Below are 113094 nucleotides of genomic sequence, written 5' to 3' on the forward strand. Positions count from 1 at the left end.
CCAGACTGCCCGGAACTGCCAGAGTGGCCAGACTGCCCGGAACTGCCAGAGTGGCCAGACTGCCCGGAACTGCCAGAGTGGCCAGACTGCCCGGAACTGCCAGAGTGGCCCGACTGCCCCGAGCTGCCAGAGTGGCCCGACTGCCCCGAGCTGCCAGAGTGGCCCGACTGCCCCGAGCTGCCAGATTGGCCCGACTGCCCCGAGCTGCCAGAGTGGCCCGACTGCCCCGAGCTGCCAGAGTGGCCCGACTGTCCTCCGGGTCTGCCAGAGTGGCCCGACTGTCCTCCGGGTCTGCCAGAGTGGCCCGACTGTCCTCCGGGTCTGCCAGAGTGGCCCGACTGTCCTCCGGGGCTGCCAGAGTGGCCCGACTGTCCCGAGCTGCCAGAGTGGCCCGACTGTCCTCCAGGTCTGTCAGAGTGGCCCGACTGTCCTCCGGGTCTGCCAGAGTGGCCTGACTGTCCTCCGGGTCTGCCAGAGTGGCCCGACTGTCCTCCGGGTCTGCCAGAGTGGCCCGACTGCCTGGAACGGCCAGAACCGGAGCCACCTCCAGATATAGGTGGGTGAGGGAGGGGGGGTGTAGCACAGTGCCGTCGTTGACGGCAGCCACCCTCCCTTCCCTCCCTTTAGTAGGGGGATTTTTTGTTGTTGTTGTTGTTTGGGGTTGTTGTTTTTCTTAAGGTGCTTCCGGGGTAAGCACCTTTAAGGGGGGGGGGGGGTACTGTCACGTCCTGGCCAGTATAAGGGTTAATTGGTATTGTAGTTTGGTCAGGACGTGGCAGAGGGTATTTGTTTTATGTGGTTAGGGGTGGTATGTTTGTTGTAGGGTATTTGATTTAAGTATTCCGGGGTTTTTGGGCACTGTTCCTTGTTTACGTATTTCTATGTTGATCTAGTTAGTTGTATGTCTATGTTTGGTTAATTGGGGTGAACTTCCAATTGAAGGCAGCTGTGTGATGTTGCCTTTGATTGGAAGTCCTATATTAGTTGGGTGTGTTTGTCTGTGTAATTGTGGGAGATTGTTTCGTGTTTAGCATGTGTGAGCCTAACAGGACTGTCAGTATATCGTGAGTTCGTTTTGTTATTTTTGTATGTTCATCTTTGAGTTTATTAAACGTTCAAAATGAACTATCTCAACTCTGCTGCATATTGGTCCTCAATTTCCGACGATGATTTCGCCATATCGTCTGACGACGAAGAAATCCCTGACAGATCCATACCACATTGGGTGAGGCGGGTTGCAGGAAAGTATGTTAAGTTCGTAGATGGAAAGGGAGATTAAAATATATATGAAAAAACAAAAAACAGACTATTTACAAACTAATTAACACGGGACAAGACAAACATATGTCCGACTGCTACGCCACCTTGGATTAATCTTTGCTTTCACTGCCAGTCTTTTTTCGATTGCGAGTTTTGGCATTATTTTTCCTTGAAGGGCGGGGTATAGAACGAGGCATAGAGTCTCCATTGGTCCACTAGTTTTGGAGTGACGTTTCGGCTTAACCCAATCAATGATTTGATGTGACACTGGCTCTGACCCTTCTAGCTACCTAGGTAAACATGTGAATTACCTGTTGCACAATATTCAACGCAGGTGTTGGTAACTGGTTCGCCATGTTCAGAACATGCGGGCACAGGGGGGAAGATTTGGCGTGTAGTGGTGACCTCAGACCGTCTACTTAAATAGGCAATAGAAAAAAGCCTGTCTATCATGGTAATTGATTGGGTTAAGACAAACAGTCACTCCAAAACTAGCGGACCAATGGAGACTCATTGTCTACGCCTCCCTCTAAACCCCGCCCTTCACTGAAAAATTGTGGCAAAACTCGCAATCGAAAAGCCTGTCAGTGAAAACAAAGAAACAGACATCGGAAGCAAAGATACGAGTAGTGTTTTCCATTTTTTTTATCATTTGTCATAGAGTTTTGCTCTCCCTTTAAAATTAATTTGTAACATGTTTTGGGGTTTTGCTTTTGATGTCTTATTTTTGTTTACAATTCTATACATTTTGCTTTCAACTGTTTGGTTTTTGATTTCAACATCCGTTATTTCACCTGTCCTCGAAAATATGTTTACATTCTCAACTTTATTTTTCACGTTCACAATTTATTTTATTTTGAATTCAACATATATGGCGTAACATTGACCCCATAGCTGACACCCTACAGTCAAATTTTGGCACCAGTAGAGTGAGTAGCTGTCTAGCTATATAAACCACGTCCCTCTGCAAACACGCCTTCTCCGATGTTGGTTACAAGGTGGTACTTATTTAAATTAGGTAAGAAATATAATGTTACCATTGGTATATTAAAATAAGAGTTAAGGTGATGTCACACTATTAATCCCTCTTCCTGAATGTAAGTGTTTGACATGGGAGAGAGGAACAGTAACTTTACAATACAACTTTATCAATGTAGAAGCAACAGTCGTTTTTCATACTTTAGTCATCATTCTTTGATTTGGTTTCCTTCAAATATCATCCAATTTCATGAAAAAATTGATTTTTGAAAGTTCATGACCTTTAACAGTGATAAACCCTCTGTAAATTTAGCAATATAATATGGCTATTAAACCTGAATTTTAAAAAAGAGGCGTAACCATGGCAAACCCTTTTTTGGTGCTATATAGAACCTTTTGAATGGTTATTTATAGAACCTTAGGAAAAGGCTCTTTATAACACCATACAAGTTACATTTAGAGATTTATGAGCATGTTTCTTTATAGAACCATATAGCACCAAAAAGGGGTCTGCTATGGTTACAAGCCATGGTTACAATAACCCTTATTTGGCACAATATAGAACCATGGGCATGTCTAGAGACACAGTAGACAGTGTAACCTCACCCTGCAGACCTCAGTTACATAGACAGTGTATAACCAAGGTGGTTCGGTGGGCTATATGGTAGCCTGATGTCTGAGACCTGGGAGCATATCCATAAAAGCATCTCAGAGTAGAAAATTGGTGGTAAGTGCTGAGAATAGAGACATGTTACTCTTATGGGTCAAATAAAAGCTATGCATGAAGCCTCTTTAGTCATAAGAGTCACAGCTAGTCAACTGTACAGATATTTAGGAGAACTCATTAGCTGACCTAACCCTTTAAAGAGTTACCAGCAGGTATTTTAGTAATAGAACATTACAGTGAGTCAATGGTTCCTGCAACACATGCAGATGCTTTGAAGTTGTTGAAAGAATGCTTTGATATTTCTATATGATCCACCTATACATAATCTAGACCTACATGTAACAGTATCTATACATAATCTAGACCTACATGTAAAAGTATCTATACATAATCTAGACCTACATGCAACAGTATCTATACAATCTAGACCTACATGCAACAGTATCTATACATAATGTAGACCTACATGCAACAGTATCTATACATAATCTATACCTACATGCAACAGTATCTAAACATAATCTAGACCTACATGCAACAGTATCTATACATAATCTAGACCTACAAGCAACAGTATCTATACATAATCTAGACCTACATGTAACAGTATCTATACATAATCTATACCTACATGCAACAGTATCTATACATAATCTATACCTACATGTAACAGTATCTATACATAATCTAGACCTACATGTAACAGTATCTATACATAATCTATACCTACATGCAACAGTATCTATACATAATCTAGACCTACATGTAACAGTATCTCTTGTGTTATTGAGAATACTTAGAACCACTAGTCTATTAAATAATCACATATATTTATTTTGATAGTTTAATTACCCTACATTATGTTATTTCAAGTTATTCCTTTGTTAAGGGAGCACAATATCACATAGTATAAAACAAATATGGCAAAATTGGGTGTGGTTTTAAGAATTGGGTAATTGAAGGCATCTGGCCTCTATGTTAACTTTGATTGTGTTCGATGAAAATGATACACCTTTCAAATGTTATCGGCAAGTGATTTGATGCCTACTTTGCCAAAGCGATTTAGAGTTGTTTAACAGAAGTGATGAGAGTGTTGATTTAACGGTAATATTATCAATATGCCTGTCATATTATTCGAAGTATCAGAATTTTTGAAAAACAAGGTTATGCATGCCAACATATTAGGCAAGAATTAAGAGTAGGTTTAGACGAAGTGATCGTTTCAGGCAAAAATGATATTATGCCTGGGCTTTAGCTCAGCGACCTTTCAAAGTGTTGTGGTGCGCTCAAACCCTGTTGGTCACAACAGCCTAGAACAATCAGTAAAAACACAGACTGTGGGAGAAAAGACAGCACATTTGTAATCTCTGCCAAGCACTCAACTGAAAGCCATCTGGTAAGAACAATAATCTCATCATAAAAATATCCCATTTAAAAACCAATTACGTTAGAGTACTATTTTAACTGATGTCCATTCACACACACTTATGCTCATTCACACACAAACACACTTATGCTCATTATTTGTCACACACACACACGCACGCACGTACGCACGCACACACACACACACACACACATTCATGCAAGTTTACAGAACACACACAAACACACGGACACACACACATACACACAGATTGATAGTGGACATCTGTAGAGCTGTGTTAAAATAAGATTTCCATCGTCATGGAGATTCTGTCCAGATGGCAGAAGGCTCCGTAATGAGGGATAAAGACTCACTCTCACTGGGACCTCAGGTACACGCACGCACACACACACGCACACACACACACACACACACTACTTGGGTCACACACACCTCACAGCACCACTGCCACGCTGCAGCACAGCTCAATGGTCCATCTCAACAGTTATTCATATCTCCTGACCATGTCACCATTATCATACAGTGATGCCCCAGTTCAACGGCCGTATTGTTTACTAGCAGGGAGACTGACGGACAGACCCTCCAGGAAGCACAGGAATAAACTATAGCCAATGAGGTGAGCAGCAGTAACAACTATTTCTATTCCTTCCACTTCATATGCCAAAGATATCTATTCAGGTTTCACACGTCAGAATGCTATAGGATATATTATTCCAACCAGCGCTCACAGTCTCACGTCACAATTACATGTTCATCTGTTTCTCAAACGTCACATTTCAAAGTTGTTCCGAATGTCAAATTTCAAAGTGTTTAAAGTTAAGGTTAGGGTTCATGTTTGGGAAAGGCTTAAAACAAAAATAAAATAAAAAAACACTTTATATCGCAGGATTGAAAATGCAACCTTTGGCACCAGAGGCAGGTGCTTGCCACCATCCCCATCCACCATCCCCTTCCACCATCCCTTTCCACCCTACTTGAAAGTAACAGGTTATGATGTACATCAGTATGGAACCACTCAAAGCTCTGCTAGTTGTTTCCCTGTTAAACTCTCATCACTACCTACATATACCGCCCAATCTGCTACAACACCTGCTAGGTACACACACACACACACACACACACACACACACACACACACACACACACACACACACACACACACACACACTTCAGAGCACACACACACACACACAGACAGACACACTGCAGAGTACACACACACACACACACACACTTCAGAGCACACACACACACACACAGACAGACACACTGCAGAGTACACACACACACATTTCAGAGAACACACACACTTCAGAGCACACACAGACAGACAGACACACTGCAGAGTACACACACACACACACACTTCAGAGCACACACACACACAGAGATACACACGGACAGACACACTGCAGATAGGATGTAATTGTGACTGTAATAAACAGTTAAACAGCCTGACACGTATTTTAGCAACCCAGTCTCAGAATACAACGGCACCCCGTGGCGTAACTGCAGAAACAGAACCACGCCATGGCTTGCCGTTTTAATTAGGGCATGTGGTGCCGTATCTTAGCTGTCAGTCAAACTCCGCAAAAGTGAAACTAAGGTTTAGACATTCATTCCCGAAAGGTGAAGATTAGAATTAAGTTTAGGGATAGTCTTAAACTTAGGTTTAGGCATCAATTCCAAGTGGTTAAGTTAACGGTTAAGGTTTAAAAAGAAGAATAATACAAACAAGTGCCTAGCACTGATTGAACACGCGACCCTCAGAGACCATCCACCATCCCCATCCATAAAGCTGCCAGCCTACTACATGGTAACAGGCGCTCACATTGCCCCTAATGGACAATATAGCTTCCTCATTTCGCCAGTTCCAAACGCAATCTGGTACTGGCAGAATCGGCACCTCCTGCCGTATTCCATAAGAGAATGGGTTGTATATTAGAATTGTCATGGCCATTCATCACCTTGTAAACGTGGGATACGCTACCATCGCTAATAGAGATGCATTAGACCTGCCCTGCGCAATCATAACCACACACACACACACACACAACCATTAGACCTTCTGTACACAGCTGTAATGGGACAGTGACTGGCAGGAATAAAACTGCAGAAACACACACACAGACACAGAGAGAGAGAGAGAGAGAGAGAGAGAGAGAGAGAGAGAGAGAGAGAGAGAGAGAGAAACCCAGACACCCAACATTTTAAGCTCCACCAACACCTCTTCAAAAATACCAAAATCATATTAAGGTATAATTTATACAACAACATTTGACTGTAAGCTGTCTTGCACTGTCAGCAACAGGGAATCTCTTTCTCCTCTCTCTCTCTCTCTCTCTCTCTCTCTCTCTCTCTCTCCCTCCTTTCTCTCTCTCTCTCTATCCCCCTCTTTCTCTCTCATAGGGACCCGCTTTTTTGACAGAAACACTAATTCATTGACCCAGATCTTTCACACACACTTAGATTGTGTATTACCTGTGCCAAATGTCTTCATTCAACCTCAGCTTCCGCTGTTTCATCTTTCTCTGTCTCCCTCTTTCTTCTTTTCCTGTTTCGTTCTCTCTCTCTCTCTCTCTCTCTCTCTCTCTCTCTCTCTCTGTCTCGCTTGCTGTCTCTCTCTCTTATGCTCTCGCTCTCTCTCTCTCTCTCTCTCTCTGTCTCGCTTGCTGTCTCTCTCTCTCTTATGCTCTCGCTCTCTCTCTCTCTCACTCTCTCTTTCTCTCCTTTCGCCTGTCTCTCACTTCCCTCTATCCTCTCTCAGCACCTGTAGGGATGTGTGTTCAAACTGTATGAAAGTTTGTGTGAGGTAGTGGAATGCTCTCTTGAAGGAAAGCACGTCTCAATGGGAGAGTGGCAGCATATGGACAGTGTGAGTGTGTAATGTGTGTAGCAGAACTATAGCAGGTGTTAATGAGTGGGACTGAGGTGGGGACAGTGAAAATGAGAGGGGAGGGGGGATGACAGAGAGAGGAGCAAAGCTGTTCACACACTCCTCCTTCTGACAGGAGTGACTCGCTGGGGAGAGGTGTGAGACAGAGGCAGCCAGCTCTCTCTCTCTGTGCGTGTGTGTGTGTGTGTGTGTGTGTGTGCGTGCGTGCGTGCGTGTGTGTGTGTGTGCGTGTGTGTATGAACCTGCTGTTTAGCTCTCTGTCAGTCTGCCTGTCTCCCTCGCTCCCTGCTTGTCTGTAGAGGAGAGAACAGAGTGATGATGAGAAGTGCACCCAGCGGAGGAGAGAAAACAGGGTGACAAGGTTTTTATAGAGTAAGAACATAGTGCAGAAACCCCACCATGGTCACAACCTCTCTATTTCTCTCTGTCGTTTTCTACCTCTTCCTCTGTCTCTTTCTCTCTAGGAATGATATACAGGTCCTCTCCATGGGAATCAATTGTTATTCAGTTAATCAGATAAAAAAAGACAAGTTTCTGTCCTTTTTCCACCTGACGTTTTCCTCCACTCCGAGTTTGTTCTCCCAGTGTTGTATTCTCCAGTCCCTGGGGAGTGTTGTCAATATTCCGGTGTGTTCTCCTTGTCCTCCCTCTGTAAAGTGCAGACAGTATTCCCATGTGTTTGTATCTCCGGAGTGTGTGGAGTATGTTCTTGTGTTAGTGTGTCTCCCTGTGCTGAATATTCCTTGTGTTCTCTTTGCGGAGCGCGGTGAGTATTTCCCGGTCTGTGTCCCTCAGGTCCGATGAGTCCAGAGGAGTTCCCATATGGAAGAGCTGCAGATGTCTATGGGACCAAAAGACGGACAGATGGACAGACGGTGGTCTGGCTTGTAGGAGCTGTACATAGCGGCAGGTCCTCTCCTGTTGCTCTGACTCACACAGTCACAGATTTTTCCTGGAGTTTTCCGGCTGGCTCCGCTCATCTGCCGAGCAGTCTCTCTCTCTCTCTCTCTCTCTCTCTCTCTCTCTCTCTCTCCCTCCCTCTCCTCTTTCTCTCTTTCTCCCCATCACAGGTGGGGCTGTGAGTCCTCATCATAGTGGTGTAAGGATTTATCCTCTCTCTCTCCCTCTCTCTCCTTTTAACATCTAAAAATCTCTCTCTCCCCACTCCCCCTTTCTCTGTATCTTTCTCTCTGCACACAAATCAAATGATGGTTGTAAATAGCACCAGATAGGAGTTATTTGGCTTGTAACATAGTGGAAACATTTTTCATGCTTTATAGAACCTGTATGTCCTGTATGGAGAATGGTCACATGACTAACTTTTCTCAATCTAAAAGGTTATTTGTAGAACCATACCGGTGTTTTATTCTGGTCAGCCATATTATATTGTTAAAATTCCATAGGTGTTATTATTGTATTAATTGACAAGTTGAATCTAGTGAACTACCTCTGGAACAGCTGGGGTCCCTGAGGAGAGAATTGAGAACCACTGACTGATTTAGTCCACTACGCTCCGAAATATTCTAATGGGGTACCTCCGCTACAATTGAATTATCACTAAAAGAGCGAAAATGCATTTTGTGAACTGTAAAGAACCATTGAAGAGCTCAAAGGGTTATTTGAGTCATTATGGTTCCATATAGAACCATCACCCTCCCAAAGAACCCTTGAGGATTTTTTGTGTGTTTCTCATTCTCTCACTTGCTCCCGTTGCTCTCCTTCTCTCACCCTCCTCTCTCCCTGTCGCTCCCTCCCTCACACCCCTGTCGCTCTCTCTCTCTCTCTCTTTCTCTCCCTGTCGCTCCCTGTCGCTCCCTCCCTCTCACACCCCATCTCTCTCTCTTTCTCACCCTCCCTCCCTCTCACACCCCATGTCTCTCTCTCGCTCTCTCTATCTCTCCCTCCCTCTCACACCCTCATCTCTCTCTCTCACCCTGCCTCTCTGCTTCTCTCCATTAAACAGTGAAGACGTAGAGATCAGAGAGTCAGATGGGAGGCTGAGACATCGTGACTCAAGCAGACAAAGCATCCACCTAACTAACAGATATATTTGACAGTGATTACCAGTGCTGCCATCCTAAAACACATAGACTCACTTATCCCTCTTTATGAGGCTTTGGAGTAACTGATGTGTATTTTTAAACAAGCGAGTTGACACGTCTCAATGTTTGTGTGTGTGAGCGTGCGTGCATGCAACATCCTCAGAACGCCTCTCATCTCTCCTCTCGCACTTCTACTACCAATGTCTATGTCATCTCACTAAAGCACCCTCCCCCTCTCCCTTCCTCCTCTCTCTCCCCTCTGCCCCTCTCTCTCCTTGCATCTTTCACTCATTTTAGCAGGCAGGCGTTTTCACACGTTTAAGCTCTCCTGTCTTCCCAGGTTACGGTCTGATGTCTGTTTCCCTTCTCAGTCTTTTTGTCATTGTAACCCTCCGCTAAAAATACAACAACGCTACTCTAAAATAGATCAGTGTGTGTGATCAGTGTGACATCGGGAGATGCCTTCAAAACCAGCCGCTAGGGGCAACGGAGAGCACTATAACATCAAGCAGTCTTTCGGCTTGCTAGGGCTTTGCGGACAGGGATGGCATATGGGCGTAAGCAGCAAGACCCCTCCCCCCCTTAGAACAAACGTTGAATACCGAAGTCAGATCTTGTTGAATATAGTTGAAGAGTACAGTAGGTAGGGGATCCATTAACTGCCAACCCACAGTAAGAGACAGTGTTAGCCAGATGAGTTGAAGGGATCCCTTGTCCCCAGGCCAGGAGGCCAATCCCCCCTCCACCCCTCTGACTGAGGCAGAAAGAGCCTTAGCAAAACTGTTCATCCAGCTGTTTGCGGAGCCTGCGTGCGCCCGTGCGTGCATGTGTTTGTGCGGTGGCTATTGGTTTGTGTACACAGGTGTCAGATGGCTGCTGTTTGGTGAATAAACAGTTGTCGAGTGTATGATAGTGGGGATGAATACTGAGAGAGAGAGAGAGAGAGAGAGAGAGAGAGAGAGAGAGAGAGAGGGAGAGGGAGAGGGAGAGAAAGAGACAGAGAGAGAGACAGAGACAGAGAGAGAGATAGAGTGACAGAGAGAGAGTGACAGAGAGAGAGACAGAGAGAGAGAAAAACGAGAGACAGAGAGAGAGAGAGAGAGAGAGAGAGAGAGAGAGACAGAGAGAGAGAGAGAGAGAGAGAGACAGACAGACAGACAGACAGACAGACAGACAGACAGACAGACAGACAGACAGACAGACAGACAGACAGACAGACAGACAGACAGACAGACAGACAGACAGACAGACAGAGAAACAGAGACAGAGAGACATATAGATTGTTGACAACCCTGTACTGAACAGGTCTCAGTACAAAGGGAGAGCCATGGGGCAGGGACATAGAGGCAGAATTATCCCACTGAACTAAGGCCTGAATAAATGATAGCTGTAGGGGACTGTAATGAATATTCTCGTTGTTAAAGGTCCCAAACAATCATTTTGATTCCCATGTAAAATAGGTTTTTGAGTGACTAAAACATCACGCAACATGTTGGCTGTAAAATGTAGTTAGCTAGCCCAATTATTAAGCTAGTTCATCTTGGACTATTTCAGTTGAAACTTGAGATCTGGGTACTTCTCATTAAATATATTCATTAACTACCAGACAATGTTCATATATCATAACTTAGAGGCGAAAGAAATGCACACCTATTTAGGCGAGGTGCTGGTTAACGGAGTGGAACACTTAAAAAATAAAGGAGAGCCGCACACTCTAGGAGCTCAGATGCAGAAATATTTATGTCCAACATTTCGACAGACAAGCTGTCTTCATCAGGGTATAATGACAAACACTGCGGGATGACTCATTTATATAGTGTCAAAAGACACACAGGTGTCTGTAACCATGGCCGTGTGCGGCCTGAAATCATTGGTTAATTCTCAGATATTAAAATAGCATACAAAAAACATACGGATAGCGTACGATCATAGATACAATTTGGCTACATAAGCCTACAAACATTTACAATAGCAAAATCACAATAATCACAAGAATGGCTTCAGATCAAAGTCTACGTTGAGACTGAAGGGAGCAAGGGTCTTTAATTTAAAGATCCAGGCAGCCTCTCGTTTTAACAATAAATTGTGGAGGTCACCCCCTCTCCTAGGGAGGGTGACATGTTCGATGCCAATATAACGCAGAGACGAAATTGAGTGGTTTTCTTCCGACTGTTCGGGACCTTTAAGACGGTCCAATGTCAGCTTTTTTACCATAATGTAACATACCAGCAGGAATAACGTAACCCGGACCGCTCTGCTCACTACGCAAACCGCAAATACCTGCGTGTCTGTGTGACTGTCCGCCTGTCTGTCTATCTGTCCATCCATCCATCCATCCATCCATCCATCCATCCATCCATCCATCCATGCTTGACTGTCCGTCTGTCTGTCTTTCTCTTCCTTTGACTGACTTTGAGGGTAAAAATAGCTTGAGAGCAGAAAGAGAAAGTCAAAGATAAAAACAGGTCCATAAATAACCAGGTTTGTGCTTCAGCAAAGGAGAGGCTGACATCTCAGAGCCCACTGGGTATAAATATAACTATTCTCTAGAGACCGTGTGTTTGTGTTTGTATGTGTGTGTGTGTGTGTGTGTGTTTGTGTGTGTGTGAGTGCGCATGCCCTGTGGCTTAGTTCAGCTGACAGAGTTCTTTTAATTCTTTCGTCATGACCGACGCACCGGGCTCGGCTCCTAGGCAGCTCTCTCTTTTTCTTTGTCCTGCGTTATCTGAAGTGGGAAGAGGGGAGAAGAAAAAGGAGAAGAGCGAGGAGAGTAGGATTATGACATTTTATCCAGAGGAAAACAGAATTACATCAACTTTTCAAAGCGCTGGTAGTGCGTTCAGATTTGTATCACCTGAAGCACACATCCATACGGCGGGGGGGGGGGGGGGGGGGGGGGGGGGCGATTCTGAGGGACTGTGACAGACAGGGCCATAAAACAAATATTTGCAAATTAGGTACATTTTTTTCAATATTAATTTATTAACCTATCATCATTAATATAATATTTTATTTACAATGTACTATTAAAACTAACGGCTTCTTTTTCTATTCTTGTTCTTGGCAAAAAGTAAACATCCAGAGAGCCTCTGTAATTGTAGAATCATTTTCTGCTGTTCTGAAAGTTGGGCAGATTAGTGGGGATAAAGTCCCTTCTGTGTGCCAACCACTGATCATGAACTATTCCAGAGATCTTACACCTGAGTTTCAAAATGAAGTAAGACACCTGAACACTGTACAGTATATGCTGACACTTTACCCCCTAACTTGTCCCCTCTTTGTTTCCTGAACGCAATTTGTAAGATGCAGCTGCAAATGCTTTACGTATATTTTGCACACTGCCTGTGACTGTTGCCGGTGGCGAACGAGCTATCAGTAAGCTAAAACTGATTTAAAAAACTATTTCAAGTCCACTATGTCCCAGGACAGGCTTTGCAGTCTTGCCATGCTGTCCATTGAAAGTCAGTTAGCTAGAAAGCTGGACTTCAAAGACTTGATCAGTGACTTTGCTAGCAAGAAGGCTCGGCGCTGGGCTCTTGGTGAGTAAGGCTGAGTAAAGGCCAGTGATAACTGTTAAATTGCATGGCTATGGATATTGGATCACTACACACATGATGCCCACAGGCTGAGAACAAGACTGAGAACAGACTGAGAACAAGATACATCTCAAAGTAATGGCTGGATTTCCATAACATTTGTTGTGCACAATCAAGACCCCAAGTGGAAGAAACCTATTGATTTGGTGACCACTTGACCTTTCCTCTAGCGCCACCATCAGGCCTTTTCATTTCCATGTTGTTTTCCATTTCTACTTTTCCAGCTGCTTATTTTCTAGTTGGTATGTATACTTAGTTCAACAATCTGCTGCTGATTTTATTCTTTTGTTTGTTATATCGTTCTATAGATGATAATGGTAATTTATTTTAATTGATGAGGTTAATGTATATTTAAGTTATATTTAGTTAAAGTTATTCATTAATGTTAAGAGAATTTTTCATTCAAGAATTTTACCATTAAAATTACATTAAGACTGTAAAATATGGCCTTTAGCACATTTCTGTATGCAGAATGCTGCATGCATGTCTGCACAGTGTTATATTTTCACAGCTCACTGTCAGTAAATATCGGACAGTAAATATTGGACGACAAGAGAGTTGCAAGCCGGCAAAGGTAGAGTTATTTAAAGCTTTGAATGGGTCGATTGGGTTCTGGAGGTGTGTGGTTACAGCTATTGCGCAGGATTGGTGTGGCCTGTGGTGGTGGGGCCCAATGTGATATCTTTTCACGGGGCCCAAAATCCCTGTCGGCTAGCAAGCGTCTCAGTATGCCTACGTCTCAGTTTGCCTGCGTCTCAGTATACCTGCGTCTCAGTATGCCTGCGTCTCAGTATGCTGCCTGCGTCTCAGTATGCTACCTGCGTCTCAGTATTCTACCTGCGTCTCAGTATGCTGCCTGCGTCTCAGTATGCCTGCGTCTCAGTTTGCCTGCGTCTCAGTATACCTGCGTCTCAGTATACCTGCGTCTCAGTATGCTGCCTGCGTCTCAGTATGCTGCCTGCGTCTCAGTATGCCTGCGTCTCAGTATGCCTGCGTCTCAGTTTGCCTGCGTCTCAGGATGCCTGCGTCTCAGTATGCCTGCGTCTCAGTACGCCTGCGCCTCAGTACGCCTGCGCCTCAGTACGCCTGCGTCTCAGTACGCCTGCGTCTCAGTATGCATGTGTCTCCTACATGTATTTTTATCTTGTGCTCAGCGCTTCAGGTGACGTAAATCTGAACGCACTACCAGCGCTTTGAAAAGTTGATGTAATTCTACTTTCCTCTGGATATAAAGTCTCACATTCCTATCTCCAAAAGGACCAACCACACATACAACCAGTAAAGTAGGTTAAAATATGATTTTATTCAATATTCTGGCTTGCAGTGGTTATGAGAGGAAACTTTCCTGATTTAAACGCTAATTTCTTCCCGACGTAGAATTCAATGCAATTCAAGTCAGGTTTCCAGGCAAGGATGGAAGCAAATGTAAGTAATTACAACTTCCTAACAAATCATGAAAAAAAATTACAGTTAAGAAGAATATGTTAGTTAATGTAGAGAAACGATTCTACATATTTTTGGGTCATATGAAAATTGCTATTTAACAGGCTAGCTGACTAGCTAACATTAGCAAGCTATTTATCTTGCCATATGGGCATTTTACATTTTTATGAATTGTAATTTGTGTTGTTTAATGTTTTAGGGACTCTTGAGCAAACCAGCAAATCATGATGTCATCGTGTGAAACTTAGTGGGTGTAAATAATCTAGCTAGCTAGTTTAGCTAAAGCATTTACTTCAATTTGAATGTACACTCTTATAAGCTTGCCTTGCAGTTCAGTGAAACATATAGTATTTCTAAGTGAAATCATATTTATTCATTCTGGAATTTTGAACAATATGAACATTCCACCCATGAGGCCAGTAGGTAATTTGACTTCAGGAAAGTGTTTAATATTGAGCCCCCCCCCCCCCTTACCCTCAGAACCACCTAAATTTGTCAGGGCATGGAATCTACAAGGTGCCGAAAGCATTCCACAGGGATACTGGTCCATGTTGACTCCAATGCTTCCCAAAGTTGTGTCAAGTTGGCTAGATGTCCTTGGGTGGTGGACCATTCTTGTTACACACAGGAAACGGTTGAGCATGAAAAACCCAGCAGCGTTGCAGTTCCTGACAGACTCAAACTGTTGTGCCTGGCACCTACTACTATACCTTTTCAAAGGCACTTAACTCTTTTGTCTTGCCCTTTCACCCTTTGAATGGCACACACACAGTCCATGTCTCAATTGTCTCAAGGCTTAAAAATCCTTCTTTAACCTGTCTCCTCCCCTTCATCTACACTGATTGAAGTTGATTTAACAGGTGACATCAATAAGGGACCATAGCTTTCACCTGGATTCACCTGGTCAGTTAATGTCATGGAAAGAGCAGTCCAGGTCATGCAATGTTTTGTGCGCTCAGTAATATATGCATCTTCTGACAAGATACAAACATCTCATCTAGCTTGAACAAGTCCTCTTGACTGAATGAATGATTGTATGATTGGTGGCTGTAACTCTCTTTGTGGAGTAAGGTTTGTTGCAGAGGAAGGTGTGAGACTGGATCCTCTCAAGGAATCCTTCTCCCTGTTGAGTTTTTTCACGATGCTTCTGCTTCTGATCCTGGCTTCTGGAGATTCTGATCAACACTGTCCATGGTGCTGAATATGTGTTACTAGTGCTATTTGGTTGGTTGTTCACCTTTACCATTCTTCACATGATAGTCTCCACATGGGCTGCCAAATGTGTCAAATATACTGAACAAAAATATAAGCACAACATGCAACAATTTCAAAGATTTTACTGAGTTACAGTTCAGTTAAGAATCAGAAAACCAGTCAGTATCTGGTGTGACCACTATTTGTCTCATGCAGCACGACACATCTCCTTCACATAGAGTTGATCAGGCTGTTGATTGTGGCCTGTGGAATGTTGTCTCACTCCTCTTCAATGGCTGTGCGATGTTGCTGGATATTGCCGGAAACTGGAACACGCTGTCGTACACGTCAATCCAGAGCATCCCCAACGTGCTCAATGGATGACATGTCTGGTGAGTATGCAGGCCATGGAAGAACTGGGACATTATCTGCTTCCAGGAATTGTGTACAGATCCTTGTGACATGGGGCAGTGTATTATCATGCTGAAACATGAGGTGATGGCGGCGGATGAATGGTACGACAATGGGCCTCAGGATCTCATCACGATATCTCTGTGTATTCAAATTGACATCGACAAAATGTAATTGTGTTTGTTGTCTGTAGCTTATGTCTTCTCGTATCATAACCACACCGCCACCATGGGGAGCTCTGTACACAAGGTTGACATCAACAAATCGCTCGCCCACACTACGCCATACACGTGGTCTGCAGTTGTGAGGCCAGTTGGACGCACTGCCAAATTATCTAAAATGAGGCAGCTTATGGAAGAGAAATGAACATTCAATTCTCTGGCAACAGCTCTGGTGGACATTCCTCCAGTCAGCATGCAAATTGCACAATCTCTCAGAACTTGAGGCATCTCTGGCATTGTGTTGTGTGACAAAACTGCACATTTTAGAGTGGTCTTTTATTGTAATGATCATGCTGTTTAATCAGCTTCTTGATATGCCACACCTGTCAGGTGGATGGATTATCTTGGCAAAGCATGTAAACAAATTTGTGCACAACGTTTGAGAGAAATAAGCTTTTTGTGCATATGGAACATTTCTGGGATCTTTTATTTCAGCTCATGAAACATGAGACCAAAACTTCACATGTTGCGTTTATATTTTTGTTAAGTATTATTAGCTGAAATATATTTACGGGAAAACCATAGCCTTTATAGCTGTAGTACATTAGCTTGTCTTCAATCATGAAACATGCAGAGAACTCCACCTAGAGGAGGTTGTGCATCCTCACCACTAACCAGAAGACATACAGTATATAATGCCATACATTGTCAGTCAGTCTAGTTACACACAGGGGCGCAACTCTAGTTTTAGAAGTGGGGGAGACACAATTATTATTATTAAAAAAATGTATACAGGCGGATAAACACTCCAAACAGTCTACCCGACCGCTCGGAGGCGTCTGTATGGTCCTAAATCCTGGGGGGGGGGGGGGCAGAAATGCTATTTCAGAATGTGGACATGTCCCCTCCCCCGTCCCCAGTGAAAGTTGTGACCCTGGTTACACACATAGATTCATTTACTCCTCACCCTGTTACAGTCATGTTTAGTCATTTATTGAGGCACTTACACAAGAAATCATACAATACTGTTCACGTGTCACATTCTGGTCTCTGTAAACACATTAAAGGTAGAGGGTAAAATACATTCTGTTAGTTAACTCACTGCACTGTCCATTAGGAAAGACACTATGGAAAAACATCACTTAACCCCTAAAGATAAAGACAAAGGCTATCCAACAGGGGTCTGTATGAAACAGTGATTTAGGCAAGTCAGTAAACCTTGAGTCCAAGTCACTTGATAGTGTTAAAAGTTGCTGTCCAAACATTTTAAAGTTTAATTTCATTACAGTGTGGCACATTTGTAAGGCTATTAAATAGACAATACAGTTATCTAAGATGTATGTTGAATTATGCAAAAGAGAGAGATTGTCTGACATCAAAGTTACAACTTGTCAAGTCCAAGTCTGAGTCAACACTGGTAGAGTCCAACTCAGAGTCAACACTGGTCGAGTCCGAGTCAACACTGGTCGAGTCCAAGTCTGAGTCAACACTGGTCGAGTCCAAGTCTAAGTCACCACTGGTCGAGTCCAAGTCTGAGTCAACACTGGTCGAGTCCGAGTCTGAGTCAACACTGGTCGAGTCCAAGTCTGAGTCAACACTGGTCGAGTCCGAGTCGAGTCACGAGCTATGTAAATCGTGACCTGTGTCCGAGTCAAGTCCGAGTCACCACTGGTCGAGTCAAGTCCGAGTCCAAGTCCAAGTCACCACTGGTCGAGTCAAGTCTGAGTCCTGGACTAGAGTACTACAACACTACATAAAACAGCAGAGAAGCCACACGCAAAACTGTACAGAGCAGCAGCATGGTGGAGACACACTGTAGACCAAACGTCAGAAAAGTAAACAGAGTTTAACTCACTAGAATATTTAGAAATATGTACTGTACATTTTTGAGAGGTGTTGTGTAAACTCCCAGTAAACTCATAGAATCAAGAGCTGTGTTGATATCAGTGGGCAATGTTCAGCTAGCTTTGACTAGCTTCTGCTACTTCTGAATGTCCAGAGCATTGATGTATGAATTGAATGACCATCATCTGATAGGTGCGAGAGAGCGATCAGTTTGGTTAAATTAAGGATTACGGTAAGGATTCAGCTGTGTCCGTGTGTGTCCATCTCTGTGTGTGTTGTGCATTCGTGCGTGAATGTGTGTGTGTGTTTGTTACCCGGCCCCCTCATGAGGTGTCACACTCTCCCAGGGACAGATGATCTCCTTCACCTGCCCTCCTCCTCCTCCTCCCCTTCTCGACGCCCCCCCACTCTCCTCCTCATCCTCGGAGTCGATGGGGTAGATGCGACACTCTGGAGGGATGTCCACCTTGATCTGGAAAAAACTGAAGGAACGAGGAAAGAGGAATGAGGAGGGAATGAAGGGATGAGGATGCATAAAGGTGTATGAGCTTACTCTCTGTGACTCACTTGGCAATGCGTCTGGGCGGGGCTTGGCTGGGCTGCTCCGTGCTGATAGGCTGAACGCGGCTGCTGGTCCCGGCGGGGGCAGGACATTTAGGTGACAGGCTGGCGAATACCGTGGAGGAAGTACAGCCCCGCCTCAACAGACGGCCCAATGAGAGAGCCATACGGGAACGAGAAGTGACAGCTGTCCCCCAGCCCTCAGGGCCTGCCTCTCCCCCCTCCAGCCCACCTCCTCTTCCTTCCTCCCACCTGCGTTCTGAGGCGGGGGTGCTGTCTATGGTTACGCTGATGGGTGAAGGGCAGGCGGGGGTGTGGGGGAGACGGAAGGGGAAAGGGGGTGAGGCGGGGGAGGAGGAGGGGGGGCCGGAGTAGACCGCGAGGTGGGGGACGGGTGCTGTAAAGCGACACAGCTGTAGGGGTTAAAGGTCAGAGGTCAGATATAGGGTCAGGGGTGGGAAAGATCACTGAGAGTTCATACTAATACATCGCACACAGGGATGGAGTGGTAAAAATGATGAGTAAACGCTGAACACTGGTAAACTGTAGATGATGGGTAGCATGGATTGGTCAGGCCCTGTGACAGGAATGACTGAGTTATCTGTGAGTTCTGCTATGGCATTATGGTCCAATGGACAGTGACGGGCACAGTGACTGGATGACACAGTGAAGATGAGATGACAGACAGATATGAATGGTAATTGATGCTTTATTGGATAGATGGTGCAGACATGTAGGTTACAGTAATGACATACAACATATGTGCCATTCCACAAATAGACTGCCTTTAGGGGACTAGCTTTTTTTCTTCATTTTATTCCACCAAATTTGAACATTCTATCATTAATAGCACACGTTCCAACTTCTCAATAAACATGTTACATCTAAAGAGGTCAAATTAAGAAAACATGACTACAAAAGTGACTATTGACAGGGTTGACTGTAACAGGGTTGACAATTTCATCTTAAATCAGCCATAACTCCCATTGTTACAGTCTGAATGGACGCTTGCTGTGTGCAACCGGGAGGAACAATCACAAAAAAATTGAATATTTTTTAAACATTTCTAGCCTATCTACAATATATATACAAAAGTATGTGGACACCCCTTCAAATTAGTGGATTTGGCTAATTCAGCCACACCCGTTGCTGACAGGTGTATAAAATCGAGCATGCCATAAAATCTCCATAGACAAAGATTGGCAGTAGAATGGCCTTACTGAAGTGACTTTTAACGTGGCACCGTCATAGGATACCACCTTTCCAATAAGTCAGTTCGCCAAATTTCTGCCCTGCTAGAGCTGCCCCGGTCAACTGTAAGTGCTGTTATTGTGAACTGGAAATGTCTAGGAGCAACAACGGCTCAGCCGCGAAGTGGTAGGCCACACAAGCTCACAGAATGGGACCGCCGAGTGCTGAAGCGCGTAAAAATCGTCTGTCCTCGGTTGCAACACTCACTACTGAGTTCTAAACTGCCGCTGGAAGCAACGTCAGCACAAGAACTGTTCTTCAGGAGCTTCATGAAATGGGTTTCCATGGTCGAACAGCCGCAAACAAGCCTAAGATTACCATGCACAATGCCAAGCGTCAGCTGGAGTGGTGTAAAGCTCGCCGCCATTGGACTCTGGAGCAGTGAAAACACATTCTCCGGAGTGATGAATCACGCTTCACCATCTGGCAGTCCGATGGACTAATCTGGGTTTGGCAGATGCCAGGAGAACGCTGCCTGCCCGAATGCATAGTGCCAACTGTAAAGTTTGGTGGATGAGGAATAATGGTTAAGGCCCCTTAGTTCCAGTGAAGGGAAATCTTAACACTTACTTAATGACTTTATTGTCCCCACAGGGAAATTGTGTTGCAGTGTCATGTACACGTTTAAAGTGGCGTTTAAATACAAAACAAAATTGACAATATAACTTTCAGAACAGTTACATACCAATTAAACTTTTTTTTTAAAGACTAGCCTGCTGGCCTTACTGAGTCGATAGGAACATTAGGCCGAGCTATTTAGGAGGGATATCACACCTGGCACAAATGATTGTCTAGTTCTGTTTTTCCTGCTGAGGGGTGCCCTATACCTGCGCCCAGAGGAGAGTAGTTCAAAGTCCGGGTACAGGGGGTGGCTTGGGTCTAATTAAAAACATAAAAGAACGCCACCACACCAAACGTCACACACACTGCAGGATGCAACAGAGCCGCGCCCCCTGTCATCATAACACTACAGCATACAATGACATTCTAGACAATTCTGTGGTTCCAACTTTGTGGCAACAGTTTGGGGCCCTTTCCTGTTTCAGCATGACAATGCCCCCGTGCACAAAGCCGAGGTCTATACAGAAATGGTTTGTCGAGATCGGTGTGGAAGAACTTGACTGGCCTGCACAGAGCCCTGACTTCAACCCGATTGAACACCTTTGGGATCAATTGGAACACCAACTGCAAGCCAGGCCTGATCACCCAACATCTGTGCAAGTCCCGACAGCAATGTTCCAACATCTAGTGGAAAGCCTTCCCAGAAGAGTGGAGGCTGTTATAGCAGCAACGGGGGAGTCAACTCCATATTAATGCCCATGACTTTGGAATGAGATGTTCAACAAGGTGTCCACATACACTACATGACAAAGAGTATCTATGGGTAACAGGGTTGACGTGTTATGCTCGATGTTCTCAGTTTTCCACCACAAAACACCAGAAAATGGCCAGAAAAAGTAAAGCCATCTCAACTGCTATTAAATGTTCAATGTTTCTTAAAAAAAGGAATAGTGTTAACATATTAACACAAGAGTTGAGTTCACGTTACAGGGTTAACCCTGAGGGACAAATTAAGAGTTTATTTCCAAAATGCTATATATATCCATAACAGAAATGTCGGTAAATTAGCTTTGACTGTTTGAAGAACTTATGAAAGAGATGAGAGGAAAAACACACCATCTAATCATGGCATGGGGTTGTTCAATGACTGACATGTATTTGTTTATAATCTGTCACATGATGGTTTCATTTCAGAGACAAATAATCATGTTTTTTGCTAAACGCTATATATCCGCCTCACTCTCAGAGAAATAAGTAGTACTGCTAGGTTTTACATAAAAAAATGATTCAATGCAGTAATATGAGATCTGTATGTAAAACATTTGACATTTTAGTTATTTAGCAGATGCTCTTATTCAGAGCGATTGACAGTTAGTCAATTTATCTTAAGATATCTAGGTGAGACAACCACCTATCACAGTCAAATACAGAATACGAACATTTCATTCTAGCTAAATAATGGATTTATAGTGAATGGCAAAACTTTGTTTTTAATCTATTAATTAAACAACTTAGAACAGTAATATTGTACACACAGGAAGGCTCCCATAAGCAACCATTTCTGATGAAACAAAAACACAAAATTTGAAAAATTGGTGGATATAGCATTTTGGAAATAAACCCTTCAAATGTAAATTAAATGAATCACATTAAATAAGATCGTTCCCTAAGCAACAAAAGAACTAGGACTGATGGTAAAAACTTTGGGAAGATCTTGGGGTTAAGTGGGTTAAAATCTTCCTAGAAGTTGGACAAACATGACTTGCGACATGCCAAAATGGGAATTTTCAGTTAAAAAAACAATTTATTTGAATGAGAAAACACTGCTATTGGCATTGTTTGCCGTGGTTTATGTACACACAATGTCTGAGGGACATAAAAGGCACTCTATTGGTGGAACAACCCAGATATGTCCCTATTGGTGGAACAACCCAGATATGTCCCTATTGGTGGAACAACCCAGATATGTCCCTATAGGTGGAACATGAAGCTGATGACATTGAAAGAGAGGTGAGAGACGCAGAAACCGGTGAGACGCAGGTGAACATACCATCAAGACTAAAACACTATCAACTGTGACATTTACTAAGATTTTCTAGAATAATGTGAACAGAAAACACTTAATACCTTTACATGTAACGGTCTGTGGTTGTACTGCATTAGACTGAGTCAGACATTACTGTTCTAGTATACAGTTCATAGAAATTCAAAATTGCACATTTCATTTCAAATCTTCACAAATTGTCAGCACTGCTGTCCTCCAAACTATTTTTAAAGATAGCAACATCGTTGCTTCGTTTTCATTGGGTGTGTAGCCTATGTGTGTGTGTGTGTAGTTGTGCTTCTAGAAGTGTGTGTATTTATGTCAATGCATGTGAGTAAGTCTGTGGTCTATTTTTTGGGTGGGGGCACCTCCTTGCCCTTGTTGCTGAGTTTACTCATGACCTGTGTGATGTCTACAGGTCCACTGGTGGCCATCCTGGCTCTCTCCTCCTTCTCCTGCTGGCGGACGATGATGGGACTGATGCTGGGACGACGCTTCCTCGCATTGGCCTCCAACTGGGACACACTGGAGAAGGGAGGTGGCGGAGAAAGAGTTATTAACGTCCTTACAGCTACAAAGTCTTTCTATCTCTGCATTGACGGAGATAGACATGACAGTCCAGACAATATGTCAACTGTACTGACACACAGCACTGACCTGAACCTGTGTTGATCAGGACCGATGGCCCTCTTCTGAGTGTCCTTAAACACTGGAGACTTCAGGTACCGCCCATAAGAGTCCTATAACAACACACTTAGATACCTCCTGTACGTGTACTGAAAGTTTTACTCCAAAATAAGTTAGTCAGGAATGTTACATCATGGCAGCCATTTTGTGTTTGATTTCTCCAGTTACAGCAGGCAGAGGGCCAGTAGTATTAATGCGGTGAAACTGACCTTCTTCATCAGCATGAAGATGTGTGTCTGAGCTGCGTCCAGTACGTATCTGTGAGGGTGTTTCAGCCCTTTAACCGTCACTTCCATGGTCTTCCCGTCAATGTTGATCCACCGGGGGGCGCCACGCGCCAAGAAAGTCCTGACCAGAGACATGAGTGAGTGTGAGTTTGTGTGTGTGTGTGTGTGTGTGTGTGTGTGTGTGTGTGTGTGTGTGTGTGTGTGTGTCTTACTTGTAGACCTGCTGGGCCTTCTCGTTCATGGTAGCAGCCGTTCCCCACTTCAGATCCTCACACGCCTCCCAGAATGCCAGGTTCTCACCTGTCAATCAATCAGTCAACCAATCAAACTTGACTTTTATAATATCAACCCCTAATAGAACAAGTAGATGCACCTTCAGAAGAGCCAGATGGTTGGGTGTCAAAGGGACTGGTACGTTACTGCCTAGAATTCTCTATTAGGTGTTTATATAATATGTATTTAATCAGGTTAGTCTCGCTGAGATGAAAATCTATTTTTCAAGAGAGACCTGGACCAACATATAATACCATTGTTGTAATGTTTTCCCAATGTTGTCATAACGTTGTATCAACATACCGCTGAACTCCTTCTTGAGGAAGAGTCTGAAGTCATCTCTGCCTCGAGGGTCAGAGAGCAGCTCCCCGAAACTGAACGTCCACCTCTCCACACGCATCTTAGTAGGAATATCCACACTGACAGACATACACACACACAGACACACACACACATGAATGTCCATGTATTGATACTGTATAAGTTAAAATGATACATTCTATAACAACAGGTAGGACAGAAAGAGTAAGTTGAACAGTTGGGGATCAGACTCACTTGGCCATGTTGAGCAACCAGTAGGTGACATCATCGGTGACCCAGGGGTTGCTAGGGAGACAGGGGGCTAGGAAAGGGTCGTGCTTATTACAGGTGACGGAGTATTTCACCAGACTGGAGAAGAGAGAGAACACGCACACACAAACAACTACTACTATGTTGGAGAGAACGGAGAATGATGCTTTTCAGCACCTAGTCATACAAATGTTTTCACCATTTATTACGACACAGTGCCTAGTATGTGAGTTCAGTTTTTAACCCTGGGTGTGTCAAACGTGACGAAATGTAAACTAGACGTACGCTCCGATAGAGACAGATGACTTGACCCTCGGCCTCATGATGGACTGCTGGGTAAAAATCATCTACAGGAAACAGGAAAAAGGAAGTGGTCATCAACACAGACAAAAGGAAGGAGGAACTGGTCATATGTAAATGGACTAATTATGTTAGGATATAAAATGTTGTTACTAACAATTCTTCTGAAGAAGTCTGAAGTTTCTTTCTGGAAAATAAAACAATGATTTGGTTATCTCAAAGCAGAATGGCCAGCTACAGTCAACTTTGTTCCATTAGACATAAAGTAATAATGTGGTATTTATCACTACACTTAATGGTTTGTGTGTGTGTGTGTGTGTGTGTGTGTGTGTGTGTGTGTGTGTGTGTGTGTGTGTGTGTGTGTGTGTGAGTGTGTGTGTGTGTGTGTGTGTGTGTGTGTGTGTGTGTGTGTGTGTGTGTGTGTGTGTGTGTGTGTGTGTGTGTGTGTGTGTGAGTGAGTGTGTGTGTGCAGACGGAAGTACTCTTAAAAGTTGAAACAGTAAAAGAGAAGAGAACCTGCAGAGAGAAAAGAGAAGAGAAGGGGGATATCCTGTCAATTCAATCAAATAGAAATCAAATGAAGGGAGCAATCTGCAATATCTTCAGTTGAAGTCTGAGATTGGATTTGGCTAACAGAGTAGACAGGTGTGGTGTGATTGGTTGACAGTGTCCAGATGTAATGTGGGGGCAAGTAAAAGGGTGTGTACCTGTATCTAATGTCAGATTACCACAGTTGAAATCCTCTTATCAAATATAAGCAGCTTGAATAGAGCCGTGCTAGGTCACAATGACGAACCTGTAGTTACAATACACCCTCAGCATAAGCAGGCTAATCTACACACACACACACACACACACACACACACACACACACACACACACACACACACACACACACACACACACACACTGACCTGTTACCTCCTCTGCGTTGGGGTCTACCATGCGTTCTAGTCCGTAGTCCATTGCACTGACGGTCCCTGGCTAGACAGACAGACAGACAGACAGACAGGGTAATGTGCATGGTATGATAATATAATTTGAGAGCATGGTGTGTTGTTCTGTTGATTGGTATAAGACTGAGAAATTAGCTAGGCCCCCTACCCCTCCGCCCCTAATGAGAATATCCAGCATGCATCATTCTCTACCCATGATTCCTCATTAGCAGCCTGTCTGTCTAGACAGAGGTAAAGGCCAAAACTCCTACCTGCAGAGACACACATCATCTCACCCAAAGATATATTCACCTGTCAGCAGAATAATGTATGATAATCGATCTGATCATATTTACTGTCTGATAAATTCAGTTTGAAGACAGGATTAACCATTTACTGCAGTGGGCTAAATCAGGGTCACACAGGGTGATTATTGGTGGTCTTAAACAAATCTACTCTGATACAAAAGTCTACACCTCACACACACATGGTTATGGACTTAAAGAAAGAAGACACCTGTACCATGTCAGATATAGAGTTTAAATGTATTACATTTGGAGTTGCATCCCAATATTACACTTTAAATACATCACTGAAGACTGAAATATAACAAAACCGTTAGAAACATAGAAACACTGGATTTTTTATTTTTAAATAATGTTAATTAATTATGAAATTATGAAAACTATTAATAACATTCCACCCATGAAGACACTAGGTAATTTGACTGCAGGAAAAGGCTACCATACAACAGTTTACTGGGTCTCTCATTGGCACCAGTGTATGATAAAGGTACAGTGACACAGTTTTTTTAACATGACTTAAAAAACGTAAGCCTATGCAACATTAACCAATTAAAAACAGTTCTGTAGCGATGAGGTTTGTACAGTAAGCTATAGGCCCAATACATTATCACTGCATATTGGCTACGCTTGAATTGCCCTGCCATTGTTCTTCTCAGACCATTTTGAAATTTATTTCAAACTTTTAGGTATATGAAAGGAGAAAGGGGATACCTAGTAATTTGCACAACTGAATGCATTCAACCAAAAGATCATTTGTTGTATTACTTGTGAGGCACAACTTAGTGAGCATAATAATTTGCTTTTTTTTTTTTACTGGACTGATGGCCTGCGTTTGATGGTCAGTCTGAGGGGAGGGACCAGCGGTGAGGCTGCCTCTCACCTGACTCACCGTCCCTCCTCTCTCCCTCCCTCTGCTGAGAAAGGGGGACACAGTCTTCCAGCTGATAGTGAAACTTAAGTCGCACTGCATTATGTCTGCACCAATTCATGTTGTTACTCCTATGACCAGAGAAAGGTAAATATTCCTCGATAGAAAAGAAAAGACACAAGCCGTTAATAATGACAACGCAAGCTTATCGGAAAACTTTGCTATACGCATTCATCACAGTGCTGGTTGTAGCGTGAGTGGAAGTAGGGAGAACGCGCATTTTATGGCTTACAAGTGTTTAACAAAGTGTTGACAGTGCTTAATAGGAACTTAATGTGAGATATCAAAACTTTTAAAAGCATGATTAGAGAGAGACTGAATGAATATGGCAAAAAGCTGCTGTTTTTATGAGTAAGTTCATGTTTAAGTTCGTATTCATTCAGTCTCTCTCTAATCACGGTTTTAAAAGTTTTGAAATCTCACATGATCAACTTTGCTGTGCATTCAAAGTTTATTTTTACAGTCTATGGAGCGAGGAAACTGTGCAGACACGGTGATCTGAGCTATCTGATTGGTCAGCGATAGGCCTATAAGTGCACTTGATTTGTTCTCGGGGCCTGCCAGGTAGGGAGAGTTCTACCTTCAGACACATGCGCTAGGGCTGCTGAATCAAGTGCACCTATCGCCAACAGTACTAGCGCTGCTGAATCAAGTGGGCTTCTGAATCAAGTGGGCTGCTGAATCAAGTGGGCTGCTGAATCAAGTGGGCTGCTGAATCAAGTACACCTTTTGCCAATAAAAATAAATGCAAGGCTTTATCGTTGGGTTTTTTACAGAAATGTTTGGTGATCGACTAGGAATGCTTTGGAGATCGTCCAGTCGATTGCAATTGACCGGTTGGAGACCACATACAGTTTGATGTAGTGTGTGTGTGTGTGTGTGTGTGTGTGTGTGTGTGTGTGTGTGTGTGTGTGTGTCTCACCGGAGGTCTGTGTACAACCCAGTAGGCTCTCTCCTGGCAGTCAAATACCGCTCGATCAGGCTTCTTCCTCTCCTTCCCCGCCCTGCACACACACACACACACACACACACACACACAATACAGCTGTTAGTTAACTCACACAGCTGTGAGTTAGAGGCCTGATAAACAATCTATGTTCCCACGTAAACAGTCTGTGGATGAATGGATGTTAGTGTAGTCTGTTTCTGCCAGACTAACCTGTACTGTTCTTTAGCCTGCATCACAATGAAGTCCCACTTATGGTTCATCCACTTGTGAAGGCTGCTATACTGCTCCTGAAGAGAAAACACAGATGTGTGTTACCACTTAGACAGATGTGGGCCTGCGTGTGTGTGTGTGTGTGTGTGTGAGAGAGAGAGAATGTCTCTCACCTGTTCATGCATCTCTAGTACTCCTTTCTTGCGGATGTTTCTCTTGGCCAGGTAGATTGCTGAAAAATAAACATGATTTTATTAGTTGTTTTTTTTACTTATTCATGTGTGGCACATTGCGCCACAATATTGTTTTGAACGTTCGTTTTAGGACTGAGCATTCTACTCGATGCATCTTCATTGAGCGCTGATAAAGATTTATTCCAAAGTGCAGTACTGTGGCTTGAAAACACGATGACATTTCTAAAGAAGGCGAATAATTCGTAGGAAAACCTTTTGTCATCATTTCGATGTCGCCAGATTGACTTTAGTTGCAGTATAACGTTAGCTAGCTAGCTAAGATTGAGGGGAGACTTCCAGATTTTAGCTAGCTAATGTTAGCACTGCTAGCAATTTTTTATTAACTTTGCTAGCTAATGACAATATTTCCATCTGTCTAAAGTAAATTCGACAACATGATGATTGTTTCCTACTAAATATGTGCCTACTTTAGCAACGTCATCGTATTCCCAAGCCCCTATAGTGTAATTTGGACAAAACAGTCATTAGCCCTGGTTTAGAGTCCTTAGCTCCCGTTCTACTTTTGAGCATCAATATGGCTGCTCCATCTGTAGAACATTGATTCAAAATGGCAACGACGCGACCGAGTGATGGAGGTGCAATACACGAATATGTCCACAATGTAGGTGACCTAACAATAAAGAAAGCTTTAAAGCTGCAACATGTAACTTTTTGGGCGACCCGACCAAATTCACATAGAAATGTTAGTTATAGATCTGTAATTCTCATTGAAAGAAAGTCTAAGAAGCGGTAGACCTGTTCTATGTGTGCTACTTCTATGCTTCAAATTTAGTTTTTTGCATATTTTATTTTCAGTTTTGTACACCAGCTTCATTAGCTGAAAATACAATATCTTTTGTTATGAAAAATTATATTTCACCGTGGTTTAGATGGTAGAATGATTCTCTACACTATACTTAGTTGTTTTGTCACATAAACTGAAATTAGGCAAACTATTAGAATTTTATCAACCAGGAAAGTGCACCTTTAACTATGTTTGTCTCGTTGTGTGTATCTCACCATAGTCTGTGTCCTCTACAGGCCACTGCTGGGCCGGCCAAAAGTATGGTGTCTGAGAGAAGACAAAAAGCACAGAGGTTTGGCATAGAGTTAGGCGTATGGGGTTGGTTAAGGTTTATAAGGTGTTGTCGTGGTTACCTGAAAGCGGTAGAGGGCTGTGTCTGGTTTGATGACTAGTCGTTTATGATCCTGGAGGGGATAGATGTACCCAAACGCCACCAACATGGTGCCCAGAGCCCACGCTTCTACACAGACAGAGAGAGAGAGGGGAAGAGGGAGAGAAGGAGCGAGAGACAGAGAGAGAGGGGTGGAGAGGGAGAATATGAGAGTGAAAGAGAACCGTAATTCAAGAATGTTCTGTGTATGTCTGAGAAGAAAGCTCTCTTACCTTCTGCCTCTATAGTGTAACGGTTGGCTAGCCATGTCACGACATCCTCACCTGGAGAAGGTTGCAAAAAACATCACAACTATTATGGAGATATGACATCACATGTATGACATCAGGTGGACACTTTCATTGATGTTACTCTGTAATATAAAGAGGGTGTGGAAAGTAGATGAGAGAGAGAGAGAAAGGAAGAGGAGGAGGATATTAGAGCGACCGAGAGAGAGATAGAGACACAGAAAGAGAGAGAGGGAGAGAGAAAAAGGGAGAGTAGAAAGAGAGACTGCCCACAGAACATTACATGTGGAGTCTGTAAATGCCAGAGGCCTCCCTCTGAGAGAAACTACTGCTGAGACAGTCAATATACTGAGAGGGGATGATGAGAGGGGAGGGGAGCTTCTATTTTGCAAACCAAATTTCCATAAGGGATTCTGGGAGATCTATTCTATTCCAGTCTGTTCTGTTCTATTATTTACCAATGATAGAATACCAGAAATGGACCAGGCTGTAGTGGCGTCATTAAAACTCAAGAGTATAGGTTCTTTATCAATCTCTCTTCTATCTTTCTCTCTCTCTATCATTCACTCTCTCATTGTCTCTCCCTCCATCATCTCTCTCTCTCATCCTTCTCTCTCTCTCCATCCTCTCTCTCCATCCTTCTCTCTCTAGCCTTCATTCTCTCTCCCTCCATAATCTCTCTCATCCTCTCTTTATCCTTCCTTCTCTCCCTCTCCTCTCTTTTGCCTTCCTTCTCACCCTCCTACACTCTCTCCCTCCCTCTGTTTCCACTCTCTCCCTCTCAGTAAGAGGTTGTCATGGAGATAGAATATTGAGCTCAAGACATGGGAAAAAATAGGAGTTACCTAACCTATGGCAACCACTATCAATCCACTGAGTGTGTTTTTCTGTGTGCTTCTTTGTGTGTGGTGTGTGGTGTGTGTGTGTGGTGTGTGGTGTGGTGTGTGTGTGTGTGTGTGTTTACCTGTGATAGCGTGTGGTATAGTAGTGATAACCAGTTTCTGGGGTTGTGACTTGACTCCAGTCTTTGGATCCTGCATCTCCAGCATCACAGCCTCCACCTGGAAGACAACAGGAACACAGGTTGTAAAGACAACACATCACTAACGGCGTACACCACTACAGAGGCTGGTCACCAAGACAACGGGTTGTCAAAATAATAGGTTACCATGACAGTAGGACAGACAGTCAACAGGTTACTATGACGAGACAGGTCAGAGCCATATATGCATATAATTACATAATTCTATTACTTTTAAGTAGTACTATTACTATTAAATAATAGGATGTCTGTGCTTTGTAGTTCTGAGACAGGTTATTGGGAGGACTGTGAGGAAGGAGACAGGGAACACAAACAAGCATATACACGCTCTGTGGAGGAAGGACATTGTTCCTCTTAATGTTTGGAGAACCAGTGTGTTTCAGCAAGTAGGGTTCTGTCTGTCTGCCTGCCTGTTTTGAACCCGGCTACCAGTGTGTCTCAGTCAGTCTTGCCGTGTATTAAACCATCCTGCTCTTCTGGCCTGTCTCTGACTGATATGAAGGGGCTTTCTGCCAGAGGCTTTGATGTCATGTGACAGTAACACCATCCAGCTAGGTTCAGCCAACCACAGCAGACTCTCAGCACCCTCTGGGCACTAACTGTCACTGGGCCAAACGAAGCTTGTAAATAGGCTAAACATCATAGTCTTGAGTTACACAGAGAACCCAGTTTTAGTACCCTGTTGGTAACAGAAGCAGGTACAACAAGCATAGTCCCAGCTGGAAAAGCACTAGGATCTGTCCTCTCCATACTGCTACTGTCTGGATTAACGCGCTAATGGTGGTGCGGTTAATACTAATCAGACTAATGCTGATCATGCTCACTGACCGCATCAATGAGTAGCAATACAATGCTAAAGAGAACACCGTGTCAATCAAAGTCAAAATAAAGATACCAGTAAGTGAAAGGCTGTTCACCAATGTAATTTACTTTAACACATTGAGAATAGGTGGTCTCGCTCTCATTTTACTGCGTAGCTTTCAAGATCTTGCAGATCTTCACCTGTGAAACAACTAAACATGAACGGTTATAATTCCCAGGCTTTCCTGTGAATTATGTTTTCTGATAACTGAGTTTTCAAATTGGCCATTGTAAGAGAAAATGGCATGTTAGGAAAATATATGTGTATGTATTATTATCATATAGGTGCGTTGGGTTGACAGACATTGATCGAATAATAGCAGAAAAACAGAACTGCCCACCAACGTCTATTTTTTATTTTTTTGTACATTTAGTGAAATTGTCGACGAACGTAAATTGAACGTGAAATCAACAAAAAACGTCCTCATGCCATTGGATTTAGGTTAAAAGTTGGATGAAAATAATGCGCAATTCCACTACGTTTAAGACTTTTTTGCGAATCCAATTAGTTTTCAACGTTGATTAACGTTATGACATTTGGGGTTTGAAATTAAGTGTAAACAACGTTGATTCAACCAGTCTTTGCCCAGTGTATGAAGTACAAACAGACGATTTTATTTTAAGAACTAAATATAGCAAGACAGCCTAGATGTCTGCGTCTGCGGTGTGTATCATAACCGTATCATGTCTGATAAAGCTAACCGACCTTTTTGAGACATGCCATCCTCGGTCGGAACCTCTGTCCATGATCCCGTACATTTCTGATGGTCATGTTGTTTCCTTTCCTCCCCTCTTATTCGCTATGATAACGCCAATACTGAATTAATTTAGTCTAATATTTCTCCAGCCAAAGCGAAGATGCTGGATGCGAGTGAATAAGCAAGCAGTTTATCAATACAATGACCAGCAGCAAGCATCCATAGAGATGGAGAGGGATTGCGTATCAGCCAATCAGGGCACTGTTCTATATTACCGCCAGTGATTTTACCTGCCTGTCACTGCCTGGGTTTCCGCTAGCTTCTATAGCTGCAAAGTCACATTCCACAGCCACCTGCCTGTCACTGCCTGGGTTTCCACTAGCTTCTATAGCTGCAAAGTCACATTCCACAGCCACAAAGTCACATTCCACAGCCACAAAGTCAAAATTGGCCACAATGGCGGAATTTGTTGTCTTAATTTAAGGTTAGGGTTAGGCATAAAGTTAACAGTGTGGTCAAGGTTATGTTTAAAATGCGATTTTAAGAAGATAAATTGTAGAAATGGGCGAGGTTTATGACTTTGTGGCTATAAAAGCTAGTGATGACCCACAGACTGTGTTATAACAGTTACCGGTCACGCTCTGCGTTTACGCAACTGTGACCACTAGGTGATGACGTTGGGTTATAAATCTCAGTTTACATATTTCATGATTCAATTATGATTGTAATTTGGCAGTGTTGAATTGTTCTGTTAAATGTTAAATGATGCATTTAATGTGATGTGAATAATAAGGTGTTTCAATGCTATAATTTTAGGCACTACTATTTTCTTTCATTTGGTCAACTTGGTAAAATATTTGGTTTAATTGAGGATTTAAAAACGTTTTATCAGGGCAAAACTACATGTTTTATTGAAAATACAAAATCACATGGTTGAGTGATGAGATAAGGTATTCATTTAGCATAGCAAGAAAGGCATTATATACAAGATTTGTTTACTGTATACTACAGTGGAGGGGAGGACGGCTGATAATAATGGCTGGAACGGAGCAAATGGAATGGTATCAAACTATGTGTTTGATGTATTTGATACTATTCTACTAATTCCGCTCCAGCCATTACCACGAGCCCGTCCTCCCAATTAAGGTGCCACCAACCTCCTGTGGCATACTTAAGCAATAAGGCACCTCGGGGGTTTGTGGTATATGGCTAATATACCACAGCTAAGGGCTGTATCCACGCACGACGCAACGCGGACTGCCTGGATACAGCCCTTAGCCGTGGTATATTGGCCATATACCCCCGAGGTGCCTTATTGTGAATATAAACTGGTTACCAACGTAATTAGAGCAGTAAAAATACATGTTGTCATACCCGTGGTATATACATTTACATTTTACATTTTAGTCATTTAGCAGACGCTCTTATCCAGAGCGACTTACAGTAGTGAATACATACATTTCATACATTTTTATTTCCTGAACTGGCCCCCCGTGGGAATCGAACCCACAACCCTGGCGTTGCAAACACCATGCTCTACCAACTGAGCTACAGGGAAGGCCCCCATATGGTCTGATATACCACACCTGTCAACCAATCAGCATTCAGGGCTCGAACCACCCAGTTTATAATATATTGTCAAAGCACACTTCCTGGTTGTAGAAGAGAGATGGGCTTGGCCCTCTGTGTGTGTTTATTTGTATCTCCATTTGCTTTTTCAGAAGCAGCAGCTACTCTTCCTGGGGTCCACAAAAAAACATGACAAGATAAAAACACTCATACACTGATAGTCACACAAATAATGTACGTTTGTGTGTGAACGAGCTGCCTAGCGAAAGCGGTGTGTGTCACATGTAGTGGAATTGGAATAATTATATTTCTATATTGTAGTCGCGTTTCCGCGCGCCTCACATGAACGAGCAAACACTCTCCCGTGTATCGATGAAGCTGCTTGAAACATGGCGGACTTCCTGCCGACCCGATCCGTGCTAAACCAGTGCTTCCCAGTTTGCCTGCTTACCAGCACCGAGGTTGAACAGCTGAGGAAATCTAAGGAGATTGACAAAAGTCTTTCCCGAGACAAAACCTACGCGGAACGACTAGTAAAGATACTTTTACTGGGCGCGGGCGAAAGCGGCAAGTCCACTTTCCTCAAACAGATGAGGATCATCCACGGGCAGGACTTCGACCAGCAAGATCGTGAAGAGTTCCGGGCAACAATTTACAGCAATGTTATCAAAGGTAACTAGGGAGAACGACTACGGGACTAAAAAACTACGAGTTAACATTCTGGAAGCTTCTTTCGAGCCCTAGTGAAAGTTGAGTGGTAAAAAAAACTGTTGGGCGAAGTTTACATTCTGTGTATGCGTGGAGCTGCTCGCTGAAGTTAGCAGCTAAATTAGTTAGCTATGGGTTTAACGTTAGCTTCAGAACTACAATTAAACAGTCACAGTTTAGTGGATGAACGCCAGTGTTGTTTATGACTAACGTTGTCGGCTAGTATGAGAGTGTCTCAGCTTTTAATGTAAAAGGGCCATTTTATGTTATAACTAGTTCAATCCGATGCAAAAAGGGTCATTAGGACGCATCCTTTAGAAAGTGTTAACCTACTTCCTGCTGTCAACTCTTCAATGGCGAAGCTGCATAAAGATGTCGGCATTCAGATGACATAATTGTTTTACCATATGTCGGTCTTCAGATGACATCATTGTTTTACCTTATGTCGGTATTCAGATGACATCATTGTTTTACCTTATGTCGTATTCAGATGACATCATTGTTTTACCTTATGTCGGTATTCAGATGACATCATTGTTTTACCTTATGTCGTATTCAGATGACATCATTGTTTTACCTTATGTCGGTATTCATGTCATAAGAAATTCCCCTCGACCACGCCCACAAATTGGGGAAAACAAACCCACATTGACCACCCATTGTAAAACATAAATAAAATAAAAAGCCTACTTAGTCATCCATATTTAATTCTACAGAAATTTCAGCCTGCGAGAAGAGCCCTGTGGCTTTCAGCTTAAATCATGGTCAACAGATGCTGACCTAGACACAATATTTTGCAGACCCTCCAGGATTTCGCGATTAAAAAAAAAAAAATGTATTTATGCGGCCAAAAATGCTTGATTTTTGCAGCAGCATTTCTGAAATTCTACGATACATTTTGCGATGTTTTTTTTTCTCTCGTTCATTTCATATAAAGCAATAAAGTCATATGTGCTCAGTTTTAGGACGATTTTAAGCACAATACATAATACAAAAACAATTAGAAACATTTGAAGTGCTCAATTTTGTTTATTTTCCTGAACAGCAATTTCTCTGAACAAAAAAGGTGTGGAAGCTAGCTCAGATTTCCAACATATAAAAAAAAACGCATGGCCCCTTAATCTGTAGATAGTATAAAAGATTAAACTAGAACAAAAGAAACACCTGGGGTCCAATCTGCAATTAAGACATATTATATCTCAAGTTCATCTTCCATGAAAACAATTAGACAAATTTATATTTTCGTCTGTATCGCAATGCCTATATCGCAATGTAATCCTCCATTTCATCCTCTCTATCCTCCTCCATATCAGTTGCTCCACTGCGGACTCGTTGGTTGTGGTACAGTACGTTTTACAGAGATTGTAAAACGGAAAAGCTGTCAAATTTCTCTGTGCTTTGAGCAGCGCTCTCCATAGACAGACTGGGGAAAGCAGAGTGCCGACCACCCTACTAAAGCCAAGGTTAGCGGAGTAAAAGTTTGAGTAATACGCCGCTCACCTTGATTCTTTCAGCGCTTGTCACAGTCTTCCCTGCTACCACTTCCGTCATGGTGATCTGTCGCTGCTGTGCGAACTGTTCTGACATTCTCATATGCTTTGCTGATTCCAAGTGACTGTTGATTGTCGACTTTCTCTTGTGTTCCAGCACAATGTTGCACGGAGTGCAAAACAATTTCCCCCCACTTTCATGTAAAACGTTTTGATTTTTTTTTTGCAAGGTCTTTAGCTGTTATTTTTGTTGGCAAATGAGAGATTTCTGTTCGTTGTACTGCCTGTCAGCCATCTTTCTACGTGAATACGTTGACAGGCCAGGGGGAAAAACTTTGTTGATGTGTTTGGATTGGGCCATTTTCCACGGTAAGAATGCAGTAATTGGTCAAATTTACTAACCCGCTTTTGATTAATGCGCTAAAAGGACAAGCATTTGTCAAAATTGCGAGCTCTCACATAATATGCACTGATTTGTTGATTTTTGCATTGAATTATGCGATCGCGGGATCCTGGAGATACTGATTTTGGCTTCCCATTGTGACCTAGCTAAGCGGTTCTGATACCACCATCTGTGGGGGACGCACAGCCCGAAAGTGCACCTCCCCACAATTCCCAAACAGCACGTCCTCTATTCATTTAAATGTGTTGACAGTTGGAGAAATTGCTTGAGCTGCGCTCAGAATTAAAGTATGTCCAACATAGGTCCAATATTCTAGAACACTGCTGTGCATATGTGTACTTGTTTGATACTCTGATAGACCCTTAAGGCTATTCTGAGTGGGAAATTGTGGGGACCCTGGTGTCCAAGTACAAGTGGCTGTGTGTGTGAAACATTTCTTCACAGGTAAGACATTTAACCCGTTTAGTATTATCAGTTTGTACAGTGCATTCAGAAAGTTTTCAGACCCCTTCACTTTTTCCACATTTTGTTACATTACAGCCTTATTCTAAACTGGATTTCTTTTTTTTATCCCCCCAGTTCAAACTACTCACAATACCCCATAATCACAAAGCAAAAACAGGTTTTTAGGAGAGAGAGAACTAATTTATAATACTTTTTTTTTTAAATCGGAAATATCACATTTACATAAGTATTCAGACCCTTTCCTCAGAACTTTGTTGAAACACCTTTGACACCGATTACAGCCTAGAGTTTTACTGGGTATGATGCTACAACCTTGGCACACCTGTATTTGGGGAGTATTCTTCTCTGCAGTTCGATAGGGTTCAAGTCCGGGCCACTTAAGAACATTCAGAGACTTGTCCCAAAGCCACTCCTTCGTTGTCTTGGTTGTGTGCTTAGGGTCGTTGTCCTGTTGGAAGGTGAACCTTTGCCACAGTCTGAGGTTCTGGGTGCTCTGGAGAAGGTTTTCATCAAGGATCTCTCTGTACTTTGCTCCGTTCATCTTTCCCTCGATCCTGAGTAGTCTCCCAGTCCCTGCCGCTGAAAAACATCCCCACAGCATGACGCTGCCTCCACCATTCTTCACCGTAGGGACGGTATTGGCAGTGGTGGAAAAAGTACTAAATTCTCATACTTGAATAAAAGTAAAGATACCTTTTAATAGAAAATAACTCAAGTAAAAGTGAGTCACCCAGTACAATACTACTTGAGTAAAAGTATTTAGTTTTAAATATACTTAAGTATCAAAAGTACAAATAATAAAAAAAATCCTTATATTAAGTAAACCAGACAGCACAATTTTCTTGTTTTTCTTATTTACGGATAGCCAGGGTCACACTCCAACACTCGGACATCATTTAAAAGCAAAGCGTTTGTGTTAAGGGAGTCTGTCAGATCAGACTCAGTAGGGATGACCAGGGACGTTCTCTTGATACGTGTGCGAATTGGACCATTTTCTTGTCCTGCTAACCATTCAAAATGTAACAAGTACTTTTGAATGTCAGGAAAATGTATGAAGTAAAAAGTATATCATTTGTTTTAGGAATGTAGTAAATTGAAAGTTGTCAAACATATAAATAGTAAAGTACAGAGAGACCCCAAAAACGACTTAAGTAGTACTTTAAAGTATTATGTGTTATGAACGGTGCCTGGTTTCTTCTAGATGTGATGCTTGGTATTCAGGCAAGAGAGTTCCATCTTGGTTTCATCAGACCAGAGAATATTGTTTCTCATGGTCAGAGTCTGTTAGGTGCCTTTTGGCGAACTCCGAGCAGGCAGCCATGTTCCTTTTACTGAGGAGTGGCTTTCATCTGGCCACTACCATAAAGGCCTGATTGGTGGAGTGCTGCTGAGATGTTGTCCTTCTGAAAGGCTCTCCCATCTCCACAGAGAAGCTCTAGAGCTCTTTCACAGTGACCATCGGGTTCTTGTTCACGTCCCTGACCAAGGCCCTTCTCCCCCGATTGCTCAGTTTGGCCAGACAGGCAGCTCTAGGAAGTGTCTTGGTGGTTATGAACTTCTTCCATTTAAGTATGATGCAGGCCACTGTGTTCTTGGGGACCTTCAATGTTACATAAATGTTTTGGTACCCTTCCCCAGATTTGTGCCTCGACACAATCCTGTCTCGGAGCTCTACGGACAATTCCTTCAACCTCATGGCTTAGTTTTTGCTCTGACATACACTGTCAACTGTGGGACCTTATATAGACAGGTGTGTGCCTTTCCAAATCATGTCCAATCAATTGAATTTACCACAGGTGGACTCCAATCAAGTTGTAGAAACATCTCAAGGATGATCAAAGGATACAGGATGCACCTGAGCTCAATTTCGAGTCTCGTAGCAAAGGATCTGAATACTTATGTAAAAAAATACGATTTTCACTTTGTTGTTATGGGGTATTGTGTGTAGATTGATGAGGAGAAACATTCATTTAATCCATTTTAGAATAAGGCTGTAACATAACAAAATGTGGAAAAAGTGAAGCGGTCTGAATACTTTCCGAATGCACTGTAACTCCACTCCTTGTATCTGTGTAGTCTGTTTGTTTGTGTGGTCTTGGCTAGCCTAATGTCCGGTCAGTGCCTAGATAGTCACGTCAGTGATTGCTAACGTTAGCACTGTCATGATAAGGGGCATGAGGGAAGCCCTACAATACTACGTTTTTCCATGTAGTGGGAATGTTTGATAGAAGGCAATGTTGAAAAGTAATCTTTAGACATGTTTTCCTTATGTAGTTTTGAAATTAATGTAAACAAATTTGGGCACAAAATCTAAGAACTTGGAACTTTTTATTTCAGCTCATGAAAAATGGGACCAACAATTTACATGTTTTATTTTTGTTCAGTGTATTTAATACCAACTGGTTTTTAAGCTACGGCATGCAACATGGTTCAATACCGACTGGCACTATCCGCTGAGTTTTTAAACTACGGCTCGCGACATGGTTCAACGAGCCAATGTATCAGCACGAGAGGTAAGTTGAGCCACCCCTTGTTTCTAGGAAACCGCAGTAAGGCACTCAAGGCAGTGCTGTATCATGAATACAGTCACAGGTAAATGGCATTGTCAACCCGTTTACCTGCGACAGTATTCGTGATGCAGCACTGCCTCGCGTGCCTTACGCCTCGATCACACCTACAGCATCATACCGTTCTGGTACACCATAAGTACGTAGCTACATTTGCCTTGCAGCATTGCGTTGCAGAGGCAGTTTCAGTGTGTTCAGTGTGGTGCATACTTTGGATTTATCGAACGTATGCATCAAACTGTATGTGTAGACGGCTTGACAGAAATGGTAGCAGAGAGTAAATGTAGGCAGACAGCAAGGCGTATATTAACCGCCGCTGTACCAAACCAAATGCTAGGCTGGAAAAGAGGTGAAATAATGTTCGAGTTAAGATCAATACAAGAGATGATTGGGTCAGCAACATGAACATGATATTCTGATGGAACTTTTAGCAGGCATAAGTGTGTTTCTGACGGCCAATACAGAACGGCTTGGAATGCTGCTTGTCCAATGAGGATCCAAGCAACCAGTTTTTTGAACAAAATTAATCATGTGACCAAATATTTAGGAATAGGTCATCATTTCAAGGAGTCTGTAAAGGAAGAAACCACATGGAAAAGTTGGTACGCAAGTTAGCTCCAAATAACTATTTTTCACAAAGTCAGATTAATTTATTGTGTTTATAGAAATCATTATGCTTTTATCTAAATCAAAGTAGATCGTTTTTTAAAGATTTGTTTTATACATCAGTTGGGGTCTCTATAAGCTACAATGATGTCCCAAACCTAGCATGAAAGTCCATCTTTGTAGCTGTGTGGGTTAATATAGTCACAATGTTTGCCTTGGGGTAAGTTGTGCCAATGGCATTTCAACAGGTGTAGAAACAGTGAAATGCTTACTTACAGGTCCCTTTACAACAATGTAGAGATATAAAATAGAAATAGTGACACAAGGAATAAATAGAGTGAATAACAATAACTAATACAAATAACGTCTATATACAGGGATTAACAGTACCAAGTCGATGGGCAGTGTTACGAGGTAATTGAGGAAGCTATGTACATATAGGTAATGTTAACGTGACTAGGCAACAGGATTGATAATAGACAGTAGCAGAAGCGTATGTTGTGAGTGTGTGTGCCGTCAGTATGCATGTGTGTTGGTGTAAGTGTGTGCGAGTCCAGTGTGTGTGTGCATAGTCAATGTAGGAGAGTTGGTGCAAAAAAGTGTGTGTGTGTGTTGTGGTGGCAAGGTGTGTACTATGTGTGTTGTGATGGCAAGGTGTGTGTTGTGATGGCAAGGTGTGTGTTGTGATGGCAAGGTGTGTGTTGTGGTGGCAAGGTGTGTGTTGTGGTGGCAAGGTGTGTGTTGTGGTGGCAAGGTGTGTGTTGTGGTGGCAAGGTGTGTGTTGTGGTGGCAAGGTGTGTAGTGTGTGTGTTGTGGTGGCAAGGTGTGTGTTGTGGTGGCAAGGTGTGTGTTGTGGTGGCAAGGTGTGTACTGTGTGTGTTGTGGTGGAAAGGTGTGTGTTGTGGTGGAAAGGTGTGTAGTGTGGTGGAAAGGTGTGTAGTGTGGTGGAAAGGTGTGTAGTGTGGTGGCAAGGTGTGTACTGTGTGTGTTGTGGTGACAAGGTGTGTGTATACATAGTATTTTTGAACTTTAATGTTTATGTGAATTTTTGTTACAGAGCAGACACCATTATGCCCTGTCTATACAAACGTAAAACAAGCAGGGGTCTAGCCCCCCTTGAGGTTCTTGAGAGAGCTGCCAAGGAAGTGAGAGAAGGGAAGAAGACAATTGGAGCAGCAGCAAGGGATGAACATATAGACTGAATGACACTGAAGAGGTACAGAAAACAAACATGTACCTGTTTGAAAGAGGCGATGACAGAGTAGCAGAGGAACACCAGGTCTTATCTGATGACATGGAGTCTGAACTTGATAAAGAGAGGTGATGACAGAGTAGCAGAGGAACACCAGGTCTTATCTGATGACATGGAGTCTGAACTTGATAAAGAGAGGTGATGACAGAGTAGCAGAGGAACACCAGGTCTTATCTGATGACATGGAGTCTGAACTTGATAAAGAGAGGTGATGACAGAGTAGCAGAGGAACACCAGGTCTTATCTGATGACATGGAGTCTGAACTTGATAAAGAGAGGTGATGACAGAGTAGCAGAGGAACACCAGGTCTTATCTGATGACATGGAGTCTGAACTTGATAAAGAGAGGTGATGACAGAGTAGCAGAGGAACACCAGGTCTTATCTGATGACATGGAGTCTGAACTTGATAAAGAGAGGTGATGACAGAGTAGCAGAGGAACACCAGGTCTTATCTGATGACATGGAGTCTGAACTTGATAAAGAGAGGTGATGACAGAGTAGCAGAGGAACACCAGGTCTTATCTGATGACATGGAGTCTGAACTTGATAAAGAGAGGTGATGACAGAGTAGCAGAGGAACACCAGGTCTTATCTGATGACATGGAGTCTGAACTTGATAAAGAGAGGTGATGACAGAGTAGCAGAGGAACACCAGGTCTTATCTGATGACATGGAGTCTGAACTTGATAAAGAGAGGTGATGACAGAGTAGCAGAGGAACACCAGGTCTTATCTGATGACATGGAGTCTGAACTTGATAAAGAGAGGTGATGACAGAGTAGCAGAGGAACACCAGGTCTTATCTGATGACATGGAGTCTGAACTTGATAAAGAGAGGCTATGACAGAGTAGCAAATTTTATTTGTCACATGCGCCGAAAACAACAGGTGTAGACCTTACAGTGAAATGCTTACTTACAAGCCCTTAACCAACAATGCTTTAAGTTTAAGATTCTTTTTTTTAATAAGTGTTAAGTAAAAAAATGTAAAATAAAAGTAACAAATAATTACAGCAGTAGTGAAATAAGCGAGGCTATATACAGGGGTACTGGTACAATCTGTGGGGGCACCTGTTAGTTGAGGTAATATGTACATGTAGGTAGAGTCAGTGACTATGCATACAGTCATGGCCAAAAGTTTTGAGAAGGACACAAGTATTCATTTTCACAAAGTATGATGCCTCAGTTTGTATGATGACGATTTGCATATACTCCAGAATGTTATGATGAGTGATAAGATGAATTGCAATTAATTCCAAAGTCGCTCTTTGCCATGCAATGAACTGAATCCCCCAAAAACATTTCCACTGCATTTCAGCCCTGCCACAAAAGGACCAGCTGACATCATGTCAGTGATTCTCTCGTTAACACAGGTGAGTGTTGACGAGGACAAGGCTGGGAATCACTCTGTCATGCTGATTGAGTTTGAATAACAGACTGGAAGCTTCAAAAGGAGGGTGGTGCTTGGAATCATTGTTCTTCCTCTGTCAAACATGGTTACCTGCAAGGAAACACGCGCCGTCATCATTGCTTTGCACAAAAAGGGCTTCACAGGCAAGGATATTGGTGCCAGTAAGATTGCACCTAAATCAACCATTTATCGGATCATCAAGAACTTCAAGGAGAGCGGTTCAATTGTTGTGAAGAAGGATTCAGGGCGCCCAAGAAATTCCAGCAAGAGCCAGGACCGTCTCCAAAAGTTGATTCAGCTGCGGGATCGGGGCACCACCAGTACAGAGCTTGCTCAGGAATGGCAGCAGGCAGGTGTGAGTGCATCTGCACGCACAGTGAGGCGAAGACTTTTGGAGGATGGCCTGGTGTCAAAAAGGGCAGCAAAGAAGCCACTTCTCTCCAGGAAAAACATCAGGGACAGACTGATATTCTGCAAAAGGTACAGGGATTGGACTGCTGAGGACTGGGGTGAAGTCATTTTCTCTGAATCCCCTTTCCGATTGTTTGGGGCACCCAGAAAAAAGCTTGTTCGGAGAAGACAAGGTGAGCACTACCATCAGTCCTGTGTCATGCCAACAGTAAAGCATCCTGAGACCATTCACGTGTGGGGTTGCTTCTCAGCCAAGGGAGTGGGCTCACTCACAATTGTTCCAAAGAACACAGCCATGAATGAAGAATGGTACCAACACATCCTCTGAGAGCAATTTCTCCCAACCATCCAGGAACAGTTTGATGACGAACAATGCCTTTTCCAGCATGATGGAGCACCTTGCCATAAGGCAAAAGTGATAACTAAGTTGCTCGGGGAACAAAACATCAATATTTTGGGTCCATGGCCAGGAAACTTCGCAGACCTTAATCCCATTGAGAACTTGTGGTCAATCCTCAAGAGGCGGGTGGACAAACACAAACCCACAAATTGTGACAAACTCCAAGCATTGATAATACAAGAATGGGCTGCCATCACTCAGGATGTGGCCCAGAAGTTAATTGACAGCATGCCAGGGTGGATTGCAGAGGTCTTGAAAAAGAAGGGTCAACACTGCAAATATTGACTCTTTGCGTGAACTTCATGTAATTGTCAATAAAAGCCTTTGACACTTATGAAATGCTTGTAATTATTCTTCAGTATTCCATAGTAACATCTGACAAAAATATCTAAAGACATTGAGGCAGAAACATTAATTTCCACAAAGTTGTCATTCTCCAAACTTTTGGCCACGACTGTAGATTATAAACAGAGAGAGGCAGCAGTGTAAAATAGGGGTCTGGGTAGCCCTTTGATTAGCTGTTCAGGGGTCTTATGGCTTGGAGGTAGAAGCTGTTAAGCCTTTTAGACCTAGACTTGGCGCTCCGGTACCGCTTGCCGTGCGGTAGCAGAGAGAACAGTCTATGACTAGGTTGACTGGAGTCTTTGACAATTTGTAGGGCCTTTCTCCGACACTGCCTGGTGTAGAGGTCCTGGATGGCAGGAAGCTTGGCCCTAGTGAAGTACTGGGCCATACGCACTACCCTCTTTAATGCCTTGCAGTTGGAGGCCGAGCAGTTGCCATACCAGGCAGTGAAGCGACCAGTCAGGATGCTCTTGATGGTGCGGCTGTAGAACCTTTTGAGGATCTGAGGACCCATACCAAATCTTTTCAGTTTCCTGAGGGGGAATAGGCTTTGTCGTGTCCTTTTCACGACTGTCTTAGTGTTTTTGGACCGTGATAGTTTGTTGGTGACGTGGACACCAAGGAACTTGAAGCTTTCAACTTGTTCCACTACAGCCCTGTCGATGAGAATGGGGGTGTGCTTGGTCTACCTTCTCCTGTAGTCCACAATCATCTCCTTTGTCTTGATCACGTTGAGGGAGAGGTTGTTGTCCTGGCACCACACGGCCAGGTCTCTGACCTCCCTATAGGCTGTCTCATCGTTGTTGGTAATCAGGCCTACCACTGTTGTCATCAGCAATCTTGATGATGGTGTTGGAGTCGTGCCTGGCCATGCAGTCATGCGTGAACAGGGAGTAAACGAGGGGACTGAGCACACACCCCTGAGGGGCCCTGTGTTGAAGATTAGCATGGCGGCTGTGTTGTTCCCTACTGTCACCACCTGGGGGCGGCCCGCCAGGAAATCCAGGATCCAGTTGCAGAGGGAGGTGTTTAGTCCCAGGGTCCTTAGCTTAGTGATGAGCTTTCAGGGCACTATAGTGTTGATTGCTGAGCTGTAGTCAATGAATAGCATTCTCACATAGGTGTTCCTTTTGTCCAGGTGGGAAAGAGCAGTGTGGAGTGCAATAGAGTGCATCATCTGTGGATCTGTTGGGGTGGTATAAAAATTGGAGTGGGTCTAGGGTTTCTGGGATAATGGTGTTGATGTGAGCCATGACCAGCCTTTCAAAGCACTTCATGGCTACAGATGTGAGTCCTACGGGTCGGTAGTCATTTAGGCAGGTTACCTTAGTGTTCTTGGGCACAGGGACTATGGTGGTCTGCTTGAAACATTGGTATTACAGACTCAGACAGGGAGAGGTTGAAAATGAACATGATCACACAGTTGTCTGGAACAGCTGGTGCTCTCATGCATGTTTCAGTGTTACTTGCCTCAAAGCGAGCATAGAAGTAATTTAGCTCATCTGGTAAGTTTGTGTCACTGGGCAGCTCGCGGCTGTGCTTCCCTTTGTAGTCTGTAATAGTTTGCAAGCCCTGCCACATCCGACGAGCTTCAGAGCCGGTGTAGTACTGTCCTGTATTGATGCTTTGCCTGTTTGATGGTTCGTCGGAGGGTATAGCGGGATTTCTTATAAGCTTCCAGGTTAGAGTCCCGCTCCTTGAAAGCAGCAGCTCTACCCTTTAGCTCATTGCGGATGTTGCCTGTAATCCATGGCTTCTGGTTGGGGTATGTACTTACAGTCGCTGTGGGGACAACGTCATCGATGCACTTATTGATGAAGCCATTGACTGATGTGGTGTACTCCTCAATGCCATCAGAAGAATCCCGGAACTTATTCCAGTCTGTGCTAGCAAAACAGTCCTGTAACTTATCTGATGACATGTAGTCTGAACTTGATAAACATATCAAGAATTTTTCAGACCACTTTAGTAGCCTCGAATGCAGAGAACTTGCCTATGAATTGGCACATAGAAACAACATCCCTGTCCCAGACAGCTGTTCAGGACTTATTCCACATTTTGTTGAGTTACAGCCTGAATTTTCTCACTGATCTACACACAATACCCCATAATGACTAAGTGAAAACATGTTTTTTGGAAATGTTTGCAAAATTATTGAAATTCAAATACAGAAATATCGAATTTACATAAGTATTTACACCCCTGAGTCAATACTTTGTAAATGCACCTTTTGGCAGTGATTATAGCTGTGAGTCTTTCTGGGTAAGTCTCTAAGAGCTTTCGACACTTGGATTGTGCAACATTTGCCCATTTTATTATTTAAAAAAATCTTCAAGCAAAAACCTAGCCATGAAGTCCGAGAACTCATAGATAAAATTGTGTCGAGGCACAGGTCTGGGGAACACAGTGGCCTCCATCATTTGTAAATGGAATAAGTTTGGAACCACCAAGACTCTTCCTAGAGCAGGCTGCCTGGCCAAACTGAGCAATCGGGGGAGAAGGGCCTTGTTAAGGGAGGTAACCAAGAACCCAATGGTCTGGAAGAAACCTGGAACCATCCCTACGTTGAAGCGTGGTGGCAGCATCATGCTGTGGGGATGTTTTTCAGTGGCAGGGACTGGGAGACAACTCAGGATCAAGGGGAAAGATGAACAGAGCGAAGTTCAGAGAGATCCTTGATAAATTTGCAAACATTTCTAAAAACCTGTTTTTGCTTTTGTTATTGTGTGTAGATTGAGGGGGGGGGGAATATTTTTTTATCCATTTTAGAAAAGGCTGTAAAGTAACAAAATATCATCGACCCCCATCAGAGAGTTTCTGTGTATGGTCGTTGTTGTTGTTAACTATCAACTCTCTGTCCTCTTCAGGTGTGCGTGTGTTGGTGGATGCACGGGAGAAGCTTCACATCCCCTGGGGTTCCCCTGACAACCAGGTGCACGGAGACAATGTGATGTCATTCGACACACGGTCTGCGATGATGGCGAACGGCCAGGTGGAGATGAGCGTGTTTCTCAAGTACCTGCCCTCCATCCAGGTCCTTTGGGCCGACAGCGGAATACAACAGGCCTACGACAGACGCAGAGAGTTCCAACTGGTTAGTACACACACCCCGGGGTTTCCGTTATCCGTCAATTGCCGGCTTATTCATTGCTGGAAATACCAGTCAATGGAAATATATTTGACTGTCATGCTTTTCGGGCTACAGGTTAATTTGCATTATTTAGTGGAATTAAATTGGCCTGTGTGTTTTTGTTAGTCATCATGTATCTTATTTATCCAACACAACTATCACACGCGCACAGCATACAGAGCCTATTTTGAGCAAGATTTTTCCAGCAGCTCCTCAGCTGATTGCCTTTGGTTTCGCAATGAATGTGTTTTACTCCATTCTAAATGCAATTGCGTATTAAATAGTTTTGGTGCATGATGAAAAAAAGAGTTACTATTTTATTTTTCAACTGGTAATTGAAGCACGCCTCCCATTCACCATTCAAGTGCGGGCAACAGGCTATCAGCGCGTCACCACCACTTTACAAATGGAAGCTGGAGGCGTGTCTTACCTTGCTTCAAAGTAGGCTATAGGCAAAATTAGATCATGGAAATGTGGAGCCACTTCTTTTTTAAAGACTTCATAGGCCGCTCAGCATTAAAGAGCGAGATTAGGGGGTAAGGCCCTGAGATAGACTAGCGTCCTGTCCAGGGGGTGTGCTTGTACATCAAGCTGCCTCGCTACAGAAACAGGAGATAGGCTCCTGCTCCTATGAGCTGTTCCAGCTCGCACAAACCAAGGTTCATGCAAGGCTACTTATCCAGCAACTGGGATCAGCGACTCTGCAAACGGCACCGACTCAGACGAGGCAGAAAAGCTAACAAAAGTTTTGGAAAACACCTATTACATCTTCGCCCGTTGTAGGAAAGACATATTGTTAAAACATTTAACAACTGCTTGAAGTTCTGAGGGTAATCGACTTGTACCAACAGCTTTATGCTATGGAGGAACAACATACTCCATTGTAGAAAGATCCGGCTACCTCACAAAAGAACTCTAACCTAACGATTTACTTATCATTGAAGTAGAGGCTAGTGCTCTTGCTGGAATCCATGCAACACTTAAAGTTTTGTGAGGAGGTAGCAGGCTTGAGGGGGAGCTTGGAGTTTAGTCAGAGTGAAATTCTCACGTTCCAAGGAGAGAAAAAGGCACTCACAGCCAAGGTAAAAACCCTCAATTCCAACCTGTATTGTCTACTCAGGGAAAACAAGAGTGATGAGGGAGTTACTACTAGACATACAAACCCGAAGCATGCAGGAAAATCTAATATTGTGTGGGATTCCTGAGGACGGATCCAATAATCCAGAGGGGGCGATCAGAGAGTTCATGCAATCCGCCTTGAAACTTGCTCTAGAGACTGTAAACGAGGTGGCTTTCCACCGAGTGCAGAGACTTGGAGCTCGGAGCGACAAGACCAAAATTTGAACGCTACCAACAAAAGGAGCTGATCAAAAGCAGGGGACTAGAGCTTAAAGGGACCAGATTCTGTCTCAATTACCAATTTCCCAGAGAGATAAACGAACGTCGCAAGAGGCTGTATCCTGTACAGAGGCATCAGAGGGAGAGGGGTAAGCATGCCTTTCTCATTGTGGACAAACTCTTTTTATAGATGGACAGCTCTTCCAAGACAACTCCATAACACCATGGCGGTACTAAATTCTACAGGGACAGAAAATGGGGACAAAAAATATCTGAACACTATGAAGTTGATACGCGCACACACTCAATTACACACTTGCGCACACTCAATTTCACACTCGCTTACACATACGGAGACACAGTCTCTCGCTCTCTCACTCAAAATGTTCTATCACTTATGTTTTTTGTTTGATGTCTTTGTTTACATGTTTATTTGTTTACAACAAGCAATGGGAAGATATCAGAACAGGGACGTTGAGGAATAATAACATTGTACGGATACATTTGTAATGTAGTGAAGCCATCTCTACAGTAATGCAAGGTCTCTTAATCATGTGAAATTGCTATGGAAATGCTGGGATGTGTTTTTCCATGAACATGTTTAATTTAATTATTATGCAACTATGATGGTGATAAGATATGGATTTACAATTATCATCCAGAATATTAAGTCTATACTCCATGTTACACACAGTGCTGAACTTTCTCCATTTATAGACTATTTGTCTTACCGTGTACTGATGAACGTCAAGGCTTTTAGACGTATTTTTGTAACCCTTTCCAGCTTTATGCAAGTCAACAATTCTTAATCCTAGGTCTTCTGAGATCTCTTTTTGTTCGAGGCATGGTTCACATCAGGCAATGCTTCTTGTGAATAGCAAACTCAAATTCTGTGAGTTTTTTTTTTTATAGGGCATGGCAGCTCTAACCAACATATCCAATCGTGTCTCATTGATTGGACTCCAGGTTAGCTGACTCCTGACTCCAAATAGCTTTTGGAGAAGTCATTAGTCTAGGGGTTCACATACTTTTCCCAACCTACACTGTGAATGTTTAAATGATGTATTCAATATAGACAAATACAATCATTTGTGTGTCACTAGTTTAAGCATACTATGTTTGTCTATTGTTGTGACTTAGATGAAGATCACATCAAATTTGATGACAAATTTATTTAAATCCAGGGTTCGCATACTTTTTCTTGCCACTCACTAAATCACATCCAATATCACACACATCAACCTACTCAAATCTACTACACACACACACACACACACACATCTTGACTCAATTGTCTAACGTCTGTTGCATTGGCAAACAGGCAAGGGAATAAAATAAAAATTGCTAAAACCTGTTTCTTGAATTCTAAACATCAGACATTCTGTAGCGGTCTTTATATTTACCACAGAAGAACCAAGAAATTAAGAGCGTCACAACGGCTGTCTTTTTGGCTTTAATGTCGAACTGCAATAGTATTATGAAAAGACAGGACAGGAACACATCAGTCTCCAATGCACCATCTGACAAGTTGTTCTATACAGGAGCATGAAGAAAGATAAAACACACATCCTGTCTCACATCCCCAATACATTGCTAGGTGCTTTCAGTGTTGATAGTATTAAAATACAACAACTCATGTACAAAAACACTAATACAAACAAGCTACAATGTGAAATTGCCTTTATCCCATTCAGACCTTAGAGGGCTAAAACTACATCTCCCATAATTCGCCGCTAGCATCTGTCGGCAGCTCAGCTAACCGTTTGCATCAAAGGCATGCTAGCTAGCAACAGCAGTACTTTTTAGCGCTCTATAAACTATATCAACAACAATAAAACTCAGAAAATTACGTTTCAATAGTCTCTCACTCCCTTATAACAATATCTACAGCATCAACCTTGGGATGTTTTATTTATTTTACATTATGGACTTCTACAAAGGAGTAATCTGCAGCACATACCTTTTTCTCTGTCTTTTCTCGGACTGAGCAGAACGGGAGCTACGGGTAGTACCAGGGTGTTAGTAGGTGACGTAAGCACCCAGATGAAATAAAATGCATTTAATGAAATAAAACCCGAAGATGTTAATATCATTCAGCTACTGTAGCTGCCTACTTCAACAGGCAGCACTAGTAGCGCAACAATTAAAAATAGACGCCAAAAGTAAAGTTCCTGGCGATCATAGCGATCTGACTCTCTCTCTTCCCCCCCCCCCCCCCCCCCCCCTTCTGTCTGAATTTGGAGTATTCCTGTTTGCGGGCTTGGGCCACTGACCTTTAACCTGGTTGTTCTGTTCTGCATTGTGTACTATTCTAATCATTTGAAGTTTGATGGAATAACCATTTTAACTCTCCTGCAATTTGAAATCTCTATTTCTGACTGTCATAGTACCTCTTTACAAGCACTAATTATGGTAAATTTAGACTGAGAATAGTATCTAGTTATGGTAAGGGGTGAAATAAGGATAGCCAGTTATAATTGTAACGGCTTAGCAGATTATAAGAAAAGATCAGTCTTACGAGGCTAAAAGGAATATAACATATACTGTTTACAGGAAACTCACTCTACATCCTTAGATGAAGTTGCGTAGGAAAAGGAATGGCATGGTGAAATAATTTTCTGTCATGGACAAAGGAACCCGAAAGGTGTGATATTAACAAAAATGTTGATCCGAATGTGCAAATAGTCAGGAATGATTCAGTAGGAAAGTCCTTCCTTTTGAATATGAAAGTGGATTTTTTTTTTTACTGATTTGGCTCATTAATCTATAATATGGTCCAAATCAGGATGATCCATACTACTTCAAAAATATTTATACTAATGTATTGAACTTACAGGCAACAAATGATCAAATCATCATGGTGGGAGACTATAACACAGTGTTAAGTACCTCAATGGACCGTAAAGGTAATCACTCTACATACTATCATCACCGTGCTCTTAAGGAAATCACAAATATTATGGACACATTAAAACATTATGGATATTTGGAGACTAAAAAACCCTGACCTAGTGAGATATACATGGAGACTTAATCAAGCTAGTTGTCTTGACTACTTTCTTGTCTCTTTCTCTCTTGCATCAAAGGTTAAAGTATTGATAGGAGATGGAATGTGATCGGATCATCTAATTGGCCTTCACATAACTCTTACAGAATTTCCACGTAGACAGGGATATTGGAAATTTAATCAGTCTACTTCAGGACAATCTATTCTTAACTAAGACATAATTTGTAACTGAATTTTACCAGTACAATATAGGTTCAGCAAATCCCCTTATTGTTTGGGATATATTTTAATGTACCTTCAGAGGTCGTTCAATATTCATCAATAAAAAAAAATGCGGTTTCTGCCTGAAGAGACAAGGCTAACAAGGGAAATACATTAACTAATAGTACAGGTAGATAGCAATAAAAACAGTACTACAGAGAGACTAAGTTAGAGGAAAAAGAACTGGAGGAACTTATTCAAGAACGATCGAATGTAATCTATTACAAAAATAAAGCAAACTGGATGGAATATGGAGAAAAATGCACCAAATTCTTCCTGAATCTCCAACACAGGAATGCTACCAAAAATAATTTGCAGAAACTCTGCAGGAGAGTCATCTTTGATTCTCCGAATGTGACTCAACACCTGGATTCAGTCTTATGTAGCACAATTTGAAATAGTTTTTTTTACATAATATAATAAGTAGATGCTTAGAGCTACACAATGGTATGTCATACACTGCATTTAAGGAACAATGGGAAAGTAATTCTGCTTTGAAAGTTGATCGACTTGTAAACTCACTTTTGAGAAAATTGCCTTTGAATGTTTTGCTATCTAGTGAAGAGCTCTTCTTTGTCTATACCCATTCAGCATCGTTCACACCCTCACCCGAAGCTTTAGCCCCACCCATCTCGTTTCGCTCTCGAAACGCACACTTGACGCTCTGGCCGATGATTTGTTTACCTCTGGATAACATGAAAACAGCCTAACCAGCTCTGCTGTCAACAATTTCATTACGCTTTTTTACAGACGTTTACTGACACCGGCCATATTCAACGGGTGTTGTACACATGTCATGTAACTTTAGCTAACGAGCCAGCCAGCCAACATTAGCTAGCTAAACAATGAACAGTGCCAACAATGCCACAGTGCTGGGAGCTAACCACCCATGTTCAATGTTAGCTAGCTAACATTAGGCTTTAACTATAATAGCAAACGGCTCTGGGAAATGAATAATACGTCAGCTAGGGAGCCAGCCAGCTAACGTTAATTAGCTGGCTAACCGTACACTTTAGCTTAAGAAATATAGCTTGCTAGCTAGGTAAGGCTATTAAATACTTTGTCTGGAAAAAAACCCAAGGCTTAATGGCATACCGGAAGAGGTATATAACGACCTTTTGTTTATACACTCAAAGCTCCATTTATTAACTTGTTTTAACTACTCCTATTCAAATGGTTGTCTGTCAGGTACTCAGCAGGAAGGTCTGATTTCACTATTATTAAAATAAGAGTCCTTTTACACTTCAATGTTGTGTAGAAAAAATACTAGCGAAATCATAACACTCAGAATTAAAAAGGTTTTAACAGGTTATTGTTCATCCTGATCAGACAGGTTTTTTTACGTGGATAATACATTAGAGATAATATATGATAACTAATAGAACATGAAACATTTAAGAAGTTAGGCCTGGTAGTTAGGCCTGGTATTTAGGGGACTATGATAAAGTAAGACTGGATTTTATTTATAAATGCCTTGATCTTTTTTTTAATTTCTGTGAGTCTCTTGTAAAAGTAATGTATAGCAACCCCAGGTGTAAAATAGTAAATAGCAGCTTCTTCTCAGAGTTTTGAGATAAAGAAGGGTGTCCACCATATCTATTCGTAATGGGAATCTAAATGCAAGCTATTAAAATCAGATCAAATAACAAAATTAAAGGCTTAAAAACAAAGGTGTCCATGTATGCCGATGACTCAAGTTCTTTATTAAGTCCGCAAGCTAGATCCCTGCAATGTCTCTTTGAAGAACTTTTCTGGACTCTCTGGACTAAAACCTAATTATGGTAAGTGTACAATATTACGTATTGGATCTTTAAAAAATACAACTTTCATTACCCTGTAGTGTACCTAGAAAATGGTCTGATGGTGAAGTAGACATACTTGGTATTCACATTACAAAATGTATAAATGAGCTCTCCACAATGAATTTCAATAGAAAACTAGTAAAAATAGACAAGATCCTGCAACCATGGAGAGGTAAATACCTGTTTATTTATGGTAAATTTGCACTGATTAACTGCTTAGTCATATCTCAGTTTAGTCACTTATGGCGCTGCCTACTCCTGATTCATTTTTCAAATCCGATGAGCTAAACCCGACATGCTAAAGCGTGCCTATCTACATAATGAATATGAACTGGGTGTGTTGAAATTATTAAATATAAAAGCACTAAACCTTAAAGCTTCACTTATACAAGTTTTACTTGAACCCTAAATGGTTCTCAAGTAGATTACTAAGAAAAGTTCATCCATTGTTTACAAATTGCCTTTGTGCAGATTGCCATATCTCATTTTCAATTAATCAAATCTCATTTTCAAACAAGCATTGCAGAGCTAGTTACAATTTCAATTTCATCCCTCTGAAAAGAGAGAACGAATATTATGGTTGAACTCAAATGTGCTGGTTGAAAAAATACCTGTTTCTGGAAAATGTTTGAAAAGGGTATTTTGTTTTTTAAATGATTTTGTAAATTGGAATGGAAGTTATCAAAATTGTTTAGGAAGGTCTGCTCAATCCAAGATTACAACCAATTGATTACAGCATTACCCCAAAAATGGAGAAGACAGGTGGTAGTGGGAGGAGCTAGGGACCTGGTCTGTCTGCCCAATATAAAGGATCAAAGCTGGTGTAGGGGAAAAAATTGCATAAATGGAAAAGTATACCAGTTTTATTTGAGGACCAGAATGTTGACAGCTGTGCCATACAGATTGCAAAATAGTTGGGAAGAGATTTTTGATGTACCTATTCCATGGTACAGGGTGTATGAGTTGATTATATATAAAATGATGCAAGATTCAAGACTTTGTGCTTTTCAGATAAAATTATTGTACAGAATTCTTGCCACCAACAAAATTGTGAATATTTGGGGCATACAATCATTGCAGAATCAATAGACCATTTGTTTTGGTATTGCCCTCAGGTAGCCTGTTTCTGGTCTCAGGTTCAGGAATGGCTGAAAAAGCATACAATAAATCTAAAATTGACCCTAGAAATAGCAGTGTTGGGTGATCTGGAGAGACCTGGTCAGTCAATAGGTGGGATGGGCTGAGGTAAGCTGAGGGTTGGGATGTGGAATAGGAGACAAGTTGGAGTGGAGTTGAATGGTCCCGTGTGGCTCAGTTGGTAGAGCATGGGTTGTGGGTTCGATTCCCACGGGGGACCAGTATGGGGGGGGGGGGGGGGGGGGGGGGGGAAATGTATGCATTCACTACTGTAAGTCGCTCTGGATAAGAGCGTCTGCTAAAATGACTAAAATGTAAATGACGGTCAATGAAGATAAAAGTTAAAAATACAGTTTAAAAAAAGTATGTTTGAATGACACTGAGGGGCAACGTTGTTACATCTAATGCCTGTTTGCCTGAGGCTGACGGCGCGTAGGTGTTTGTACACATGCATATACACACTCGCATTCAATCGCACACACGGACACATACACACATGTAAATAGTGCCACTCAAATGTATTCCGATGGCCTTGCTGTTATGTTTGTTGTCCTTGATGTCTTTTGTTTTTGCCTTGTTTTCCTGTTTTTCTCTTTTGTTAATTTTATTGGGCATTGGGGTCGGTGTTTTGGGCGTGGGGCATGGAATTATTTTATTTTAAACTGTGGGGGTGGGGGGGGTCTTGGAGTTCTGGCGGTTGGGAGCTTGGGCCGGTGGCTGATAGGTCGCTGGTTCGGATCCCCGTTTTTTGACCTTGTGGGAGATCTGTCGACGTCAAAGTTAATTCAACTAATGCAAGAGCACCAGCCTCTGCCATATGAACACATTGATACACTGTGATCCAGCCTCTGCCACATGGACACATTGATACACTGTGATCCAGCCTCTGCCATATGGACACATTGATACACTGTGATCCAGCCTCTGCCATATGGACACATTGATACACCGTGATCCAGCCTCTGCCATATGGACCTATTGATACACCGTGATCACCAGCCTCTGCCATATGGACACATTGATACACCGTCATCCAGCCTCTGCCATATGGACACATTGATACACCGTCATCCAGCCTCTGCCATATGGACACATTGATACACCGTCATCTATTGACGGCTAAAGAAATAAGTGCATGGTCCTCATAGCCTATAGGCCAATGCAGCCGTAAGACTAACTTCCATTGCTCTTTCACAGCGAGGATTGGTGATTATCGAGGGGGAGATTGTTAGAAGGATTTTTCAAATCGCTTACTTTGAGGAACTGTCGTCTTAATATATTATCATTTGCAATTTGTGTAGAAAAAGCAACACTTTCCTACATTTCCGCACATCAGGCCAGGTACTTCTATGCGTGCTCAGGCGCTCTCTCTCTCTCTCAACATTATCAGGACAGAGAAACCAGACACATGCTCATTGCTCACATGAAGCACTCCAAACAAAAGATAATGAAAAAATGTACAGATCTCGTAAATGATGGTTATGAAATAAACCAAAACTTGTTTCACACAAGTGTAGCAGGTTGTGAACTCTGCAAACAACGTATTACATTAATTTACCGTTAAGAGAAATGAATGTAGCTAAAGGACTGGGATTAGCGGTACATTTACTACTGGTGACCTATATGCAGGGTTCGCACAAGGTGCTTTGGGTGTTTAAAGTAATAGAATTTTGCGCTCTGAAATTCAAGTACTGGAATGCCTTAAATCAGACATTTTCTCAAGTTGGTAACTTAAAAGTACTTGAATTGAAATGAGGAGAACAGAAAATGATCTTTTATGAAAAAGGTATCCTTGCAAATTCATTTCCAGGCAGACTACAGAGTTTTATTTCCTCATGTGTTTTGCGCTCTGGTTGCCAGGTGAGCTCGCTCATTCCCCCCACACTTCCACTCAGCCAGGCAGGTACAGAACTGACTGATTAGGCACCTCCAAACATCACATTGATAGCTAAAATGCCAGGCAAATGTAGACTCAATCCTGGCTGGCAGGATATTGATGTTTATAAATGGGTTTTGCCAGACCCAACCAGGAATGGTAGTGTCATTCTGAGCACCGTGGCCCTAATGGGTTATGCACCCAATGGCTGGTAAATTAAAATCTTCAGATCAAGTTGTCCAGATCAACATTTTCCTAACAGAAACCCGAACGAACGCACGCGCACACAGATTCAGACTCCGCAGACTGGCAGATCTGAAGTAAAAGTGAAACTGAGTCAAGACCAGACTTCCTACTGCTTCCTCCCTTGTCTCTCAATCTCTCTCTTTGCGTGTGTGTCTGTCGCATGCTAAAGAACGTGCATCAGTCCATTTCCTGTACAGACCCCAGCTCTCTTGTCTTGACGTCTGGGCTTTCCATATACACTAGGGCTGGGAATTGCCAGGGACCTCAATACAATATTATCACAATACTTGGGTGCTGATTGAAATTATTTTGTGCCCAATAGAAATTAATAGTAAGTAATGTATTGTCATTTTGGAATCACTTTTATTCTAAATATCAATAGAATATGTTTCTGAACACTTCTACATGGTAGCATCAACAATCATTGTGCATAATCCTGAATGAATCGTGAGTAATGAGTGATATTGTACCCCCAAGACATGCTAACTTTTCACCATAACAATAACAAGGGAAGTTAGAATTTTTTGGGAGGTATGATATTTATGTCTTAACTTTCTCACTCATCATTATTCACAATTATTTCAGCATTAGGCTATCTATAATCATGGTAGCATCCACGTTAATGTAGAAGTATTTAGAAACATTCTATTGTTAGTTACAATAAAAGTGACAATACATTATTTACCATTTCTATTGGGCACAACATAATCAGAAACACAACAAATGCGTCCAACAAGTTTGTTGTAATCATTGCATGCTATGAACTTGAGACCAAACTTAACCTTTGACCACTTTAATACACATTGAATTTGTCCCAATACTTTTGGTCCTCTAAAATGTACAAAAAGTGCTGTAATTTCTAAACACTTCACTGATTTTATGGATGAAACATACCCTCAAATGAAAGCTGCACTTTAACCTCCATAGTCATTGTATCAATTCAAATCTAAAGTGCTGGAGTACAGAGCCAAAACGATAACACATTTCTTCCTGTCACAATACTTTTGGAGCTCACAGTATTTTCCTGATTCTTGACCACTTTTTTTCTCTTGCCTCCATTGATTTAGTCACCCTAATCTTGGTCATCCTACAAGGGTAAAAACTCCAATAAGTTTCTAAAGGATTATGATATAAACATGAGGTTTAGACCATTTGGTGATGTTAGAGGAGTATCTGCACAATTAACACAATTTTTTGATTGGACACCCTAATAATAGTTCTAATTAATATCACAATGCTCAGTCTACTGTATCGCTTTTTACCCTCATCACTAACTGTTTGTTGGTGAGATTGAGTGTGATCTGGGCTGGAATGTTGATCTGCTTACAGACAGAACACACACTCAGTCCACCCAGCATCTGCTGCCCCGCCTGCATTCAACACTAAATACTGGCACAGAAGTTTGGAAGATGGCGCCGGAGGGTAGGGCTGCCATCTTATCGGCTCTTAACCAACCATGCAATATATTTTTTATATATATATATATATATATATATATATATATATAAACTTGCTTTGTACGTAATGTTGCTGCTACCATCTCTTATGACCAAAAAGAGCTTCTGGACATCAGAACTGGGATTACTCACTTCAAATTGGATGAGGAGTTCTTCTTCAATAAGTCGGAAGCAAGGGATTTACTGAGGACACCCAGGCTCAGATCCCTGCGATTCGCTGGAAAAGGAAACGTATGTTTCGCGGAAAGTTATCAGGATGCCTTGTGAGGATCAAAACGTGAAAGCATGTATATCCTACGAACAGGACATTTAAAAACTGTAATATCTTATGTTTCACCGAGTCGTGGCTGAACGACAACATTAAGAGCATACAGCTGGCGGGTTATACGCTCTATCGGCAGGACAGAACAGCAGCCTCTGGTAAGAAATGGGGTGGGGGTCTATGCATATTTGTAAACAATAGCTGGTGCATGATATCTAAGGAAGTCTCAGGGTTTTGCTGCCTGAGGTAGAGTATCTCAAGATAAGCTGTAGACCACACTATCTAACGAGAGAGTTTATCTGTATTTTTTGTAGCTGTATACATACACCACAGACCGAGGCTGGCACTAAACCTCACTCAATGAGCTGTATTCTGCCATAAACAAACAGGAAAACGTTCATCGAGAGGTGGCGCACCTAGTGGCCGGGGACTTTAATTTTAGGGAAACTTAAATCAGGTGTACCTAATTTCTATAAGCATGTTAAATGTGCAACCAGAGGGAGAAAAAAATGATACACCACCTTTACTACACACAGAGAGAGACATGTACAAAGCTCTCCCTTGCCCTCCATTTGGCAAATCCGACCACAACTCTATCCTCCTGATTCCTGCTTACAAGCAAAAATTAAAGCAGGAAACAACAGGGAATCAGTCTATAAAAAAGTAGTCAGATGAAGCAGGTGCTAAACTACAGGACTGTTTGCTAGGATTGTTCCGGGATTCTTCCGATGGCATTGAGGAGTACACCACATCAGTCACTGTCTTTATCAATAAGTGCATCGAGGACGTCGTCCCCACAGTGACTGTACGTACATACCCCAACCAGAAGCCATGGATTACAGGCAACTTCGCACTGAGCTAAAGGGTAGAGCTGCTGCTTTCAAGGAGCGGGACACTAACCGGGAAGCTTATAAGAAATCCCGCTATGCCCTCCGACGAACCATCAAACAGGCAAAGCGTCAATACAGGACTAAGATTGAATCGTACTACACCGGCTCTGAAGCTCGTCAGATGTGGCAGGGCTTGCAAACTATTACAGACTACAAAGGGAAGCACAGCCGAGAGCTGCCCAGTGACACAAGCCTACCAGACAAGCTAAATAACTTATATGCTCGCTTCGAGGCAAGTAACACTGAAACATGCATGAGAGCATCATCTGTACCGGACCACTGTGATCACGCTCTCAGTAGCCGATGTGAGGAAGACCTTTAAACAGGTCAACATTCACAAGGCCGCTGGGCCAGACGGATTACCAGGATGTGTACTCCGAGCATGCGCTGACCAACTGGCAAGTGTCTTCACTGACATTTTCAACCTCTCCCTGTCTGAGTATGTAATACCAGCATGTTTCAAACAGACCACTGTAGTCCCTGTGCCCAAGAACACTAAGGTAACCTTCCTAAATGACTACCGACTCGTAGCACTCACATCTGTAGCCATGAAATGCTTTGAAATGCTGGTCATGGTTCACATCAACACCATTATCCCAGGAACCCTAGACCCACTCCAATTTGCATACCGCACCAACAGATCCACAGATGATGCAACCTCTATTGCACTCCATACTGCCCTTTCACACCTGGACAAAAAGGAACACCTACAGTTGGAAGTTTACATACACCTTAGCCAAATACATTTAAACTCAGTTTTTTCAATTCCTGACATTTAATCCTAGTAAAAATTATCTGTCTTAGGTCAGTTAGGATCACCACTTTATTTTAAGAATGTGAAATTTCAGAATAATAGTAGCGAGAATGATTTATTTCAACTTTCATCACATTCCCAGTTGGTCAGAAGTTTACATACACTCAATTAGTATTTGGTAGCATTGCCTTTAAATTGTTTAACTTGGGTCAAACGTTTCAGGTAGCCTTCTACAAGCTTCCCACAATAAGTTGGATGAATTTTGGCCCATTCCTCCTGACAGAGCTGGTGTAACTGAGTCAGGTTTGTAGGCCTCCTTGCTCGCACACGCTTTTTCAGTTCTGCCCATACATTTTCTATAGGATTGAGGTCAGGGCTTTGTGATGGCCACTCCAAAACCTTGACTTTGCTGTCCTTAAGCCATTTTGCCACAACTTTGAAAGTATGATTGGGGTCATTGTCCATTTGGAAGACCCATTTGCGACCAAGCTTTAACTTCCTGACTGATGTCTTGATGTTGTTTCAATATATCCACATAATTTTCCCTCATCATGATGCCATCTATTTTGTGAAGTGCAACCTCCTGCAGCAAAGCACCCCCAGAACATGATGCTGCCACCCCCATGCTTCACGGTTGGGATGGTGTTCTTCGGCTTGCAAGTCTTCCCCTTGTTCCTCCAAACATAACAATGGTCATTATGGGCAAACGGTTCTATTTTTGTTTCATCAGACCAGAGGACATTTCTCCAAAATGTACGGTCTTTGTCCCCATGTGCAGTTGCAAACCGTAGTCTGGCTTTTTTCATGGTGGTTTTGGAGCAGTGGCTTCTTCCTTGCTGAGCGGCCTTTCGGGTTATGTTGATATAGGACTCGTTTTACTGTGGATATAGATACTTTCCTCCAGCATCTTCACAAGGTCCTTTGCTGTTGTTCTGGGATTGATTTGCACTTTTCACACCAATGTACATTCATCTCTAGGAGACAGAACGCATCTCCTTCCTGAGCAGTATGACGGCTGCGTGGTCCCATGGTGTTTATACTTGCGTACTATTATTTGTACAGATGAACGTGGTACCTTCAGGTGTTTGGTTCATCCTTGGGAGCAATTTCCAGACTTGTGGAGGTCTACATTTTTTTCTGAGGTCTTGGCTGATTTCTTTTGATTTTCCCATGATGTCAAGTAAAGATGCACTGAGTTTGAAGGTAGGCCTTGAAATACATCCACAGGTACACCTCCAATTGACTCAAATTATGTCAATTAGCCTATCAGAAGCTTCTAAAGCCATGACATCATTTTCTGGAATTTTCCAAGCTGTTTAAAGGTTGTCAACTTAGGTTATGTAAACTTCTGACCCACTGGAATTGTGATACAGTGAAATAATCTGTCTGTAAACTCTTGTTGGAAAAATGACTTGTGTCATGCACAAAGTAGATGTCCTAACCGACTTGCCAAAACTATTATTTGTTAACAAGACATTTGTGAAGTGGTTGAAAAACGAGTTTTAATGACTCCAACCTAAGTGTATGTAAACTTCCGACTTCAATTGTATATACAGTGGGAAGGAAAAGTATGTGAACCCTTTAGAATTACCTGGATTTGTGCATAAATTGGTCATACAATTTGTTCTGATCTTCATCTAAGTCACAACAATAGACAGTCTGCTTAAACTAATAACACACAAACAATTTATAATGTTTCATGTCTCCATTGAACACACTGTGTAAACATTCACAGTGCAGGTTGGAAAAAGTATGTGAACCCTTGTATTTAATAACAGGTTGACCCTCCTTTTGGCAACAATAACCTCAATGTTTTCTGTAGATGTGGATCAGACCTGCACAATGGTCAGGAGGAATTTTGGACCTTTCCCTCTTTACAAAACTGTTTCAGTTCCACAATATTCTTGGGATGTCTTGTGTGAACCGCTCTCTTGAGGTCATGCCACAGCATCTGAATTGGGTTGAGTTCAGGACTGACTGGGCCACACCAGAAGGCGTATTTTCTTCTGTTCAAGCCATTCTGTTGTTGATTTACTTCTGTGTTTTGGGTCGTTGTCCTGTTTCATCACCTAACCTCTGTTGAGCTTCAGTTGGCGGACAGATAGCCTTACATTCTCCTGCAAAATGTCTTGATAAACTTGGGATTTCATTTTTCCCTCAATGATAGCAAGCTGTTTAGGCCCTGAGGCAGCAAAGCAGCCCCAAACCATGATGCTCCTGCCACCATAGTTTACAGTTGGGATGAGGTTTTGATGTTGGTGTGCTGTGGCTTTTTTCTCCACACATAGTGTTGTGTGTTCCTTCCAAACAACTCAACTGTAGTTTCATCTGTCCACAGAATGTTTTGCCAGTAGCGCTGTGGAACATCCAGCTGCGCTTTTCTTTTTTCTTTTTTTGCATTAGACGTGCAGCAATGTTTTTTTGGGGGGGGACAGCTGTGGTTTCTTCCCATGAACACCATTCTTGTTTAGTGTTTTACGTATTGTAGACTCGTCAACAGAGATGTTAGCATCTTCCAGAGAATTCTGTAAGTCTTTAGCTGACACGCTAGGATTTTCTTAACCTCATTGAGCATTCTGCACTGTGCTCTTGCAGTCATCTTTGCAGGACGGCCATTCCTAGGGAGAGTAGCAACAGTGCTGAATTTTCTCCATTTATAGACTTTGTCTTACCGTGGACTGAGGAACATCAAGGCTTTTAGAGATACTTTTGAAACCCTTTCCAGCTTTATGCTAGTCAACAATTCTTGATCTTCTGAGATCTCTTTTTGTTCGAGGCATGGTTCACATCAGGTAATGCTTCTTGTGAATAGCAAACTCAAATTTTGTTGGTTAGAGCTGCCTTGCCCCACATCTATCATGGCTCATTGATTGGACTCCAGGTTAGCTGACTCCAATTAGCTTTTGGAGAAGTCGTTAGCCAAGGAGTTCACATATTTTTTCCAACCTAAATTATGTATTCAATATAGACAAGAAAAATACAATTTGTGTGTTATTAGTTTAAGCACACTGTGTTTGTCTATTGTTGTGACTTAGATTAAGATCAGATCAAATTTGATGGCCAATTTATGCAGAAATCCAGGTAATTCTAAAGGGTTCACATACTTTTTCTTGCCACTGTGTATGCACGCACGCGAGCACACACAAATACAGGCACACATGCTCACTTCACACACTCACAGGAAGATCCATAAATGCTCTACCCACACACACTCACTCACTCACTCACGTGCAGCAGTTTTAGGCTGATAGATTTGTATGATTATCCATGAACCTAAAACAAATTTATCTTCTCTGTCTCTTAGGGCGAGTCTGTGAAGTATTTCTTGGACAATGTGGAGATGCTGGGGGAGCAGGTGGGTTTCCTCTTTATCCCTCAATCACTCTACCTCTTTCGCTCTACATCCCTCTCTCCTGTCCTCCACTTATCCTTCTTTCTCTCTCCTCCAGAGCTACATCCCTTCCCAGCAGGACATCCTGCTAGCCCGCAAGCCCACTAAGGGCATCCATGAGTACGACTTTGAGATCAAGAGCGTTCCCTTCAAGATGGTGGACGTGGGAGGACAGCGCTCAGAGAGACGACGGTGGTTTGAGTGTTTTGACTCTGTCACCTCCATACTGTTCCTAGTGTCTTCTTCAGAGTATGACCAGGTACACACACAGTGGACACACACTCAACACTAGGGCTGGGCGATAAATCAATATCGGTAATTACGTCCCTTAATAACGATATAAAAACGTTTAGGTTCATTTTTGATAATGTCGATATAGAATAATTAGGTACAGCCGTCCATTCCACCTCTGTGACGCAGCAGGAACGTGCGGAGAAGTGACAATATGCACGTGGAGAGGTGCTAAAAACCACTTAGCACCTCGAGTGATGGAGTAGCCACTATTAACCACGAAAAATTAGTGATGTAGGGGCAAACAGTGGCAGTGATAGCCATGGAGAAGGAGCAGCTTCCAACAAAGAAATTATTGTAAAAAGGGTTAATCTGTTTCAGTAATTTGGAAGTGGTTTGGCTTTTTGAAGTCCGACAAGAGCAGAGCAATGTTCGGTGCAAATTCTGCCGTAGACAGGTGGCTACGAAGTCTGGTAATACGACAAACCTTTTTCAACATCTGAAGCAAAATCACTCTGGAACATGCAGGAAGTTTGGGTTTGCGCCACGGTATTGATAATCGCCCCTCAAGAACCAGCCAATCTAGGGATGTTTGCCCAACGCAGTCAACACTGACGGCGTTTATGCCCTACAAGCAAACATTGAAAAGACAAAGACATCACAAATGCTATTATGCATTTCATTGCTAAGGACATTAGCACAGTCGAAAAGGAAGGTTTCAAGAGGCTTATCAATTTAATTGACCCCAGGTACGTGCTCCCTGGCCGCAAACATGGAACAGTTTTCCTTCAAGTCTAATTTTATGTGTAGCTCGCATAATAAAAAAAAAACGTACCTTTATTTAACTAGGCAAGTCAGTTAAGAACAAATTCTTATTTACAATGACGGGCTATCGAGGAACAGTGGGTTAACTGCCTTGTTCAGGGGTAGAACGACAGATTTTTACCTTGTCAGCTCGGGGATTCGATGTAGCAACCTTTCGGTTACTGGCCCAACACTCTAACCACGATTTCTTAAGGCATTCTTGAGTTTGAAGCAGATATGCACCTTTTAAACATTTGATTAATATCATGATAATTATCGTTATCGAATGAAAAAATATATAGATCTCGTGATAATCTATTTGCCATATCGCCCAGCCCTACTCACCACACACTCCCTTTGTTTCTCTCACCCACACACACTTCCTAATGTATTTATTTTTTCAAGGTCTTGATGGAGGACCGACAGACCAACCGTCTGAGAGAGTCATTGAACATCTTTGAGACGATAGTCAACAACCGAGTCTTCCTCGCCGTCTCCATCATCCTCTTCCTCAACAAGACTGACCTCCTGGAGGAGAAGGTCAGTAACATCACAATCACACCAAACATTCTAGGAAGCAGGGTTCACACTCAAGAAAGTAGGCTCTATTCGCTTTTCAGAGATAAATGTATTGTAATTGAGGCCACACCAACCTTCAGATTCTACTAGGGCTGAACCCAATTAGTCAACTGGTCAATTGTTTGGTCGATAGGCTAAGATTTTCACTTATTCACTCTTGGCATTCTCTCAACCAGCTTCATGATGTAGTCACCTGGAATGCATTTCAATTAACAGGTGTGCCTTGTTAATTTCTGGAATTTCTTTCCTCGATGCGTTTGAGCCAATCAGTTGATATTTATTAAAGTGTACGTACAAATGGCTTATAGAACAGGTTGTTCGCAAATTATATTATACAAATGTTATATTTTGCTTTTCAATAAAACCTGACATGTTGGTATAAGAACATCGTTCTACTTTTTTTTTTTTTACTTTACCGGCTAATTTCTATTCTGTTAAAATGAATTACAATCTAAATGTGATTTTGAGCACCATGGGTGGACGCCGATCTGGATGCAGATCAATGTCCGGTCAATTTCTCAAATGTCCAGTAAATGTAAATCTTGCCGGTGATGTTGTCCTGTGCCACATTTACCTAACGGAAACCACCTTACACATTGAATAAGGGACTGGCACTGACCTGTATATACTTGCATTCTCATGTTTCTTCAACTTATATCGTACTTTTTGCATGTTTTTATTCTATTATCTATTTACATGATTATCAACCCTGCATTGTGGGAAAGAGCTTTCAGTAAAGAATTTCACTGTAATGTTCTACACCTGATGTATCCTGTGCACGTGGCAAATAAACTTTGTGTTGATCTGTTCCCGGCAGGTCACGAACATTTCGCTGAAGAAATACTTTCCAGAGTACACGGGGCCGGACCACAGCCTGCCGGACGTCCAGAAGTTCCTAGTGGACTGTTTCCGGGGGAAGAGAAGAGATGCAACACAGAAGCCCCTGTACCACCACTTCACCACGGCCATCAACACGGAGAACATCCGCCTGGTGTTCCGAGATGTCAAGGATACCATCCTCCACGAAAACCTCAAACAGCTTATGCTCCAGTGACCTATGACCTCTAGAGAGGACCTGAGAGGAACCAGCCTCAGAGAGAACCTCAGAGAGGACCTCTTCTCCCGCCTAAAAGAAGACCTGATTGAGGACTGCTCTCACCTTCAAAAGAGGACCGGATTGAGGACACCAGTGCCTTGGGGAGGACCTTGATGTTCCACTTTTGTTGTTTCAATGGTTTTATTTGGTTTTTACTGCACTGTGTTGAGTGGATGGTCTATAGACTGCTCTGAGGTCAGTTTGACCTTCTAGGAGCCAGGGACATGATTGAACGCTGGATAATAAGCACTGTCCTTGGATCAGTTTTGAAGCCTGCCATGCTGTCATAGCCCCGCTCCTGTCCACTGATCTGAGACCTGTGTGACTGACAGAAACCACAACGCGTTCATACAACGTCTTAATAACCCTTAATCACTGTGTGTGTGTGTGTGTGTGTGTGTGTGTGTGTGTGTGTGTGTGTGTGTGTGTGTGTGTGTCCTGCGCTATCTGTGTATACCGGTCTTGGCATTAGCTATCATGTCCTTTTATAGTCAATACATTTTAATGTGTGTTTACAAATTTCTACCTTTCTATTCCCAGGTAGTTCTCATGTAATTCTGCTGTAAGGACACAACACACACACTTGGCCGGTTATCTAGTATTGTTATCTCAGGGTTGGATGGAGGTACCTCTACAAAGGATGTCATTATTGTGTTATAATTGTAATAAACAGTCTGTCCATAGGGCTGTAGTCTGTCTATACCCTCAAATTCAAATCTGGACCTCCACTGCTTTTAGATTTGTATTTTTCCCCCTTTATTCAGGGATTGATTTTAGACCTACGACACCACGTGGGTGCAATTAATTATCAGGTAGAACAGAAAACCAGCAGCACTCCGTACCTCGTAGGGTCAGAGTTGAAAACTCCCGGTCTATAGTGTATATCCCAGGTTGAAGCTTTAGATTTTTTTGTTAAATGTCTTCCTGTGAGAACCTGTTTTGGGACGTATTCATTAAGCATGAAGCGGAAGAAAATGGGCTGAAACAGGGATGTACTATCTGAACTTGTCCAATAAGAAACGCTTGTTTTCTTTTTCCATTGCACAATGTTTTGAAAAAATTTTCTACAGTGTGCCCTAACGGGCCAGAAAAGCAGAGGGGGCATGTCTCAGACCCTGGGCTACAGTACTTTAATTTGGGGCGCAACGTTACAGAACTTTCAGGCAGATTCGTATGCGTGTTAATTTCTGTCTGAACTTTCTATAATGTTTTGCCCCCACGGAACGTGGCCCAGGTTACCACGACAAGTTAAAGGTACCGCCTCCTCCTTCCCTTCCCATTGGTGGCCTTGTAAAGGGACTTGCGTTGTGTTGGTCTGTCTAATGGATGTGATCATGTTTATAGTTGTACAGACTGACTCAAATGTATCTTTTAGTTTAAAATCATGACAGATTAGTTTGTTTCCGGTCCATACTGTAACCTGTTGTTGATGACCATAGTGTGTGTATAGGTATGCCAACACTGTAAGATACGCCACCTCATAGTGCTGAAAGACAGCTAGAGACTGACTCCAGATTAGCGTTTGAACGTTTCTCTCCTGCCAAGTCACACTGTGCCTTTTCTATGACTGTATAAAGATCGACTGTCCTAGTTTCTCTAGCTACGGAGATTACGTGTCCGTCTTTCCACTGTGCCTCACTCTGGCCTTGTACAGACTTATACCTGGGCCCAGATTTTCAAAACCTTTTAAGACATTTCTTAAGTGCCATTTTTTTCCCTTAACTTTATACGTATTAAAATGTGCTATTTCTCAATAAGGTTATTGCAAATGTTCTTAAGTTTCTTCCTAAGAAAATAGTTACAAATAAATTAGATTCTTGAAAATAAAGTTATTGGATTTCTTCTTGTAATTCCAAGATGGCTATAGTAAACCCTTGTCTTAAACTCATGGAAGTGAGAAAATAAGCTAATGAAAGCAATTGAACATGTTTATTGACTCTACTGAAACTTTCAGTTGGAGTTATTGTTTTATATCCAATAAAACATTTTAGACCAGTAATCTCGGTAAGAAAAATGCTAACATGATTGCCCTTGCTAGCTAGCTAGCTAGCTAGCTCGGTTGCCTAGCGACAATCATCTTAGGAAGATAGTTAAGAAGTCCGTAAGAAAATCGTGAATTATGAAACCTTTGAGGAATTGCTTTTGAGTTCTTATGAACTTACTTATTTTTAAGAAGCTTAAGTTTTTGCATAACTTTTGTAAAACTGTTCCCTGATGCCTTAGTTGTAATATAAAACTGTTTACTTCCATGTGTAAATGGTTCAACAACAACAAAAAAATCACTGTTTCACGGTTGGCCTTGTCAATGAACATATGTTTCTTTTTCTAACAATCTGCATTCTTTTTTTTTATGCCACTAATTTTTACAATAAACACTTCTAATAAAGTGGGAATTGTCATTCATTCAGCCCATAAAGCAGCAGTTTGAGTCTGGACCAGAGGCCACCCCAGTGTGCACATTCTTTTTCTACCGCTCAACACTAGCACACATGATTCAACTACCCAAGGGCCTGACAATTACAGGTAGTTGACAATAATGTGAGAAACCCTGGTATAAAATGTTACATCAGAGAGTAAGAGGCAAAGCGACCGGAGTAAGTGTTTGGACCATAGCCTAAGGCTGGATTCAAAACACTTAAGACACACACTATCCCCCTCAACCCTCAAATTAAGTGGACACTTCTGATGACGTCTGACGAGTATACACTTGCAGGGCGAGGGAGGAAGGAATGATTTTTAAATGGAACACCCTAGGCCGGAAATTCGTCACTCATTCATCCCGCGATGATTGTGTTTTCAGCCACCGGTAGCTTGTGTGTGCTTTATATGCGCTACAGTCAATTATGATTGCATATCTACTTATTAACTATTAATATACGCATACTGTATGATAGCTAGAAAATTAATTAGCTAACTAACGTTAGCCTGCCTAGCTACTTCTAAAGAAGGAAAATGTTTTATTTCTACAATTTCCAAAAGCTAGCCAAACAAAAACATTACTTTTATGAGATGTTTGTGCATTAGTAGCACAATTACTAACTTATTTACACTAGTTTTTACTTACACTTGTATGTTGACTCCATATTGACATTGAGGTTTTAAGTTTTGGCTGACTTTTTTAAATGTATTTATTTATTTTAATCTTTACCTAGGCAAGTCAGTTAAGAACAAATACGTATTTACAATGACTGCCTACCAAAAAGCAAAAGGCCTCCTGCTGGGATGGGGGCTGGGTTTAAAAATATTTAAAAAATACATTAATATAGGATAAAACACACATCACGACAAGAGAGACAACACAATGTTACGTAAAGAGAGACATAAGACAACATAGCAAGGCAGCAACACAACATGGTAGCAGCACAAAACATGGTACAAACATTATTGGGCACAAACAAAAGCACAAAAGGCAAGAAGGTAGAGACAATACATCACGCAAAGCAGCCACCACTGTCAGTAAGAGTGTCCATGATTGAGTCTTTGAGATAAAACTGTCCAGTCTTAGCGGATGTACAATCATCGCAAATTGAATTATGAGGCGTTTCAGGCCCGAAGTGAACACAATTGTATTTATTTTTATTTCACCTTTATTTAACCAGGGAGGCTAGTTGAGAACAAGTTTTCATTTACAACTGCGGCGTGGCCAAGAAAAAGCAAAGCAGTTCGACACATACAACAACACAGAGTTACACATGGAATAAACAAACATACAGTCAATAATACAGTAGAAAAAGTCTATATACAGTGTGTGCAAATGAGGTAGGATAAGGGAGGTAAGGCAATAAATAGGCCATGGTGGCGACGTAATTACAATATAGCAATTAAACACTGGAATGGTAGATGTGCAGAAGATGAATGTGCAAGTAGAGATACTGGGGTGCAAAGGAGCAAAATAAATACAGTATGGGGATGAGGTAGTTGGATGGGCTATTTACAGATGGGCTATGTACAGGTGCAGTGATCTGTGAGCTGCTCTGACAGCTGGTGCTTAAAGCTAGTGGGGGAGATATGAGTCTCCAGCTTCAGTGATTTTTGCAGTTCGTTCTAGTCATTGGCAGCAGAGAACTGGAAGGAAAGGCGGCCAAAGGAAGAATTGGCTGTGGGGGTGACCAGTGAAATATACCTGCTGGAGCGTGTGCTACGGGTGGGTGCTGCTATGGTGACCAGTGAGCTGAGGTAAGGCGGGGCTTTACCTAGCAAAGACTTATAGATGACCTGGAGCCAGTGGGTTTGGCGGCGAGTATGAAGCGAGGGCTAGCTAACGAGAGCATACAGGTCGCAGTGGTGGGAAGTATATGGAGCATTGGTGACAAAACGGATGGCCTGTGATAGACTGCATCCAATTTGTTGAGTAGAGTGTTGGAGGCTATTTTGTAAATGACATCGCCAAAATCGAGAATCGGTAGGATGGTCAGTTTTACGAGGGTATGTTTGGCAGCATGAGTGAAGGATGCTTTGTTGCGAAATAGAAGCCGATTCTAGATTTAATTTTGGATTGGAGATGCTTAATGTGAGTCTGGAAGGAGAGTTTACAGTCTAACCAGACACCTAGGTATTTGTAGTTGTCCACATATTCTAAGTCAGAACCGTCCAGAGTAGTGATGCTGGACGGGCGGGCAGGTGCAGGCAGCGATCAGTTGAAGAGCATGCATTTAGTTTTACTTGCATTTAAGAGCAGTTGGAGGCCACGGAAGGAGAGTTGTATGGCATTGAAGCTCGTCTGGAGGTTAGTTAACACAGTGTCCAAAGAAGGGCCAGATGTATACAGAATGGTGTTGTCTGTGTAGAGGTGGATCAGAGAATCACCAGCAGCAAGAGCGACATCATTGATGTATACAGGGAAGAGAGTCGGCCTGAGAATTGAACTCTGTGGCACCCCCATAGAGACTGCCAGAGGTCTGGACAACAGGCCCTCCGATTTCACACACTGAACTCTATCAGAGAAGTAGTTGGTGAACCAGGCGAGGCAATCATTTGAGAAACCAAGGCTGTTGAGTCTGCCGATAAGAATGTGGTGATTGACAGAGTCGAAAGCCTTGGCCAGGTCGATGAATACGGCTGCACAGTAATGTCTCTTATCGGTGGCGGTTATGATATCGTTTAGGACCTTGAGCGTGGCTGAGGTGCACCCATGACCAGCTCTGAAACCAGATTGCATAGTGGAGAAGGTACAGTGGGAATCGAAATGGTCAGTAATCTGTTTGTTAACTTGGCTTTCGAAGACCTTTGAAAGGCAGGGTAGGATGGATATAGGTCTATAGCAGTTTGGGTCTAGAGTGTCTCCCCCTTTGAAGAGGGGGATGACCGCGGCAGCTTTCCAATCGTTGGGAATCTCAGACGAATCGAAAGAGAGGTTGAACAGGCTAGTAATAGGGGTTGCAACAATTTCGGCAGATAATTTTAGAAAGAGAGGGTCCAGATTGTCTAGCCCGGCTGATTTTTAGGGGTCCAGATTTTGCAGCTCTTTCAGAACATCAGCTTTCTGGATTTTGGTGAAGGAGAAATGGGGAGGCTTGGGCGAATTGCTGTGGGGGGTGCAAAGCTGTTGATCGGGGTAGGGGTAGCCAGGTGGAAAGCATGGCCAGCCATAGAAAAATGCTTATTGAAATTCTCAATTATAGTGGATTTATCGGTGGTGACAGTGTTTCCTATCCTCAGTGCAGTGGGCAGCTGGGAGGAGGTGCTCTTATTCTCCATGGACTTTACAGTGTCCTAAATCTTTTTTGAGTTTGTGCTACAGGATGAAGATTTTTGCTTGAAAAAGCTAGCCTTAGCTTTCCTAACTGCCTGTGTATATTGGTTCCTAACTTCCCTGAAAAATTGTACTCGCAAACTCCATTAAAAACTGAGGGCTGAGGGGCTTATGTTGCCAACTTCCCTTGCTTGGCTAATCATTTGGACCGACTACAAATATGTCTGCGGGGATTCCCCCAAGGGCTGAGGGTTTAGGGCCGAGGGCTGTCTACTTTGAGTTTAAAACGCAACCTTATTTTCAGTAGCTAGGTTTCCATCCAGTAGATCCCCACAGTGGAGGTGTCATAATACCCATAAAACATGGCGGTCAAACAGGGAAATGGTTCCAATCGTTTTTCTACCAATTTTTCCCATAGGGAATTTTAGAAACACTTAAAATAAGGGCTGTGTTTCATCTAGGCTTACCCTGGCGTGACGTTTTGATAACCATGTAAATCTATCTTGGACAAGGTGACTTATCAATATATTCTGCTCTATTTACTCTCAGATTTCAAAAATGCTAATTAGCATCAAAGTAGAATAAATGCAAAACTTCAAATCCCTCCACGTCATCTCTAGCTGACGCCTTTGCTAACAGGTATTGTGTCAATTTAAAACGTTCACAAGACAGTTCACAAAATTGTCCATTTAAATAATGTTACCAATTTATTAATTATTACATTTAGCAAATATATTAAGTAACCTTGTCTTAGACATATTTACAGTTATCAAAACGTCACGCTAGGGTAAGTTTACACGAAACACAGCCCTTATTTGATGAATTCCTACAATTCTAAAATCCCTTATGGGGGGGAAATGAATAGTGGAAAAAACGATTGGAGCCTTTTCCCTGTTTGATCACTATGTTTTATTAGTATTATGACTCATACCGTGGTACTCTATAGGCAGATTTTCATGCAAATATTAAAATCCACATAAAAACAATATGCGCATTTTCCCACCAGAGATGTGTTTCCATCACATTGACTGATAAAAAAAACTGTGCGTGATGACGTTGTGCATTTTGCGGTTAAATTCCCATGTAGCGAATAAAAAATACAAATTGAATGGGTTTCCATCGCATTTTCAACTGGGGTTTTCTCACAAAAGAATGTGCGTTATATACGAACACTGGTATTGACACGTGCAGGCTAGCAAACAGTTTGCAGTTACAGGTATAATGACAATATTATAATAGCCAGAAGAGCCAGATCATTTGTATTTGGCAAACGGCAGCCAAGCATCGATTATCATGTCACCAGAATAAGAAGATCCTCCGTATTTATTGGAAAGCAGTTTCAAACTCATCACCTTGCACTTTCACCGCCCTGTGAAGTTCATCATCATTTATTTAATCTGTAGCCGAATAAACTGTATGCTTTCACGACAAGTTGCTGTGGGAGAACCATACAATGTTATCACGTGACTCCAAATTTACTTCAATATGATAGTTATTATATTAATATTTGCGCATAAAAGCGTTCACACCGACATTTCTACATTTCTCGCATAATTAATTTTACCGACACAAAAATATCCCACCTTGTCTAGCGTATTTTCTTTAGTCGATATATTGAAAGTTTAGCGACAAATCTTCTGTTTCCATCAGGCCTGTCATGTTTTAGCCTACGTACTTTACTCGCATTAAACAGATAATCTATGGTTCAAATCTCTCTGTTCAGGCTGGAGCTGTAGCAAAGAGGTTTATAAGTAACCCAAGATAGACCACAGCCTCTCGTTTTCAATGGGAACAATGAGTCATAGTTGGCAGAACAAGCAAGGACGTGGGCAGAGCCAAGCACGAGCTAGCGAGATTCTATTGGCGCGTTCTAGCGTTATTTGCATATTTCCGTTAGGGAACGCCTACTCAGTATTGCGCGTGTGCAATATATATATATTTTTTAACCTTTATTTAACTAAGCAGGTCAGTTAAGAACAAATTATTATTTACAATGACGGCCTACCCTAAACCGGACAACGCTGGGCCAATTGTTCGCCGCCCTATGAGACTCCCAATCACGGCTGGTTGTGATACATCCTGGAATCGAACCAGGGTCTGTAGTGATGCCTCTAGCACTGAGATGCAGTGCCTTATACGGCTGCCCACTCGGGAGCCCCTAACTCAATTGTCCCTTGCACTCATTCTAAACAACGCCATTTTTGGAAACTTTGGCAAAGTGTACAAAAAGTCTACAAAAATGTGATTCTAGTGTTGGGAACAGAAAACTGTATTGAGATAAAATGTTTCATAGATGAGAACATTTGCAGAATGTCCCCCAAAATCGATATCGTTCCTTCTTCTACAGGCCAAATAAAACGAAACGCGAACGAGCATTGCTTCGCATACACGCGAGAAAAGTAGACTTGCTTTTCTGATTTTAAGCGCCTGTTTTCTGTCATTCACGACCGGGCATTCTAATTCCAGCGAGTACACGCTCGTTCGCGTTTCATTTGATTTGGCCTTCCCACTGCCCGCCACTGGGCTTCCGCTTTCCCATATTTGGTAGGGAGTGTAAACGCCCAGCGGATGTTTCACATTTATACATCCGGTGAAATGTCTGTCTCATTGTTCTATCTGTGGGTGTAGCTTCCACTAGGGGTCAGCAAAGATCTATCTATTTTTCAACTTCCACGCTCACTTTCTCTAGACTACGAGATACATTGTTTCGTTTTTACCGGTACAATTCTAACCAGTTGCTGTATCGGTAACGAGTGCAATAACAGTTCGTTTGGAGAAAGTAATATCAGACATTTCTAAAGCTTTATTTGTGCAGAAAATATTTTTGATGTGGAATTATCTAGATAATTTTCTCAGGCGTTTACTTGTGCTACCCAAGGGGTCTTTTCCAAAAGTATTTAGCAGACAAAAATGTTATGGTTGAAACAACTTCTGCACACAATGTTCCACGCGTACAGTAAAATGGCACAAGTTTACATTTCGTCAAGAAGAAGATAAGCATTAGAAGCTGTTGAAGTGGCGCTGGTTTCGTTCTAGCAACCAACAAACGGCAAGTCAAATTGATTCTACCACTCAAGACTCATGTCATGTGGGTTATGTAAGCCAATATGGCATTTCCCATTGTCAGGAGCACGACTAGAAAAGCCTAATAATGGTCATCAAACTCATTAACCCATTTGGTTGAGAGAAAAGTAATGCATGTATTACATATCCATTTATAGATTATGTATAGTTTTTCTCTAAGATATTAAAGCTAGAAAGGTATTGGTTGTAAGAGACAACATTCTGAAAATAATTTCATCCTTTGTGTCAAACTCTGTCAGACCATAATAACAACATAATATTTACATCATCTATAATCCTCTCTCTTTTCCAGCAGTGATGTCGTCCTCCAGTGAAACATGCCCGTTCTGTGGGAAAAACTTCAAGAGACTGAACAGCCACCTTCCCAGATGCAAGATGGCTCCGGTCGCCACAACCACACAAAGCTTGCAGACCCTCCCTGGCCCAGCTGACCTCATCACAGACAAGAACAGCAAGAAGACGTCTTTATCATTGTCTTCTTCATCACCATCAACAACTTCTACTAAGAGTAAGAAGGCATCATCTTCATCACCAGCGTTATCACCATTGGCAAGTACAACCAAGAGTAAGAAAACATCATCATCATTGACAACTTCTAAAAGCAATAAGAAGACACCATCACCTTCCTCATTGTCATCAACAACAACTTCAAAGAAACGGCAGAAGCTCCTTGATGAGACTTTCATTCTCTCCAAGGACAGTCTGGCAAAAGATCCAGCCAATATCCACACAAAACCCAAAGCGATAGCCAAACTCAAAGCAGTCCCTGCCACAGCCCCAGTCCCTGCCCCAGTCCCTGCAACAGCCCCAGTCCCTGCCACAGCCCCAGTCCCTGCCACAGCCCCAGTCCCAGTCCCTGCCACAGCCCCAGTCCCTGCCACAGCCCCAGTCCCTGCCACAGCCCCAGTCCCTGCTACAGCCCCAGTGAGCACTAAAGCCAAAGCTGCCTCTAAGAAGGTTTCACTGAGGGAGCAGATTCAACTATCTGCTCAGACAGCCAGAGCTGCTGCCACACTATCCCAGGAACCTTTACCAGGGGCACAGAGTGACGCAAGACCCTTCTGGAAGGAGGTGGAGGTGGGGAGCAGTAGGGAGAAGGTGGGGAGCAGTAGGGAGGAGGTGGGAGGAGAAGAGAAGCTGCAGAAGTCAGGCACTGGTCAGCCCAGACCCAGCATCCAGGACCACACCACCAACAAACCTGACCGGCTGTACAGCAAGACAATCACACTGGACCATAACCCAACCATAACCTCCGACCTCAATAAAGACGGTCTACGCAGCAAGACAAGCAACAGGGGACGACTCACGGTCAACCACGTTTCAACAGTACTGGACCGTGTTCAGACCACAACCGCTGATCGTAACAAAGACTATCTGTATAACAAGACCAGAAGACTGCTCACGGTTGAACTCGGTCAAACCTCCATGAGGACAGAGTCAGCAACAGCCAATGAGAGCGTGACAAGGGAGAAAGCGCCATTCGACACCAGGAAGTATGGTACTGAGCAGAGGATCATGGGTCTGTAGTGTTTATCTGGTCCTACTGTATTATGGCTAACTAATCCGTTAACCATTGACCTCTCTACTCCCTGTAGATAAGACCAGCACTAACTAACTGGTTAACCATTGACATCCCTACTCCCTGAAGATGATGAGACCAGTACTGATTGACTGGCATGTTGTGTTGTAGGTAAACTGTCTCTAGGGGAGGTGAGGCTGAAGGAACTGCCTTGCTGGATCGCTACCAGAGCTCCCCGCAACCCCAGAAATGGAGTAGAGGCCCTGAACAGCGGTAGAAGACACCCTACACCACGGATCATCAACTAGATTCAGCTATAGGACGATTGTTTTTCATTGAGCGGATGGTCAGGGGGCCGGAACATAGTTACAAATAATTTGTAGACTGCAAATTGACCGCAATAAGCCCAAACAGATATATTTGACAAAAACATAATTATTTTAAACCTTGCTTACATTTGTATACGATCACATACACTGAGTATACAAAACATTAAGAAGTTACCAGCTACTAAGTTGCTTTGAAAATAGTGGAAACAACTTTTAATGTACACTGAGTGTACAAAGCATTAGGAACACCTGCTCTTTCCATGACATAGACTGACCAGATGAATCCAGGTGATATTGATGTCACTTATTAAATCCACTTCAATCAGTGTAGATGAAGGGGAGGAGACGGGTTAAAGATGGATGTTTAAGACTTGAGACAGTTGAGACATGGATTGTGTGTGTGTGTGTGCCATTGGGCGTGAATGGGCAAGACAAGATTTAAGCGCCTTTGAACGGCATATGGTAGTTTTTTTTCGTAGTTTTAAATGTTTTTTTTATCAGAAAACTTGGGGGTGCCAAATAAAACGCCAGTAGGGGAACCCTGTGCCATATATACACACACACACACACACACACAGTGAATCTATTCGGTTATCCCATGATATCTCTTTTAGGTCCATCTACCATCTCTTTCTCTAGGATGGCAGTGGTACTACAGGAGGTATATAGATGTGAGGAAAGGTGGAGTGGGAGGAGTGGCCATGCTGCTAGCAGGATACTGCATCCTGGGCTACACTTGGCACTACCCACACATCAGTAAGTGTGTATGTGTGACTTCAATCTTTCTTCAGAAAATGTACTGACTTTCTTTATTTTTCTATGTTTACTGACTTGTGTGTTTTCCCTCAATAGAGCATGACCGCTGGAGGAGGTACCACTGAGCCCTGCTGAGCTCCAGCGGTAGGGGTCAAACTAAGGGGAAACCTCTCACTCTGGGAGTGCGCCCCTAGTGGTGTGGTGGAGAAACATTTTTCAACAGGAGACATATTTGATGAGCTGCAGCTATGGCGAAAAATGCTTTGCCTTTATACATATATTCTTCTGTGTGAAAGGAGATTAAATGTATACAGAAGCAACACTGAGGTGCCGAGGAAAATGGTCTCATTTCAGTTTGAAGTTTAATTTCTTGTAAACCTTGTGTACAACTCTAAGTATTTGTCGCATTTGCTATTGTTTTGTTAACTGTTTATGAAAGGGAAGGATATCTCAATGTTACAGCACTTCTGCTTCTATGACAAGTTAAAATGAATTGTGTTCTCTCTAAACTAGTGAGAACAGCATCAAAGCTAATTCAGCACTCCTAAAAGACTCCCAGCCAGTCCAGCAAGTGTCACTGTTGGACTGTTTTTGTTTAAACTGACAATGTACTAATGTGTGTAGCATACCCACCCAATCAATGCCTCAAATGATTGAATGTAAAGTCATGACCAGCCATGAGACAAACTTGCCCAAGTATAGTAATACTATATTTACAAGTATTACAGTGTGTGTGCTTGCAGTATTTAACTGACTGTGAAGGTTTTACCAATACTACATGTTTGAGAAAGGTTAAGTTTCAAATGAATCAGGCTATGCCCATTTATGATTGTATTCCAAATGAATTTATTGTTGACTTTTCTCTTTCTGTTGTAGTGAACACAAACTAAAAATGAACAACTGACAGTATTTGTAATGATTTCTCTTGGAACACTTCATAGCCAACAGAATACAAAAAAAAACTTTTACATTCTTTTTCTTTACAAAAAAGTATAAATATTGTTTCATTTTTATGTATATATAGATATATATATAAAAACTATACAAATCATGTACAGAGTGTGACAAACAAAAGTAAACAGTGAAAATGGGGATAATGAAGTAAAAATGTGTCACTCCTTGGCAGAAAGAGCCTAGTATATCAACCTTAGGCACTCCTGTGTGAAACGACTGTTCCCCATCAAGTGCACTACTTTTGCTCCACGCCACATAAGCTCGTCAAAAGTAGTGCACTATCACAGGCATAGGGTGTAATTTGAGACATGGGGGTGGTCAGGACCAGGGCTGAAATACAGAGGGTTGACAACCTCTCTCCTGTTGATTGGGGTATAATTGTTGGGAGGACAGGAGGATTGAGTGAAGTGATGGATAGAATGGAGGAGAGGAAAGTTAAGTGGGCGAAGTAATGAGTAACATTCGTCCAGTGTACGTACGCAGACATACACATACAACGCATGACCTTCCAGGGTCATTAAATGTCACGACGGTTACAGTGGTTGCGTGTTGACTTCGCTGGGACACACATCCCAAACAAAACAAATAAGTGATTTATAAAAATAAAAAAAATTGAAACAAAAAAAAGATAAAACACGTCGAAACATTTCTCCCTCAATCTGAGGAGTTAGCTCCCCCCAACACTAATACACTCTGACGAAAGTGAATGTGTGTGAGTGCAGAGGGGCGTCACATACCTTTAAGGTACAAAAGAAAAATGCCAAATAAGATGACAAAACTGACAGAAAACCAAAAGCTGCTTGTTTAGTCATTATATAGACACAGAGTGCGAGTGAGTCTCTGGCTTGACTTTACCGTGAAGACTGAAGTAGAAAACACAAAAATAGCTATATTTGTTGTAGTTTTCCAATCCATCAATTACTACTGTATTTTATGTGAAGGTGTGTAATGTCAGGTGCAAAAAGGACATTTCTTACAAGGCTTCTTCATGTAAACATTTCAAGGACAACGTAGAATTTCTCAGGCACAAAATCATCATCTTGCTCCTTCCTGAACTTCAGCATTGTGGGACGTAGCCTAACATTGGGGTTCAGGATTTTTTGTATAGAGGTCAATGAGAGAGGGTGTCGAATTTGGTCAACAAAAAATGTAATTGCTAATTTGCTACATGAGGCTTATTTGATCAAATAGAAGTTTTGCAATGGTTAGGTTGTTACAAATGCACTGATATAAGTGGATACACGTGGCATTAATATCTGAGTTGTACCTGTCATAGAGATACTGTATATAGAGGACTCATCGTGGATATAACTCGTTTTAAAGTGGCCATTGGGGCTTCCACCACTTTAAAGTAGCCAACTCGGTGGGGATTCCTATGAGTTGGAAGCAATCGGCCAATGAAGAAGAAAATGTACTACTTTAAAATGGAAATAGCCTCAATGGCGCTGCCCATGTGTCACAGACGCTATGATGGCACAGATACAGAGAAGAGTCGTCCATCTATCTCTATAGCTTGTTATTTATACACGTATCTGCCCTCTCATTGGCTAAAATAGTCCTACCTGATCTCGCCACCTCCCACCTGCCTTCCATCTTAGAGGACATGTATTTCCATTGTTAGAGCAGTCAATCGACTATTTTGTCAATATAACAGATAATTTTTGCATCCTCTCCCCACTCACACCCAACAGGATATGATGTCACAAAGATCATGACCCCTGGTTGTGCTACAGTAAACATAGTATTTCTATGGTTACAGTATTATCTAGATTATATTTCTATGGCTGTAACTAACTCAGAGCTGGTTGAACTGGACTGACAATGAGAGAGAGAAGGAGAAAATAAACAACAAACATGTAATCCCTGGGGGGAAAGGATGGGAGGATGCGAGAGATGGAGAAATGGAACGATAAGAGTGATGGGCACGTCTGCCTGTCAGTCTGTCTAACATTCTAGAATGCTGTTGACGGCTGCCTCTAGAACCGAGTCTGTGTCGGGCGGGGTGGGAGGCAGGGGTAGGGGGACCTGGGGGTGAGAGGACAGGTGAGACAGGTGCTGAGTCTGTTCCGTCCCTGTCGACACTGCCGCTGTGGCCGTAGCAGCCACGTTTCCTCGGTGATAGTTTCTGTTGTTGTTGTTGCTGCTACAAGCAGCTTTGTTTCCATAGTTGCTATGTTGAGTCCTCTTCAGGTCAATGATACTCTTATAAGAGTCTATTCCTCCTCCCCCACTACCTCCCCCCGGGTCTCCATAGCCTGACTGGGGATCTGTCCTGTAAGGGGGGTCTGTGGTCACCCCCCTCACTGACTGTCTATGGCCATGGCTGGACGAGGGGGAGGAGAGAGGGTCCAAGGGGAGGCAGGGGGGAGAGAGGGGAGACGTCTTCACCGCACAACAGAAATCTTCCAAGAAGCCATCTATGGAGGGAGAGAGAGAAAGAGACATGATGAAAAATAATGGTCCACACCTTTTGAATGATCCACATTCCTGCCATGTCCCTCCTCCTCACCTGGGTCAACCAGTATCATACGTTTGTCCTGTGTCAGGTTCTGGCGTTCCTCTTGGTTAAAGGTCCTGTCAATCATCACCATCTCTGAGGAGGGACTGGAGCGCTGCAGGAAAAGAGGGACTTAGCAACATCCTTACAATTTTGAAGATAAACAAGTATTTGTGTGTATGTGCATATGTCTGTGTGTGTGTGTGTGTGTTCTCACCTCAGCCTCCACCATCAGCAGTCGTCTGTATTTGTTGATCATAACCTGGGTTCTCTTCAACACCTGAGTCGCTATCGTCTCAAACTCATCATCCACTGGTACAGACAGAACACAGCGTCACACACACACACACACACACACACACACACACACACATACACACATACACACACACACGGTGTAGGGGAGGTTTCTGACCTTGAGAAAACTCTTCTTTGTTGGGCGGAGCACCGTGGAACATGTGGTAGGGGAGGAGTCTGTGCAGTGCGTCATCCAATGAGGTGAAGCGGGTGATGTCAGGTGACAGAACCCCTGAACGATCCATCGTCAACTGATGTAGCATCCTGTAGACATACACATTGTACACTTGTCACATACAATCAGTATATATGCATATGTGGATATACACACACATCTATACCACTGGAGGCTGCTGAGGGGAGGATGGCTCATAGTAATGGCTGGAATGGAGTGAATGGAACGGTATCAAACGTATGGTTTTCATGTGTTTGATATTATTCCATTCCAGCTATTACTACGAACTGTCCTCCCCTCAGCAGCCTCCACTGATTTATACGCACCAACATACACTACTTACATTGCTCCTCTGGTGAGCTGCTGAGGGGCCGGCCTCTTCTGAGTGCTGACCTACAAGAGACACGTCATTTTCATCATCACGCACACAAACTAACACACAAACACACACGTGTGCAACATGTAGACTACCTGTGTGTTTAGCAGGGAGTCTTGGCTCATGGAGGTCATTGTTTTCACAGCTAGGAGACAAAAAAGGAAACAGGAGTCAGGAGAGGGGTTTCTATATGTCTGTAACTACACACAGACACACAAACTCATATACAAACACAAACCTTTGTTTCCAAGGAGGTTGACAAGCTGTGTCTGAGCCTGTGACAGGAAGTGGAAAAGAAAACAACAAAATATATTATGGAAACGAATACAAAGAGGGTAATATTTGAGAGAAAAAGAGAGAGAGAGCGAGCGAGGGGTAGAGAGTTGTAGTTAGTACCTGTGAGTATTCCTCGTCCTGTGTGGCAGTACCAGTGCCAGAGAGAGACATGGGGGAGAGGGAGCTGCTGTTCTGAGTCACTACGAGGCGCTGCACTGGGCTGCACGACACCTGACCCCGAACCCCTGCGGTCGCTGTGCCAACCAGTGTCAGACACCCCTGATTTGATGCCGACTGGATGGGGGCAGGGCTAGTACCAGGAAAAGTCTGCCATTTTTGGGTCATGGCTCCTCCTACCTGACTGCCTCCCACCTGGATCAGCTGACCACCCGCCGTCGCCGTGAAGTTCTGCCCGGTGACAAGCTGCACTGTGTTCTGATTGGCTACCATGGTTGATTGGGATGGATCTGAGGAGCCATTGTGGTGGACCAGGTACTGCCCTGGGGCCAGGTTGGCCTGGACTTGTTGTCCCTGGTTCTGCTGCCCCAGTGGAGAGTGGACCAGGATGGAGCCATTAGCTGTGTAGTGTCCCTGGGCTGCAGTGTTAACCATGGTGGTGGTTGTGGTCTGGAGTCCCAGGCTGTAGACTGTCTGAGCCCCAGCTTGAAGGGGTTTGGGCTGGATAGGTCTGACCAGGGCCTGGGTGCCCCCTGGTCCTCTCTGGATGATGATGTTCTGCAGGGGGATGTTTTTAAAGGGCAAGCCCACCTGGTTCACCTGGCCCGCTTGGGAGGCGGCGGCGAACACCTGCCCCCCTGCTGCTACTCCCCCCATCACCCCCCCAATCTCCCCACCCTGCCGGAGGAGGATCTGTTGGACCCCTCCACCTCCAAAGGACCCCAACACCTGGATGTGACCCCCTGCCTGGCCGTTGGGCAGCTGGGACACCTGGGATACGCCCTGGAGGAACTGACCACTGGGAAACGCTGCTGTCGCCGTGGTGACCCCGCCGCTGTACCCCCCCGAGACCAGCTGGGTGGGGAATGGGGAGGGGGCCGGAGGGGGAGGTGGTTGGGAGTCTAGCATGGCCTCCTGTTCCAGAGTCTGTTCGGTGATGTCTGCCTCCATGAGAGACTTCTGCAGGATGTCAAAGTGCTGGTCCTCTCCTCCTCCAAGATCCATTCCTCCTGGAGAGGCTCCTCCCCCCAGCTCATCCTCGATGAACGATAGGCTGCTGGAAAGCTGGAGGCCAGCCCCCGCTGAATCCTCAAACTCGCCATCTTTGAGGCCGGAGTTAGAGTCAGCCTGAGAGAGAGAAAAAATGAAAACACTTTATAACTATAATTGATACTCAAGGTACTCAAAGTGCTTTACATATTAGTGGGAAGTTCACCTTATCCACCATCAGTGTCTAGCACCCACCTGGGTGATGCACGCCGACCATTTTTGTGCCAGAACACTCAGCACACATCAGCTGTCAGGTGGCGAGGTGAGGAGTGATATATGCAAATTAGGAGGATGATTAGGTGGCCACGATGGAATGGGGCCAGGTTGGGAATTTATCCATTACACCAGGGTTAACACCCCTACTCTTATGATAAGTGCCATGGGATTTTTATGACCACAGAAAGTCAGGACACCCGTTTAATGTCCCATTGGAAAGACTGCACAATAGGCAGGGCAAAGTTCCCAACACTGCCCTGGGAACTCCCTAGACCAGAGGGAACAGTACCCCGTATTGGCCCTCCAACACCACTCCAGCAGCATCTGGTCTCCCATCCAGGGACCGACCAGGACTGACGCTGCTTAGCTTTAGAGGCAATCCAGCAGCGGGATGCAAGGTGGTATGCTGCTGGCAACTATGCAGGCTCCGTCAGTATATAAACCCACTGGCAGCAGGCAAGTAAAGGTTTACTACGACTCACAGTGTTACTAGTGAAGAAGGTTCCAGCAGAGCCGTACGCTGCGTTCGTCACATCATCCTCCTCAATCTGAAGGAGAAAACACACTGTCACTTCACCTGTATCACAAAACAGTCTGCTAACTTTATTAAATATTATGTTAGTTGAAATGGGCATGGATGAACTAGTAGACCAGAGGGGGGAAACACTCACAGACTTGTTGGTGGAGCCGTGGAGGTAGTCATTCAATGCCTGCACATCTCTGAAGGAGAGAGGGAGGGAGCTGGAGTCAGAGACAATATGAATTATTTTTTTTAATGCAATTTAGTTAACATTTGAAGCCCCTGGGCAACATACTTCTCTGTTCCACCTGCCATTATGAATGTCTTAGTGTTATATATGTGTTATAGACTATGTTTGTGATTTAATTGTCAGATAGATTTACCCTATAATATCCAGAAGACGGCGATCGTCCTCATCATCCATGACACCTGGGAGCGGAGAGGTGAAAGCAAAGAGGGACGAGGTGAGAGGAGGGGTGGATGAGAGCAGAGAGAAGGATGATGTGAGAAAAATTATGTGTAATTGAAGGAAGGATAAGTGGAAAATATTCTATTAGGCTTTTAACTGTATACATTCTGTAACTATGCTAAAAAGCTCAAATGCAATATAAGAGTTTTTATTCAAACCCGTTACTACTCTAGATTGCGGCAACAATTCTTATGAATGCTTATGAGCACTAAAGAGCAATGCAGAAACATTGACAGTGGGCCAATACAGAGGAAGTGGTGTGTGGTGACAGTTGGTGATGAGTTGGTGATGACGCAATAAAACACTCACAGCTTTCTGACAGCCAGCATGGAATCATTAATTAACCACCCTTTATTTTCTGTGCTGGAGTGGAAGGGAGCAGGGTGAGAGAGACAGATGGGAGAGATACAGGAAAGAGAGAGCTAGGTTAAGAGAACAGTGTGTACAGTATTGCCCCTATCCCTCCACCTAGTATCCAGATTCCCTGAGAGTAATAATATGACATTTTAGCAAACGCTCTTATCCAAAGCGATTTACAGTTGTGTGCATACAACCCACTATTCTGGCGTTGCAAGCACCATGCTCTACAGCATACTGCGAGTGACGATCCCGAACCCTACCCTTCTCCTGCACATTGGTCGTCTCTCCTGTCACCTCCCATAGAATGAAGATGGCCATCGGTGTAAATTACTACACACTGTTCAATTTCAAGGTTGTCTGGGAGTTGAACGTTTAGAAAGCATTTAAATGTGTTTTATAGCCAACATTCCACAGAACTAACTCCTATGATGTTGACCTTGTATCATGGCGGAAGGGGGCCATAGAACAGTGAATAGCAATAGTATCATACTATTCTCAAGGGCGAACCTGTTATTTGGTTAATTCAGAGCTGCAATGCCAAGGTTAAACAAGGTGGGGCTTTGAAAAATGGATTGCCAGTGTAGGGGGCCTAATATACTGTGATGTGTCCCAATTATATACTTTTTTTTTTAAAACGTATTTGTATCATTCATTCGACGTCATGTCAAATTACAAATCTGATACATTGTGTCAAGTCAGTGATGTAGCCTCTTACTCCCGTATCAGTCTGTGGAAAAATGTAGCAAGTTTGAAACAAAATGGCGACTCCACCACCATCTTTATTTGAGAAACAAAAGCCTGATGAGACTCAAAGCAATGCGACAAAGTCTCAGCTACAATTGAGTAGTTCAATGTAGGGAATTACACGACTATGGTCAATCAGAAAATGTAACTGGCCGTTTGGAAATTGTGAAACTAGTTGTATTTTTCAATAGTTGGGCTGCTAGCTTGTTTTTTTGTCCTTAACAAGACATATGGCATACGCAGATAAGCGTGGCACTTTATATGCAGCTTTCCACCCCCCAAAAAGGAAACAAAACAATACATTTTACTTCACAAATTAAACCGATACACGGGCTCTTGGATGGTCCCTTCAAGTCTTGTTAACGATAACGTTAGTTGAAAAATAATCTGATGGCGTCGTAGTATACGTTGGCTACGCGACTAGCTAACCTTAGCTAGCTTTATAATGTCCCTCTGCCCATGTCATTGGGGTTATTTTATGCCATAGCGGCGAGCTAACACCACTAAACATCGAATGTATACGTGTAAAATAACGTTAACTGTCCAAATTCACACGCAGTGTCAAAAAACCCTGTCAGTTGGCTTTGAAATATCAAAGATTTGACTAGATAAATTTGACCGAATGTGGGAAAACAAGCAGCTAGCTAGAACGTTGTCAGCTAGCTGGCCAATAAATGCAAAAGAAACAAAATATAGCATTTCCTCTCCCCCCTACAACTCGCCCAGTGGTCGGAGTAGGCGTATAAGAGATAGCTAAACCAGCTCATCCGAAGAATAGTCGAAACATTTTGCTCCAATTGAATTTCGACATCGCAATAACACCCTCCCAAATCTTAGCATTGTGCTGAGTCGAACCGCTAGCTAACGACAGTCGTGGCACAGCGCTCAATCTTTGGCATCGTTAAGAAAGCCAGTTAATGTACAGCTTGCTGTTTTTATGTCCAAAAATAGACTGAATCGACAGACAATGAATCGCATTCGAGCACAAAAAGCCTGTCCTTCCAGCCTCTAGCTGACGTGCTCGTTCTCTGTTGGGGTAGACTAAGGCTACCACTTGTCTACTACAGTATTTAGCTCATCTGCCAGCATGCAAAACGTCACATTTCTCTCGATTTGCTGAACAGACGTATTTCAATCGCGGAGTCTTCCATCAAGCAGCTCTTGGGGCTACTTATTTGACCGAGGATTTGTTTTACTGGTAAACATCGGCCTGTTCTAGGTTAGCTCCGTTGTCGCCTATTTAGAATCGTCGGACAGAATTCGTTGACACGGCTAACGGACTAAACAGCGTCGAGACATAAATATTTATTTCAATTAGCATAACATAAAGACGACTGAAAGAAGGCAAACCCTTACTCCTGTCTCACTCTTCTTGAAACCCAATATCTCCATTTGGCAACTTTTAATTTGCTCCCCCTCCTCCTCCCTCCCTCCTTTCCCACTCATATATTTTTCTCACTGTCCCTGTTCTGTCTCAGATATATTTCTCTCCACTCTCACTCTATTCCCCCCCAGAAGGAAGGAAGGGAGGAAGGAGGTTGTGTGTGTTTTTTCCTTGAAATTTTATCACAAAATTATAATACACTCAAAGGGAAACTCACCGTCATGAAAAAGCAGTGCCTTGTCAACGGGGTTTCCTCGCCATCACAGCACGGGTAGTCGGGGTAGTGCCGCTCCAGCAGAAGGCAGCAACATCAGAGCATTCTACAGATAGCATTGCAATATTCCATAGTACTCACATAGTACAACCAAATAGTTACTAAACTATAAATAATGAAAAACTATGTTCTACCATTCATTATATATATATATTTTACTTAACAGATACTTAAATTCTCCCATATGAATAGGAAATTGTTTTACTGTACACTTGGCTATTATGAACGGTAGGGGGCCACTAATAGATGCCACACCTTGATGTGGCTGCTTAAGTAATTGAGGAGGATTGACTGCACATTGTGACTACAAAGAGATCATCAAAACGAGGGCGTTATCCCACTCATATACCCTCCAGGGGCATATAGGAGGGCGGTAACAGCTTTAATAAGTAATCCTATTCATAGGGCTGCTCTGTACACCATGTTTCAGTCAGAGATTGGGGTCAATTACATATACTGCAATTCAATCTATTGTGATGTGAATTCATGTAGGCCTATTTTATTCCACACAATATAGACCCATTTCATATTATTGCATCAAACAGTTACAGCTGTCTCCTTTGGAAGAGTACAGTTATTCCTCCCTGCACAATAATAAAAAGTTACTGTATATGAAAGTGAGGTGTGTGTGACATTGAGGAATCAATACACTCTTCTACATCTACTGTGAAGGTGGCCCCTGATATACTATTTTACTATTCTGAGATTCGTTTTATATTCGCCTAGATTTAAAAACCCAGGAATCCTTCCATTTGTTTTCGCAGTAGGGCACGATAGAACATGGGAATCATTATAGATGGATATTTGTTATTTCAGAAACAATCATGTATGAACTTGTGTGGTCTGGCTGACACCAGCTCTCGTGGGCACTGAGGACCTTTAGGTCGCGCGTCAACCAGTCCAGGTGAGAGTGGGGAGAACGTAGTAAACGCCGTTCCATAATCCACCAATTAAGTGACAGTATCGGCAAGAGCGTGGGGAGGGATTTATCCAATGAGAAGGCCGTTTGTTACGAAGCGACATTATCTCTTCCGCATTTGCCGATACAAACAACATGAACGAGAATATGGATGTGGAGAGTGGTATTTGTCAGGGAAACGGGGACTCTGGTCCTAGTGAGTTCGGCGTGAAGATCCCGGAGAGGATGCTGAAACGGGAACAGGATAGGCTCGAGGACGTGGAGAGAAAGAAAGAGGTGAAAAAGAGCCAGTCTGTCACGGAGGAGAAGAGTGGGTTCTTCACCGCGACGTTCGGCAGCGAAAGGGCGGCTATCGAGAAGTTACTGGCTGGTTGCTCTGGGGCTACTGACCGTGTCCTGGCCACCAAAACCTTGGAGGAGGTGACTACTAAAACACAACAGCTCCAGAAGTTTCTAAACGACAGCATGGTGTTTTTACCGCAGTACGAACTGAGGCAGGCACAGGTGGCGCTCCAGAAACTACAGAGCTCTCTTGCCGAGAAGAGAGATGAGATTCTCCCCAAGAAGAAGTTCGCCTTTAGGTCGCGTGCAGCAAATACACCCAAAGTAGATCCACCTGTCGCGGACCCAGCGACACCTGTAACGCCTAAGGATTCTGGCCGAACTAAAGTGGACGGAGCCATAAGCCCCCCAGAGCAGTGCGGCTTCTCCCACTTTGAGTCCCAGGTAAAAGTCCCTAACATAACAAGATTCATTAAATCATTTTTTATGAGAATGCTTGTCTCTAGTCAATTGTGCTGTAGAATCTACTCTTTGAAGGTATGTAGTTTAAATGTCTGATGACCACTGTTTTATTTTTGGCAGGTGCTGACCAAGACAGGGGAGGAGATCAAACAACAGGATGTTCTCCTGACCCACCTGACCAATTGCAAGGTCAGACTCCTGGGCTCCCCCAGCACCATCCACATCAAGCACGTCCAGAACTGTGAGATCTTCTCTGGGCCGGTCTCCAGCTCTGTATTCGTTGACCACTGCACCGGCAGCACCCTCTCCTTCCCCTGCCAGCAGCTACGAACTCACCACACTACTGACACACAGGTCTATCTGCACGTCACTAGCCGCGCCATCATAGAAGACTGTCAAGGGGTGTGCTTCGCCCCCTTTGCCTGGTCCTACCCGGGTCTGGACCAGGACTTTAAGGTGTCTGGTCTGGACCGGGAGAGGAACAACTGGAACCAGGTGGATGATTTTAACTGGCTGGCCATAGGGACCCAATCACCTAACTGGTGTGTCATCCCAGAAGCTGAGAGAAGAACTGAATGGGACTCCTAGAGACATAATTAAAGAGCCTGTCAATCAAACAAATGAATACTGTTTTCTTATTTTCTAGAATTTATGTAGTTGACTTCGCAACAACAACAATCACTCAGTCCTGATGGAGACAAAGCCTTATGTGACTAATGCTGATGGGTTGTTTCATAATGTCCTGACAGGGTTGTGTGTGTGTGTGTATATACGCACGCATTGCTGCTTTCTCAATACCCTACTCTGAGCAGTACAATTAGAACATTAACCACAGGTAATGTCACTAACACAGTTTGTTACACGTTCATTTAATCAGAAAGGACCACCTTAGTCCTTTAAAAATATAATAGCCACACCTTAATGTTTACAAAACACATTTCTTTCACTGTTCTCTCATCTATGGAAGTGGTCTTGGTGAGTGTTAGTAAAGATGTAAATAAAGGGTTTGGTTGACAAACCAATAAATCTGTCAGTTTGTCTTTAATGGTACATAAAATATTTTACTGAAACAGTTTGGGGTAGTTTTCCTGGATGCATATTAAGCCTAGTTCTGGACTAAAAAGCAAGTTCAATAGGGATTCTCCATTGAAAGGTTTTTTTAGTCTAGGACCGGGCCTAATCTGTGTATGGAAAACCACCCCTAACTGTTTCTTCTCTTTTCCACATCCTGTCCCCACTTTTCCCATGAGAAAGCTGACATCTATTAGAGGTTATTATCATAGTGCAGCAGTGACAGTGCTGATCTCTGCCCTCAGCTACTCTAACACCAGTATGCTCCTCTGGTTTCTCTTAAGTTCTGCCAACTTCTGAAGATGTCATATCAGGTCTGCTGGCCTGTTGTGTGTCCCTGTGCAGCTCACATGTGCACCTGCCATCATGTAGTTGATTGAATGCTCATATAACCACACAAATCTCCCTTCTCTTATATAGTGTACACATCACAATCCTAGCTTTGCTGTGCAATCAAGAGGCCCCCTTTAGAAGTTAGTTGTTGGTCCACAAAACTGCCAGCAGCATTACACAGTTCATTCAGTCCAGACACAAACACCTACATAGTTAAATCTGCCTGCTTCCTTACTACAGCGGGGTATATTACAATGCAGGATCGATGAGTTAGCCAGCTAACTTGCCTTATCATTCTGAAATAAGCTTTTATTTTTTAGAAATATAAGCTAAAAACGGGCATGGTTTAATTGTCTTAACAGCCCAAAAAACATCTCAGTTTAGCTTTCTTAATGAACCAGAAAATCAATAGTTATTTCTGGTTGATCAAAGTTATCTCATCCTGCTTTGTAGTAGACCCCTCTGGTGAGAGACTGCCAGGTTGTTTATGTTGGCTGCTGAATGCAGGTGTAGCTAAGTGGGTCATGGGGAGACTGTGTTGTAGGAGCTACTCTAAGGATCTATTCTTCCAGAGCCTGTCTGTGAGGGGCTTACAGGTTTTTTGGTTGTTTTTATTGAATCGTCTTACTGACTCTACACTGCAAACATCCTGCCTCGTCTGAACCAAGGGTCTCATGTCAACATCACAGCACATCTTAGTTCCACCTACCGGCTCTTCGTTAACCACTAACCATTAACTGTCCTCGTTTCCGGCCCCCGGTGCGTTCGATCGGGGCGACCGTGGACCATGTGAGCATTCAAACCAATTATGTATCCTGGCAGCAGTTTACGGCCTGGCTCATCTTCTGGAGAGGGATTTCTGTAAATGGGATCAGACTGCTTACAGGGGATTATCATGACGCACCTCCCCTCTGTCTGGAATCTGGAGGATCTTCCTCAATCCTCCTCCAGCCAGCGAAAGGGACATCACAATTAGCCTCACCTGTTGATTTTGACATTTTTGGAGGGAAAGTTTGGGACAGAGGCAAGGGGGAAAAGTGTGACCCTGTGTTCTGTAATCCGTCTGGGTGAGTTTGGTGAGTTTTCTTTTTAGGGTCCTGCCATTATGGGTGAGGAAAGGGCCCTGAAGTAATAACAGCACTCCTCTTTCCTTACCTCTCCTTCTCTCTGGGATGGATTACAGATCATTGGCTGAGCAGACACTCCTGCCCTGCTGAAACTGCTGCCTGGGACATCCAAAAGAAGGACCAGACCTTCAGACATTAGAGCTATATCTCATCTCAGTAGTGTATTTTCCTTTTAGGAATCTCCCTAAATTGCCACCATGGCACTAATGAAGGTCAAGTTTGACCTGAAGAAGCGGGTGAAACTGGCCCAGTTCGTATGGCTGATGTACTGGTTCTCAGTGATGGCAGGCGTGCTGGTCTTCAGCATGGGGCTGTTCTTTAAGATCGAGCTGCGTAAGCGCTCAGAGATGATGGACAACAACGAGAGCCACTTTGTCCCTAACCTACTAATCGGCGTGGGGCTGCTGGCCTGTGGGATCAATGCCATGGGAGGCAAGATCTGCTACGACTCCCTGGACCCCAGCAAGTTCTCCAGGTGGAAGCCTATGCTCAAACCCTTCCTAGTCTCCTGTGTGGCTTTCAATTGTCTCCTGGTGCTGACGGCTCTGCTCTGCTTCCTAATGAGGATCCCTCTCCAGTTCACGCTGGCCGAGGGCCTGAAGAACGCTCTGAAGTTCTACAAGGACACAGACACACCGGGACGCTGCTACATGAAGAGAACCCTGGACCAGATGCAGATGGAGTTCCGTTGCTGCGGCAACAACAACTTCAGGGACTGGTTCGAGATCCAGTGGGTCAGCAATCGCTACCTCGACTTCAGTGCCAAAGAAGTAAAAGAGTGAGTCATGATATTAGCAACAGATCTAGGATCAGTTCTAAATATCCCTAACCATTAGGCGGTTATAATGCCAAACTGACCTTAGATCAGTGTTAAACATAGTATGTTTTATTTCAAGTAAGATGACCCTATAATAGGCCCACACCAACAAATGGTATGAATGGAGATTGTAGAGTTAGTTTATGGGGGGGGTTCACTGTTCTTAATGGGTGTTCAGTATAAAGGTATTGCAGGTGCGAGGAGGGGGGGGCTAAGTAATATAAAAGGGCCACTTTTTGTTATAAGGTTAAGGAGGGATTACAGGGTCAGTGGATTTTAGATTTTAGTGTTAGAGGTAGTGATGGTGGTGTGTGCATGTGGGTTTGTTTAAAGGATTACTGAACAGTGTCTGGCTTACGGGAGGTGGGGGAAGGAGATTCAGTCTGTGAGAGTTGAAGGGGAATGATTCCGGGGTCTGTTTTGCAGTGTCAGGTGTAAGGTGTGTATTTTTTTTTCACCTTTATTTAACCAGGTTGGCCAGTTGAGAACAAGTTCTCATTTACAACTGCGACCTGGCCAAGATAAAGCAAAGCAGTGCAACATAAACAACAATACAGAGTTACACATGGAATAAACAAGCGTACAGTCAATAACACAATAGAAAAAAAAGAAAGTCTATATACAGTGTGCACAAATGTCATGAGGATGGATTCAGGTGTTTCAAGTTTTGGTTTTCAGTGTAAGTGATATCAAGTGTGCAGTTTTGGTTGTCTGAAGGGGCAGTGAGTGGTATAAGGCGTACGTGCACCCATGTGTGTGTGTGTGTGTGTGTGTGTGTGTGTGTGTGTGTGTGTGTGTGTGTGTGTGTGTGTGTGTGTGTGTGTGTGTGAGCCTGTGAGCCTGTGAGTTCTTAGTAGTGGCTCCAACCCTACTTTAATACACCTCATTCAGTTAATCGGTCCTGTCTAGAGTGTCAGCATTATCAAGCATTTTCAGTATTCCCAACAGAGTGTTATTCTATGTCCTTGTTGTTGGGAATGACTGGAAATTATTCATATCCCTGTCACTCTCTCATCTCTGATCCCATCAGACTACTCTTTGCATGACTCGAATTTAGAACTGCCCTACAACTGTCAATCACAGTTAAAACCCTACCACCAGACCACCCAAAGGCCAAATGCACACTTCCTGCTACAGAATCAGAGAGATTACTGCTGTCACGGTCAGTCCAGTCAGTCTCACTTTATGGGGATAATCCACATCTACTCAGATGATCAACAAACTGCTTGATTGATTACCTGTCAACTATAACTATGTTGACAAGCCACAACTAGGTTAACTAGCTACTACTGTATATCCAGCCATCGATTAGTTAGTATGCAGACTAATTCCATTTAGGCAATTCATCATCATTCGAAGTAATGGATCAACCATCAATTTCTGAATTGAATTTCAATACATCCTCTAAAATGCCTTCTCAGTGTAGTGGAGGAAAGTAATTCTGAGAGAGATCTTTTGTAAGTGGTGTGCATCATTATCCTCCATAATCCTTTGTTGTAATTTCTGAGTCCGTGGCAGATAGATGTCTTACCAATGAGGACGTGTGTTCAATGAGAGTTGCTGAATGTTTTTCTCATCTTCAGTGTGCTCATCTGTTTGTGTTGGAGACCGAGATGTAGTGAAAGTATCATAGTTCCTTCCCAATGTAAGCAAAGTTCATTCTTCATTCTCAGTTGGCTCATGCACCTTTTTTTGGAAAGCAAGTGACAGTATTCGTTTGCACTGTTTCTTCCCAAATCCAATGTGAGGAGAGCAGAGTGTTCCCAGTAGAGAGGGGCTAACGGGGTTAATCCCTTTCAAACAGCATGTGAGAGACTGATAAAGCTTCATGATCCTCTCTTTACCAGGTACAATATGAACTGATTTCAGCTCTGTCAGAAACAATGCAAGCACTGCAAACCCTTTGTCATGCAAAGAGCATGAAAAAGCAGTGTTAGGGTTGTGTCAGGTCTTACAGCCTAATACTACCTTTCTAAATACTGGTAGTTCACTAGGACTTCATCACGCTTACAGTACATTATGATGGATGGATTGGGTAGGGCTTTTTATATATTACCCTGACCATAAAATCTGCCCTTTGCCCTCTGACCCCCAGTCATTTAAGCACTAATGAGTATGGGAAGTACTTGATGGAGGCTACCTTTTCACTCCCCTAACCCCATAAGACCTTGACCCTAACACACAATACACTGACCCTAAGCCATAAAACCTTAACCTCTGCTCTTTGCCCTTTCACCCCCCCAGTCGTATCGGCAGCAACGTGGATGGGAAGTACCTGATGGATGCTGTTCCATTCAGCTGCTGTAACCCCAGCTCACCTCGGCCCTGCATCCAGTACCAGGTGACCAACAACACGGCCCACTACTCCTACGACCACCACACCGAGGACCTGAACATCTGGAAACGGGGCTGCCACGATGCACTGATTTCCTACTACGGAGGCATGATGAACAGCATAGGAGCCCTGGTGCTGCTGGTCACTATTCTGGAGGTAAGAAAATATAGTCTGTAGAGCATCTACAGATGGACTATCCAAATAAAGTTTTACCAAATACTCCCTTTCACTCGCTTGTTAAAAGACATGGGCTGTTTTTTGTGATGAAGTTTGTCACTGAGAGTTGACAAAGATGCCCCAGATGCCTGGCTAGATCCAGAATTCCTGGCATGGTGTCCTCCTGTACTCTCAATGTATATTTCCACACCTCCCTCCACCTCCCTCACCTCTTCCACCACTTCCACCTCCCTCCATCTCCTCCACCACCTACCTCCACCTACCTCCACTTCCCTCCACTACCATCACCTCTTGGAGGCTTTGATGTGGGTGTCTCTGGGGTGTGTGTGTTCGAACGTGGGAAGTGTTTGTACTTTCACTCAGCCAAAACAGTGCACAGTTACAGTCACTCACCCTTCCAGATAACTTGAAACAATCTGACCAGAGGGGTATATATAAGCTAGATCTACTCAGCGTTTTCAAATGCTAGCCAGCTTCAGTTAGCTTCACAGTCCAGCTCATGCTTCATTCGTACTACGATGTGGATATTGCTTGTCCGCCTGCCGCTAACTCTTGCAGGCTTATGTCGTATGTGGCTAGTCGAGCACCGAACTCTTCATTGAGACAATACTGAAACATCAATGCAATGGAGAGTCAGTGCCACATTTTCAATTGTGCCTAAATCAAAATGAAAGAAAAGTTGTCTTGCATATTCAGCAGGCTATGGTGTGAAATAGGCTTGTTGAAGTGACGTCTTTATTTATCGTTAATGCCATCTTTGGCATGCTTGTCAATGCACAAGCACTTTTTTCCCCAACACCTATCAATAAAAGCAAAAGTTTCTGTGCAAAGTTTAAAATGCATTCTGTCATTACTACATGTGTAATGTGATAGATATTTTAATGTAACTTTTTTAACACTGTTTTTTTATTAATACGATTTTGAATCAGTCATGTTCCTCAAATTAAAGAAATGATGATGATGCAATCTTTGCGAGAGGGAGGGAATCTGATTTCATTGGTCCTCAACTCGCAGCTCAGACACTTCCTTCAGGATATATTTGAGCAGGTTAGTTCTGAAGGATTTGTTGCCACAGGAATTTACCTGACTGAAAGGTGAGCAACTTTCGAGGTACCAGTTATCCCGAGTTGAACTCAGAGTTAACCAAAGTTACCTCCCTAACTCCTCAAACCATGTATAGGCCTCAGGTCTGGAAGTGTCAAAGTTGGTTTGACTTTGGATAGCCTATCTCTGGGGTTAGTTAGGTACGTCAAAAAAATTACACTGTGTAAATGAGATAATATTTTCATGTTGCTCTTCTCCTGGTTGTCTCATTAAATGCTTTCAATATTTGTATATGCATTTCTACAATTTATAGTTGGTTTGAGGTTTTTAAGTCATTGAAATTTGGAGCTATTGACATTTAAAAGTATTGTCCCATGTACATTGTGTAATTTACTGATGGTTCGTAATGAGTCCCATATGGATATCAAATATCAAACACATCAAATTGACCATGGTCGTTAGGATAGGGCCATGTGCAGATGCAATCTGAATTGATAAATACTTGGGTGCTTCCAGCTGTAGGCAGGATTGAAATAAATCCAACCCAAGGAAAACTGTTACGTACCCTTCATTCTGTGACATACCATTTTTTCCTAATTTTTTCCAAATCTCAGTTTTGGACAAGACTGACTCAATGACCAAAACTATCCTATTTACACTTCGTAGTAGTCAATGTTGACACAAGAATAAATGTTTCTGACTAATATGGATGCCACATAGACCGTTTTCTACCAGAGAAGTTGTTTATTGCCTTCAGTTGCTCCCTTAATTTGTCCTGAAAACCTGGACTTGGACTCAATCTGCTGAAGCTTATCAGGGATAAAAACAACCAGAGAGATCTCCTACCTGGAATAGCCATGGTTACGCAACTGTCTCCATGGTATTACCTTACCTATAGCTTTGTCAGAGGGGTCATGCTAGAAAGGATCCAGCGTTTGTCAAATTAACATCAGATTTGACTTTTCGTACTAGGTTTGGAGAATTAACGTAGCAGGTTAGGGGAATTAGGTTGAAGTTTGGAAAAGGCTTAGCTCGAATGTAAAAAATAAATAAATCTACTTTTGACAAAAGCTGGAGCAATTGAAGTTGAATATTCCTGGTGTTTGTGATGCCTGCCGTTTGGTGCGACGCAGACCAGGTGGGGAGCGTGGTGAAACAGAGGAGTCATCACAGTCCTTTTGAGTCAAAGTCTCTACTTAACAAAGTCATGTTGGGGCGGCAGGTAGCCTAGTGGTTAGAGCGTTGGGCCAGTAACTGAAAGGATCGAATCCCTGAGCTGCCAAGGTAACAATCTGTCATTCTGCCCCTGAACAAAGCAGTTGTCATATGCTGAGGCAGTGAAGAAAGTAGATTAGGATGGGTCAATGGTGAGGATCCCAGTGAGTAATAGATTTGTGTCAGAGGGTTTTTTGAGCTTCTTCGGTAGGCTGTCATTGTAAATAAGAATTTGTTCTTAACTGACTTGCCTAGTTAAATAAAGGTTAAATAAATGTTTTTATCCTGTTAGAGCTTTTGTATCGAACCCATTGCACTGTTCAAGTGCAACTTTTATGGTCATGTCGCAGCAGTGTGTAGGAGGATGATTCCAAGATGTGGGAAGTGTGCAGGAGGGCATGGGACAGAGGATTGTGTAATTTCGGTGGATAAAGTTGCTTGTGTCAACTGTAGGGGTGCCCATGTTGTTGGGGATCGGAAGTGTCCGATGCGAGAGAGGCAGGTTGAAGTGGCCAGAGTCAGAGTAGTGCAGAAGCTGTCGTATGCTGAGGCAGTGAAGAAAGTAGAGGAGGATGGGTCAACGGTGAGGGACCCTGAGAGGATCCCAGTGGGTAATCCCAGGCCGTTGGCATGGTGCAGGAGCAGATAGTGTCAAAGTAGTGGAATGGGGTATGTCTTTTATTCGGTTCTGTAGGGCTACACAGATGCTACTACACTAGCCTATGCCGGTAGCAAACTTATGATTGCTGTTGCCTGTTGTTGCATACCCTGTCAGTGTGATTCTCTGTTTTTAGCTAACTCTTTGTTTCAGACGGGTTTGATGTGTTGACTTGGAACATAAGCAAAGCTATATTTCAGTTGCTGAATGCTGATTGGTGTGATCTGTTAGACACGTTAGCCTGCGCTAACAGCTATAGCTATCTCTCTCAACCCCTGTAGGTTGGTTAATGTGGGGTTAGGTTAAGTTTTGGGTTTTCACTTCCAGTACATGAGCAAGTCGCTGAAGCTAGTGTCTACCTCAGGCCAGGTGTAGCTCTTCACCCAGGCTTGCTGTAAGTCTTAGCCCAGGCTAGGTGTAACTAATATGTCTATCTCTATCCCCTGTAGGTTATTGTGATGATCGGCCTCCAGTACGTGAATACCTCCCTGTCTAACCTGGCCAACCCAGAGGACCCAGAGTGTGAGAGCGAAGGCTGGATCCTGGAGAAGACAGTGAAGGAGACATTTACTGACATCATGGACAAGATGAAAGCCATGAGTAAAGGCAATGCAGTGGACGAGGCCGGAGTGGATAATGTCGCCACGGGCAGCTGAACAAGACACGTTGACACAAACTGAGACCACTCCCACCGAAGGATAGAAAGGCAGATTGAACACCTCCTTTGCATTTATTACACAAAATACACACATAATACACACATACAAGCCCGACACACACGATACTGTCCATCTGAAGGGAAAACTGAAATGGACACAAATGGACTCTTGAGCACATGTCAGCACTTACGATGTGTTGAATGTACGAATGCATGAATGTATGTATAAGTTACATTATAACCAATTTCCAATATGCCCTCCCCCACTCCAATACACACAGACTAACACACAATACACACTTTTTCTAACACTCATACCTTTTCCACACACACACACACACACACGCACACACGCACACACACACACACACACGCACACACACACACACACACACACACACACACACACACACACACACACACACACACACACACACACACACACACCTCCTCCAACCCCAACTTTGCTACTCTGCTTCAGTTCTCTGTGTTTTCTTACGTTCTGTATAATTCTGCTCTGTTTCATATTTTATTTTTACCCCATTTTCTATAAAACGAGGGAAAAACTAAACACCACCCATTGTCATGAAAATGCATAATGTCAGATGTTTTGCATTGTACTGTGAAAATGCATTTTTAAGAGTAAGGTCAGGAAACCAGGTATGTTGTATTTTATGGATAATGTGGGGCTGGTGGTTGCGATGCAACCCGCTCTCCTTCCCAGAGAGGAGGTTAAAGTGGAAAGGTTAAATATTAATTCATAGCCCAAGGAATATATTTTTTTGGATCCACCTGTAGTGTAGTTTTTTCTATTCGATAATTCATAGAAAATTCCAAAGAAAAGGACTGAAACACCCCAGATATCACCTCTTTAAAGTTCTTCATTTCTAACTGTTAATTTGAGAGATGGAGGGGGGCTGGAGACTCCTGGGCTGGAAGAGGTGGAACCATTTCACCCTAACCCGATGTTAGTTTGGGGAGGAGGGCTGGAGACTCCCGGGCTGGAAGAGGTGGAACCATTTCACCCTAACCCGATGTTGTTGAAGTTTGGGGAGGAGGGCTGGAGACTCCCGGGCTGGAAGAGGTGGAACCATTTCACCCTAACCCGATGTTGTTGAAGTTTGGGGAGGAGGGCTGGAGACTCCTGGGCTGGAAGAGGTGGAACCATTTCACCCTAACCCGATGTTGTTGAAGTTTGGGGAGGAGGGCTGGAGACTCCCGGGCTGGAAGAGGTGGAACCATTTCACCCTAACCCGATGTTGTTGAAGTTTGGGGAGGAGGGCTGGAGACTCCCGGGCTGGAAGAGGTGGAACCATTTCACCCTAACCCGATGATGTTGAAGTTTGGGGAGGAGGGCTGGAGACTCCTGGGCTGGAAGAGGTGGAACCATTTCACCCTAACCCGATGTTGTTGAAGTTTGGGGAGGAGGGCTGGAGACTCCCGGGCTGGAAGAGGTGGAACCATTTCACCCTAACCCGATGATGTTGAAGTTTGGGGAGGAGGGCTGGAGACTCCTGGGCTGGAAGAGGTGGAACCATTTCACCCTAACCCGATGTTGTTGAAGTTTGGGGAGGAGGGCTGGAGACTCCCGGGCTGGAAGAGGTGGAACCATTTCACCCTAACCCGATGTTGTTGAAGTTTGGGGAGGAGGGCTGGAGACTCCCGGGCTGGAAGAGGTGGAACCATTTCACCCTAACCCGATGTTGTTGAAGTTTGGGGAGGAGGGCTGGAGACTCCTAGGCTGGAAGAGGTGGAACCATTTCACCCTAACCCGATGATGTTGAAGTTTGGGGAGGAGGGCTGGAGACTCCTGGGCTGGAAGAGGTGGAACCATTTCACCCTAACCCGATGTTGTTGAAGTTTGGGGAGGAGGGCTGGAGACTCCTGGGCTGGAAGAGGTGGAACCATTTCACCCTAACCCGATGTTGTTGAAGTTTGGGGAGGAGGGCTGGAGACTCCTGGGCTGGAAGAGGTGGAACCATTTCACCCTAACCCGATGTTGTTGAAGTTTGGGGTGGAGGAGCTAAAGGAGACGTGGCGGGGGTGAACCAGGGGTGACCCCAAAGTTGAGGACATTTGAGCCTGGCAGCTAAACCCCTGGCCTCTGACCCCTGAACTCTGACCCCAGCCCTCTGCTCTGTGAGGTCACTCAGCAGATCCAATCAGCATTCTCTTATTGGATTATCAAGAGCTACTGTACATACCCACACACTCACAGACCAACGCCCAGGCTACTGTTGTCTTTGTAAATAGTCTAGTATTGATACATAACTTTTTTTAAAGAGTGTAATTCATTTAAATTATTTTATTTACTGTAAAGAAAATGTTTTCCATGAGAAATCCTTCTTTTTTTCTTTCTTTATGTTGTGTAGAAGGATGATGAGGCCATTGTGTAAATGAAAATGTTAATAAAGGAAGCTAGCCCTGTGAAGTAGAGTTGGACATATTGGTGTTGTGTTGTTTCTACTTAAGACTGATCAAAGATCAAACAGAAATGCCTTCTGGGAACTCAGCGGGGTGCCTGATTTAGCCAATTGGATCAGGGTAATCATCAGATTATTGCATTCACATGGACACAGGACAACCCTGCACATGGAGACTGAAGGACGAGGGCGTGTGCGTATGTGCGTGTGCGTGTTGTGTTCGTTCTGTGACTTTAGATGTAAAAAAAACTAAACTTTGTATCTCTAACATTCTAAGTGTTTTTAGTTGTTAAGCGACCAAAGGATCTGCCTACTTTACCAAAGGATCCGCCATTAACTACGTTACCAAAGGATCCGCCATTAACTACATTACCAAAGGATCTGCCATTAACTACGTTACCACAGGATCCGCCATTAACTATGTTACCAAAGGATCCACCATTAACTAAATTACCAAAGGATCTGCTATTAACTACATTACCAAAGGATCTGCTATTAACTACATTACCAAAGGATCCACCATTAACTACATTACCAAAGGATCTGCCATTAACTACATTACCAAAGGATCTGCCATTAACTACATTACCAAAGGATCTGCCATTAACTGCATTACCAAAGGATCCGCCATTAACTACGTTATCAAAGGATCTGCCATTAATTACGTTACCAAAGGATCTGCCATTAACTACGTTACCAAAGGATCTGCCATTAACTACGTTATCAAAGGATCTGCCATTAACTACGTTATCAAAGGATCTGCCATTAACTACGTTACCAAAGGATCTGCCATTAACTACGTTATCAAAGGATCTGCCATTAACTACGTTATCAAAGGATCTGCCATTAACTACGTTACCAAAGGATCTGCCATTAACTACGTTACCAAAGGATCTGCCATTAACTACGTTACCAATTCCAATGTTGTCATTAAAGCACCTTTGCAAGACTTCCTTGATAAATCTACTAATTTAATTGTGACATTTGATGTCTAATTGTCTATGACATTGTGTGATTGTCTGTGTCCAGTGGTAAGCAGTAAATCCTATAAATCTATAAACTGAGGAGACAACCAGACAACGCCAGAGCCCAGTCATTCATCTGAGAATTCAATGACCAACAGAGATACAACAACGTTATTCATCTATAGGCGATCATCACATATTTTGTCAAGTAAGTTGCCAACCACTTCCATGCAGCTGCCAAATTGTGTTTCACTTGGGCTGCATTTACATAGGCAGCCCAATTCTGATCTATTTTCCACTAATTGGTCTTTTGACCAATCACATCAGATCTTTTTCACAGTGAGAAAAAAAGATCAGAATTGGGCTGCCTGTCTAAATGCAGCCTTGGCCGTAATAATTATAATCGGCATTACATCCCATTGATGGCTAAAATGTTTGAGGTAGTGAGGAGATATTTGGAAAAGCACAATGCTGTCCCACTCTACCACAAATCAACGTTCTGATTCCAGGTCAAGTCAGAGGGGAGACCTATAGAGAGCAGAACAGCAGTAGGTGTTATTATGGTAATGTAAAGTACCAGGTATAATGAGGTAGTTAGCTAGTGCGTGGGGGCCTGAGGGTTAGTTAGTGGGTGTGTGAGGTATCTAGCTAGTGCGTGGGGGCTTGAGGGGTAGTTAGTGGGTGTGTGGGGTATCTAGCTAGTGCGTGGGGGCTTGAGGGGTAGTTAGCGGGTGTGTGGGGTATCTAGCTAGTGCGTGGGGGCTTGAGGGGTAGTTAGTGGGTGTGTGGGGTATCTAGCTAGTGCGTGGGGGCCTGAGGGGTAGTTAGTGGGTGTGTGGGGTATCTAGCTAGTGCGTGGGGGCTTAAGGGGTAGTTAGTGGGTGTGTGGGGTATCTAGCTAGTGCGTGGGGGCTTGAGGGGTAGTTAGCGGGTGTGTGGGGTATCTAGCTAGTGCGTGGGGGCTTGAGGGGTAGTTAGTGGGTGTGTGAGGTATCTAGCTAGTGCGTGGGGGCTTGAGGGGTAGTTAGTGGGTGTGTGGGGTATCTAGCTAGTGCGTGGGGGCCTGAGGGGTAGTTAGTGGGTGTGTGGGGTATCTAGCTAGTGCGTGGGGGCTTGAGGGGTAGTTAGTGGGTGTGTGGGGTATCTAGCTAGTGCGTGGGGGCTTGAGGGGTAGTTAGTGGGTGTGTGAGGTATCTAGCTAGTGCGTGGGGGCCTGAGGGGTAGTTAGTGGGTGTGTGGGGTATCTAGCTAGTGCGTGGGGGCTTGAGGGGTAGTTAGTGGGTGTGTGGGGTATCTAGCTAGTGCGTGGGGGCTTGAGGGGTAGTTAGTGGGTGTGTGAGGTATCTAGCTAGTGCGTGGGGGCTTGAGGGGTAGTTAGTGGGTGTGTGAGGTATCTAGCTAGTGCGTGGGGGCTTAAGGGGTAGTTAGTGGGTGTGTGGGGTATCTAGCTAGTGCGTGGGGGCTTAAGGGGTAGTTAGTGGGTGTGTGAGGTATCTAGCTAGTGCGTGGGGGCTTGAGGGGTAGTTAGTGGGTGTGTGGGGTATCTAGCTAGTGCGTGGGGGCTTAAGGGGTCGTTAGTGGGTGTGTGAGGTATCTAGCTAGTGTGTGGGGGCTTGAGGGGTAGTTAGTGGGTGTGTGGGGTATCTAGCTAGTGCGTGGGGGCTTGAGGGGTAGTTAGTGGGCGTGTGGGGTATCTAGCTAGTGCGTGGGGGCTTAAGGGGTCGTTAGTGGGTGTGTGGGGTATCTAGCTAGTGCGTGGGGGCTTGAGGGGTAGTTAGTGGGTGTGTGAGGTATCTAGCTAGTGTGTGGGGGCTTGAGGGGTAGTTAGTGGGTGTGTGGGGTATCTAGCTAGTGCGTGGGGGCTTGAGGGGTAGTTAGTGGGCGTGTGGGGTATCTAGCTAGTGCGTGGGGGCTTAAGGGGTCGTTAGTGGGTGTGTGGGGTATCTAGCTAGTGCGTGGGGGCTTGAGGGGTAGTTAGCGGGTGTGTGGGGTAGTAAGCTAGTGTGTGGGGGCCTGAGGGATGTTTAGCGGGTGTGTAGGGTAGTTGGCTAGTAAGTGGGGGCCTGAGGGATAGTTAGTGGGTGTTTGGTGTAGCTGCAGGCAGTGGTAAAGAGGCCAACAGTAGGTGGTATTTTGGTATTGTGGTTAACCAGCAGGTCTGAGCAGATAAGAGGCCAAAAGAGGCTTTAGATTAGCATCGTTAGACAGCCTTGAGAACAACTATACAGTCCTGGAATTACGCCACTAAGGGGGGGTGGTATGAGCTGAATCAGGGGAAAGCGGTACCCACTAAGCAAGCAGCGTGACGTCCATTACAATACCTTCTGTTTCCCACAGAGAGCGTTAGATTATATCTGTTCTCTTCTACCTTTCCTAGCTGGAAAAGCACCAGGATGTTGTTTTGAAGTTATGAATCTGAATTTAGAGAACTGAATTTAGAGAACAGAATTTTAAAACTGAATCTGAATGCATCTGAGAAATTTAATATATTAAACTTTGGTAAACTTGAAATTAAAGTTTGTAAACTTATTTTAAATATTGAATTTGAATATTGAATTCACCGTGAACCGTCAAATCCACCGTGAATCATCAGATCCTCCTCTCCACCCTCTCAGGGCTGGGTGTCTCAGGCTCTGCACACTCATGGACTGCATCCTATGTGGCAGGTCGCTCCTACCAGGTGATGTGGAGAGGATCTGTGTCTGCACCACGCACTCTCACTACTGGTGTCCCCCAGGGCTCGGTTCTAGGCCCTCTCCTCTTCTCTCTATACACCAAGTCATTGGCGCCGTCCACTCGCTCCTGCAGTGACTCGCTCCTCTACAACCCTCAAACTCAACTCTGGACCTCGAAGCCAGTTTCATTGCTTTTTCTCCATTGTTCCCCTCTAATCAGGAAGAGATTTAGACCTGGGACACCAGGTGGATGCAATTTATTATCAGGTAGAACAGAAAACCAGCAGGCCACCTCTGGTCCCTTGGCCCTTCCACCCCTACGGGAGGGCAGCTCCGCTCAGCCCAGTCCAAGCTCTTCTCTGTCCTGGCACCCCAATGGTGTAACCAATTTCCCCCTGAAGCTAGGACAGCAGAGTCCCTGGCCATTTTCTGAAAACATCTGAAACCCTTCATCTTTAAAGAGTATCTTAAATAATCTCATAGCCTCCCCCCTTCACACCTCCTCCTCCTTTATTGAGTAAAAATCTATGTGTGGTTGTCCCACCCAGCTATTTTAAGATTAATGCACTAACTGTAAGTCGTTCTGGATAAGAGCGTCTGCTAAATTACTAAAAATGTAAATGAATTCAATTGAAATTGAATGTAAAAACAGTATGCAATATTCATAAGATTCAGTTTAAAATCATGAAATACTTTTTTGAAATACAATTTTAGGGTTAGGGTAAGGGAAAATGCACTCCTAACCTGCTATGAGAAGTCACTTCCGGCCTTAACAGTATCAGTGGCATGTTTTTAGGGAGTCCCATTATGATGTCACTCAAAGAAGCTGTCCTCTGCTGCAGTCTGCTGGTGCTGATAGGTACTGCTCTCCTCCCTCATCCTGTCATTCTACAGAAGATATCACTATCCCAATGTCTCCTTTGGTATTCCCCTGGACTTTTGTCCTTTGTTTAGTGATGTCATAGTTTGACCTTTAACCCAGAGCTCTGGGGTCAAACACGTAACCATCAAAGACACAGAAAAACATTTTCTGAACTATGTTTATCTAGAGAGAGAGAGAGAGCCCTCTGCTGTGAGTATGTTTTAGTAGCTAATCAATGTCTTGTGTCTTAATGAGAGGGGGTATTGTTTGGGCCCCGCCCTGAATACCCATCATACCATACCAGGCTGAAACAACGACATCACCCAATAACAGACACGCACACACACGCACGCACACACACACACACACACAGTTGAAGTCAGAAGTTTACATACACTTGGGTTGGAGTCATTAAAACTCGTTTTTCAACCACTCCACAAATTTCTTGTTAACAAACTATAGTTTTGGCAAGTCAGTTAGGACATCTACTTTGTGCATGACATAAGTAATTTTTCAACAATTGTTTATAGACAGATTATTTCACTTATAATTCACTGTATCACAATTCCAGTGGGTCAGAAGTTTACATACACTACGGTGGCTGTGCCTTTAAACAGCTTGGAAAATTCCAGAAAATGATGTAATGGTTTTAGAAGCTTCTGATAGGCTAATTGACATCATTTGAGTCAATTGGAGGTGTACCTGTGGATGTATTTCAAGGCCTACCTTCAAACTTTGTGCCTCTTTGCTTGACATCATGGGAAAATCAAAATAAATCAGCCAAGACCTCAGAAAAACAATTGTAGACCTCCACAAGTCTGGTTCATCATTGGGAGCAATTTTCAAACACCTGAAGGTACCACGTTCACCTGTACAAACAATAGTACGCAAGTATAAACACCATGGGACCACGCACCTGTCAAACCGCTCAGGAAGGAGATACGTTCTGAACGTACATTGGTGCGAAAAGTGTACATCAATTCCAGAACAACAGCAAAGGACCTTGTGAAGATGCTGGAGGAAACAGGTACTAAAGTATCTATATCCACAGTAAAACGAGTCCTATATCGACATAACCTGAAAGGCCGCTCAGCAAGGAAGAAGCCACTGCTCCAAAATGTCCATAAAAAAGCCAGACTACAGTTTCCAACTGCACATGGAGACAAAGATTGTACTTTTTGGAGAAATGTCCTCTGCTCTGATGAAACAAAAATAGAACTGTTTGGCCATAATGACCATTGTTATGTTTGGAGGAAAAAGAGTGAGGCTTGCAAGCTGAAGAATTCCATCCCAACCGTGAAGCACGGGGGTAAGAGCATCATGTTGTGGGGGTGCTTTGCTGCAGAAGGGACTGGTGCACTTCACAAAATGAATGGCATCATGAGGCAGGAAAATTATGTGGATATATTGAAGCAAAATCTCAAGACATCAGTCAGGAAGTTAAAGCTTGGTCGCAAATGGGTCTTCCAAATGGACAATGACCCCAAGCATATTTCCAAAGTTGTGGCAAATGGCTTAAGGACAACAAAGTCAAGGTATTGGAGTGGCCATCACAAAGCCCTGACCTCAATCCTATAGAAGATTTGTGGGCAGAACTTAAAAAGTGTGTGCGAACAAGGAGGCCTACAAACCTTACTCAGTTACACCAGCTCTGTCAGGAGGAATTCACCAAACTTATTGTGGGAAGCTTGTGGAAGGCTACCCAAAACATTTGACCCAAGTTACACAATTTAAAGGCAATGCTACCAAATACTAATTGAGTGTATGTAAACTTCTGACCCACTGGGAATGTGATGAAAGAAATAAAAGCTGAAATAAATCATTCTCTCTACTATTATTCTGACATTTCACATTGTTAAATTAAAGTGGTGATCCTAACTGGAATTTTTACTAGGATTAAATGTCAGGAATTGTGAAAAACTGAGCTAAAATGTATTTGGCTAAGGTGTATGTAAACTTCCGACTTCAACTGTACATACACACATATACAGTACACACATATATATACACACACAGGCGCACAAACACATGCTCTCACACACACACACACACACACACACACACACATTGTCCTCTACCCCATCAGACGTATAAGACCGTCGTTGTTTTGAAGGTTAAACACACACATCTGATTGTTTGGAGGAATGAGATGTGGTGCCTGGTGGGTGGAGATGGGGGAAGAGGAAGGAGAGGGCAAGAAAAGGGGAGAGATAAGTGGTGGGGGGAGATGGGAACTGAATCTGAGATGAATATTCTGTCTGTGTAGTGTGTGTTTGTGTCAGATGAATATTCTCTCTGCTCCATGTCTGTGGTGGAGTGGACAGTGGGACAACAGTGTGAGACAGCTGTGGCGGACAAAGACTGGAGTCAGAACAGCTAGTCCACAGAGTCAGAACACACACACACACATACAGCCTTGCCAATAACAAGGCATTATTATTCAAACTATACATTCATTTAGCATTTTATTCAAAGCAAAGTGTGTGTGTGTGTGAGAGTGAGAGAGAGAGAGAGAGAGAGAGAGAGAGAGAGAGAGACCACTTGAATGCCACACACACATCCAGAGATCCCCCAGAGTGACAGAGAGTGAGGTAAAACAGGTGTGCAAACCTCTGAAGGCAAATGGAGAGACAGCATTGTTGACATTGTTGCCCTTACTGCTATCAGCCAATACAATCACATTGAATATCAGATTCACTACATGGAACAACAGATAGTCCCCAAACAAATCTAAAGGAAATTTGTTCACAGCTCGTCCTTTAAGTCTGTGTGTGTGTGTGTGTGTGTGTGTGTGTGTGTGTGTGTGTGTGTGTACAGCTAAAATTCAGAGAAGTGAGGACATTTTGCCGGTCCTCACTTGTAAAAAGTCTATTTTAGTCTTAAGGGTTAGGGTTAAAATTAGGGTTAAGGGTTAGTGGTTAGGTTTGGAAGTTAAGGTTAGGGTTAAGGGTTAGGGAAAATAGGATTTTGAACGGGAATCAATTGTCCCCAAAAAGTCCTCACAAGTATAGTAATGTCACATCCTGACCAGTGAAAGAGGTCATTTGCCATAGTAGTATGGTCAGGGTGTGGCAGGGGGGTTTGTTTTGTATGTATTTTGGGTTTTCTGTTCCTATGTGGGTTTGTTCTAGTTGTATGTGTTGGTTTTCATGTTCGGCCGGGTATGGTTTCCAATCAGAGGCAGGTGTCTTTCGTTGTCTCTGCTTGGAAGCCATACTTAGGCAGCCTGTTTTTCCTTTGGGGTTGTGGGTAGTTGTTTTCCGTTCTAGCCTAAGTACCTGACGGGACTGTGTTGGTCGTTTTTGTTATTTTTGTCAAGTGTCTTCATTAAAAGATTGAAAATGAGCACTATCCACGCTGCATCTTGGTCTACATTTCACGACCCCCGTGACAGAACTACCCACCATAAAAGGAGCAAGCAGCGTGAGAGGAGGTATCTTGAGTCGTGGACGTGGGAAGAGATCCTTGATGGAAAGGGACCATGGAGCTAGGCTGGGGAGTACCAGCGCCCGAAGGAGGAACTGGACGAAGCTAAGAGGGAACGACGGGAATATCGCGGCGTTGTATCCTCCAATTGAGGAGGTGAAGAGGCAGCCCCCCCCAACAAATTGGGGGGCGGCATAAGGGGAGTTTGGCAAGGTCAGGGGGGAACCCTGACCTAACTTCCCGGGCATTTCGGTGGGAGCCATGGAGGAAACCAGAGCCAGTCGGGGAATCAAGAGCGGATTACGACGCTAGATTCCGGAGAGAGGGACTGGCGGAAAGGGCATGACGGAGCAGACGCACAGAGGGAAGAGCTATGCAGTATGGAGTAATGCGCACTAGCTCGCCCATACGCACTCACAGCCCGGTGCGGTCGGTACAGGCTCCTCGACGTTGTCATGCGACAGTTAGCCGGCAGCCAGGTAAAAGTGCGCCGGCTCAACGTATCTGGCCTCCGATGCGGCTCCTCGGCCCAATATATCCAACGCCTGCTCCATGCACGATAACCCGCATTCTCCAGCACAGCCCAGTTCGTCCTGTGCCAGCGCTTCGCCCTTGCCGGGCTAAGGCCAGCATCGAGCCAGGACCGGTTATGCAAGCTGTAAGCGTCAGACCTCCAGGTAAAATACATGGCCCAGTATATCCTACGCCTGCTCCACGCACGGTACCCCGTATTCCCCAGCACAGCCCAGTTCGTCCTGTGCCGGCGCTCCGCCCTTGCCGGGCTAGTGTCAACATTGAGCCAGGACGGGTTGTGCTAGCCGCAAGCACCAGACCTCCAGTAAGCCTTCATGGCCCAGTACGTCCGGTGCCGGCTCCGCGCACTTGTCCCCCAGTGCGCCCTCCGCTCTTCAGCCCGGAGCCTCCGGCGACGCTCTCCAGTCCGGAGCCTCCGGCGACGCCTCCCAGTCCGGAGCCTCCGGCGACACCCCCCAGTCCGGAGCCTCCGGCGACGCCTCCCAGTCCGGAGCCTCCGGCGACGCCTCCCAGTCCGGAGCCTCCGGCGACGCCTCCCAGTCCGGAGCCTCCGGACGCATTGGAGGTCGGCAATGCCCCTCCGGCGACGCCTTGACTTATTCCACATTTTGCTGTGTTACAGCCTGAATTCAAAATTTATTTAATATCTTTTTTTGTCATCCATCTATCCACAATACCTCATAATGACAAAGCAAAAACATGATGAGTCAATACTTTGTAGAAACACCTTTGACAGTGATTACAGCTGTGACTCTTTCTGGGTACGTCTCTAAGAGCTTTCCACACCTGGATTGTGCAACAATTGCCATTCATCTTTTCAAAATTCTTCAAGCTCTGTCAAATTGGTTGTTGATCATTGCTATACAACCATTTTCAGGTCAAGCAGATTTAAGTCAAAACTGTAACTCGGCCAATCAGGAACATTCAACTGAGTTAGGAAGGACTTTAATAAATGAATCACTAGTCACTTTAATAACGGCACTTTAATCATGTTCACATATCTTTCATTACTCATCTCATATGTATATATTATATTTTATACCATCTATTGCATCTTGCCTATGCCGCTCGGTCATCGCTCATCCATATATTTATATGTATATATTCTTATTCCATCCCTTTACTTAGATTTGTGTGTATTAGGTAGTTGCTGTGGAATTGTTAGATTGCTGTTAGATATTACTGCACTGTCAGAACTAAAAGCACAAGCATTTCGCAAACCTCGCAATAACATCTGCTAACCATGTGTATGTGACCAATAAAATTTGATTTGATTTGATTCACTGTCTTCTTGGTAAGCAACTCCAGTGTAGATTTGGCCTTGTGTTTTAGGTTATGGTCCTGCTGAAAGATGAATTCATCTCCCAGGGTCTGGTGGAAAGCAGACTGAACCAGGTTTTCCTCTAGGATTTTGCCTGTGCTTAGTTCCAATCCATTTCTTTTTTATCCTGAAAAACTCCCCAGTCCAACCTGTTGGGGCTAGGGGGCAGTATTTGCACGGCCGGATAAAAAACATACCCGATTTAAACTGGTTCCTACTCTTGCCCAGAAACGAGAATATGCATATAATTAGTAGATTTGGATAGAAAACAGTTTCTAAAACTGTTTGAATGGTGTCTGTGAGTATAACAGAACTCATATGGCAGGCCAAAACCTGAGAAGATTCCATACAGGAAGTGCCCTGTCTGACAATTTGTTGTCCTTCTGTTGCATCTCTATCAAAAATACAGCATCTGTGCTGTAACGTGACACTTTCTAAGGCTCCCATTGGCTCTCTAAAGCCGCCAGAAAGTGGAATGGGGTGTCTACTGTCTCTGGGCAAAGTACAACAGCTCTGTTTGTGAGTGGTCAGCCTGGGGACAGTGAGACTGAGATGCGCATTCACGAGAATTCTCCATTTTTTTTTTCAGCCTTTGAATGAATACAACGTTGCCCGGTTGGAATATTATCGCTATTTTACGAGAAAAATAGCATAAAAATTGATTTTAAACAGCTTTTGACATGCTTCTAAGTACGGTAATGGAATATTTTGAAATTCTTTGTCACGAAATGCGCTCGCGCGTCACCCTTCGGATAGTGACCTGAACGCACGAACAAAACGGAGCTATTTGAATATAACAATGGATTATTTGGAACCAAAACAACATTTGAATCCTACAGACGAAGAACCGTATATGTGACATTTTTCAAAAAAAAGAGATATACATGAAAAATCATTATTGGACATCCTTTTTCTATAGTGAACCGGTTTCACAAGCTTTCCACGCGCTAATTAACAATATTTTTTAATTTAAAGATAGGCTCTCGTGGAATAACCGTTTATGTGCACCACTCAGAATGGACGGACAAGCGCACAACTTTTCTGTTGCTGATGAAAATCGCCGAAATGTGGGAAAGAAACGTAAAACAAAACTAAAAGAATGGAAAGACAGGCAAAGGAAGATCTTACGGAATGCGGGAAAACCCTATACAAATCGTAAGGGTCAAGAAAAAACAGTGAAAAGCTGTCCAAAAGAGGTATGTGGAAGAACCGTATATCAAACAATCAAGCTAGCTAGCTATAGAGTACAGTAACTAACATGTATGTTCTGGGTTGTCTAATTTGTAACTATAGAGAAAATATATTAGCTAAAGTTCGTTGGCTACTAATTTATACACTATCGTTACAAATGTTATTGCTAGATTATAGAAGAAACATAGCTAGCTACTTTTTGTCCATCCACCGGATGATTCGACATGGCTACAGTAGCTAGCTAGTTATATGTAACGTTACACTGTATCCTGCAGGGAAGAGCGTGTTCCACGACGTGCAGAAAGGATTAATTAACTACATATTGCATTTAAGTTATTTACATGAAGGGCATCTGTACTTGAAAGTACTTAAAACATCATATCAGGTGTTAAAAAAGGACATTTTACAAGTGTCATGCAAAATGTCACATATACTGTTCTTCCACAAACTGAAATCATCGCTGGAGATATACTGTTCTTCCACATTCTAAAAATTAAAACACCAATAAAATAAGTATTTTTTGAAATAACAAAATAATATCAATTGTTGTTGGAAGATATGAGTATGGTGAATTATTTGTCAACCATAAAACACCTAATGTGGTACACACAATTAATAATATAAAAATAACTGATTATCTTAAAATGGAAAAATTGTCACATATATGGTTCTTCGTCTGTAGGATTCATTTGTTGTTGAAGTAGAAGTCCTGGGAGTGCATTCTGACGAAGAACAGCAAAGGTAATCCAATTTTTCGAATAGTAATTCTGAGTTTAGTGAGTCCCAAACTTGGTGGGTGTCAAAATAGCTAGCCGTGATGGCCGAGCTATGTACTCAGAATATTGCAAAATGTGCTTTCGCCGAAAAGCTATTTTAAAATCGGACACCGCGATTGCATTAAGGAGTTCTGAATCTATAATTCTTAAAATAATGGTTAGCGGCGTTTTGCTGTGCGTTCAAGACACTATCCGAAGGGTAAAGAAGGGTGACGCGCCCGGCGTGTTTCGTGACAAAAAGTTTCAAAATATTCCATTACCGTACTTCGAAGCATGTCAAACGCTGTTTAAGATTTTTCTCGTAAAAAAGCGATAATATTACGACCGGGAAACCCTGTTTTCGTTCAAAGACTGAAAATAAAAACATGGAGTTGTCTCGTGCACGCGCACGCCAGACTCATTGTTCTCAGATCGACCACTATCCAAATGCACTACTGTTTTTCAGCCATGGCCTGCAAAGTCATCATTCAACATTCTGGCGCCTTCTGAGAGCCTATGGGAGCGTTAGAAAATGTCACGTTACAGCAGAGATCCCCTGTTTTGGATAGAGATGATCAAGGCCAAGAAATAGTCAGAGGGCGCTTCCTGTTTGGAATCTTCTCAGGTTTTGGCCTGCCAAATGAGTTCTGTTATACTCACAGACACCATTCAAACAGTTTTAGAAACTTTGGAGTGTTTTCTATCCAAAGCTAATAATTATATGCATATTCATATTCTGGGCAGGAGTAATAATCAGATAAAATCGGGTACGTTTTTTATCCGGCTGTGAAAATACTGCCCCCTATCCATAACAAGTTAACGACTACAAGCATTCCCATAACATGATGTAGCCACCACTATGTTTGAAAA

The 113094-nt window shown here is 43.2% G+C and overlaps 6 protein-coding genes across 7 annotated transcripts; 4 read left to right on the forward strand and 2 right to left on the reverse strand.

The window, feature by feature from the left end:
• Positions 1-17006: 17006 nt before the first annotated feature.
• On the reverse strand, positions 17007-32193 carry LOC115156621 (regulator of G-protein signaling 9). 2 transcript variants are annotated; one of them, XM_029704127.1, is made up of 19 exons: positions 31947-32193; positions 30302-30398; positions 29323-29373; positions 29073-29179; positions 28935-28986; positions 27855-27913; positions 27682-27758; positions 27445-27526; positions 25276-25338; positions 24512-24541; positions 24340-24401; positions 24040-24153; positions 23788-23903; positions 23424-23511; positions 23194-23332; positions 22955-23037; positions 22699-22822; positions 18448-18854; positions 17007-18362 (listed from the first exon to the last, which is right to left on the reverse strand). In XM_029704127.1, exons 1-19 carry the CDS (start codon positions 32010-32012, stop codon positions 18191-18193), a joined length of 1989 nt encoding a protein of 662 aa, XP_029559987.1. In that variant the 5' UTR covers positions 32013-32193; the 3' UTR covers positions 17007-18190. The 2 variants fall into 2 exon arrangements, with proteins under 2 accessions (XP_029559987.1, XP_029559996.1); XM_029704136.1 differs by lacking the exons at positions 17007-18362; positions 18448-18854 and having other exon boundaries at positions 21724-22822; positions 31947-32189.
• Positions 32194-33804: 1611 nt separating this feature from the next.
• On the forward strand, positions 33805-68211 carry LOC115156644 (guanine nucleotide-binding protein subunit alpha-13). The gene is made up of 6 exons (XM_029704160.1): positions 33805-34179; positions 46432-46658; positions 63029-63079; positions 63174-63374; positions 64556-64690; positions 65547-68211. The coding sequence occupies exons 1-6, from the start codon at positions 33897-33899 to the stop codon at positions 65781-65783; spliced, it is 1134 nt and encodes a 377-aa protein (XP_029560020.1). The 5' UTR covers positions 33805-33896; the 3' UTR covers positions 65784-68211.
• A 6687-nt stretch (positions 68212-74898) lies between these two features.
• si:dkey-21c1.4 (flocculation protein FLO11) lies at positions 74899-78109 on the forward strand. Its single transcript, XM_029714871.1, has 4 exons — positions 74899-76120; positions 76292-76393; positions 77089-77205; positions 77302-78109. Exons 1-4 carry the CDS (start codon positions 74899-74901, stop codon positions 77328-77330), a joined length of 1470 nt encoding a protein of 489 aa, XP_029570731.1. The 3' UTR covers positions 77331-78109.
• Positions 78028-86956, reverse strand: LOC115156634 (BRD4-interacting chromatin-remodeling complex-associated protein-like). The gene is made up of 12 exons (XM_029704148.1): positions 86918-86956; positions 84127-84172; positions 83895-83943; positions 83706-83771; positions 81901-83085; positions 81743-81779; positions 81600-81649; positions 81472-81521; positions 81072-81217; positions 80874-80968; positions 80669-80771; positions 78028-80576 (listed from the first exon to the last, which is right to left on the reverse strand). Exons 2-12 carry the CDS (start codon positions 84165-84167, stop codon positions 80104-80106), a joined length of 2295 nt encoding a protein of 764 aa, XP_029560008.1. The 5' UTR covers positions 84168-84172; positions 86918-86956; the 3' UTR covers positions 78028-80103.
• Positions 86957-87880: 924 nt separating this feature from the next.
• Positions 87881-89667, forward strand: tbcc (tubulin folding cofactor C). Its single transcript, XM_029704173.1, has 2 exons — positions 87881-88619; positions 88758-89667. The coding sequence occupies exons 1-2, from the start codon at positions 88029-88031 to the stop codon at positions 89223-89225; spliced, it is 1059 nt and encodes a 352-aa protein (XP_029560033.1). The 5' UTR covers positions 87881-88028; the 3' UTR covers positions 89226-89667.
• Positions 89668-91001: 1334 nt separating this feature from the next.
• Positions 91002-98425, forward strand: LOC115156657 (peripherin-2-like). Its single transcript, XM_029704185.1, has 3 exons — positions 91002-91946; positions 94230-94476; positions 97864-98425. Exons 1-3 carry the CDS (start codon positions 91366-91368, stop codon positions 98068-98070), a joined length of 1035 nt encoding a protein of 344 aa, XP_029560045.1. The 5' UTR covers positions 91002-91365; the 3' UTR covers positions 98071-98425.
• Positions 98426-113094: the final 14669 nt, after the last annotated feature.

Source organism: Salmo trutta, chromosome 2, assembly GCF_901001165.1.
Source record: "Salmo trutta chromosome 2, fSalTru1.1, whole genome shotgun sequence".
NCBI lineage: Eukaryota > Metazoa > Chordata > Actinopteri > Salmoniformes > Salmonidae > Salmo > Salmo trutta.

Excerpts from the sequence above, each read along its gene's own strand:
- LOC115156621 (XM_029704127.1), bottom strand. The coding sequence starts at position 32,012 with ATGACCATCAGAAATGTACGGGATCATGGACAGAGGTTCCGACCGAGG. Across the intron at positions 29,374-30,301 it reads TATACCACACGCTATCACAG|GTGAGGATGTCGTGACATGG; the intron begins GTAAACACACAC and ends AACCTTCTCCAG. Across the intron at positions 27,759-27,854 it reads TACTAGAGATGCATGAACAG|GAGCAGTATAGCAGCCTTCA; the intron begins GTGAGAGACATT and ends TTTTCTCTTCAG.
- LOC115156644 (XM_029704160.1), top strand. The coding sequence starts at position 33,897 with ATGGCGGACTTCCTGCCGACCCGATCCGTGCTAAACCAGTGCTTCCCA. Across the intron at positions 34,180-46,431 it reads TTACAGCAATGTTATCAAAG|GTGTGCGTGTGTTGGTGGAT; the intron begins GTAACTAGGGAG and ends TGTCCTCTTCAG. Across the intron at positions 63,080-63,173 it reads TGGAGATGCTGGGGGAGCAG|AGCTACATCCCTTCCCAGCA; the intron begins GTGGGTTTCCTC and ends TCTCTCCTCCAG.
- tbcc (XM_029704173.1), top strand. The coding sequence starts at position 88,029 with ATGAACGAGAATATGGATGTGGAGAGTGGTATTTGTCAGGGAAACGGG. Across the intron at positions 88,620-88,757 it reads TCTCCCACTTTGAGTCCCAG|GTGCTGACCAAGACAGGGGA; the intron begins GTAAAAGTCCCT and ends TATTTTTGGCAG.
- LOC115156657 (XM_029704185.1), top strand. The coding sequence starts at position 91,366 with ATGGCACTAATGAAGGTCAAGTTTGACCTGAAGAAGCGGGTGAAACTG. Across the intron at positions 91,947-94,229 it reads AGTGCCAAAGAAGTAAAAGA|TCGTATCGGCAGCAACGTGG; the intron begins GTGAGTCATGAT and ends TCACCCCCCCAG. Across the intron at positions 94,477-97,863 it reads TGCTGGTCACTATTCTGGAG|GTTATTGTGATGATCGGCCT; the intron begins GTAAGAAAATAT and ends TATCCCCTGTAG.
- LOC115156634 (XM_029704148.1), bottom strand. The coding sequence starts at position 84,167 with ATGGATGATGAGGACGATCGCCGTCTTCTGGATATTATAGG. Across the intron at positions 81,218-81,471 it reads CAGCTCACCAGAGGAGCAAT|GATGCTACATCAGTTGACGA; the intron begins GTAAGTAGTGTA and ends GTATGTCTACAG. Across the intron at positions 80,772-80,873 it reads TGCTGATGGTGGAGGCTGAG|CGCTCCAGTCCCTCCTCAGA; the intron begins GTGAGAACACAC and ends CTTTTCCTGCAG.
- si:dkey-21c1.4 (XM_029714871.1), top strand. The coding sequence starts at position 74,899 with ATGTCGTCCTCCAGTGAAACATGCCCGTTCTGTGGGAAAAACTTCAAG. Across the intron at positions 76,394-77,088 it reads AGTAGAGGCCCTGAACAGCG|GATGGCAGTGGTACTACAGG; the intron begins GTAGAAGACACC and ends CTCTTTCTCTAG. Across the intron at positions 77,206-77,301 it reads TTGGCACTACCCACACATCA|AGCATGACCGCTGGAGGAGG; the intron begins GTAAGTGTGTAT and ends TTCCCTCAATAG.